This window comes from Oncorhynchus mykiss, chromosome 13 (assembly GCF_057628025.1).
Source record: "Oncorhynchus mykiss isolate SJ-2025 chromosome 13, ASM5762802v1, whole genome shotgun sequence".
NCBI lineage: Eukaryota > Metazoa > Chordata > Actinopteri > Salmoniformes > Salmonidae > Oncorhynchus > Oncorhynchus mykiss.
In genome coordinates, this window is record NC_143034.1 from 21,107,148 (window position 1) to 21,250,958 (window position 143,811).

The 143,811-nt window shown below is 43.6% G+C and overlaps 8 protein-coding genes and 1 long non-coding RNA gene across 21 annotated transcripts in view; 6 read left to right on the forward strand and 3 right to left on the reverse strand.

Moving 5' to 3' along the window:
• Positions 1 to 3,899: 3,899 nt before the first annotated feature.
• LOC110493438 (sphingosine 1-phosphate receptor 1) lies at positions 3,900 to 9,855 on the reverse strand. Its single transcript, XM_021567705.3, has 3 exons — positions 9,592 to 9,855; positions 7,383 to 8,015; positions 3,900 to 7,203 (listed from the first exon to the last, which is right to left on the reverse strand). Exons 2-3 carry the CDS (start codon positions 7,684 to 7,686, stop codon positions 6,275 to 6,277), a joined length of 1,233 nt encoding a protein of 410 aa, XP_021423380.2. The 5' UTR covers positions 7,687 to 8,015; positions 9,592 to 9,855; the 3' UTR covers positions 3,900 to 6,274.
• A 2,418-nt stretch (positions 9,856 to 12,273) lies between these two features.
• LOC149978765 (uncharacterized) lies at positions 12,274 to 54,656 on the forward strand. The gene is made up of 2 exons (XR_016485732.1): positions 12,274 to 12,391; positions 52,761 to 54,656. It is a non-coding gene; the product is annotated as an uncharacterized LOC149978765 (long non-coding RNA).
• A 19,361-nt stretch (positions 54,657 to 74,017) lies between these two features.
• LOC110493432 (ferredoxin-2, mitochondrial) lies at positions 74,018 to 77,237 on the forward strand. Its single transcript, XM_021567696.3, has 5 exons — positions 74,018 to 74,218; positions 74,722 to 74,773; positions 75,035 to 75,141; positions 75,496 to 75,583; positions 75,768 to 77,237. The coding sequence occupies exons 1-5, from the start codon at positions 74,041 to 74,043 to the stop codon at positions 75,922 to 75,924; spliced, it is 582 nt and encodes a 193-aa protein (XP_021423371.3). The 5' UTR covers positions 74,018 to 74,040; the 3' UTR covers positions 75,925 to 77,237.
• A 633-nt stretch (positions 77,238 to 77,870) lies between these two features.
• LOC110493431 (uncharacterized) lies at positions 77,871 to 85,381 on the forward strand. Of its 5 annotated transcripts, none has more exons than XM_021567693.3 (7): positions 77,871 to 78,081; positions 78,229 to 78,404; positions 80,235 to 80,299; positions 80,373 to 81,775; positions 81,959 to 82,068; positions 82,601 to 82,694; positions 84,565 to 85,381. In XM_021567693.3, exons 3-7 carry the CDS (start codon positions 80,267 to 80,269, stop codon positions 84,698 to 84,700), a joined length of 1,776 nt encoding a protein of 591 aa, XP_021423368.3. In that variant the 5' UTR covers positions 77,871 to 78,081; positions 78,229 to 78,404; positions 80,235 to 80,266; the 3' UTR covers positions 84,701 to 85,381. The 5 variants fall into 5 exon arrangements, with proteins under 5 accessions (XP_021423368.3, XP_090050547.1, XP_021423367.3 ...); XM_090194421.1 differs by having other exon boundaries at positions 78,233 to 78,404; XM_021567692.3 differs by lacking the exon at positions 78,229 to 78,404.
• Positions 85,382 to 86,704: 1,323 nt separating this feature from the next.
• On the forward strand, positions 86,705 to 88,986 carry LOC110493437 (forkhead box protein D3-B-like). Its single transcript, XM_021567704.3, has one exon. The coding sequence runs from the start codon at positions 86,828 to 86,830 to the stop codon at positions 87,830 to 87,832; it is 1,005 nt and encodes a 334-aa protein (XP_021423379.3). The 5' UTR covers positions 86,705 to 86,827; the 3' UTR covers positions 87,833 to 88,986.
• A 19,414-nt stretch (positions 88,987 to 108,400) lies between these two features.
• Positions 108,401 to 117,213, forward strand: LOC118938211 (T-cell acute lymphocytic leukemia protein 1 homolog). 2 transcript variants are annotated; one of them, XM_090195654.1, is made up of 4 exons: positions 108,401 to 109,186; positions 111,009 to 111,966; positions 115,244 to 115,338; positions 115,738 to 117,213. In XM_090195654.1, exons 2-4 carry the CDS (start codon positions 111,758 to 111,760, stop codon positions 116,259 to 116,261), a joined length of 828 nt encoding a protein of 275 aa, XP_090051780.1. In that variant the 5' UTR covers positions 108,401 to 109,186; positions 111,009 to 111,757; the 3' UTR covers positions 116,262 to 117,213. The 2 variants fall into 2 exon arrangements, with proteins under 2 accessions (XP_090051780.1, XP_036796150.2); XM_036940255.2 differs by having other exon boundaries at positions 108,429 to 109,186; positions 111,009 to 112,512.
• A 6,906-nt stretch (positions 117,214 to 124,119) lies between these two features.
• LOC118940353 (uncharacterized) lies at positions 124,120 to 130,319 on the reverse strand. Of its 2 annotated transcripts, XM_090195655.1 has the most exons (7): positions 129,984 to 130,319; positions 128,560 to 128,906; positions 128,124 to 128,357; positions 126,733 to 127,891; positions 126,492 to 126,557; positions 126,028 to 126,263; positions 124,120 to 125,652 (listed from the first exon to the last, which is right to left on the reverse strand). In XM_090195655.1, exons 2-7 carry the CDS (start codon positions 128,902 to 128,904, stop codon positions 124,678 to 124,680), a joined length of 3,015 nt encoding a protein of 1,004 aa, XP_090051781.1. In that variant the 5' UTR covers positions 128,905 to 128,906; positions 129,984 to 130,319; the 3' UTR covers positions 124,120 to 124,677. The 2 variants fall into 2 exon arrangements, with proteins under 2 accessions (XP_090051781.1, XP_090051782.1); XM_090195656.1 differs by lacking the exons at positions 124,120 to 125,652; positions 126,028 to 126,263 and adding an exon at positions 126,328 to 126,377.
• Positions 130,320 to 133,929: 3,610 nt separating this feature from the next.
• Positions 133,930 to 136,643, reverse strand: LOC110485519 (HMG box-containing protein 4). Of its 7 annotated transcripts, none has more exons than XM_090195662.1 (6): positions 136,544 to 136,643; positions 135,596 to 135,782; positions 135,261 to 135,397; positions 134,644 to 134,868; positions 134,329 to 134,457; positions 133,930 to 134,227 (listed from the first exon to the last, which is right to left on the reverse strand). In XM_090195662.1, the coding sequence occupies exons 2-6, from the start codon at positions 135,771 to 135,773 to the stop codon at positions 134,183 to 134,185; spliced, it is 714 nt and encodes a 237-aa protein (XP_090051788.1). In that variant the 5' UTR covers positions 135,774 to 135,782; positions 136,544 to 136,643; the 3' UTR covers positions 133,930 to 134,182. The 7 variants fall into 7 exon arrangements, with proteins under 7 accessions (XP_090051788.1, XP_090051785.1, XP_090051786.1 ...); XM_090195659.1 differs by having other exon boundaries at positions 135,249 to 135,397; positions 136,544 to 136,607; XM_090195660.1 differs by having other exon boundaries at positions 134,644 to 134,863; positions 135,244 to 135,397; positions 136,544 to 136,607.
• Positions 136,644 to 140,047: 3,404 nt separating this feature from the next.
• The window catches only part of LOC149978766 (heme oxygenase-like), a 3,937-nt gene continuing 173 nt past the window's right edge, over positions 140,048 to 143,811 (forward strand). The window contains exons 1-7 of the mRNA XM_090195664.1: positions 140,048 to 140,358; positions 140,606 to 140,654; positions 141,262 to 141,373; positions 141,702 to 141,917; positions 142,350 to 142,622; positions 142,854 to 142,971; positions 143,241 to 143,811. The exon at positions 143,241 to 143,811 is cut by the window's right edge and continues 173 nt beyond it. Coding sequence (XP_090051790.1) covers positions 140,608 to 140,654; positions 141,262 to 141,373; positions 141,702 to 141,917; positions 142,350 to 142,622; positions 142,854 to 142,971; positions 143,241 to 143,368 — 894 coding nt within the window. The 5' untranslated portion in view covers positions 140,048 to 140,358; positions 140,606 to 140,607 and the 3' untranslated portion in view covers positions 143,369 to 143,811. The remainder of the gene's footprint in view (positions 140,359 to 140,605; positions 140,655 to 141,261; positions 141,374 to 141,701; positions 141,918 to 142,349; positions 142,623 to 142,853; positions 142,972 to 143,240) is intronic.

Sequence of the window (143,811 nt, forward strand, 5' to 3'; positions counted from 1 at the left end):
CAGGTAGAACCTTTTTGGGTTCCATGTTGAACCCTCTGTGGAAAGGGTTCTAAACATACCACTATTCTCACTATGAATGGTGGATAGAGGGCAGGATAGAGCGTTAGACTGGTAGACTATACTTAGTTGTGGCATAGTAAAAGTTAGCACATGGAAAAGCGTATGCATAAGGGAAGTACCAAAACACCTTGATATAGGGGAGGTGCATGCAAGCAGATTAGAACATTTGGATGGAAGAAATGATATAGTAAAACCTGCAAAAGAGTGAATGTAAACCAGGAAGAAAACACACTACCCTCCCCCGTCCCCAAAAAAACAAAACACAATCCTCCCCAAAGCAAAACAAAAGTTTGACAACCCACCCCTATTTTTGACCACCCCTCCCCCCAGTAAATTGCGATCTGTCCCTAACATCCAATTATCTCATATCTCCATTCTCCAATTACCTGAGGCCTTTAGGAACAGGATCTATGAGGGGGGAAAAAAACATGTCTTAGACATGAATTGCACATCAATGCTGTTGATCATTCAGAGACAGAACATCTTAACTGGCAATAACCACCACAGAGCTAAGGTGATTGAAACCACTCTTTACAGAGAAGGTATTTAAAGGCCCAGTGCAGTCAAAAACATGATTTCCCTGTGTTATATATAATTAAACAATATTAGGTTGAATTATACTCTGAAATTATGATAATGCCCTTTTAGTGTAAAAGCGGTTTGAAAAGTCTGTTTTGGTGGGATGGAGTTTTTTCCTGCCAGGCGGTAAATTAGTTAATAAACCATTAAGAAAGACTTCCAAACCTCTCTGCCAATAGCAGCTAGTTTTCAGTTTTCCCCTCCCCACTCAGACCACTCCTAGACAGTCCTACCAAAATTCTTGCTTGAGAATTTGCTCTTTGCTAAGAAGCTATTTTTGTTTCTGTAAAGACCATTTGAATTGAAAACAATCACAGTATCGTTACCCAGAAATGATTTGATATTGAGGTAAAAACGGCTGCATTGGACCTTTAATAAACGTAATATTGCAGCAGAGACCATATTGAAACTCATTCATGTCCAAATTCCAAATGTTAATGTCTATGCTTGAAGGAAAATGAATGTTCACACTTCATTAGTGATTAACAATACACCTTCATTCCAATAACATCACATTGAGCCTTGGGAGACAATTCTGAAATCAGCTTTCATTTGTGTGACACTAGCAACTCATCTGTGTGAATTCAGTCTATCCATGGCCCATTCTGCCATTCCACTGCAGGAAGGAAAGGTAGCCCAGGGCCAGTGTTTGGGTATTCCTGAGACAGATTCATGGGAGTCTCTACCTCGCCATCTACCCTGGGTACAACTTGCTCCTTTGTTGTGCATAAGAGACCTTAGAACAGCTGCGGGGAATCGATTTTACAGTCCTGCAGCACAGGGGTCTGTGCCCCAGGAAGGAGGCTAACGTTAGGGTTCGACGACCTTTGACATCTTTCAGAACATGGTCATGTTCATGGAGGTAGTGGCAAAGTGTGGTGCTAACAAGTGGGGAAACCTATATGCCTACGGTATATACCATACCAACGTTTGCTGTTGGTCTTCTATGTGGTCATCGTATCGTGGAAAACCGGTATGTCAGATTATGTGTTTGATCTATGTATCCAAGTTCGTAGATCAACTCATAGGTTACAACCACACAATACTTCTCTCATGTTTTAAGAGCCACAGTAACAACTGGAGAGAGGGAGAGACAGAGACAATGAGAGAGAGAGAGACAAAGAGACAGACAGAGGGGGATGATTCATCTGTTTTGTGGTAAACTGTATGTACAGTACACTGTGTGGTATTAGTATTGAATAGATTTGTTTTTTCAGTCCAGCTGGTATTATGTTACTGTATGCTGTACACTACGCTGCTTCTATAGTAGACTCATAAATCGTCCACACGTGTCTGGTGTGTGTGTGTGTGTTATTCACTGTGAACCGTCTAATAACCTGAAAGCCATCGCTATAGAAACAGATAACCCAGAGGTGTTTAAAGTCTCACAATACTAACAAAAGACACTTCACTCTACGGGGTTAATGATCTTTACATGTTAAACCCGGGTAGATTATTAGGATTGACATGTCCAGTAAATAGATCTCATGGGGTTGTTTGGGAAACATAGTATTCACTGTAAAGAGGACAACTCAATGATCCTAACTGTGACCCTAATCTATAGAACAGACAGAATTTCTACTTAAAATTGTGTTTTTTTTAGACACAAGTGTAAAGTTCATGGAGGAGGTCATTCAAGGAGTTGGTCTGATGGTGCCCTCTGATGTCATCGGCAAAGGAAAACAGAAGAGGAAAGGCCTGCCTGCCCATGTCATGAGGATCCCTGGACCACCTATTGAGAAATGCCTTTTGTTACGTAAACAAATGAACTGGAAAGGAGACTGGAGTGCAGCTTTAGAAACCTATAACCCTTTTATTACCATACATGTGTATGTCCATTTCTGGACCATTTCTGGACCGTATCTATGACGCACAACCAGAGGACAAGACTAGTGTACCTTGGATGAGTTACGAGCTGGGATTATGGCCTGGTGAAACAACACCTCATTATGTCTACATGTAACTAATGTATTCATTAGTGCACCACACTTTTTTTTTGCCAAGGATCATCAAAACAAGCCTTTCTTATTGGACAAGCTCAGGTGGTCATCCCTTCCTGTTACAGTCTTTTTTCTTCCTGTTTGATGCTGTATTAATACGACCCTGGTATAACAGGTTAAGAGAGACAGGAAGGCCATGTGTCAGGGGCCTGGCTTTGAAGAATAGGCTCTTTGTGTGTTCGCAGTCAGTCAGACAGGAGCTGGACCACGGAAATATTTGAATCATGTCAGAAGCTATACAGTATCCAGACCAATGTTATTAACAGATGTTGGAGAGGGGGGGGTCTGAGACTGTTTCCTGCCACAGTTCTCTAAGAAATGCTATTTCACTCACTCAGCTCCTCCACGAGGGGAGGACATGCACGCCAACGCACGTATGCACAAGTACACGCAGGTTTGCACACACACACATACAGTGCCTTCAGAAAGTATTCATACCCCTTGACTTACTCTACGGTTTGTGTTACAGCCTGAATTCAAAATGTATTCAATTGTTGTTTTTCTCACCCATCTACACACAATACCCCTTAAGGACAAAGTGAAAACATGTTTTCAAACATTTTAGCAAATTTAATTGAAAATTAAATACATAAATATCTCAGTCACATAAGCATTCACACCCCTGTTAGAATCGCATTTGGCAGTGATTACAGCTGTGAGTCATTCTGGGTAAGACTCTAAGAGCTTTGAATAACTGGATAGTACAATATTTTACGGCCGGCTGTATCACAACCGGCTGTGATTAGGAGTCCCATAGGCCGGAGCAAAATTAGCCCAGTGTCGTCCGGGTTTGGCTGGTGTAGGCCGTCATTGTAAATAAAAATTTGTTCTTAACTGACTTGCCTAGTTAAATAAAGGTTACATATATTTTTTTAAACAATTAAAAGCTCTGTCAAGTTGGTTGTTGGTCACTGCTAGACAGCCATCTTCAAGTCTTGCCATAGGTTTTCAAGTTGATTTAATTCAAAACCGTAACTAGTCCACTAAGGAACATTGACTGTTTTCTTGGTAAGCAACTCTCTGTGTTTTAGGTTATTGTGCTGCTGAAAGGTGAATTTGTCTCCCAGTGTCTGTTGGAATCAGACAACCAGGTTTTCCTCTGTTTTTTTATTTTTACCCATCTACCAATAGGTGCCCTTCTTTGTGAGGTTTTGTAAAACCTCCCTGGTCTTTGTGGTTGAATCTGTGTTTGAAATTCACTGCTGGACTGAGGGACCTTACAGATGTGTGGGGTACAGAAATAAGGGCATCATTCCAAAATCATGTTAAACACTTTTATTGGAGAGTCCATGCAATTTATGTGACTTGTTTAGCTCAATTTTACTCCTGAACCTATTTAGGCTTGCCATAACAAAGGAGTAAAATACTTATTGACTTAGGACATTTAAGCTTTTCATTTGGAATTAATTAGTAAAACATAATTCCACTTTGACATTATGGGGTATTGTCTGTAGGCCAGTGACAAATCCAGTCTGTAACAACAACATATGGAAAAGGAGTTTGAATACTTTCTGAAGGCTCTGTACACCTGTGCATAATCCTGCAGAGTGAACACCAACTTTATAATCAGATTCTTCAGAAAACAGTTGTTTTAATAATGGTATAACCTTGGTAGTACAAAAAACATATACTTTACAGTACAAAGTACAAGCCCTAACAAATTCCTTTAGAAATACACAAATAAATTGCTCAATACACACCACACAGTACAAAAGTATGGTGCACCTTCTCATCCATCCAAACACAGAACACGTTTTATTTTGGAATTGCTAGATGACATTACCAGTTTAAATGTTGAAAAATATACATTCAGGTCCATAGACTGTATAGGAAAAGCCTCTCTAAAGCCAGAAATAACAGATGTGTCAATGGGTTTGTAACTTAGAATTGCACTGTATACATCTGTGTATCTTCCCAACTTTGATCTTGATTTATAGCTGACAAGCACGTTCTAGTCTAACGTTACCAAACAGCCAATGCAGCTGGATGATGCCGACTAGCAGGTTAGGATGGTAACCTGTTACCTGGTGATCTGTTGTTTCATCAGTTATAACACGGTCTTCAAAACAGAGACCCCCAAGTGCAACAGACGGTTCTTATCGATACAATAACACAAGAGGAACACGAAGGACTGCATGAAGTCCTTTGCTTGGGGAAGAAGTCCATCACTGATTAGAGCTGCAGGTAGTTGGGTTCATAGTGACATTCTTATAGTAGTGTTTTTGTATTGTAGTGTGTGTGATGGCATTTAAAATATGAATTCCAATCAGGAACCAACAGGTAGTTTCCACTTGACTGAGTAAGCCCAGAACAACAGTTACAGCTAAAATGGGGAGATTTTCTACTCAAATTATAATCTTAGTCACGGGTGGCTGGTGGCACCTTAATTGGGGAGGAGGGGCTTATAGTGATGGCTGGAACAGAATGAATGGAACGGTAGAAAACACTTGGTTTATATGACTTTTAACACCATTCCATTTATTCCATTCCAGCCATTATTATGAGCCGTCCTCCCCTCACCAGCATCCTGTGATCTTAATATTGTTTGACATCTCCCTCCACATCCAGGTACCATAATGTTTAGGTGCATGCGTAGGTTTCCATTGTGTGTTTGTGTTTCAAAGAGCAACTGGTGGGTGAACAACACAGCATCCACTTCCTGTATAGGCTTCTGTTTGGGCACACTGTGTAGCTGTATGGGGTTATCACAACCGGCGTCTCGGAGTGTACCCCAAATGTCAAAAGTAGTACACTGTATAGGCAATAGGGTGCTATTTGGGACACAGGCAGGCACAACATGGACCTTCGAGCCAGCGAAGTCCAGGTGACCACAGACATATTATTATGTCCATATTATGCCTTCTTTAAGGCATTTCAAACAACAACAACAACATAGAAATGTTGGGTGAAGTAAACCGAGGCGCACTCGCCACAACAACTCAACATGGTTGGAATGTCCAGTTTACAGTCTTAGTTCTAGAACAGAATGTCCAATCTTAATCCATGGCTTTCAATGCTCTCTCAATGCAGAGTTAACTTAGTGCAAATCAGTTCTGGAAGGTTTTTGTGAATACCAGAAGAGTTGCTTAATTCACATTTTCATTTCTTCCACCTGGCTTGATGTTTAGTCATCATTCTTACAACATCAGTCTTTTGATGTGGTGATATTGCTGCAAGTGCACCACTACAGACTTGCTGAAGAGAGATATGTCTGAACTTGATGCTCTCATCAAAAACACCTGTAGCTATATCTGTCGCAATCATAGATCATTCACCTGTCTTTTTGAGGGTTTGCTCTTAGGCTTAGTTCATTGGCCAGAAGAGAGCTATAGATGTAGGCTAGTCTGCCGGAGGCCATTGGAGTTGAGTTGCCAAACAGGAAGTGATGCAGTTTTCAGGTCACCATATTGAGCACTCCTGTTGTCCACCACTTCAATATGAAGTTCACTCCATAGAAATACAATTACTGGAAGGGACAAAGCCCCTAATTCTATGGTTTACTCTCTCAAACACAGAGCTGCCCAAAGGGTCCCTCAGGCCTGTCTTTTCAGGAGGCCATATGGAGCACTTATGTTGTCCATCTTCCATAGGGAGTTAGTTCCCTGTCCATCACAGAGCTATCCACATTAGGCTCTTTAGACCTTGAAGAGCTTGGGGTAGAGAGTCTTTATGGGTGACTGAGCCGTGACGATGTTCCCAGAGGAGATCGTCGTCTCCAGGCCTTCCAGCTTCTTCGATGCCACCTCCGTCTTACTGAAGCTACACTCCAGGAACGGCACCCCCATCCTCTTCACCTGCCCATCCTTGGTCATGAGACACGGGCGGCAGAGCAGTTTTAAAATAGCGCGACGCATGTCTTTGCTGGTCAGGGTGTATATTATGGGGTTGAGGAGCGAGTTCACCATGGCAACGCCCAGGAAGTAGTCCGCCTTGAGGAGCAGTCGGCAGCGGCGGGCAGGGCAGAATGAGTCTAGGCCGAGGAGGAGGAAGAGCGGCAACCAACAAGCGATGAAGACGCCGAGTACAATAGTGACTGTCTTGAGGAGCGCCATGTACTTCTGGGATTTTCTGGCGAGGCCTTTGCGAAGGCTTCCCTTTGCTCCTCCGAGGCGTTGGCGCTGGGTGTTAGTGCGCACGATACGGAAGACGCGGGCGTAGAGAACGACGATGGCGAGGAGCACGCCGCTGAACACGGACACGCAGCACAGGATGTAAGACTTGGCGTAGAGCGGGAGAACCGTGGAACAGTGGTCCAGATGACCCATACAGTTCCAGCCCAGGACGGGGAGCACCCCCAGCAGCCCTGCTAACGCCCAGCTCCCCCCAATCAGAGCCAGCAGCCGACCCTTCTTTGCCCCGTGGTATGGTTTCATTGTCACCATGGTAACGTGGCGTTCTATAGCGATGGCCAATAGGCTGATGACGGAGGCGGCTAATGTGATAAAGACGCCTCCTTCCCTCAGAAACCAGAGTATTGGAGTTAGTCTCAGTGTATTAGGACCAGACATGATGATATTAGCCATGTAGGTGACACCGGCCAGGAGGTCTGACAGAGTCAGGTTACCTAGGAAGAAAATATAGAAAATTAATGGAATTGCATATGGTGGATTTTTAAAAATTATATTGTAACATAACATTTTTTTAAAGTTATATAACGTATAGTCAAGTATAGTCAATATAGTATAGTCAAGTTGTCCTCTGAAGAAAGGGGGGTGGGTGTAGGACAAAAACAACAACGGTTACCTAGGAGATAGTACATGGGCAGGTGGAACTTCTTATTGGTCCAGATGGCTATTAGAACCACAGCATTCTCCAGGATGATAAGAAGACACACTACCAGGAAGGCTATGGCTTCAGGTTTTAACCCTTCACGATACCTGTCTGTCTGGAGCTTGCCTGTGTAGTTGTAGTGCGTCACAATGACATCATTGTTCTGGTAATCCCAGAAGAATTGGAGCAGGCTTGGAGAGGTGTTGGTGGGTAGAGAGCCTATAGATTCAGTGGGGAAGGTCCCAGCGTAAGCAGCACGGGAGGCTTCCATCTCCATGTTTCTGTTGTTTGTTAAGTCTTCTTTAGTGAACTCTTTGGTTGACTTTTTAATACCTTATTCTAGGTATTAATTAACGCATAGTTTAACTTGTCATGCTTCAGTTACCGATCAATACCAGTTGGTATGGGGGATCTCTGTGAGTTTCGCTCCATAGAATGACAGAACTATAATCCAATAGACAAGAAGGTGTTAGTTGCAGCTGAGTCAGGTAGTGGTTTTCTTTCCCCACGTTTCTGATCACAGGTGTTATGCTTGTCAATGCCACCAGGGGGTGCTCATGTGCTCTGTTTGAAGGGGTTTTGACTGAGCCGCTTATTGTCCAACTCCTGTGAATTAAATAATACAGAGGACATTAGGGTGAGAACAGTACAGTATGACTAATTACAAACACATAATGAAAAACAAATAAACATATATTTTTTTAAATAACTAAAAACATTTATCTACATTTTAATTTGAATTAAATGAGCCTATTGAAGGCAATCTTTAATTCGTTGCCCTAAAACGTTTGCTATAGTGATTCCTTTTTTATTAAAACATTGGGCTTATGGGAAGTGTGGAGCAGAGTCGACATTGAGATAGCGACACATGCGCTTAGTTTAAAACACATAGTGACCACTTGGGGTAAAGGTTTTGACTGAGTTAGCGAGTACCTAAAGAGGCCATGTGAAATGTTTCAAGCTCTTTCCTTAACTACCTTAATTATGTTTAAAGAGTGAGTTAATCACGTTAACGATATTAGACATTCAGCGTCATAACAGTGCGTGCGTAAAGTTGGCACACGCGGACACTTTCACCTGCCAGCTTCGTCATAGCACAGTCGGGGTGAAATGTCAGTAGGTTGGAGTAAATTTGAGTTGCTCAAGTTTCCAGAAGGAAATCAATGTAAAATGTATGGAATTTAATCTGGAATGCATATACTTTTATAAATAATGCCTTGTCAAAAGAAATCGAAACCAGAGTGGAGAATGTCTTTGATCAGATAATGTTTATGTAAGAAAACCATTAAGTGTCAACCGGGTCGCATTCCTTTGAGTCTTGTGTTTTGAGAATGGATTTTTTTTTTCTTGCCTTGAGTCATATGGTAAGATTTAAAAAATGGCCTTGTCTGGAAACGTTAACTCGAATCTAATCTGTAGCCAATGAAATTAGGGCAACAAACTTGACGTTTCAAGGTTCAAACTATAGAATTGCTAGGAATTAGAATACTCAATTTAATAGGATGTATATGTTTCAAACAAACAACTAAAAAAAATGCATAGCCAACACAAATTCCACAATATAGCCTGGATATAATAGGATACATATAGAGAAGTTTAACTGTTCTTAAAAATATGATAGTGACCGTTGTTGTATCTCACTGCACATTTCCATGGAATCACATCCCACTAAGCAAAATTGGTTCAGACGTTTTTTCAACGTCTTGTGCTGATATACCTACATTTCCAATTCAGCCCATTGACCGGTAATTACCCCAATCACATCAGATCTTTATCAGAACTGATCTAATTGGTCAAAAGACTGCCTGTCTAAATTCAGCCTAATTGCCGTACGCTGATTACCCCCAATAACGTCTCATTGCGATGGGCATGGTCTGTAAAGTTCCCACGGTCCACAGACCAAAAATAAGTTAACGGCTTGTGCATTCCACACAACAGGCTACATACATGTCAAACGAAATCTAATAAACAGAAAGTGAAATTGGATTCAACCGAATTCAAACATGTTCTGAGAAGAGATTCAGCACACTGCAGACACCCTTATCTTTTACAACAGATATAAAGTAAGACGCAATTCTAGCGCGTAAAAGCAACGCATCCAATGACTGCGTATTTGGTAAAACGCTTTCTATTAACTTAGACTAGCACTGCGACATTGCATACAGATGTGAAATAAACCTACCTTGAATATTATTTGTAGAGATCTTATCAATGCGTTGAAGAGAATCCACACTAACCACCGCACAAGAGAGAACTGACAAGCAAGACACCAGAGCAGCAGAATCTAACTGAAAAATCCAGGGGGGGTTGGTCTTAGCCCAATCTCTCTCTCTCTCTCTCTCTCTTCTCTCTCTTTCTCTCGCTCTCCTCTCTCTGTCTCTGTCTCTCTCTCTCTCCCCTCTCTCTCTCCTTTTCCTCTCTCACTCTCTCTCCTCTCTCTCTCTCTACACATTAACCATTGATGGTTTGCGACTCAATTCAACTTTTAAAATACAGGGACAAGCAGTACACGCAGGGAAAAGTGAGGAGGCAAGAGAAAAGCATATTGTCGAAGATTTTTGGTATTGTGGTTCCTTGAATTTTTTGGGGCCATAGAAATATAATTCATAGAATTTACCCACAGAACATATGGCCGGATTCTATAGTCGAATACTCATTTGATTATTTATTATGATGCCTGTTTCATGGGAGACAGAACACATGAAACAGTTGTATCTCTCTGGCTTGATTATCGTAGATAGTTATCATCTGGAAGTGTAAATAAATGCAATGTTTATGTAGTGTTATAGACTAGCCTAACTCCAGAGATTGTCAGTAATTCTAGTAACATGCTCAGACCCGCTATGTGTTGTCACCTGCCAAACCGCTCCAGGCATTGGCTACAGATTGAACCATCTCTGTTGGAACAGAACATGGCTACAGATTGAACCAGGTCTGTTAACACTGAGAGTGCCCGACCAACCACTGTAATGTAATGTCCCATGATTGGGATGTCTGGCTTAAAGCATGTACCATACACGTGTGTGTGGGTGCATACATATACTGGATACAGGGCTGTGCACATACCTTTGGAGAGGCAGGTGTTCAAAGACACTCATCCCACTGTCAGCAAGCTACCTAGCCTAAGCTACTGCTCACAGAGAGGGCAGTATATGGGCTATCAGCTGAGCGTAGAGGATGTAGAGGATGTAGGCTAAATCAGCTAACTAGTTAGTTAACTAACTGCTAGCTTTGCTGTTGTAACTATTGAACTACTCTTTACCTGTGATTGGAGTTTGTTCTGCTGCTAACATCAGCGTTGTAGGCCTACTTGAGAAACAGTCTAATTGAACCCTTCCCTGACCGTGAGAGACGACATACAACTTAGAAAGTAACCCGTGTGTTATTACTCATACTACCGCTAGGTGTCAGTAGATTCTGCTTGTGCAACAGCAGGAGGATGGTGGCAGCGGAGCGGGGGAGGGGGGATTTTCCAACATTAGAAAATGAGAAATGAGCTAAATATAATACATTCTTTACAGAACAGCAGAGACCCAACCCATCGGAATCAGCAAAGTCTTACTATACTTGTGAGAACTTTATGGAGACCAGCATCCCTAACCCCTAACTCTAACCTTCACCCCTAAACCTAACCACTAACCCTAATTCTAACCTTAACTCTAAACCTAACCTAAGTGAGGACTGGCAAAATGTCCTCGCTTCTCTGAATTTTTGTTGGTTTACTATTCTTGTAAGGACTTTTGGTAATCACAGTATACTAAAACATGTACACACACACACACACACACACACACACACACACACACACACACACACACACACACACACACACACACAAAACCCAAATAAATCAGTCTCCCTCTCCAACGTGGGAGGTGAATGTGACACCTGAATGTTGATCCACATATCATTCAAATGAGAGGTTCCACCAACTGTTTGTCGGCGGTTGTATTATGGATATCCTGCTCCAATCCTGTTGGCTGTTCCAACATTCTACCTGTAGCGTATATAAACACGCCTGGGTTCAAATAATATATGTATCCTTTCAAATACTTTCAGCATTTGTCAGAGCCTGCCTGAAGTGCTAGATTGGCAGGGTTTGCACTTTCAAGTACTCCGTTGGTTCCATAGCGCCAGACAATCTCAACCAACCACAGCTTAAGTATTTGTAAGAAACAACTACTAATTGAACCCAGGTCTAGGACATATAACCAGGTGAGCCCAAGAGACAATGCCTTTCCCCTCCTCACAAACTACTGTTTGTTTATGGGATTAGCGTTAGCTGGGAGCTACCCTGATCACCCTCCCATGGGGATTAAGTCTGGTTCCTGTGTGTGTGTTTGTGTGTGTGTGTGTCTGTGTCTGTGTCTGTGTGTGTGTCTGTGTCTGTCTGTGTGTCTGTGCGTGCGTGTGTGGGTGGGAGCGTGTGTGTGTGGGTGTGTTCTCATGTGATTGTCTTCTCAGCGTGTGTGTGCACGCGCTCATGTATGGACATACGGGTCAAGTGCCTGCATTTCTCCTAGTCTGATAATGTCAGTTAAGGACGGCTCGTTGACACACTGACACACATGAGAGGATCAACAGAGTAAACATTTATCATAGGCTGAGCCAACTTGAAAAAAGGCCAGTCTGCTTGTCTTCAAGGAATAACAGAAAATGCAGCAAAGACTCGGTCTACATCCCAAAACAGCACCCTATATTTCTCTATATAGGGAATAGGGTGTCATTAGGGATGCACACTAAGTGTCCAAAGGCTGTGAAGTATTTGCAGTTAATCATGTCAGTAATGTTAGTTCATCATATCAGAGCAGTAGCTCCGCCCACCGGTGAAGTGGAGCAGAGCATGCTGGGCGATCTCCAGCTCAGAGAAGAAGATCAGCTGCAGAGAAGTCAAGTGAGAGAAAGTTCCAGCCATCCTTGTGTTTTCACACCAGTTAGCTTTCATTGTGTTAGACAAGGCCAGTGTGCGTCCTTGTTGATATGTAAGTACATATTTCATATCTTTCAGGTGTTTATGTCATATTTATGGTTATGCTATTTAGTAGTTTCTACTGCGAGCTAGTTATTGTGAGATGGCTAGCTCTGTTTTGGTTGTCATATCATTTGGGACATGTAACCCTGTATTTGTAAAGGATAATGTCCCCCAGTGCGTTGTTTATATGCCCTGTAATTATATGGGTGTATGGTATATCACGTAGGCCGAGCAGTTTCCGTACCAGGCAGTGATGCAACCAGTCAGGATGCTCTCGATGTTGCAGCTGTAGAGCCTTTTGAGGATCTGAGGACCCATGACAAATCTTTGTAGTTTCCTGCCCTCTTCACGACTGTCTTGGTGTGCTTGGACCATGTTAGTTTGTTGGTGATGTGGACACTAAGGAACTTGAAGCTCTCAACCTGCTCCACTACAGCCCCGTCGATGAGAATGGGGGCATGCTCGGTCCTCCTTTTCCTGTAGTCCACAATCATCTCCTTTGTCTTGATTATGTTGAGGGATAGGTTGTTATTCTGGCACCACCCGGCCAGTTCTCTGACCTCCTCCCTCTAGGCTGTCTCGTCGTTGTCGGTGATCAGGCCTACCACTGTTGTGTCGTCTGCAAACTTAATGAAGGTGTTGGAGTCGTGCCTGGCCACGCAGTCGTGGGTGAATAGGGAGCACAGGAGGGGACTGAGCACGCACCCCTGAGGGGCTCCAGTGTTGAGGATCAGCATAGCAGATGTGTTGCTAACTACCCTCACCACCTGGGGGCGGCCCGTCAGGAAGTCCAGGATCCAGTTGCAGAGGGAGGTGTTTAGTCCCAGGATCTTTAGCTTAGTGATGAGTTTTAAGGGCACTATGGTGTTGAATGCTGAGCTGTAATAAATTAATAGCATTCTCACGTAGGCGTTCCTTTTGTCCAGGTGGGAAAGGGCATTGTGGAGTGCAATAGAGATTGCATCATCTGTGGATCTGTTTGGGCGGTATGCCAATGGGAGTGTGTCTAGGGTTTCTGGGATAATGGTGTTAATGTGAGCCATTACCAGCCTTTCAAAGCACTTCATGGTTACGGATGTGAGTGCTACGGATCTGTAGTCATTTAGACAGGTTGCCTTAGTGTTCTTGGGCACAGAGTCTATGGTGGTCTGCACAGAGACTACGGTGGTCACTACTGTTATAGCCTCACTACTATTATAGCCTCGCTACTGTATATAGCCTCACTACTGTTATAGCCTCACTACTGTTATAGCCTCACTACTGTATATAGCCTCGCTACTGTATATAGCCTCACTACTGTTATAGCCTCACTACTGTATATAGCCTCCCTACTGTTATAGCCTCACTACTGTTATAGCCTCACTACTGTTATAGCCTCGCTACTGTATATAGCCTCACTACTGTTATAGCCTCACTACTGTATATAGCCTCACTACTGTTATAGCCTCACTACTGTTATAGCCTCACTACTGTTATAGCCTCACTACTGTATATAGCCTCGCTACTGTTATAGCCTCACTACTGTATATAGCCTCACTACTGTTATAGCCTCACTACTGTTATAGCCTCGCTACTGTATGCAGCCTCGCTACTGTATATAGCCTCGTTACTGTTATAGCCTCGCTACTGTATATATCCTCGCTACTGTATATCGCCTCTATACTGTTATAGCCTCGCTACTGTATATAGCCTCACTACTGTTATAGCCTCACTACTATATATATCCTCGCTATTGTATATAGCCTCTCTACTGTATATAGCTTCGCTACTGTTATAGACTTACTACTGTTATAGCCTCGCTACTGTATATAGCCTCACTACTATATATATCCTCGCTACTGTATATAGCTTCTACTGTATATAGCCTCGCTACTGTTATAGCCTCACTACTGTAATAGCCTCACTACTGTATATAGCCTCACTACTGTATATAGCCTCACTACTATATATATCCTCTCTACTGTATATATCCTCTCTACTGTATATAGCCTCTCTACTGTTATAGCCTCTCTACTGTATATAGCCTCACTACTGTTATAGCCTCACTACTATATATATCCTCGTTATTGTATAGAGCCTCTCTACTGTATGTAGCCTCACTACTGTTATTGCCTCTCTACTGTATATAGCCTCACTACTGTTATTGCCTCTCTACTGTATATAGCCTCGCTACTGTTATTGCCTCTCTACTGTATATAGCCTCACTACTGTTATTGCCTCTCTACTGTATATAGCCTCACTACTGTTATAGCCTCACTACTATATATATCCTCGCTACTGTATATAGCCTCTCTACTGTATATAGCCTCGCTACTGTTATAGCCTTACTACTGTTACAGCCTTGCTAATGTATATAGCCTCACTACTGTTTATAGCCTCACTACTATATATATCCTCGCTAATGTATATAGACTCTACTGTATATAGCCTCGCTACTGTTATAGCCTCACTACTGTATATAGACTCACTACTGTTATAGCCTCACTACTATATATATCCTCGCTACTGTATATAGCCTCTCTACTGTATATAGCCTCACTACTGTTATAGCCTCACTGCTGTATATAGCCTCACTACTATATATATCCTCGTTACTGTATAGAGCCTCTCTACTGTATATAGCCTCACTACTGTTATTGCCTCTCTACTGTATATAGCCTCACTACTGTTATTGCCTCTCTACTGTATATAGCCTCACTACTGTTATTGCCTCTCTACTGTATATAGCCTCACTACTGTTATTGCCTCTCTACTGTATATAGCCTCACTACTGTTATTGCCTCTCTACTCTATATAGCCTCACTACTGTTATTGCCTCTCTACTGTATATAGCCTCACTACTGTTATTGCCTCTCTACTGTATATAGCCTCACTACTGTTATTGCCTCTCTACTGTATATAGCCTCACTACTGTTATAGCCTCACTACTATATATATCCTCGGTACTGTATATAGCCTCTCTACTGTATATAGCCTCGCTACTGTTATAGCCTTACTACTGTTATAGCCTTGCTACTGTATATAGCCTCACTACTGTATATAGCCTCACTACTATATATATCCTCGCTAATGTATATAGCCTCTACTGTATATCGCCTCGCTACTGTTATAGTCTCACTACTGTTATAGCCTCACTACTGTATATAGCCTCACTACTGTATATAGCCTCACTACTATATATATCCTCGCTACTGTATATAGCCTCTCTACTGTATATAGCCTCACTACTGTTATTGCCTCTCTACTGTATATAGCCTCACTACTGTTATTGCCTCTACTGTATATAGCCTCACTACTGTTATTGCCTCTCTACTGTATATAGCCTCACTACTGTTATTGCCTCTCTACTGTATATAGCCTCACTACTGTTATTGCCTCTCTACTGTATATAGCCTCACTACTGTTATTGCCTCTCTACTGTATATAGCCTCACTACTGTTATAGCCTAACTACTGTTATTGCCTCTCTACTGTATATAGCCTCACTACTGTTATTGACTCTCTACTGTATATAGCCTCACTACTGTATATAGCCTCACTACTGTATATAGCCTCTCTACTGTATATAGCCTCACTACTGTTATTGCCTCTCTACTGTATATAGCCTCACTACTGTTATTGCCTCTCTACTGTATATAGCCTCTCTACTGTTATTGCCTCTCTACTGTATATAGCCTCACTACTGTTATTGCCTCTCTACTGTATATAGCCTCACTACTGTTATTGCCTCTCTACTGTATATAGCCTCACTACTGTTATTGCCTCTCTACTGTATATAGCCTCACTACTGTTATTGCCTCTCTACTGTATATAGCCTCACTACTGTTATTGCCTCTCTACTGTATATAGCCTCACTACTGTTATTGCCTCTCTACTGTATATAGCCTCACTACTGTTATTGCCTCTCTACTGTATATAGCCTCTCTACTGTTATAGCCTCTCTACTGTATATAGTCTCTCTACTGTATATAGCCTCACTACTGTTATTGCCTCTCTACTGTATATAGCCTCACTACTGTTATTGCCTAACTACTGTTATTGCCTCTCTACTGTATATAGCCTCACTACTGTTATTGCCTCTACTGTATATAGTCTCTCTACTGTTATTGCCTCTCTACTGTATATAGCCTCACTACTGTTATTGCCTCTCTACTGTATATAGCCTCACTACTGTTATTGCCTCTCTACTGTATATAGCCTCTCTACTGTTATTGCCTCTCTACTGTATATAGCCTCACTACTGTTATTGCCTCTCTACTGTATATAGCCTCACTACTGTTATTGCCTCTCTACTGTATATAGCCTCACTACTGTTATTGCCTCTCTACTGTATATAGCCTCACTACTGTTATTGCCTCTCTACTGTATATAGCCTCACTACTGTTATTGCCTCTCTACTGTATATAGCCTCACTACTGTTATTGCCTCTCTACTGTATATAGCCTCACTACTGTTATAGCCTTGCTACTGTATATAGCCTCACTACTGTATATAGCCTCACTACTATATATATCCTCGCTAATGTATGTAGCCTCTACTGTATATCGCCTCGCTACTGTTATAGCCTCACTACTGTTATAGCCTCACTACTGTATATAGCCTCACTACTGTATATAGCCTCACTACTATATATATCCTCGCTACTGTATATAGCCTCTCTACTGTATATAGCCTCACTACTGTTATTGCCTCTCTACTGTATATAGCCTCACTACTGTTATTGCCTCTACTGTATATAGCCTCACTACTGTTATTGCCTCTCTACTGTATATAGCCTCACTACTGTTATTGCCTCTCTACTGTATATAGCCTCACTACTGTTATTGCCTCTCTACTGTATATAGCCTCACTACTGTTATAGCCTAACTACTGTTATTGCCTCTCTACTGTATATAGCCTCACTACTGTTATTGCCTCTCTACTGTATATAGCCTCACTACTGTATATAGCCTCTCTACTGTATATAGCCTCACTACTGTTATTGCCTCTCTACTGTATATAGCCTCACTACTGTTATTGCCTCTCTACTGTATATAGCCTCTCTACTGTTATTGCCTCTCTACTGTATATAGCCTCACTACTGTTATTGCCTCTCTACTGTATATAGCCTCACTACTGTTATTGCCTCTCTACTGTATATAGCCTCACTACTGTTATTGCCTCTCTACTGTATATAGCCTCACTACTGTTATTGCCTCTCTACTGTATATAGCCTCACTACTGTTATTGCCTCTCTACTGTATATAGCCTCACTACTGTTATTGCCTCTCTACTGTATATAGCCTCACTACTGTTATTGCCTCTCTACTGTATATAGCCTCTCTACTGTTATAGCCTCTCTACTGTATATAGTCTCTCTACTGTATATAGCCTCACTACTGTTATTGCCTCTCTACTGTATATAGCCTCACTACTGTTATTGCCTAACTACTGTTATTGCCTCTCTACTGTATATAGCCTCACTACTGTTATTGCCTCTACTGTATATAGTCTCTCTACTGTTATTGCCTCTCTACTGTATATAGCCTCGCTACTGTTATTGCCTCTCTACTGTATATAGCCTCACTACTGTTATAGCCTCGCTACTGTATATAGCCTCACTACTGTTATTGCCTCTCTACTGTATATAGTCTCTCTACTGTTATTTTTTACTGTTTTTTTACTGTTGTTTTTATTTCTTTACTTATCTAATTGTTCACCTAATTACATTTTTAAAATTAAAAATCGCACTGTTGGTTAGGGCCTGTAAGTTAGCATTTCACTGTAAGGTGTTGTATTCGGTGCACGTGCCAAATACACTTTGATTTGATTTACATGGGTATTACATTGTATTTCCTTGTTTAGAGGTATTCCAGTTCATTGTGCAGTTGTAGCCCAGTACTGAAGATGATGGTGCTATGCTTTGTAGTACACGTGCAGGGGCACCCCTTTGATCTCAAATGAGTACAGTCATGTTGTATTGCACTGTATGGTCCTGTATAGCATTATGTTATAGCCCATTATGTTATAGCCCTTTACACACACACACACACACACACACACACACACACACACACACACACACACACACACTTTGGTTGAAGCAAGTTGCCAGACAATTCAGTGCCTTATCCCATCTATACTACATACACTGTGCGGTGCTGTTCCGGGCCTGTTTATTCAGCATTATTAAACCACCTCAACTGGAACCTGTCTGTCATCTGTGTCCTTACCAGCACACGGGACAGAACACATAGAGTAGAACCTAACCTGAAGAATATACAGTCTCCCAGTCCTCACTTACACTAGGCGTTTCAAACTTATTCCGAGACCTTGGGGAAATTAAGACATCACCCCCCCCCCCCCCCCCCCACACACACACACACACACAAGAAAGGTGCAGTGAAATGGCTCATGTGTGTGTCCATGTTTACGTGCATGCTTGTGTGTGTCCCCATGTGTGTCTCTCTAGTGTTTGTGTGTCTGTCTGCGTCATCACCACCAAATCACTTCCTGTGCTGCTGTGGTGTGGGAGTGTGTCCCTATCAGGGGGTCATTACAGACTAATACCCTGTGATTGCCTGTCCTGTGACTGAAAGCAGACAGAGGCCTTGAACATCATAGGGCCTCCGTGGGATGATGGTGTCTGTCTCATGTGGGGCGGATGAGTGATCTAACAGACAGGCAGGGCTGGTGAGTGTTGGGCTGAGGAAATGCAGTCTCCTTTTCTCTTTCTCTCCCTCTCTCTCCCTCCCATACCCATTTTCTCTTTCTCTCCCTCTCTTTCCCTCCCATACCCACTTTCTCTTTCTCTCCCTCTCTTTCCCTCCCATACCCACCTTATATTTTTCTCTCTCTCTCCCTCTCTTTCCCTCCCATACCCACTTTCTCTTTCTATCCCTCTCTTTCCCTCCCATACCCACCTTCTATTTTTCTCTCTCTCTCCCTCTCTTTCCCTCCCATACCCACTTTCTCTTTCTCTCCCTCTCTCTCCCTCCCATACCCACTTTCTCTTTCTCTCCCTCTCTCTCCCTCCCATACCCACTTTCTCTTTCTCTCTCTCCCTCCCATACCCACTTTCTCTTTCTCTCTCTCCCTCCCATACCCATTTTCTCTTTCTCTCCCTCTCTCTCCCTCCCATACCCACTTTCTCTCCCTCTCTCTCCCTCCCATACCCACTTTCTCTTTCTCTCCCTCTCTCTCCCTCCCATACCCACTTTCTCTTTCTCTCTCTCCCTCCCATACCCATTTTCTCTTTCTCTCCCTCTCTCTCCCTCCCATACCCACTTTCTCTTTCTCTCTCTCCCTCCCATACCCACTTTCTCTTTCTCTTTCTCTCTCTCCCTCCCATACCCACTTTCTCTTTCTCTCCCTCTCTCTCCCTCCCATACCCACTTTCTCTTTCTCTCTCTCCCTCCCATACCCACTTTCTCTTTCTCTCTCTCCCTCCCATACCCATTTTCTCTTTCTCTCCCTCTCTCTCCCTCCCATACCCACTTTCTCTTTCTCTCTCTCCCTCCCATACCCACTTTCTCTTTCTCTCTCTCCCTCCATACCCACTTTCTCTTTCTCTCCCTCTCTCTCCCTCCCATACCCACTTTCTCTTTCTCTCTCCCTCCCATATCCACTTTCTCTTTCTCTCTTTCTCTCGTATTTCTTTTATACATCAACACTGTGAAGTCATGTACTAGTAAAATAAATTCTCCAGCCCTTTGGCCCACACACACACTAGGATGATGCCGATCCCTTTCAGCTGAACATGCTTCTCTCTTCCCTCTGAGCTGGGATTTGGATGTAGCCATGGCTTTGGGAGCCCTGGTGTTGTGGGCAGCTATGAGGTGAAGGAGGTGATTATTCTAGGTTGACCACAGTCTCTCCCCTACACGGAGGTCGCCATGACGATGATGAGATCCAGGTAGTGAGGTCATAGTGAGGTTTCTATGATTTCTCTGGACTGGCAGAGGTAGAGATTCCTCTGGACTGCCAGACATTTTGACTCACTCATTAGTAGAAGTGCGTTTAAGCTTTTTATGCCCTGATATTTAATGTCTACGTAGAGGGAGATGGTTGTCAAGACGAGAACGCACGGTAACTGCTCACTCAAAAATCCTTAACTCTCATTGCATTTAATCCTTAACTCTAATGGCATTTCATCCTTAACTCTCATGGCATTTAATCAGGCCTATAACACTATAAAAAGTCAGGCCCATTTATTTCACTACTTCAGCTCTACATGTATAGAAAACAGCCTTATAGGCTACAGCCACCAGCTTCATAGCTACACAGCCTTATAGGCTACAGCCACCAGCTCTATAGCTACACAGCCTTATAGGTTACAGCCACCAGCTCTATAGCTACACAGCCTTATAGGTTACAACCACCAGCTCTATAGCTACACAGCCTTATAGGCTACAGCCACCAGCTCTATAGCTACACAGCCTTATAGGTTACAGCCACCAGCTCTATAGCTACACAGCCTTATAGGTTACAGCCACCAGCTCTATAGCTACACAGCCTTATAGGTTACAACCACCAGCTCTATAGCTACACAGCCTTATAGGTTACAGCCACCAGCTCTATAGCTACACAGCCTTATAGGTTACAACCACCAGCTCTATAGCTACTCTGACTTATTGGCTACAGCCACCAACTCTATAGCTACACAGCCTTATAGGTTACAGTCATCATCTCTATAGCTACACAGCCTTATAGGTTACAACCACCAGCTCTATAGCTACTCTGACTTATTGGCTCCAATCACCAGCTCTATAGCTACTCTGACTTATTGGCTCCAATCACCAGCTCCATAGCTACACAGACTTATAGGCTCCAACCACCAGCTCTATAGCTACACAGCCTTATAGGTTACAGCCACCAGCTCTATAGCTACACAGGCTTATAGGTTGTAGCCACCAGCTCTATAGCTACACAGCCTTATAGGTTACAGCCACCAGCTCTATAGCTACACAGCCTTATAGGTTACAACCACCAGCTCTATATCTACACAGCCTTATAGGTTACAACCACCAGCTCTATAGCTACTCTGACTTATTGGCTACAGCCACCAACTCTATAGCTACACAGCCTTATAGGTTACAGTCATCATCTCTATAGCTACACAGCCTTATAGGTTATAGCCACCAGCTCTATAGCTACTCTGACTTACAGGTTACAACCACCAGCTCTATAGCTACTGTGACTTATTGGCTCCAATCACCAGCTCCATAGCTACACAGACTTATAGGCTCCAACCACCAGCTCTATAGCTACACAGCCTTATAGGTTACAGCCACCAGCTCTATAGCTATTCTGCCTTATTGGCTCCAACCACCCGCTCTATTGTTACACAGCCTTATAGGTTACAGCCACCAGCTCTATAGCTACACAGACTTATAGGTTACAGCCACCAGCTCTATAGCTACACAGACTTATAGGTTACAACCACCCGCTCTATTGTTACACAGCCTTATAGGTTACAACCACCAGCTCTATTGTTACACAGACTTATAGGTTACAGCCACCAGCTCTATAGGTACACAGCCTCATTGGCTCCGACCACCAGCTCTATAGCTACTCTGCCTTATAGGTTACAGCCACCAGCTCTATAGGTACACAGCCTCATTGGCTCCGACCACCAGCTCTATAGCTACTCTGCCTTATTGGCTCCAACCACCAGCTCTATAGCTACACAGCCGTATAGGTTACAACCACCAGCTCTATAGCTACACAGCCTACAACCACCAGGTGCCCATGTCTTTAGAGATACATAATATTTCTGATTGTCCAACAGTCCTATGTTGTGTTTTGTTTCCTGTTTGGGCCCCAGGGAGAGAGGCCACTGACTTGGCAGCAGATAATTGGGGATCCTAATAAAATACTAAATACTAAATAAATACTACCCAGTATCCTTTATACAAACAAAATAAGGCACTCCCCATGTTTGGTAAAGAAATTAAAAAGCCTTTATAAATTGGACTATCAGAATCCAGTCTCCCTCTTCACCACTCACCAGGTTATCATTCCTTCAGGCTATCGGCTTGTCACCCCCCCCCCCCCTATTCCCGCCCTGCCCCTCCACGCACACACATTTAAATCCTTCCGCACTGATAGGGCCTAACAACAGACCCCAGACCAGGTCACTAATGATAAGAGTGCATTCCTTCCTTAACTGTTACCATCTGAGTGTTTTTCCATATCTCTCTCTCTCTCTCTCCCTCTCCCCCCTTCCAGGTTCCAATGGAAGCCCACATCATGGTGTGTGATGTTTACTCTTTACGTATTGGATCTTTCACTAGTTTAGTTAGTTAGTTTGTAGTTAGGTTACATGAACAGGACCTGATACTGTCATTATGTAGTTTAGTTTGTAGTTAGGTTACATGAACAGGACCTGAGACTCATTATGTAGTTTAGTTTGGAGTTTGGTTACATGAACAGGACCTGAGACTGTCATTATGTAGTTTAGTTTGTAGTTAGGTTACATGAACAGGACCTGAGACTGTCATTATGTAGTTTAGTTTGGAGTTTGGTTACATGAACAGGACCTGAGACTGTCATTATGTAGTTTAGTTTGTAGTTAGGTTACATGAACAGGACCTGAGACTCATTATGTAGTTTAGTTTGTAGTTAGGTTACATGAACAGGACCTGATACTGTCATTATGTAGTTTAGTTTGTAGTTAGGTTACATAAACAGGACCTGAGACTCATTAGGTTGTTTAGTTTGGAGTTAGGTTACATGAACAGGACCTGAGACTGTCATTATGTAGTTTAGTTTGGAGTTTGGTTACATAAACAGGACCTGAGACTCATTATGTAGTTTAGTTTGGAGTTAGGTTACATGAACAGGACCTGAGACTGTCATTATGTAGTTTAGTTTGGAGTTTGGTTACATAAACAGGACCTGAGACTCATTATGTAGTTTAGTTTGTAGTTAGGTTACATAAACAGGACCTGAGACTGTCATTATGTAGTTTAGTTTGTAGTTAGGTTACATAAACAGGACCTGAGACTGTCATTATGTAGTTTAGTTTGGAGTTTGGTTACATAAACAGGACCTGAGACTGTCATTATGTAGTTTAGTTTGTAGTTAGGTTACATGAACAGGACCTGAGACTCATTAGGTTGTTTAGTTTGGAGTTAGGTTACATGAACAGGACCTGAGACTCATTAGGTTGTTTAGTTTGGAGTTAGGTTACATGAACAGGACCTGAGACTGTCATTATGTAGTTTAGTTTGTAGTTAGGTTACATGAACAGGACCTGAGACTCATTATGTAGTTTAGTTTGTAGTTAGGTTACATGAACAGGACCTGAGACTGTCATTATGTAGTTTAGTTTGTAGTTAGGTTACATGAACAGGACCTGAGACTGTCATTATGTAGTTTAGTTTGGAGTTAGGTTACATGAACAGGACCTGAGACTCATTAGGTTGTTTAGTTTGGAGTTAGGTTACATAAACAGGACCTGAGACTGTCATTATGTAGTTTAGTTTGTAGTTAGGTTACATAAACAGGACCTGAGACTGTCATTATGTAGTTTAGTTTGTAGTTAGGTTACATAAACAGGACCTGAGACTGTCATTATGTAGTTTAGTTTGTAGTTAGGTTACATAAACAGGACCTGAGACTGTCATTATGTAGTTTAGTTTGTAGTTAGGTTACATGAACAGGACCTGAGACTCATTATGTAGTTTAGTTTGTAGTTAGGTTACATGAACAGGACCTGAGACTGTCATTATGTAGTTTAGTTTGTAGTTAGGTTACATGAACAGGACCTGAGACTGTCATTATGTAGTTTAGTTTGTAGTTAGGTTACATGAACAGGACCTGAGACTCATTATGTAGTTTAGTTTGTAGTTAGGTTACATGAACAGGACCTGAGACTGTCATTATGTAGTTTAGTTTGTAGTTAGGTTACATGAACAGGACCTGAGACTGTCATTATGTAGTTTAGTTTGGAGTTAGGTTACATGAACAGGACCTGAGACTCATTAGGTTGTTTAGTTTGGAGTTAGGTTACATAAACAGGACCTGAGACTGTCATTATGTAGTTTAGTTTGGAGTTAGGTTACATGAACAGGACCTGAGACTCATTAGGTTGTTTAGTTTGTAGTTAGGTTACATGAACAGGACCTGAGACTGTCATTATGTAGTTTAGTTTGTAGTTAGGTTACATGAACAGGACCTGAGACTCATTATGTAGTTTAGTTTGTAGTTAGGTTACATGAACAGGACCTGAGACTGTCATTATGTAGTTTAGTTTGTAGTTAGGTTACATGAACAGGACCTGAGACTGTCATTATGTAGTTTAGTTTGGAGTTAGGTTACATGAACAGGACCTGAGACTCATTAGGTTGTTTAGTTTGGAGTTAGGTTACATAAACAGGACCTGAGACTGTCATTATGTAGTTTAGTTTGGAGTTAGGTTACATGAACAGGACCTGAGACTCATTAGGTTGTTTAGTTTGTAGTTAGGTTACATGAACAGGACCTGAGACTCATTAGGTTGTTTAGTTTGTAGTTAGGTTACATAAACAGGACCTGAGACTCATTAGGTTGTTTAGTTTGTAGTTAGGTTACATAAACAGGACCTGAGACTCATTAGGTTGTTTAGTTTGTAGTTAGGTTACATAAACAGGACCTGAGACTCATTATGTAGTTTAGTTTGTAGTTAGGTTACATGAACAGGACCTGAGACTCATTAGGTTGTTTAGTTTGGAGTTAGGTTACATGAACAGGACCTGATACTGTCATTATGTAGTTTAGTTTGGAGTTAGGTTACATAAACAGGACCTGAGACTCATTATGTAGTTTAGTTTGTAGTTAGGTTACATAAACAGGACCTGAGACTCATTAGGTTGTTTAGTTTGTAGTTAGGTTACATGAACAGGACCTGAGACTCATTATGTAGTTTAGTTTGTAGTTAGGTTACATAAACAGGACCTGAGACTCATTAGGTTGTTTAGTTTGTAGTTAGGTTACATGAACAGGACCTGAGACTGTCATTATGTAGTTTAGTTTGTAGTTAGGTTACATGAACAGGACCTGAGACTCATTATGTAGTTTAGTTTGTAGTTAGGTTACATGAACAGGACCTGAGACTCATTATGTAGTTTAGTTTGTAGTTAGGTTACATAAACAGGACCTGAGACTCATTAGGTTGTTTAGTTTGTAGTTAGGTTACATAAACAGGACCTGAGACTCATTAGGTTGTTTAGTTTGTAGTTAGGTTACATAAACAGGACCTGAGACTCATTAGGTTGTTTAGTTTGTAGTTAGGTTACATAAACAGGACCTGAGACTCATTAGGTTGTTTAGTTTGTAGTTAGGTTACATAAACAGGACCTGAGACTCATTAGGTTGTTTAGTTTGTAGTTAGGTTACATGAACAGGACCTGAGACTGTCATTATGTAGTTTAGTTTGGAGTTTGGTTACATGAACAGGACCTGAGACTCATTAGGTTGTTTAGTTTGGAGTTAGGTTACATAAACAGGACCTGAGACTCATTAGGTTGTTTAGTTTGGAGTTAGGTTACATGAACAGGACCTGAGACTCATTAGGTTGTTTAGTTTGGAGTTAGGTTACATAAACAGGACCTGATACTGTCATTATGTAGTTTAGTTTGTAGTTAGGTTACATGAACAGGACCTGAGACTCATTATGTAGTTTAGTTTGTAGTTAGGTTACATAAACAGGACCTGAGACTCATTAGGTTGTTTAGTTTGTAGTTAGGTTACATAAACAGGACCTGAGACTGTCATTAGGTTGTTTAGTTTGTAGTTAGGTTACATGAACAGGACCTGAGACTCATTAGGTTGTTTAGTTTGTAGTTAGGTTACATAAACAGGACCTGAGACTGTCATTATGTAGTTTAGTTTGGAGTTAGGTTACATGAACAGGACCTGAGACTCATTATGTAGTTTAGTTTGTAGTTAGGTTACATAAACAGGACCTGAGACTGTCATTATGTAGTTTAGTTTGGAGTTAGGTTACATAAACAGGACCTGAGACTCATTATGTAGTTTAGTTTGTAGTTAGGTTACATAAACAGGACCTGAGACTGTCATTATGTAGTTTAGTTTGGAGTTAGGTTACATAAACAGGACCTGAGACTCATTATGTAGTTTAGTTTGGAGTTAGGTTACATGAACAGGACCTGAGACTCATTAGGTTGTTTAGTTTGTAGTTAGGTTACATGAACAGGACCTGAGACTCATTATGTTGTTTAGTTTGTAGTTAGGTTACATAAACAGGACCTGAGACTCATTAGGTTGTTTAGTTTGTAGTTAGGTTACATGAACAGGACATGAGACTCATTAGGTTGTTTAGTTTGTAGTTAGGTTACATAAACAGGACCTGAGACTGTCATTATGTAGTTTAGTTTGTAGTTAGGTTACATAAACAGGACCTGAGACTCATTAGGTTGTTTAGTTTGGAGTTAGGTTACATGAACAGGACCTGAGACTGTCATTAGGTTGTTTAGTTTGTAGTTAGGTTACATAAACAGGACATGAGACTCATTAGGTTGTTTAGTTTGTAGTTAGGTTACATAAACAGGACCTGAGACTGTCATTATGTAGTTTAGTTTGTAGTTAGGTTACATAAACAGGACCTGAGACTCATTAGGTTGTTTAGTTTGTAGTTAGGTTACATAAACAGGACCTGAGACTCATTAGGTTGTTTAGTTTGGAGTTAGGTTACATGAACAGGACCTGAGACTCATTAGGTTGTTTAGTTTGGAGTTAGGTTACATAAACAGGACCTGAGACTGTCATTATGTAGTTTAGTTTGGAGTTAGGCTACATGAACAGGACCTGAGACTGTCATTATGTAGTTTAGTTTGGAGTTTGGTTACATGAACAGGACCTGAGACTGTCATTATGTAGTTTAGTTTGTAGTTAGGTTACATAAACAGGACCTGAGACTCATTAGGTTGTTTAGTTTGTAGTTAGGTTACATGAACAGGACCTGAGACTCATTAGGTTGTTTAGTTTGTAGTTAGGTTACATAAACAGGACCTGAGACTCATTAGGTTGTTTAGTTTGGAGTTAGGTTACATGAACAGGACCTGAGACTGTCATTATGTAGTTTAGTTTGTAGTTAGGTTACATGAACAGGACCTGAGACTGTCATTATGTAGTTTAGTTTGTAGTTAGGTTACATGAACAGGACCTGAGACTGTCATTATGTAGTTTAGTTTGTAGTTAGGTTACATAAACAGGACCTGAGACTCATTAGGTTGTTTAGTTTGTAGTTAGGTTACATAAACAGGACCTGAGACTGTCATTATGTAGTTTAGTTTGTAGTTAGGTTACATAAACAGGACCTGAGACTCATTAGGTTGTTTAGTTTGTAGTTAGGTTACATAAACAGGACCTGAGACTCATTAGGTTGTTTAGTTTGGAGTTAGGTTACATAAACAGGACCTGATACTGTCATTATGTAGTTTAGTTTGTAGTTAGGTTACATAAACAGGACCTGAGACTCATTAGGTTGTTTAGTTTGTAGTTAGGTTACATAAACAGGACCTGAGACTGTCATTATGTAGTTTAGTTTGTAGTTAGGTTACATAAACAGGACCTGAGACTCATTAGGTTGTTTAGTTTGTAGTTAGGTTACATAAACAGGACCTGAGACTCATTAGGTTGTTTAGTTTGGAGTTAGGTTACATAAACAGGACCTGATACTGTCATTATGTAGTTTAGTTTGTAGTTAGGTTACATAAACAGGACCTGAGACTCATTAGGTTGTTTAGTTTGTAGTTAGGTTACATAAACAGGACCTGAGACTGTCATTATGTAGTTTAGTTTGTAGTTAGGTTACATAAACAGGACCTGAGACTCATTAGGTTGTTTAGTTTGTAGTTAGGTTACATGAACAGGACCTGAGACTCATTAGGTTGTTTAGTTTGTAGTTAGGTTACATGAACAGGACCTGAGACTCATTAGGTTGTTTAGTTTGTAGTTAGGTTACATAAACAGGACCTGAGACTCATTATGTAGTTTAGTTTGTAGTTAGGTTACATGAACAGGACCTGAGACTCATTATGTAGTTTAGTTTGGAGTTTGGTTACATGAACAGGACCTGAGACTGTCATTAGGTTGTTTAGTTTGTAGTTAGGTTACATAAACAGGACCTGAGACTCATTAGGTTGTTTAGTTTGTAGTTAGGTTACATGAACAGGACCTGAGACTCATTAGGTTGTTTAGTTTGGAGTTAGGTTACATGAACAGGACCTGAGACTGTCATTAGGTTGTTTAGTTTGTAGTTAGGTTACATAAACAGGACCTGAGACTCATTAGGTTGTTTAGTTTGTAGTTAGGTTACATAAACAGGACCTGAGACTCATTATGTAGTTTAGTTTGGAGTTAGGTTACATGAACAGGACCTGAGACTGTCATTATGTAGTTTAGTTTGGAGTTAGGTTACATAAACAGGACCTGAGACTGTCATTATGTAGTTTAGTTTGGAGTTAGGTTACATGAACAGGACCTGAGACTGTCATTATGTAGTTTAGTTTGTAGTTAGGTTACATAAACAGGACCTGAGACTCATTAGGTTGTTTAGTTTGGAGTTAGGTTACATAAACAGGACCTGAGACTGTCATTAGGTTGTTTAGTTTGGAGTTAGGTTACATGAACAGGACCTGAGACTCATTAGGTTGTTTAGTTTGTAGTTAGGTTACATGAACAGGACCTGAGACTCATTATGTAGTTTAGTTTGGAGTTAGGTTACATGAACAGGACCTGAGACTGTCATTATGTAGTTTAGTTTGGAGTTAGGTTACATGAACAGGACCTGAGACTCATTAGGTTGTTTAGTTTGGAGTTAGGTTACGTGAACAGGACCTGAGACTGTCATTATGTAGTTTAGTTTGTAGTTAGGTTACATGAACAGGACCTGAGACTCATTAGGTTGTTTAGTTTGGAGTTAGGCTACATAAACAGGACCTGAGACTGTCATTATGTAGTTTAGTTTGTAGTTAGGTTACATAAACAGGACCTGAGACTCATTATGTAGTTTAGTTTGGAGTTAGGTTACATGAACAGGACCTGAGACTCATTAGGTTGTTTAGTTTGTAGTTAGGTTACATGAACAGGACCTGAGACTGTCATTATGTAGTTTAGTTTGTAGTTAGGTTACATAAACAGGACCTGAGACTGTCATTATGTAGTTTAGTTTGGAGTTTGGTTACATGAACAGGACCTGAGACTGTCATTATGTAGTTTAGTTTGGAGTTAGGTTACATAAACAGGACCTGAGACTCATTAGGTTGTTTAGTTTGGAGTTAGGTTACATAAACAGGACCTGAGACTGTCATTATGTAGTTTAGTTTGGAGTTAGGTTACATAAACAGGACCTGAGACTGTCATTATGTAGTTTAGTTTGGAGTTTGGTTACATGAACAGGACCTGAGACTGTCATTATGTAGTTTAGTTTGGAGTTAGGTTACATGAACAGGACCTGAGACTGTCATTATGTAGTTTAGTTTGTAGTTAGGTTACATAAACAGGACCTGAGACTCATTAGGTTGTTTAGTTTGTAGTTAGGTTACATGAACAGGACCTGAGACTGTCATTATGTAGTTTAGTTTGGAGTTTGGTTACATGAACAGGACCTGAGACTGTCATTAGGTTGTTTAGTTTGGAGTTAGGTTACATGAACAGGACCTGAGACTCATTAGGTTGTTTAGTTTGGAGTTAGGTTACATGAACAGGACCTGAGACTCATTAGGTTGTTTAGTTTGTAGTTAGGTTACATAAACAGGACCTGAGACTCATTAGGTTGTTTAGTTTGTAGTTAGGTTACATAAACAGGACCTGAGACTCATTAGGTTGTTTAGTTTGTAGTTAGGTTACATGAACAGGACCTGAGACTCATTATGTAGTTTAGTTTGTAGTTAGGTTACATGAACAGGACCTGAGACTGTCATTATGTAGTTTAGTTTGTAGTTAGGTTACATAAACAGGACCTGAGACTCATTAGGTTGTTTAGTTTGTAGTTAGGTTACATAAACAGGACCTGAGACTCATTAGGTTGTTTAGTTTGTAGTTAGGTTACATAAACAGGACCTGAGACTCATTAGGTTGTTTAGTTTGTAGTTAGGTTACATGAACAGGACCTGAGACTCATTAGGTTGTTTAGTTTGGAGTTAGGTTACATAAACAGGACCTGAGACTCATTAGGTTGTTTAGTTTGTAGTTAGGTTACATGAACAGGACCTGAGACTCATTAGGTTGTTTAGTTTGGAGTTAGGTTACATAAACAGGACCTGAGACTCATTAGGTTGTTTAGTTTGTAGTTAGGTTACATAAACAGGACCTGAGACTCATTAGGTTGTTTAGTTTGGAGTTAGGCTACATGAACAGGACCTGAGACTCATTAGGTTGTTTAGTTTGGAGTTAGGTTACATGAACAGGACCTGAGACTCATTAGGTTGTTTAGTTTGTAGTTAGGTTACATAAACAGGACCTGAGACTCATTAGGTTGTTTAGTTTGTAGTTAGGTTACATGAACAGGACCTGAGACTCATTAGGTTGTTTAGTTTGGAGTTAGGTTACATAAACAGGACCTGAGACTCATTAGGTTGTTTAGTTTGTAGTTAGGTTACATAAACAGGACCTGAGACTCATTAGGTTGTTTAGTTTGTAGTTAGGTTACATAAACAGGACCTGAGACTCATTAGGTTGTTTAGTTTGTAGTTAGGTTACATAAACAGGACCTGAGACTCATTAGGTTGTTTAGTTTGTAGTTAGGTTACATAAACAGGACCTGAGACTCATTAGGTTGTTTAGTTTGGAGTTAGGCTACATGAACAGGACCTGAGACTCATTAGGTTGTTTAGTTTGGAGTTAGGTTACATAAACAGGACCTGAGACTGTCATTATGTAGTTTAGTTTGTAGTTAGGTTACATAAACAGGACCTGAGACTCATTAGGTTGTTTAGTTTGTAGTTAGGTTACATAAACAGGACCTGAGACTCATTAGGTTGTTTAGTTTGTAGTTAGGTTACATGAACAGGACCTGAGACTCATTAGGTTGTTTAGTTTGTAGTTAGGTTACATAAACAGGACCTGAGACTCATTAGGTTGTTTAGTTTGTAGTTAGGTTACATAAACAGGACCTGAGACTCATTAGGTTGTTTAGTTTGTAGTTAGGTTACATGAACAGGACCTGAGACTCATTATGTAGTTTAGTTTGTAGTTAGGCTACATGAACAGGACCTGAGACTCATTAGGTTGTTTAGTTTGGAGTTAGGTTACATAAACAGGACCTGAGACTGTCATTATGTAGTTTAGTTTGTAGTTAGGTTACATAAACAGGACCTGAGACTCATTAGGTTGTTTAGTTTGTAGTTAGGTTACATAAACAGGACCTGAGACTCATTAGGTTGTTTAGTTTGTAGTTAGGTTACATGAACAGGACCTGAGACTCATTAGGTTGTTTAGTTTGTAGTTAGGTTACATAAACAGGACCTGAGACTCATTAGGTTGTTTAGTTTGTAGTTAGGTTACATGAACAGGACCTGAGACTCATTAGGTTGTTTAGTTTGGAGTTAGGTTACATAAACAGGACCTGAGACTCATTAGGTTGTTTAGTTTGTAGTTAGGTTACATGAACAGGACCTGAGACTCATTAGGTTGTTTAGTTTGTAGTTAGGTTACATAAACAGGACCTGAGACTCATTAGGTTGTTTAGTTTGTAGTTAGGTTACATAAACAGGACCTGAGACTCATTAGGTTGTTTAGTTTGTAGTTAGGTTACATAAACAGGACCTGAGACTCATTAGGTTGTTTAGTTTGGAGTTAGGCTACATGAACAGGACCTGAGACTCATTAGGTTGTTTAGTTTGGAGTTAGGTTACATGAACAGGACCTGAGACTCATTAGGTTGTTTAGTTTGTAGTTAGGTTACATAAACAGGACCTGAGACTCATTAGGTTGTTTAGTTTGTAGTTAGGTTACATGAACAGGACCTGAGACTCATTAGGTTGTTTAGTTTGGAGTTAGGCTACATGAACAGGACCTGAGACTCATTAGGTTGTTTAGTTTGGAGTTAGGTTACATGAACAGGACCTGAGACTCATTAGGTTGTTTAGTTTGTAGTTAGGTTACATAAACAGGACCTGAGACTGTCATTATGTAGTTTAGTTTGTAGTTAGGTTACATAAACAGGACCTGAGACTCATTAGGTTGTTTAGTTTGTAGTTAGGTTACATGAACAGGACCTGAGACTCATTAGGTTGTTTAGTTTGGAGTTAGGTTACATAAACAGGACCTGATACTGTCATTATGTAGTTTAGTTTGGAGTTAGGTTACATGAACAGGACCTGAGACTCATTAGGTTGTTTAGTTTGTAGTTAGGTTACATAAACAGGACCTGAGACTCATTAGGTTGTTTAGTTTGTAGTTAGGTTACATAAACAGGACCTGAGACTGTCATTATGTAGTTTAGTTTGTAGTTAGGTTACATAAACAGGACCTGAGACTCATTAGGTTGTTTAGTTTGTAGTTAGGTTACATGAACAGGACCTGAGACTCATTAGGTTGTTTAGTTTGGAGTTAGGTTACATAAACAGGACCTGATACTGTCATTATGTAGTTTAGTTTGGAGTTAGGTTACATGAACAGGACCTGAGACTCATTAGGTTGTTTAGTTTGTAGTTAGGTTACATAAACAGGACCTGAGACTCATTAGGTTGTTTAGTTTGTAGTTAGGTTACATAAACAGGACCTGAGACTCATTAGGTTGTTTAGTTTGTAGTTAGGTTACATAAACAGGACCTGAGACTCATTAGGTTGTTTAGTTTGGAGTTAGGTTACATGAACAGGACCTGAGACTGTCATTATGTAGTTTAGTTTGGAGTTAGGTTACATGAACAGGACCTGAGACTCATTAGGTTGTTTAGTTTGTAGTTAGGTTACATGAACAGGACCTGAGACTCATTAGGTTGTTTAGTTTGGAGTTAGGCTACATGAACAGGACCTGAGACTCATTATGTAGTTTAGTTTGGAGTTAGGTTACATGAACAGGACCTGAGACTCATTAGGTTGTTTAGTTTGTAGTTAGGTTACATGAACAGGACCTGAGACTCATTATGTAGTTTAGTTTGGAGTTAGGTTACATGAACAGGACCTGAGACTCATTAGGTTGTTTAGTTTGGAGTTAGGCTACATGAACAGGACCTGAGACTCATTATGTAGTTTAGTTTGGAGTTAGGTTACATGAACAGGACCTGAGACTCATTAGGTTGTTTAGTTTGTAGTTAGGTTACATGAACAGGACCTGAGACTCATTAGGTTGTTTAGTTTGGAGTTAGGTTACATGAACAGGACCTGAGACTGTCATTAGGTTGTTTAGTTTGTAGTTAGGTTACATGAACAGGACCTGAGACTCATTAGGTTGTTTAGTTTGTAGTTAGGTTACATGAACAGGACCTGAGACTCATTAGGTTGTTTAGTTTGGAGTTAGGCTACATGAACAGGACCTGAGACTCATTAGGTTGTTTAGTTTGGAGTTAGGTTACATGAACAGGACCTGAGACTCATTAGGTTGTTTAGTTTGTAGTTAGGTTACATAAACAGGACCTGAGACTCATTATGTTGTTTAGTTTGTAGTTAGGTTACATAAACAGGACCTGAGACTCATTATGTTGTTTAGTTTGGAGTTAGGTTACATAAACCCCACTTGCAGAAGTTTGGAGTTCCACATGAGCCTCAGTTTATGAGGTTCAATTTCATTTTAAGTGGCCGGGGAGAAAGCACAGTGGCTTTTCGCAGGATGAGTTAAAGTAACTGTCTAGTGTTTCCAGATTTCTATAAAATATGACCTACAATAGATTACAATATAAGTTAAATAGTTTCCCTTCCAATTTAGTTTAATTAAGTATGTTAAAAAAACTATTTTCTGTGTTGGAATGGTGTGGGGGTACCCCAACAAAATAATGGTGTAGGCATATATCGGCCATAAGAAGAACATGAATGCGAGTAGACTGCTGATTGGCCAGCTCCTTCTCTTCAGGAGGATGACATCGTCCACTATGAGGGAATTACAAGTCTTTTTTAAACGGTCTGTTTGAGATATAACTTTGGGTTTTTTTTATTTAATTTTTTCTCCAACTTATGCCTTAGCCTCAAATATGAGTAAAGGATGAGTCAGCAACATTATTTGGGTATGAGTTAACAGAATATCAACTTTTAATAGTGAGATTTTCACTGGACAGTTACTTTAAGAAATGAGTTCAGAGAAAGTGGGTGGGTGCGGTAAGCGTCTTGTCTTCCGCTACTGATATTGGTAGAGTGGCTTTGTGGGGATAGCAGGAAAGAATCTGCAAGCAGTGAGTCATCACAATTAGGACTAACCCTAATTGTCCAGAGAAAATGGCCCCTACTGGCTCAATTACAGAGATAACAAGGAGATTACACCCTGGACAGAAAGAGAGAGAAACAGCTGGGACACCTTTAAAGTCCTACTCCAGTCTCCTTTTCACCTCAATTAACACCTGATTTACTACTTGATTAAAGGTCTTACTCACATTGGCTACGGAGAGCATGTTCACACAGTCGTCCAGAACAGCTAGTGTTCTCACGCATGGTTCAGTGTTGCTTCAGGGTTGGGGTGTAGGGTTTGAGCATAGCCTGAAGGTAGGGAGAGGAAGTTCCCTTGCTGCTCTGTAGGCAAGCCTTGTAGTGGATGCCACCTTCTACTGGAAGCCAATGGAGTGTACAGATGAGCGGGGTGACATGGGAGAACTTATGAAAGTCTGGATATAGTTTGGATGTAGTCAGCCCAGCTCTGGTAGACCGCCATCTTAATGAGAAGCAGACCAGGGCCCTGTTGGGGTTTTGTGTGTGATACATTACAACCCTCTCGGCTCCACTGGACTGTGTAACACATCATAGAGACAGGCAGACAGGCCTCCACAGGGCACGCTGCAACCGTGTTCACCTCAGGCCCCTTCCTGTGGACACATCTCATTAAGTCTCACTCAATCGCCAAGATTGACGGCTGATGAGTCGCTCATTCCTCCCAGTTGCCAGATTTCACACTCATCCCCTACCAGTGTGGGTGTCAGTCAAAGACTTCTGACACAGGGAGCCCCAATGGACGCCGTTTCAATGACACATGGTGGTAATCAAAATAAATGAGAGGACGACACAATAAAACACCACACCACACAGCTGTGCAGGCCTGATCCCCTGTGGATCTCAACTCTTGAGGATTGTGTTGCTTGAGTGTAATTTCTGGTATTTTCTCTTTCTAAAGCCCCATGGAATTCCATCTCTCTTTACCCCTTTTAGTTGAAAATAAACTAGAAATCAGCAAGAATGTGAATGAAAGCCAGACTCAGACCTCGAATGCATCCCAAATGGCACCCTATTCCCTATATATATAGTGCACTACTTTTGACCAGAACCCCATGGCGCCCTGGTCAAAATAAGTGCACTATAAAGGGAATAGGCTGCCATTTGGCGCTCAGACTCAGTGTTTGTCTTCTCCTGTATCCTGAGCTAATTTGTTGAACATGCAGCCAAGAAGACCGATAAGGTGAAGGGCTGAACTAGCAGAATACCAAGACATGCTCCAGCCTGAAACCTCTTTCGCCCCAGTCTCTTTTGTTCAGGAAGTAGAAGTGCTTTATATGCTGTAGTTCCGGATGGATGGGCAATATGTTTGGCCGAGCACAACCCCAGACACGCAAATGGAGGCTAGCTAAAACGTTAGCGTGACTGGAAAGGATCTGAAGTGAATTCTGAGTTGCTCTCACTTCCTTTTATCCCTTTCAAGTACTTTCTTTAAAGCAGGTTCCTTCCAATTCCAATATCCATATAAAAAGGGGGGATTCGAGCGAAGGCAAATTAGTTCCTCACAAACCCCAATCCTTTTTCAAACGCGACCAAGCGATGATGACAGCGTTACAACGTTGACTCCATTCCTTCCTATTGGTGGTCTGGTGTCGTCGTGATATTCTTGTCAGGTTCCCAATAGAGTGAGAGTGTGCAAGCACGGGCAGACCTGGGTTCAAATAGTATTTAACAATATTTCAAGTACTTTAGCTGTACTTGAGTGTGAGACTGGCAGGCTGCAGCGAGCGGGGCTCAGGAGCTTTCTCTAGCACGCCAGGGTCATTAGCTGAGGTTTGGATGGCTCTTCAAGAAATATGACACATGTCAAAAAGAACGCTGATGATGATGTACCATGAAACTCAAACTCTGGTTTATTACTCAACATACCGACCAACCCTCAAAAAACCATTAACTCTCCGGGCATTCGATAGAAATGGCAGAACATGAGTGGTTTCTTCAACATTTGGATTCTCTGTAGAACCCCATAAACACTATTGTACTATACTTGTGAGGAAGGTTTTTGGGATGTTTTGAGCATGTTTAGTCAAATGTAAACGTAGGGAAACAACAATGCGAGAGCTAATTCAAAGTTTATGCAGCAGAACATTTCAGACTTGGGAGAATCAATAAGAAAGATGGGAGCAAAACAAATAAAGATAGTTCTTCAACCAGAGTTACTATGAAAAAAAAGAGGGTTCTTCTATGAAGAGTTACTACAACATGTGTCCTTGATTTGAAGCGAGTTAACACTCTTGGAACTCGTTCAACTGATGGCGTATGTGTGTTATCCATAAATCATTTAGTCTCCTCTCTCATTCAGTACTCTGCTGGATTGTTACATATCAGGAGAGTATCTTTTTTTAAAGCAGCAGTGAATATTTCAACCTCTCTGCACGTCTGTAATATGTCACATCATCCTGGGAATGCCTAGCAACCAGGTGTCAACATTTAAATGAGTTACTGAGGTACTGTTAAGATGTGTAGATGAGATAAGTTAAGAAGGTCAATTAAGAAGATCAGTTAAGGACAAGCAACCCAAATAGAGTCTTCACACAAACAAGCTTCATGCTCACAATACATTCAGTCATAACTTTAGTCACGTAAGACATCATTTATAGCCCATTTGATAATGAGAAGGAAATACATGACATAACCTCTACCTAGCGTGCGCTGTTGTGATTGAGTTGAATATGGTCCTATCTCCTCAGACTGTCACCCATAGAGATCTATAATAATCTCTATGGCCCCACATGAAAACAATTACGTTTACTATAGAATAATACAGTACTTACCATAGAATTCTATAGTAAACTGTAGCATACTGTAGAATACTGTACTACACACTGTAGTATCCCTCGATCATGTGTAGTACTTACTATAGAATGTTGTAGTAGCCCATGTGGCTCAGTAGGTATAGCATGGTGCTTGCAACACCAGGGTTGTGGGTTCAATTCCCATGGGGGACCAGTATGAAAAGTATAACATGTATGCACTAAGTCGCTCTGGATAAGAGCATCTGCTGAAATGTAAAGGTAGAATACTATAATAAATACTACAGTATTACCCCCCAACACAACAAAACCCTGCACTAAATGCTATAGTAATCTTCATAAAAACACCACAGTCTGCAAAAATGTATCATTTAACTATAGAAAATACTACAGTATTTAATTTGCATATACCCTGTCCATTCCCCTCTCCCCCATCGCCCAATTTATGCCACCCATAAGTGAAAAACGTACATGCCAAGTATAGACCATGTGTTCCAAACAGGTTATCAAAAGTTCAGAAGCTCCTCTGAAGTATCCATTCAGACCCCAGTCCTACCTAGAGGTTATGGAAAATGTGCTCTTTGAGTGTTTATCCAGTAGGTTTCAAAGATGATAAAAACAAAACACTATAGTAAATAATACAGTAATGTCCGCAAAAACACTAAAGTAAATACTACAGAATATTACAATCTGCAAAAACACTACATGAATGACTATAGTATATACTACATGTCTTTTACTACAGTATTTATACTATAGTTAACTGTAAACTAACTACGGGATACTAGATTAAATTCTACAGGACTAAAGTCTGAAAAAACAACAACAGTGAATATTACAGTAAAGTCTGCAACGAACACCACAGTGAATACTATAGTATTTATACCAATGTATACAATAGTGTTTTTTCATGTGGGGAGGCGACACGACCATCACTGTTCATGAAGTCCACAGAGTGGCAGTAGGAGATATATAATGTGTCATCATCCAGCAGGTTCTGGAAGCCATTCAATTGGTCCATGCTGGGTTGGGCCGGACTTAGCCGGGGGAAACGTGAGCCCAACAATGAACTGTAATGTTTTCCTTGGGTTCGTCAACGTCAAGTCTCTCTCTCTGTGTGTCAGGATGTGTATCTCTCGCTTTCTCTATGTGTCAGGATATGTAATGTAGCCCCCAAACCACATCTCCATCTCAGCACTACCAGCTGGGTCCTGTTTCTGTTTCCTCTCGCTAGCCGAGGAGTGCCGACTGGACTCAACTCGAAGCAGACTTTATTCAATGGGGTATCATGTCTCCATCAGCATAGTGTTGCATAGCATACTGGCAGATACAAAACAGCTGCTGTCATCTAGGATACTAAATTGCCCGGCAGTGAAACGTGAAAGCCAGGGAGGCGAGTTGAATGTATGTGGTTGGACAGCCTGACTGCGCAGTACTCAACATGGTCTACAACGGTTTCCTCTTCTGTCCGCAGGGACTGAAACACTGTACCATAATCACACACCACACTTTAAATGGTCTCACGTAAACACACATTCTGCAGTGCACCCCAAAATCCTATACCGTATACAATGATTTTGATGATATGATGATCATTTTCATGAGTATATCCACACGTGATCGAGCACACGTACACGCACTCACACACACACACACACACAGGGCAAAAATGATCTTCCCAACCCTGGTTTGACTCCTCATTTTTCAGACGGTCCCTCCCTTTTCCCATTGTCTATTAGATCACAAATAGAACCAGAGACGATACTATTTTTCAAATATTTTCTGGGAAGATAATAAGTAACCCTAACCTTAGGTTTGTATCAGGCCGTTTCTCTCTTTCATGTTCAGATTACTTGGAGAGGAATTGCAATCAAACAATGCAGTTGAGGCCTTATTGTTGTTAGTTTAAAATGTAAATAACAACAAATATAAACTGTAAAAAGTGTATATTGACAAAAAAAAATGATTTAGCTGATTTGTTTTACCATCTGCTGACAACATTAGCTCATCCAAACAGACTGGCATCCAGGTCACTTCAGTGAACCGCTCAGTAGTCAGTACAGTTCTACACATCTAAATGCATGCTCTTCAACCGATCGCTGCCCACACCTGCCCGCCCGCCCAGCATCACTACTCTGGACGGTTCTGACTTAGAATATGTGGACAACTACAAATACCTAGGTGTCTGGTTAGACTGTAAACTCTCCTTCCAGACTCACATTAAGCATCTCCAATGAAATCTAGAATCAGCTTCCTATTTCGCAACAATGCATCCTTCACTCATGCTGCCAAACATACCCTCGTAAAACTGACTATCCTACCGATCCTTGACTTTGACGATGTCATTTACAAAATAGCCTCCAACACTCTACTCCGCAAATTGGATGCAGTCTATCACAGTGCCATCCGCTTTGTCACCAAAGTGCCATATACTACCCACCATTGCGACCTGTATGCTCTCGTTGGCTGGCCCTTGCTTCATATTCGTCGCCAAACCCACTGGCTCCAGGTCATCTATAAGTCTTTGCTCGGTAAAGCCCTGCCTTATCTCAGCTCACTGGTCACCATAGCAGCACCCACCCGTAGCACGCACTCCAGCAGGTATATTTCACTGGTCACCCCCCAAAGCCAATTCATCCTTCGGCCGCCTTTCCTTCCAGTTCTCTGCTGCCAATGACTGGAACGAACTGCAAAAATTACTGAAGCTGGAGAGGTATATCTCGCTCACTAGCTTTAAGCACCAGCTGTCAGAGCAGCTCAAAGATCACTGCACCTGTACATAGCTCATCTGTAATTAGCCCATCCAACTACCTCATCCCCATACTGTTATCTACTTTATTTATTTTGCCCCTTTGCACCCCAGTAGCTCTACTTGTACACTCATCTTCTGCACATCTATCACTCCAGTGTTTAATTGCTATATTGTAATTATTTCGCCACTATGGCCTATTTATTGCCTTACCTCCGTTATCCTACCTCATTTGCACACACTGTATATTGACTTTTTCTATTGTATTATTGACTGTATGTTTGTTTATTCCATGTGTAACTGTATGTTGTTGTATGTGTCGCGCTGCTTGGCTTTATCTTGGCGAGGTCGCAGTTGTAAATGAGAACTCGTTCTCAACTAGCCTACCTGGTTAAATAAAGGTGAAATAAATAAATTCAATAAAAAACAGTTCTGCATAATTCTATGTCAATCCCAATCAGTGTTTTGGGACTGCGGAGATCACCAGGTCACTGGGAGTCTCAGCCATCATCCAAACTACTAGTTGTAGTATTTTGTTTGGGATATTTAACCCCCCCCAGTAGAAAGGGGTTATTTTTGTTTTCCTGTGACTGATGGTCCGGGTTGTTTACGGAAGCGCAATTATACGAGCAACTGAGCGGCCATATTAGTCCCCAATGGCCTCTCAATAACAACCCTATGGAAGTCAACGGGGGGCTAACTAGCGAGCTAGCTGTTAACTGTGTTAGTGTTCAACAACACAGGAGACCCATGGCTCCAAGTCTGACAGGTTTTCCATGTTAGAGAGCAGGAATGAAAAGAGACAGAGGCATTTTTAGTTGAGGGAGAACTTGGAAAATGAGGCGATGTCGGATTTCACGAGCTTTCTAGTGAGCCTCTGACATTCTCATTTAGTTCCCATTGGGATGTGTCATTAGGGACCTTTCCCCTCCCCTTCCAGTTTAGGTATGCACAGCTCTGCCAATAGAAATGTGGACTGAAGAGGAGAAGAGAAGAGAGAAATAGAGAGAGAGAGAGAGAGAGACACAGACAGACAGACAGACAGACAGACAGACAGACAGACAGACAGACAGACAGACAGACAGACAGAGCGACAAAGAAAAAAAGAGAGACAGCTGGAAAGACAGTGAAAAGACAAAAGGTAGCTGGAAAATGAAAACGCTCACTCTCCATGGTAACCTATGCGTGCGTTGTGCCATTTCCTTTTCAATGATAATACATTTGTTTGATTGCACCTTGACTCACATTGGTTGAGTGCCCTCCACTTCTTTCCATTATCAATAGGCTATTTCTTTACAGACATTGTAGTAAACTATAGTCTAATAATATTTAATTTAATTTACTTGGAAAGAGAGGATTCTCCTCCCACCTTTATTTAGCTAGGCAAGTCAGTTAAGAACAAATTCTTATTTGCAATGATGGCCTACCAAAAGGCAAAAGGCCCCCTGCGGAGACTGGGATTAAATAAAAAAAAGCTCCCTTTATTTATCCTACGGTTCTGACTTGGTGTACAGGGAGAATACTGTAAGAACGGCCCATGTTCTGAATTCTGTCGCTGTACATTTCAAAAGTCAGCCATATCAGCTATGTTCTTTGTGGGGAAATGTTTTTTTTTTATTTAGCTCACAACCGCTGTCATTTAAAAAGTAAAATCACTGGGGAACAGTAGCGGAGTGTGGGTAAAATGACTGGGGAACAGTTGCAGTGTGTGGGTAAATCACTGGGGAACAGTAGCGGGGTGTGGGTAAATCACTGGGGAACAGTAGCAGTGCATGGGTAAATCACTTGGGAACAGTAGTAGGGTGTGGGTAAAATCACTGAGGAACAGTAGTAGGGTGTGGGTAAAATCACTGGGGAACAGTAGTAGGGTGTGGGTAAAATCACTGGGGAACAGTAGTAGGGTGTGGGTAAAATCACTGAGGAACAGTAGTAGGGTGTGGGTAAAATCACTGGGGAACAGTAGCAGTGCATGGGTAAATCACTTGGGAACAGTAGTAGGGTGTGGGTAAAATCACTGAGGAACAGTAGTAGGGTGTGGGTAAAATCACTGGGGAACAGTAGTAGGGTGTGGGTAAAATCACTGGGGAACAGTAGTAGGGTGTGGGTAAAATCACTGAGGAACAGTAGTAGGGTGTGGGTAAAATCACTGGGGAACAGTAGTAGGGTGTGGGTAAAATCACTGGGGAACAGTAGTAGGGTGTGGGTAAAATCACTGAGGAACAGTAGTAGGGTGTGGGTAAAATCACTGGGGAACAGTAGCAGGGTGTGGGTAAAATCACTGGGGAACAGTAGTAGGGTGTGGGTAAAATCACTGAGGAACAGTAGTAGGGTGTGGGTAAAATCACTGGGGAACAGTAGTAGGGTGTGGGTAAAATCACTGGGGAACAGTAGTAGGGTGTGGGTAAAATCACTGGGGAACAGTAGTAGGGTGTGGGTAAAATCACTGGGGAACAGTAGCAGGGTGTGGGTAAAATCACTGGGGAACAGTAGTAGGGTGTGGGTAAAATCACTGGGGAACAGTAGCAGGGTGTGGGTAAAATCACTGGGGAACAGTAGTAGGGTGTGGGTAAAATCACTGGGGAACAGTAGTAGGGTGTGGGTAAAATCACTGGGGAACAGTAGTAGGGTGTGGGTAAAATCACTGGGGAACAGTAGTAGGGTGTGGGTAAAATCACTGGGGAACAGTAGTAGGGTGTGGGTAAAATCACTGGGGAACAGTAGTAGGGTGTGGGTAAAATCACTGGGGAACAGTAGTAGGGTGTGGGTAAAATCACTGGGGAACAGTAGTGGTGTGTGGATAAAATCACTGGGGAATCCAGGGGGAAAAAGCGTGTTAATGGCGTTGTTGCTCTATAACCTGTTAGTGTAAAAACATGTTGACTCACCTACTTGTAGAGAAATGCCAAAACTATCCTCTTCTTCATGTTTCTTAATTAAATGGTATTTTTTGTTGTCCTAGCATACCTGGCTAAACTGCTTGCTATCCTTTCATGGGCAATGATGCGCCAGGCCAGCTAGTTAACATTAACCTACTAGCTACATGTTGAACTTCCATCCTCTCAGGCCAGGGGCACAATGTTTGAATTTATGGTTGGATCAGACACGCAATTATAATCATTGGCCAGTACAGAGAATGAAGTTAAACCACAAGTACAAACCCTTATCTCCGTTCGTGGCTAATTTAGGAGAGGGTTGATTTTAGCTAGCTAGCCACCAGAGGACAAAGACACAAGAGATGCAACAAATTCAACAAATGTTCAATGACGTTTGGCTTCTGATAAATGTGATTGGTGTGAAGCCAAATCCAAACAGGTGTCACAACCGAAGTTGGTCCCTCTCCTTGTTCAGGCGGCGTTCGGCGGTCGACGTCACCGGCTTTCTAGTCACCACCGATCCATGTTTCATTTCCGTTTTGTTTTGTCTTCATTGTACACACCTGGTTTCCATTCCATAATCATGTTCCTTATTTAACCCTCTGGCTTCCCCTTTTGTTTTGTGCGTGATTGTTTTTGTCAAGGTGCTCCGTGTACGTGTTCTGGATTGTTCATGTTTATCCTTGTTGGATTATTGTTGATATTGAGTAAATATCGTGGCTTTACTCATACATGTGTCCTGTGCCTGACTCCACTTTTTTCCATTCACCTGGAACAATGACAACAGGCTTTGTTTTGGTATGCCAGGACCATTTCCAGCTGAGCTCACTCAGTTTAGGTCAACACTGATTGGCTATTATAGGAACAAATATATAAAGGGAGGCCAAATGCTCGCTGGCTTCCCTTGCATTCAATGCTACGGGCGGCAACAATGTCATACTCTTCTTGTCCACAGGATCAGATAGACACATAGGCTACTGAGACACAGGGGGCGCTGTTTCCTTCGCTCCGATGCTTTCTCCAGTGAGATACATTTAGCCTCTTGCGAATTGAAGGACGTTTATGAGACACAGAGAGACGAAAGATACATTATTTTGTTTCTTGGTAAATGTTTTGGGAAGCCTGGCTTCCCTTGGCATCCACTAATACACGTCTATCCGCTTCATTAGGGAGCAGGCATAGGGTCTTACCTTCATCATGATACTGATAGAAAATAATAGCAATCTTAAAAAACGTGACTCTCCTTCATATTCACAACCTCCGTGGGCTTTTGGAGTAGCGATCTGGCAAAAAAATAATAGGCCTAAACTTGATTTAGGCTACATTGTGGCATGCTAAATGGTTCTGATTGGTCATAGATGATCAAGCAAATAGATGAGCCATATCACCTCCACTTATTTGCCCAGACAGAAACCATTTAACCAAATAGCTTACACAGATGAAGATTAAGTGAAACAAAATGACATTGATTGACTATCAGAGAAGTCAGGGAAGTCAGGTCCTGAGGCCTCGGCTACTAAGTGACTGTGAGTAAAGCAATCCAATTACTAAACTACATAACATGGCAAAATTTTCGAATAAATGAGCCAACTAGACAAGATGATCAGGAACTAACATTTTCCCGGCCTAATTGTAGCCTAACCAATATCCAAACGGAGATTCACTGAAAACAAAAATCGGACATTTTTTGATTTGACAAGACTCGTCCCCAAGCTTGTCTCAAAGCAGCACCATGGCGAAGTCCCCGATCAAAATGGAGCTGAAATGATCATCTAGTTGACCACACGCAGGTCCTATTGCATCAAAAGGGTTGTATGACTTTGGGAGTTTCAGTCAGCAACAATTTGATACAATTGCATTAGCCTACTTTATTCCAATATTTTCGTCACAGAGTAATTCATTCTTTGTGGATCCATCCAGTTGTGGTTTAGAAAACAGTGCATGCTCAGTGGTGGGCTATGCTAAGAGACGGACGGAGTGACTTCCCTCGCAACGTTTAGAACTGCCAGGAGGACCATCAAGAGTTAAACAGGGAAGTGTGTGCAAAGTCCCCTCAGCATTATAGCTACGTGTCATATCAGTTGTAGGCAGAACTTTACCGACATGTTTAGGCACTAGGCTACTAGGTCGTTTGGCGGAAATAAAAGTGTTGGCTTTACTACAGGCAATACCTTTCACATATCATGAAACGGTGGTGGTAAAGTTGGCTGGAAAATGTCCGTATGAAAGGGACAGCCTATAATGGATCCATGGATGAGCCAGGAATACTTCAGTATGCAGAGACAGATCCTTCTCTAATTCATGAGTGTTTAGACTGGAGAGAGAAGAGAGCCCTCAATAACCCCTCACTGGCTACTCCTGAACCCCTCTTTCTCTCTTCCCTTCCGCTGTTTCCACACTGACTGCATGTGTGTCTTGTTTCCGCAGTGTCTTTGTGTCAGGAGTAGAGAAGAGATGTGTACACTCACACATCTGTGCTAATGTTTAGTGGAAACCGTAAGGTCCTGATTCCATGTTGGATTGAGATAATTGCTCTTGGTTTGACCCTGGGAAACCAACTAGCATTATGCATCATATCTTCTACTAGCCCTATAGTGTATAATAGCATAACATGGAAACCAGCTAGCATTATGCATCAGCTGCAGCCTATCTTCAACTAGCCCTATAGTGTTTAATAGCATAACATGGAAACCAGCTAGCATTATGCATCAGATGCAACCTATCTTCAACTAGCCCTATAGTGTATAATAGCATAACATGGAAACCAGCTAGCATTATGCATCAGCTGCAGCCTATCTTCAACTAGCCCTATAGTGTATAATAGCATAGAATGTATCTTGCACGAGGATTAGCAGCACAGGTCACTCATTGTGACAGCATAACATGTTGACATTCCAAATCAGAAACACTGTACAGCTGTACACTAAGGGTGTGTGCCCCAAAAACACCCTATTCACTATGTAGTGCACTACTTTTGATCAAGGCCCATCGGATAATATATCTGGGATAGGGTGTCATTTCAGATGCAGACTAACAGTTCCACTCATAGTGCTTCCTTTGAAAACAAGTCATCCACACAGGATTGCCCGTCGTACATCGATTTTACGCTCTCGCCACTCTACATCTGAGCTGTCGTCGAGAGTGCTTATTAATAAATCAACACTGAGCCTATGAACTCTGCAGGGTAACATGTTTGGTATGTGCTCAGTATGGAGGAGCCCCAGCTTGAGAGCAGCAGGGTCTCAGTTCATTAGTTATAGGAGAGGAAAGGGGGAATTGACAAGAAGATGAGCTGTGCTGGCTGCTGCATCACACATCACCATATATAACCTTTAGTAGCTACAGGTAACACACACACCTTCCTGTCTCTGTGTGTGTGTGTGTGTGTGTGTGTGTGTGTGTGTGTGTGTGTGTGTGTGTGTGTGTGTGTGTGTGTGTGTGTGTGTGTGTGTGTGTGTGTGCGTGTGCGTGTGTGCGTGCGCTCATGCGTGTGTGTGTGAGAGAGAGAGTTAGAAAACAAGGGCTATAGAGTGAAAGAAAGAAAGAGCGAGGTCGAGAGAGAAAGCAAGGAAGAGAAAGAGAGAGTGAGAGAGAAAGAGAGAGGTGGGGTGAGAGACAGACAGACAGATAGACAGAGAGAGAGACAAAGAAAAAAAGAGAGACAAAGAGATCGAAAGACAGAGAAAGAGAGAGTGAAAGAGAAGTAGGGAGATTGTATGGAGAGTGTATGGAAGAGAGAGTGTGTGGGAGAGAGAGGTAGGGAGAGAGTGTATGGAAGAGAGAGTGTGTGGAAGAGAGAGGTAGGGAGAGAGTGTATGGAAGAGAGAGTGTGTGGGAGAGAGAAGTAGGGAGAGAGTGTGTGGGATCAGCAGCTGGAGGGCTCTTTCTTTCTCGAGGGGGCCTCTGTTTATTTACTGTACTACACTTCCACTCCTCTTTTTCCTCTCTCCTTCTCCCGCTCTGTTTCATTCCCCCTCTTTCTCATCCTCTAACTCTCCCACTCCCTCTCTCTGTCATCCTCCCACTCACGTCTTCCTCCCATATATTTTAAATGGTTTCACCCACTCTCCACTTTTACCCTACTCTCCAACTCCGGGACTTCCCTTTCCCACTCCCCCTCTCTCCATTTATCTTTTCCGACTCATTATCCCCCTTTCCCAAATGGTCACTCTCCCCTCTTCTACAGTATGTGTTCTTCTGCCCCTCTCCCATTCCCAAACCTTTTCCCATATGCTCCTATATGCTATGTATGATTACCAGAAGAACTAAGAAGAAGAACATCCATTGTTCATCGGTTATGGTTCCCTGTGGCCATTTTTATATACAGTATAAACCATCACACAGCAGCATGCCAGTCAAGTGCAGCGAGTCGGCCTAGATTACATCTAAACTCCATGTTAGTTTCTGTCCCCATGACTCAGTTGTATTTCTTGGTAAAGGTTCAACTTCTCTGTAATTGATCTGGTTTGTTGGTGCACTATGATGAACCGTCATGTTTCCGTGTGTGTGCCAATGTTTCCACAGGAAATGGCCCCGGTCTTAACAGGGTGAGCAGGTTTAGGCTCTGATATGTATTCTGCTCTAGAACAGCCTGAGACACACACACCACACACCCATGGACGTACGGGGGCAGAGGCGCAGGCTTAATTTACCAACAAACCACATGTTCTCAGGGACACCACAGCAGCTCATCAGCAGTATCTTTCAGTCTGTCAACTTTGCCCTCTTACTGTCCTAAAGCTCAACTCCTGACTGAGAAGTTGTTTTTGATCCCTCCCTCCCTCCCTCCCTCCCTCCCTCCCTCCCTCCCTCCCTCCCTCCCTCCCTCCCTCCCTCCCTCCCTCCCTCCGTCATTGGAAATGACTCTTCGTGTAAAGTGCAGGAGAGTGATATAATATGCCCTATGTATAATTGAACTAATAACAGGTTGGAACGAGATCCCACAGTCACTGGGTCCTGCAGGAATGGAGTTAAAGAACCTGGTATAGAGGGACTAGCTCCAGATGCTTTGGTTTGTGAGTGTGTGTTTGTGTGTGTGTGTGTGTGTGTGTGTAAGTGTGTGTAATTACATGTGTGTGTATGTGTGCAAATGCATGTGCGTGTGTGCGCATGCGTGTGCATGCATGTGTGTGTGTGTGCCTGCCTCAGCATGAATGCCTGCTGCAAGGCAAACCATGTAGGATACAGGCTCCGGAGAATAAAGTTGTGTGTTTTGCGACACAGGAGAAGAATGAGAATGATCCCTAGCAACACAGCTAGCTCTGTGAAAGGATACTCTATTTGTATCATCTTGTGCTTATTTGGCTGTTTCCAATCACTGTGGCTCTTTCTAGAGAATCCTCAGGAGTACTGGAACTTCCAGAGCTATCTGGATGATAGTAGAGCTTCTCTCTCATTTAGACATTATCTCTATTTTCAGTTTCTAAGACAAACATCTGCTCAGTGGTAGGTATAGTTAGGTCATTTTAATGACTACAAATAATGGATTATTTCTAAGAAAAGAAGCTGAATTCGGAGATAGGCGATGGTAATGGTTTGGTCATATTTATTGAAGACAAAAACAATGTTTTGTTCTCGGAAAAGAAGCTGAGTTCGAGGCTGACGATTAGTTCATTTTAATGAAAGGAAAAACAAGGTCCATGTTTGTGCCTGTTGGACGTAAGCAGCTGGTACAGGTTTTGTTCAGTGTTCAGAGTGAAGGAAAGTATGTCGTGAAGTAGGTTGTTAGCTGTGGACTGACTGCTGTGTTAAGTCCAGAGTCCTTGTCATAAGAGGGTGTGTGTGTGCTCGCGCGTGCATGCATGAAAGCCCAGGAGGTTGGTGGAACCTTCATTGGGGAGAACGGGCTCGTGGTAATGACTGGAGCGCAATAGGTGGAATGGTATCAAACACATCAAACGCATGGTTTCCATGTGGTTGATGCCATTCCATTGACTCCGTTCCAGACATTATTATGACCCGTCCTCCCCTCAGCAGCCTCCACTGGTATAAAGCTTGGTGGATTCTGACTGTGTATGGTAAAGCACACTCTCCAGGCCCAAAATAATGCCTAATGAACCACACCCTCTAACCACTAACCACACTCTGTACTCTGGCTCTCTGTCTGGGGTAGAAACTTCAAACTGCTGGAGTCCATACATGTTGGCTTCCTTTGTTTTTATTCTAATAAATATATTTCCTTCATGTTTCTGGACAACACTATGCCCAGCATGTGTTCTGGCAGGGTTTACTCCCTCCAGTAAACGCCCTGCCCTGAAGAAAAAGGCAGAAAGACTGGCCACCATCTCAGCGACGCCTGCCTGCACTCCCCAACCCCAAACCCACAAAGAATGGGAACGGAGAATAGCGGGAAAGAGAGGGGGATGGAGGCAGGGTACGGGGGAGATGAGAGAGGGATTGAGGGAGGGTTTATGAAAACCATGGATGAAGGCAATCTTTAATAAGGGGGAAATGTGAGTTTCTGTGGTTACTGGTAACGGCACCAGTTGTCTAGGAGGAATATTGTGAGATGTTGAACGAAACAGTTTGTTTACCCAGAGGAGTGAACGAGTCCATAGTCGTCGCCCCCCCCCCCCCACACACACACACACGCATTCAGAGCCGGTCAGCTCTCATGGCTACACTCAATTATAATGGTCTCCATAGACTGACAACATTCTAAACAATCTACAGACCATGCCTCAGATTGATTATGGCCTGTATTGTATTCTCAAAGCATATTAGCCACGTAGCCTCTTAACCTTATATTAACCTTAACCCATGTCTCTTCTCTACAAGTACTCTGTGGGGGGAAGAATGTGGGGAATTTTCCCTTAATGTGCTTACATACCTCAGAAGTCCTTCATTAGTGGCAGGATGTGACATCACTGAAAAAACATGTGTGGGTTGGTTGTCCATCTACTGTCCTTAATCTACACTCTGCCTGGACTAACATCTACACTCTGCCTGGACTAACTAACATCTACACTCTGCCTGGACTAACTAACATCTACACTCTACCTGGACTAACATCTACACTCTGCCTGACTAACATCTACACTCTGCCTGGACTAACTAATATCTACACTCTGCCTGGACTAACTAACATCTACACTCTGCCTGGACAAACATCTACACTCTACCTAGACAAACATCTACACTCTGCCTGGACTAACTAACATCTACACTCTGCCTGGACTAACATCTACACTCTGCCTGGACTAACTAATATCTACACTCTGCCTGACATAATGTGTGTAAGTGACTAGAGGAGTGATGGATTACTTAAAGATGCACTCTAGTGATTGTGTTACTTTATCACACAGATACAGTAAAGGTTTAAAACAAATCTTCATGGAGTAGGCCATTCGAGGATGCGGTCTGATGGTGCCCTCTGATGTCATCGTCCTCCCCCCCTTGCTTGTGGAAACAATAGAGGAACCCCCCCCCCTCCCACTGGTGCCATGTCAGAGGATACCTCGACCACCTATTGAGATGGACATCTAGTGAAGTAAATCAGATGATAAATGATCTGAAAGTGAGACTGGAGTAGGACTTTAAGTATGGTTCATGTAAACTAGTTGAAGCTCCACAGACACCCCTGTGTTACTCCCTTTCCTATGTTTAGTGTTAGTCATGGTCAGGGACACTGTCGTAATTTCACGTTCACACTCCCTGAACGTTGTCTACAAAATGTCTTGGAGGGAAAGTTCCAGCTCAACACAAAATGTTCTATATAAGTAATTTGGTTTGGATCAGGGTGCTCTCTCTACTGCAGGCTTCATGTTCAGCTCTCCAGTGGTAAACATTCACTTACATAAAGAATGTTCTCCCTCACTGATTGTGCATTTGTTGTCTGGTTGTGTTTTTACTGTAAGCTTACTGCTAGCTGCCTGGGACTGAGGGGCCGTCTCCAGTGGCGTTTCACTGTGTTTACTCTAGGTCTGAGGGGACTGAGGGGCCGTTTCCAGTGGCGTTTCACTGTGTTTACTCTAGGTCTGAGGGGGCTGAGGGGCCGTCTCCAGTGGCGTTTCACTGTGTTTACTCTAGGTCTGAGGGGACTGAGGGGCCGTCTCCAGTGGCGTTTCACTGTGTTTACTCTAGGTCTGAGGGGACTGAGGGGCCGTCTCCAGTGGCGTTTCACTGTGTTTACTCTAGGTCTGAGGGGACTGAGGGGCCGTTTCCAGTGGCGTTTCACTGTGTTTACTCTAGGTCTGAGGGGACTGAGGGGCCGTCTCCAGTGGCGTTTCACTGTGTTTACTCTAGGTCTGAGGGGACTGAGGGGCCGTCTCCAGTGGCGTTTCACTGTGTTTACTCTAGGTCTGAGGGGACTGAGGGGCCGTCTCCAGTGGCGTTTCACTGTGTTTACTCTAGGTCTGAGGGGACTGAGGGGCCGTCTCCAGTGGCGTTTCACTGTGTTTACTCTAGGTCTGAGGGGACTGAGGGGCCGTCTCCAGTGGCGTTTCACTGTGTTTACTCTAGGTCTGAGGGGACTGAGGGGCCGTCTCCAGTGGCGTTTCACTGTGTTTACTCTAGGTCTGAGGGGACTGAGGAACAGTATGTTTGTCTAACCAGATAAAAGGTGGAGACAGCATGGTGAGATTGAGAGATGGCAGAGACAAGGAGAAAGCAGAGCGAGAGCAGTAGTGCTGTACCTGTAAACATGATTACATGTACTATTATTTATACTAATTAAATGAACTGGTTTTCATGATCGTCATTGCATTGTAATGTATTTGCTGACATGCTGGACCACTATACTGCTTTGGCAATATCTACAAATTGTATTTCATGCCAATAAATCAATCTGAGAGAGAGAGAGAGAGAGAGAGAGAGAGAGAGAGAGAGAGAGAGAGAGAGAGAGAGAGAGAGAGAGAGAGAGAGAGAGAGAGAGAGAGAGAGAGAGAGAGAGAGAGAGAGAGAGAGAGAGAGAGAGAGAGAGAGAGAGAGAGAGAGAGAGAGAGAGAGAGAGAGAGAGAGAGAGAGAGAGAGAGAGAGAGAGAGAGAGAGAGAGAGAGAATAAATATATGGTAAACGTATGATACTACACTATAGTACATGAGCAATTCATTACTGCATTTAAATTAAAAGTGAATAAAATCAAATCCCATTTTAATCTTCACTAAATGTGCACATATGTTATAATGTGCTCAACATATTTGGGTATTATATGTTGTACAATCATCAACCGCGTAGTCTATAATGTGGTAAAAAAGCAATTAAGAGTCCACAGGATAATTGTTCTTTCACGTCATCAGATATTTAACTCAAATTGAGACCGCTTAGGGTAGCAGAGAGATGCAGAATAAGCACAGCCACAGAAGCCAACACCACAAGAGAACACAACCGACAGTAACTCTGTGCAGATGAGGAGGAGGAGACGGGGCTTTAGTAGCCACCACATTGCCTGACACAGGAACTTCTAGATGCAGTTGGCTCAGTGTCTCTAGGCTGACTAAGCTTACTGAGGAGAAGCCTCCCTGGGAGAACACAATCCAGTGGTCCCATTTGGATGCATGTGATCTAAGCATTATGTGGTTAGACTAGAGTACTGCTTCTACGGTTCAGGGAAAGCTGAGGGTCTTGGCCGACTAGGCATACTGAGGAAAAACATTGGAGAATTCACATGAACTACATGCAAACCGTGATCACTGTCTTGCTGACATTATTTTGTTCTACTTCTCAGGTCTCCCTAACTGACTCCCACAGAGGCAGATATGTAGAGACTGTGATGGAACCTGGAGCGGCTGATAAGGGCTGCTGTGGAGGAGGACGGGCGCGTATGCTGGGGGGCCACACACACACACACACACACACACACACCACCACCTCATCAAGCGAGTTCCCCACCACCAGTCCAGAACACCCAGATTGAATGAGAACCCTATTGCTCTCAATGGACAGATCTTTCTTGAAGATAACCCACTGAGGGACGATGTTCACAGTGGAGATGGTATCTGAACCTCCATGTTGGATCTCCAGGCCTGGGCTGCACTCCAAATGGTACCCTATTGCCTACATAGTGTACTACTTTTGACCAGGGCCCATAGGGTTCTGGTCAAAAGTAGTGCACTATGTAAGGAATAGGTTACCATTTGGGATGTAACCCCGGACTCTTTGATGGGCACAGGTCCATTATTCAGGAGAGAGGGAGGGGAGAAAGACTCAGTTACCATAGTTGGAAGCCTGACTGTTCCTTAGCAGTGATCTATGCTCTGGCCCTTACATGGGGGTTTCCACCATCACACAGTGTTTGTTTTCAACTGCTGAACGTAGCCTTTAAGATACATATGGGAGTTGTGTTGTAATAGAACGTTAAAGTCAGTATATCTTCAATGCCTCCTAGTTTGTGGTACTGTGTGACTCATTACAGAGGCCTGTAGATTTGGATCAGGTTTTAGAATGTAGCCAACTGTCAGTTTAAAATGTACCATTCCATCCTTGTTATTGTAAGGGTCCAGCGGTTGGAAACGGAACTGCTATTTAAACCGGGTACGTTTCCTAACACCCATTCACTCGGCTCCCTCGGCGTCCCTCGGCTCCCTCGGCGTCCCTCGGCTCCCTCGGCGTCCCTCGGTGTCCCTCGGCGTCCCTCGGCGTCCCTCGGCGTCCCTCGTCGTCCCTCGGCTCCCTCGGCGTCCCTCGTCGTGAGTGTTCATCTAACACTCATATCCTCATATTGTACTGCAGGAGAACTAGAGACCCAAACCGAGCCCTAACCTTTCATTTACTATGAGCAATGGGAAAAATGTATGTCAACAGAATGTTTTGTAAAACGCAACCCAGAAATGCTGCTGTGGTTTTCACTTTTCAGAGACATCTGGTGGTTGTCTTTCATATTGTTTTGGACAGTGATTCCACTGGGCAAAGACGTCATAGCAACCCTCCAATTCGGATCGATTTTTTTCTGATTTGATTGAGAACTAAGAAACTAAATCAATGAAAATCCCTGTGTTGATGTATATTGAACTGGACAGAAATGGCTAACAATGAAAGACCACAACACCAAGGTTTCTCTCTCACATGGACATTTTCCACTCTGAGATGTTTAGGAGCAGTGGAAGACAGGAGGTCAAGAGGTCATCAAAATACTCCGTAAAAACACAACTGAAATGGCAGAGTGCCAAACTCCCGGGAACGTGATCTGGATCCAATTCCTGGTCCAATAAGCTGGACCCGGAATAGGAGCCAATATTCCGCTAAGCTCTTCCCATTCCCAAACCCCTCCGGAATACTTCATAACATTCCAAGATTCTTTCCAACATCCTTCAACAGTGTGCAGGTGTGCTATTAGTGTGATACTACAACAAACACATGTCAGTGGAAAGAATGTAGCCTAATGCCTGTTCACTTACTTAGTTCTGATCCTATAGGGTATGATGTTAGTCTGCCTTAAGCATAGTAAATGAGACATTGAAGTCTTTCTTCGAAGGGGGAATTCCAAACTGTGGCGGAGATCATTGTATATCTGTTCCACTGGAATGTGTGGAGATTCTTTCCCTTCAGCTACACCAGATAAGAGATCAAAACGCTCAGCTCCAAGTCTGTGGGTTACCATTTCATTAAAAACCGCAACCCCAAATGTTTTTTGGTGGATTCATTTTCGCACATTCATTGTCTTGGCAGAGAATCTAGATTCAAAGCCCAAATGCTGGGAAAAGCGATTAAATACACAGTCATCTATCTGTCTGGTGTCGCTGGTGGGTGTGTTTCAATGTTTGGTTGTTTATGCCTGGTTTTGCAGTGTGTATATGCTGTGGAGTTCCCTCAGTCATACCGTAGTAGACAGGTGGGTAGGGACTAGAGGAGGTAAGCGTGCCAGCAAGGCAATGTACAGGACCCTGTGTGTGTGTATGTGTGTGTGTGTGTGTGTTTGTGTGTCACTGTCTGTCTATGTATGTGAGTAAGCCCTCTTGCACTGTCTGTCTGGTTTATATTGATTGTCACACAGAGCGGTAGTTCAGTCGGAAGTGTCTTTGCCCCACATCAACCCTCTGGGCTGTCTGGATCTCCCTTTAATGAGGAGGGAGATGATTGAGTGATCTATCATTAGCAAGGATTTCAGTATATATTATGAGAGACAGTAACCACAGTTACAGTAGTATTTCTGTGTGACACAAGACAGGGTGTGTGAAAAAGTCTTATTAGAGACATATCCTAAAAACTGAAGATGACTCAGTGAACACTCAGTACTTTGTGCTTAGGTGCACTTTGTGTGTTTGTGTGCCAGCATGCATGTATGTGCTTGAGTTCGTGTGTGTGAACACACATCTGTGTGTGTGTGTCAGCCTGCAAGTGTGTGCCACATAAGTGTGTGTGTGTGTGTGTGTGTGTGTGTGTGTGTGTGTGTGTGTGTTTGTGTGCCAGCATGCATGTATGTGCTTGAGTTTGTGTGTGTGAACACACATCTGTGTGTGTGTGTCAGCCTGCAAGTGTGTGCCACATAAGTGTGTGTGTGTGTGTGTGTGAGGTTAGGGGAAAAGCACAGGGGGATCTGGAGTGGTGGAGGGAAGGTTTACTTTTAACCCAACAGGAAACCCTGTGGCAGTAACTCACAGAGGCGGGTGACAGGGCTCCGCATGATGCCAGGGACTGATACACCCTCCTGGGCTTGGGGCCTGGCCACCCTCCCCTACTACCACCCCCTCTTCCAGGAAGAACCAGAGCAGAGCAAAGATCGTTCAACTGCCACCCACCCAGCCTGGCCTTATCAACATCCCTCTGGCCTGAGGGGTTGGAGGGTGGGGGGGGGGGGGGGGGGGGGGGGGGGGTTGGCTGGTGGGCTGGCTATAAGGGGGCTTGGGGTGGAGAGGGTCACAAAGGCTGTTGTGGTTTAGATCTAGGTTTAACAATCCTTCTTTAATCTGTCTCCTCTCTACAATGATTCAAGTGGATTTAACAAGTGGCCTCAATAAGGGATCATCATTTTCACCAGGATTCACCGGGTCAGTCTGTCATGGAAAGAGCAGGTGTTCCTAATGTTTTGTACACTCAGTGTAGTTGAACTGAGACTGTGACTGACCACACAATAAAGTGTCTTCTCTAATTCTATTCAACATATTACAAATCATTTTTATTTATCTATCTAGTCCTTATTTGATCAGTTTGATTTTAAAATAGCTCATTTGCATGAGATTAGTTTTCAGGACAATTTGGCCCTGATGAGTCCACACATACAGACACAGACACAGACACAGACACACAGACACAGACACACACACACACACACACACACACACACACACACACACACACACACACACACGCTCGCATGCACACACACACACACACACAAATCTACCGAGACCTTATCCCGAGATCTCAGTACGGGTGGAAAAGTTCCCAAAACCACAGAATCAATGCTTTGTTTAAATTGTTGGTCCTTTCCCTAAATCAAGATAGCTCTTCACAGTGTGTGAAGACAAATGTCTCTCTCCAGGTTTTATGCTGAAGAAAAAAATGCTGTATATGCTGGGGTCAGACTTGTAGATCAAATCTGATGAATAGAGGAGTAACATCCCTGCTAGAGAACAGTGGGCTCTTTCAGTGGACCCATGCCGTAATCTGTCTTGGAATCAATTCATGGTTTAGGAAATCATTTCATCTAACTGCCTTTGGAATCATTCATTTTTAGTGAATCCTTTCAGTAATATACCAAACAGTTCAATTACTTTTAGGGAATCATTCAACTTATTCAACCAGGAATCGTTTAACTTTTAGGGAATAATTTCACCTACAGTACCAGTCAAAAGTTTGGACACACCTCCTCGTTCAAGGGTTTTCCTTCTTTACTATTTTCTACATTGTAGAATAATAGTGAAGACATCAAAACTATGAAATAACACATATGGAATCATGTAGTAACAAAAAATGTAGTAATAAACAAATCAAATTATATTTTATATTTGAGATTCTGTAAAGAATCCACCCTTTCCCTTGATGACAGCTTTACACACTCTTGGCGTTCTCTCAACCAGCTTCACCTGGAATGCTTTTCCAACAGTCTTGAAGGAGTTTCCACATATGCTGAGCACTTGTTGCCGGCTTTTCCTTTGCTCTGCGGGCCAACTCATCCCAAACCATCTCAATTGGGTTGAGGTCGGGTGATTGTTGAGGCCTGGTCATCTGATGCAGCACTCCATCACTTTCCTTGGTCAAATAACCCTTACACAGCCTGGAGGTGTGTTGGATCATTCTCCTGTTGAAAAACAAATGATAGTCCCACTAAGCGCAAACCAGATGGGATGGTGTATCGCTGCAGAATGCTGTGGTAGCCATGCTGGTTAAGTGTGCCTTCAATTCTAAATAAATCACAGACAGTGTCACCAGCAAAACCCCCCCACACCATCACACCTCCTCCTCCATGCTTCACTGTGGGAACCACACATGCAGAGATCTTCCGTTCACCTACTCTGCGTCTCAAAAAGACACGGCGGTTGGAACCCAAAATTTGGACTCATCAGACCAAAGGACAGATTTCCACCAGTCTAATGTCCATTGCTCGTGTTTCTTGGCCCAAGCAAGTCTCTTCTTCTTATTCGTGTCCTTTAGTAGTGGTTTCTTTTCAGGAATTTGACCATGAAGCCCTGATACACGCAGTCTCCTCTGAACAGTTGACGTTGAGATGTTTCTGTTACTTGAACTCTTTGAACCATTTATTTGGGCTGCAATCTGAGGTGCAGTTAACTCTAATAAACTCTGGGTCTTCCTTTCCTGTGGCAGTCCTCATGAGAGCCTGTTTCATCATAGGGCTTGATGGTTTTTGCGACTGCACTGAAGTGTTCTGTATTGACTGACCTTCATGTCTTCAGGTAATGATGGACTGTTGTTTCTCTTTGCTTATTTGTGCTGTTCTTGCCATTCTTGCCATTCTTGCCTTGCAGTCATGAGTGAACAGACAGTACAGGGCGGGACTGAGCACGCACCCTTGAGGGGCCCCCCGTGTTGAGGTTCAGCGTGACTAATGTGTTGTTACCTACCCTTACCACCTGGGGGTGGCCCGTCAGGAAGTCCAGGATCCAGTTGCAGAGGGAGGTGTTTAGTCCCAGGGTCTTTAGCTTAGTGATGAGCTTTATGGGCACTATGTTATTTCATAGTTTTGATATCTTCACTATTATTCTACAATGTAGAAAATAGTAAAAAATAAAGAAAAACCCTGGAATGAGTAGGTGTGTCCAAACTTCTGACTGGTACTGTATGTCTGCCTAGGAATCAAAGGTAAGCCTTTAGATTGGGATTTAAGGGCACAAAGGCACTGTTGCGGTAAACCATGGACTCTGTCTCTATCTATAATCCAAATGCAGCCTGGACCCTGCCTGCTGTAGACAGACACATCACAGGCAGGAAGGCATGCCAAAGATCCCTCTCTCTTATCATCTCTGTCTGTGTGGTGATAAGACCTTGAGGCTCAGACAATAACTCTGCTGCTCAGGTATGGATGTTACACTCCACACGTTCCACTCCCAGGGAGTCAGACACAACAGGAGTAGCATTATGGATAGACCTAGGTTCCAATGGTATAGGTTTTCTTAAAAGAATACTTGAAATAGCTGTGTTTGAGCTTGCCTGCTGCAATGGATCCGATCAAGCAGGCACCAACTAAATCAAAAAGCAGTGCTTGTAGTATTGTTTTGCCTGAAGTTTCTCTGTCCATTTTCTCCTAAAAGTGGTAGCATCAGAGCCCAGTTGGCAAAGATGTATCTCTCCAATTGATTAAAGTTTGTTCTTTGATTCATTTGGGGGTTGGATGAGAAGCGAGTGAGTGGGAGTGAAAGAGACAGAAAAGGAGAGATGGAGAAGTGAATGATAGGGAGTCTTCTGCCAGTATAAGCACTAGTGATATATTGACTTGGACTCGGTCAACAACTGACCTCAGTTCCAGGCCCGTTGAGACGCTCCTCTTACCCCTTGTTCAGGTCAAAGATGTTAGAAACAGAGATAAGTACAAAAGGTTTCACATTAGAAAGTCATGATGACCGAAGAGCTTTAAAGAAAACAACCACATTGCTACCATAAATGGAGTTTCTTGGTATTTGTTAGATCTTTGTAGCAAAATTGTCCTCCAATTTAACGTAATGGACAATATATGTCAAAGTCACTTATTGGCCAGGACTTCCTGGTTAAATAAATATTTAATAGATAGAAGTGAAATGGTGGACAATGCCTAAAGTGAAGAAGTAGCAGTGAAATGCTCCTTTCATTGTTGTGCCTTAAAACTCCACATCTATGACTGTCAGGAAAGCAGAAGACCCAATTGAAAGGTAGGAAGTGAATATGCTTTTCTTTAGCCTGTCTGCCTGTCAGTGTCCAGCCTACTAATAGTTTCCCTACTGCTGGTTCCTACCATTGAAATAGTATTATTCTTTTGTTCCTCTGTCTAGCATGACTGCCCGTTGTTGGAGACGGCAGTAAGGAACATAGCTGTGGTTTGGAGAGGAAGAAACCATAGATCTCTACCAAATGGCACCATATTCCCTACATAGTGCACTTATTTTGACCAGAGCCCAGTTAATAGTAGTGCACTATATATGGAATAGGGCGCCATTTGGGATGAAACCCATAATCCATAATGAGTTGGGCACGCAGATAAAACAATGTCAGAAAAAAAGAGCAAAGAGAGACAGACAGAGCGGACCGCACACGCACTAACGTAACACCAAAGAGCGAGGGAGTCTGTTGTTATGTGAAGATGGGAGACTATTGCCAAGTGGGCGAGTGTGCTCAAGCAACCGGGTCCAGTCAGTGTGTGTTGGTTTAGCTGTGTGTGTCAATGTTGGATATCCTCCCCTCACTCTCTTCTGAATGCAATATGTGGTCTGGTGGTTAGGAAAATGTTGGTGGTCAGCTGAAAAATCACACTCTAGTTGGGAGGAATTGTTCTAGTTCGCACTTGCTGGGGCGAACACTTCATTGGGTCAACCAGTTTACAGAAATGAGAGATGATTTACAGCCTGTTTTTCTCCTTTCATGACTCCCCCTCATCAATGTGTGCCAACGTATAAATCAGTTACCTTTGCAGCTTTTTAGAGGTTGCTTAAAAACTGGAGTCTTAAAACATTCAATGGTATTACAGGAACCCATACTACCATTATGAACCCATACCACCATTATGAACCCATACCACCATTATGAACCCATACTACCATTATGAACCCATACCACCATTATGAACCCATACCACCATTATGAACCCATACCACCATTATGAACCCATACCACCATTATGAACCCATACTACCATTATGAACCCATATATTCGTGGAGTACAGCCACATGTGAAGTAAACCAGGACCCAGTTCATCATGGGGTTAACACTTTGTAATCCCTATGGAACTTTCTATCCAATGTCTCACAGGCCTCCAGTCTGAACCTTGACTAGTCAGACTAGGTTAACTGGGGTCACCAAACGTCCCTGCAAACAGATCAAGACATAACCCCCTCACTCCCCATAACTCCCCCAAACTCACCACCTCAACTAGGGGTCACGGAAAGTCCCTGAGACAGATCAAAATATAACCCCCCCCTCCCCACCTTAAACTCACCAGCTCACCTGGGGTCACCAAACGTCCCTGAAACAGATCGAGACCAGACCCCCACTCCCTAACCACCCCTAAAACCCCAACTCATCACCCCTCCAACTCCACTAAGTTATCATCCCCCCCACCTTTCAACATTACGAAGATATCCGGTCCCCAAGCCGCTCCTCTCCACTCCCCAGAGAGACCATCAATCATCCTGCTGTCATGACAACAGGGGAGGGCCCTGGGCTGGCTGATACTCCCAGGGTGTATCTGTGTTCTGTGTGTCAGACTGGGTAAAGTGATTGACAGGTCAGTCTACCATGGCAACTTGGAATGCTGTGGCTTTCTGTGATTGACATGTTGGAATATATTGTAGTAGGATTGTTCAATGGATGCATTTATTGATATACAGTGCCTTGCGAAAGTATTCGGCCCCCTTGAACTTTGCGACCTTTTGCCACATTTCAGGCTTCAAACATAAAGATATAAAACTGTATTTTTTTGTGAAGAATCAACAACAAGTGGGACACAATCATGAAGTGGAACGACATTTATTGGATATTTCAAACTTTTTTAACAAATCAAAAACTGAAGAATTGGGCGTGCAAAATTATTCAGCCCCCTTAAGTTAATACTTTGTAGCGCCACCTTTTGCTGTGATTACAGCTGTAAGTCGCTTGGGGTACGTCTCTATCAGTTTTGCACATCGAGAGACTGACATTTTTTCCCATTCCTCCTTGCAAAACAGCTCGAGCTCAGTGAGGTTGGATGGAGAGCATTTGTGAACAGCAGTTTTCAGTTCTTTCCACAGATTCGATTGGATTCAGGTCTGGACTTTGACTTGACCATTCTAACACCTGGATATGTTTATTTTTGAACCATTCCATTGTAGATTTTGCTTTATGTTTTGGATCATTGTCTTGTTGGAAGACAAATCTCCGTCCCAGTCTCAGGTCTTTTGCAGACTCCATCAGGTTTTCTTCCAGAATGGTCCTGTATTTGGCTCCATCCATCTTCCCATCAATTTTAACCATCTTCCCTGTCCCTGCTGAAGAAAAGCAGGCCCAAACCATGATGCTGCCACCACCATGTTTGACAGTGGGGATGGTGTGTTCAGCTGTGTTGCTTTTACGCCAAACATAACGTTTTGCATTGTTGCCAAAAAGTTCAATTTTGGTTTCATCTGACCAGAGCACCTTCTTCCACATGTTTGGTGTGTCTCCCAGGTGGCTTGTGGCAAACTTTAAACAACACTTTTTATGGATATCTTTAAGAAATGGCTTTCTTCTTGCCACTCTTCCATAAAGGCCAGATTTGTGCAATATACGACTGATTGTTGTCCTATGGACAGAGTCTCCCACCTCAGCTGTAGATCTCTGCAGTTCATCCAGAGTGATCATGGGCCTCTTGGCTGCATCTCTGATCAGTCTTCTCCTTGTATGAGCTGAAAGTTTAGAGGGACGGCCAGGTCTTGGTAGATTTGCAGTGGTCTGATACTCCTTCCATTTCAATATTATCGCTTGCACAGTGCTCCTTGGGATGTTTAAAGCTTGGGAAATCTTTTTGTATCCAAATCCGGCTTTAAACTTCTTCACAACAGGATCTCGGACCTGCCTGGTGTGTTCCTTGTTCTTCATGATGCTCTCTGCGCTTTTAACGGACCTCTGAGACTATCACAGTGCAGGTGCATTTATACGGAGACTTGATTACACACAGGTGGATTGTATTTATCATCATTAGTCATTTAGGTCAACATTGGATCATTCAGAGATCCTCACTGAACTTCTGGAGAGAGTTTGCTGCACTGAAAGTAAAGGGGCTGAATAATTTTGCACGCCCAATTTTTCAGTTTTTGATTTGTTAAAAAAGTTTGAAATATCCAATAAATGTCGTTCCACTTCATGATTGTGTCCCACTTGTTGTTGATTCTTCACAAAAAAATACAGTTTTATATCTTTATGTTTGAAGCCTGAAATGTGGCAAAAGGTCGCAAAGTTCAAGGGGGCCGAATACTTTCGCAAGGCACTGTAGGTATGTTAATTAGGGTTCATTTAAAGTTCTGTTTAATGATTACACCCGTCTCAGGCAAAGTTATAAGTACTTCAATTGAATCCAACAACATATGAAACAAAAAGGTTCATCAATTTGATATTGATTAATATGTTTTTAAATGTGTTTCTCCAAAGATTATAGAAAACAAACACCATCAGGACTGAGCGATGGCTTCCTTGATGTGTTGTGGTCTTTGAAATTATTTGTTATACAACCCTGTCACCCTTCTGTTTCTCTATCTCAGGTTAAAAGGTCAAAGGTTAACCGTTTCAAAAGGTCAACAGTCATACTGTCAATACTGTCTATTACTTGGCCAGACACTGGTAGCACACCAACGACTCACAAACAACAAACAAACCACAGACAAACCAAGCATAAGCCTTACTACTGAAGTCTGTGGGTTAGCAGAGCTGTGGTCCATGTGCCTCAGTTGGTAAGAATGTGGCTATAAACTGTGGAGTTTTGGGAGAGTGAATGGGCTCAATGATTGTGACAGCTTTTCACGTCATTCCACACATAAGGCATGGAAAGTATAGCACAAACCATACAGTAAATATATCTCTGAATCACCACATCAATGTCACAATGCCACAGAGATCAGAAAGATGTTAATTGACATAACAATCAAAACCTGCAGAAAGCACAGGCACAATTCACACACACCATCAAAATGTCACAATCAGTGTGCAAATGTCTCAGGGACATCACACATCATCAAATCTAGGCTCAAGCTATCAAACAAATCAAGAAACAATTAGTCAAACTTATCAAACCTTTATTCTCATGTAGTTTACATTTATTTATTTTTTTGTAATTTTGTAGATGCTCTTATCCAGAGTGACTTACAGGAGATATTAGGGTTAAGTGCCTTGCTCAAGGGAACATCAACACATGTTTCACCTATGTTTCACCTCGGCTCACAGATGTGAGATGTTTCACCTCGGCTCTGGGATTCGAACCAGCAACCTTTCGGTTACTGGCTCGATGTTCTTAACCGATAGGCTACTCACCAAAATCCTCTCATAATTTTCAGTTTAATTTCACAGATATTATTGCGTTCCCATGCAGACAGAGGCTTTCAGGGCATAGGGGCACATAGTAACCTGTTCTTTATTACTTACGTAGCTTGGACAGGTTGAGGTTTGTGTGTCATCTGAAGGACCTGAAAGAGAAAGGAGTCCCGATACTGCTTGTCTTGCACAAGTCTACATTCACTCAGGCAGACACAGAGCAGCTGCAAACATGAGATAACGATGAGATGAGACGACATGAAATATGGTGTTCAGAAGACGTGTTCTGACCTGCCCTTTCGCCAACACACTCTTTTAGAGGCCATCAAATATCCCAGGATGACAGGATGATGCAAAGTGGTGTGGACGACCATAATATCATTAGAAGATATTTGAATATTAAAATTCTTCGAAAACACATGCACACACACACACACACACACACACACACACACACACACACACACACACCAACCATGATTGAGTGTATAGAGTTTCACGTTTCAAGTTGCATTGGTCACGTGTAGAGAAACCCATAGGAAGAGTCTGCTAACATATAACTCTATCCCCGACGGCCTGTCCTGGGTGGAAAGACCTGGGAATATCAGAGTATCAGAACACAGCCATAGGCAGAACTGGAGACTTCTCAGAGGGGAGTTCCAGAGGAGCATGACGACTCCACTAACCTAACATGCCCAGGCCACCGCTGAGGAGGAAAGGTAAACCCAGGCCTGCCTCTGGGGAGAGAGAGGGGGAGAATGTCCACTGGTGTGTGAGCGTGTGTGCGAGTTTGTCTGTGTGTGAGCGTGTGTGTTTGAGTTTGTCTGTGTGTGAGCGTGTGTGTGTGAGTTTGTCTGTGTGTGAGCTTGTGTGTTTGAGCTTGAAGTAAGACAAGCATTGCTTTCCCATCGGAGGATATTCAACCCAATGCTTAGAAACCAAGGATAGAGCTGAGATAATATTGACACACTTATGCGCTCACACACACACACACTCAAGTCACCACAAGAATGGCAAGAGGGGACAGGCTCGCAGCTAGAGACCATTTCATCTGTAGGTCATGTGTGTAACAGTTTAACAGTCCTCCACCCACCACACCCTTACAGAGCCGCAGCTGACGACCCAAGGGCTCAAGGATGCACCGGGATGGGACACTTCCTGGTCCCTAATGGAATCCACAGGCACACAGGTGAAGACTCCCTGGATCCTAACATTAACTGAGAGACAGTTAATGTTCATCCCCCTAATTTTTACGGTTTACTATTCTTGTGAGGACTTTTGGCACTCACTCAAACACACACACACACACACACAACCTTCAGGATCAGTGTGTGTTACTGACAAGCCCTCAACCAACAATGCAGTTCAAGAAATAGAGTTTACTAAAGTAAAAAAAATCACAAAAAAAACGAACACAAGAAAATGACATAACAATAACGAGGCTATATACAGGGAGTACCAGTACCGAGTCAAAGTGAGGGGGTACAGGTTAGTCGGGGGGGGGGGGGGGGGTTCAATGTAAATAGTCCGGATGGCCATTTGATTCATTGTTCAGCAGTCTTATGGCTTGTGGGTAGACGCTGTTAAGGAGCCTTTTGGTCCAAGACTTGGCGCTCCAGTACCGCTTGCCGTGCGGTAGCAGAGAGAACAGTCTATTACTTGGGTGACTGGAGTCTTTGACCATTTTTTGGGCCTCTACTTTTGGGCCTGCTCTATGTGGTTGAAGGATGAATGAACAGGAAGAGGAACCAAGCTAGCCATCAGAGCTGAAGTCGCCCACTCTTACTTAGGCCCCGGCGACCTTGACTGACTAAAGACCTTCCCTGAAGACTCATAGAAGAAGAAAGAATTACCTCTATGATATTTTATAGTGACCCGACAGACTCACAGTAGAGGAACTCTATACAGGGGTTGGTACTGTATATTACTCTAGATTTAAGACTGACTTGGGGTCTGTACTGTATATTACTCTAGATTTAAGACTGACTTGGGGTCTGTACTGTATATTACTCTAGATTTAAGACTGACTTGGGGCCTGTAATGTATATTACTCGAGGTTTAATACTGACTTGAGGTCTGTACTGTATATTACTCTTGGTTTAAGACTGACTTGGGGCCTGTAATGTATATTATGTGAGGTTTAAGACTGACATGGGGCCTGTGCTGTATATTACTCTACTTATAAGACTGACTTGGGACCTGTAATGTATATTACTCTAGGTTTAAGACTGACTTGAGGTCTGTGCTGTATATTACTCTACGTTTAAGACTGACTTGGGGCCTGTACTGTATATTACTCTACGTTTAAGACTGACTTGGGGTCTGTACTGTACATTACTCTAGGTTTAAGACTGACTTGGGGCCTGTAATGTATATTACTCTAGGTTTAAGACTGACTTGGGGCCTGTAATGTATATTACTCTACGTTTAAGACTGACTTGGGGCCTGTAATGTATATTACTCTACGTTTAAGACTGACTTGGGGCCTGTAATGTATATTACTCTAGGTTTAAGGCCGTCTTGAGGCCTATGGACAGATCATGATAAAGCACCAGACTTCTTACACTAGAGGAATGACTCATTTTATGGGGTTGTATATCACATCTCACATGTCAACAAGAACGCCCCACTGTGGAGTTTTTACTGCCATGAAAGCTTTAGTATTATTTGTTAGTCATGTCTCGAATGGACATTTCAAGGCTGAGGATGTTTACCCCTGAGACTGTTGAATTGGCCCAGGGCGCAGAAGAGGAGTGTGTGTGTGTGTGTGTGTGTGTGTGTGTGTGTGTGTGTGTGTGTGTGTGTGTGTGTGTGTGTGTGTGTGTGTATGTGTATGTGTATGTGTATGTGTGTGTGTGTGTGTGTGTGTGTGTGTGTGTGTGTGTATGTGTATGTGTATGTGTATGTGTATGTGTGTGTGTGTGTGTGTGTGTGTGTGTGTGTGTGTGTGTGTGTATGTGTATGTGTATGTGTATGTGTATGTGTATGTGTGTGTGTGTGTGTGTGTGTGTGTGTGTGTGTGTGTGTTGCATTGCGACCCAGGGTGCAGAAGGAGCGTTTAGGACCCCACCTCTAGACTCCAGTCAAAACATAATCTTTGTCTCTTCATCGTCCAGTGACCTCAGTCAAACACAGTCCCCCTCACTGCCTGCCTGGATCAGATAGGCCCTTGCCAGAGATATTAGAGAAAGTAGGAGATAGAAATCCCATTGGGAAATGAATGGAGAGACGTACAACGCCCCACCCAGCAGACTGTCGACCAATCACGTTCACGTTGTCATGCTGCGTCACGTAGTTGGTAAGCTAATCATCATGCAATCCCTTCTCAAAGTCAGGGTATGAGTCTATTTTCCTTGAAAGTACATAATATCATGATTCCAAAGCTATACGATATTACATAGAACAAGTTAATTATCTCACATCTTCTTGTTCACAAAATTCATGCTAATGTTGTTTTTATGAGCTAGCGCCCAATTGTCTCCCAGTCACTTTTCTTCTTATTTTGTATCATGGCGTTTGCACATTTTGTTTGTGCATGCCGCCACCTACTGTGTTGTAGTGTGTGGTCGATCACGTAGCCTACATTTTGTGATACAAAAATAAAAAAATGCACCACCAACTAACATCTACAGTGGCAAGAAAAAGTATGTGAACCCTTTGGAATTACCCGTACTTCTGCATAAACTGGTCAAAAAATGTGATCTGATCTTCATCTAGGTCACAACAATAGACAAACACAGTCTGCTTAAACTAATAACCAACAAACAATTTTACATTTTCATGTCTTTATTGAACACACCGTGTAAACATTCACAGTGCAGGGTGGGAAAAGTATGTGAACCCTTGGATTTAGTAACTGGTTGACCCTCCGTTGGCAATAATATCCTCAACCAAAACGTTTTCTGTAGTTGCGGATCAGACCTGCACAATGGTCAGGAGGAATTTTCAACCATTCCTCTTTACAAAACTGTTTCAGTTCAGCAATATTCTTGGGATGTCTGGTGTGAACCGCTCTCTTGATGTCATGCACCGTAATCTCTATCGGGTCGAGGTCAGGACTCTGACTGGACCACTCCAGAAGGCTTATGTTCTTCTGTTGAAACCCTTCTGTTGTTGATTTACTTCTGTGTTTTGGGTCGTTGTCCTGTTGCATCACCCAACTTCTGTTGAGTTTCAATTGGCGGACAGATAGCCTAACATTCTCCTGCAAAATGTCTTGATAAACTTGGGAATTCATTTTTCCATTGATGATAGTCAGCTGTCCAGGCCCTGAGGCAGCAAAGCAGCCCCAAATTATGATGCTCCCTTCACTATACTTTACGGTTGGGATGAGGTTTTGATGTTGGTGTGCTGTGCCTTTTTTTCTCCACACATAGTGTTGTGTGTTCCTTCCAAACAACTCAACTTTAGTTTCATCTGTCCACATGATATTTTGCCGGTAACACTGTGGAACATCCAGATGCTCTTTTGCAAACTTCAGATGTGCAGCAATGTTTTTTTTGGACAGCAGTGGCTTTTTCCGTGGTGTCCTCCCAATAACACCATTCTTGTTTATTGTTTAACGTATCGTAGACTCGTCAACAGAGATGTTAGCATGTCCCATTCTTCTTAACCTCATTGAGCATTCTGCTCTGTGCTCTTGCAGTCACCTTCGCAGGACGCCACTCCTAGGGAGAGTAGCAACAGTGCTGAACTTTCTCCATTTATAGACCATTTGTCTTACGGTGGACTGATGAACATCAAGGTTTTTAGAGATACTTTTGTAACTCTTCCAGCTTTATGCAAGTCAACAATTCTTAACCGTAGGTCTTCTGAGATCTCTTTTGTTCGAGGCATGGTTCACATCAGGCAATGCTTCTGTGAATAGCAAACTCACATTTTGTTAGTGTTTTTAAAGGGCAGGGCAGCTCCAACCAACATCTCCAATCTCGTCTCATTGATTGGACTCCACATTAGCTGACTCCTGATTCCAATTAGGTTTCGGAGAAGTCATTAGCCTAGGGGTTCGCATACTTTTCCCAACCTACACTGTGAACGTTTAAATGATGTATTCAATATAGACAAGAAACATACAGTAGTTTGTCTGTTATTAGTTTAGGCACACTGTGTTTGTGATTTAGATGAAGATCAGATCTAATTTTATGACCAACTTATGCAGAAATTCAGATAATTCCAAAGGATGCACGGGCGTTGAACCAGCACCTGTAGTAACGCAGTTTGCACTGTGATGCAGGGTCTCAGAACACTGCGCCACTCGGGAGGCTTCATCCACAAAGTTTTAATGCTTATCAATTGCCTTGCACAAAGTATCAAAATTCTAAAATACTACTTAAACAGGACTCTTAAAGAATTTTATTTAAATGTTAATTGTATTTTTGGATCACAGAAACAATAACAAAATATGGAAAAATAAATAAAGAGAGAGTAGCCCCAATCTGCCGGAGCCCCAAGTAATACATTTGGGCCAGATAACTCTCACCGGAATCGGCACAAGCCCCAAGTAATACATTTGGGCCAGATAACTCACACCAGAATCGGCCCGGGCTCAATTCCCGCAACCTAGCCATAAGTATTACTGTTGAAGGCGGCCCAGACGTCGGCCGAGTCTGACTCTCAGCCAAAATCGTTCCAGATCCACTGTGCTAGCTGGGAAATCATCAGGTTCAATTTCTGAGCCATCAGAGCTATCACAGACAGCAGAATAGGGTTTGTACTTGGCGCCATTCTTCCTCAACACACATCTTCCCACTGCACTCGGCTCTTCTCCTTCTTCCTCTCTGTCAAATCTGTTCACCACGCTCATGCCGCGCCTTCATCTGCTGTACTGCTTGCAGAACACCCACTGATGGCCTTATTCTTCTGTTCCATCTCTGGCCTCGCCATGCTCCCAAAACGTGCCACAGTTGTCAGCCAGGTCTCCTCCTCGTCATCCATTTTAGCAAACAATCCAACTTCACCACCGAGTTTCAGTCGCCGGTTGACAGGCCTCTCTCATCTTTTTAAGTGGGAGAACTTGCACAATTGGTTGCTGACTAAATACTTTTTTGCCCCACTGTATGTGGCAGGGTCTACAGTCAATCACGGACTACAAAAGAAAAACCAGCCCAGTCGCGGACCACGATGTCTTGCTCCCAGACAGACTAAACAACTTCTTTGCCCGCTTTGAGGACAATACAGTGCCACTGACACAATCCGTTACCAACCCTGCGGGCTCTCCTTCACTGCAGCCAACGTGAGTAAAACACTAAAACATGTTAACCCTCGCAAGGCTGCAGGCCCAGACGGCATCCCCAGCCGCGTCCTCAGAGCATGCGCATACCAGCTGGCTGGTGTGTTTCCGGACATATTCAATCAATCCCTATCCCAGTCTGCTGTTTCCACATGCTTCAAGAGGGCCACCATTGTTCCTGTTTCCGAGAAAGCTAAGGTAACTGAGCTAAATGACTATCGCCCCGTAGCACTCACTTCCGTCATCATGCAGTGCTTTGAGAGACTAGTCAAGGACCATGTCACCTCCACCCTACCTGACACCCTAGACCCACTCCAATTTTCTTACCGCCCCAATAGGTCCACTGACGACGCAATCGCAAAAACACTGCACACTGCCCTAACCCATCTGAACAAGAGGAATACCTATGTAAGAATGTTGTTCATCGACTACAGCTCAGCATTTAATACCACAGTACCCTCCAAACTCGTCATTAAGCTCGAGACCCTGGGTCTCAACCCCGCCCTGTACAACTGAGTCCTGAGTCTTTCCACTGGGATTCTCTGCCTCTAACCCTATTACAGGGGCTGAGTCACTGGCTTTACTGGGGCTCTCTCATGCCGTCCCTGGAGGAGGTGCGTCACCTGAGTGGGTTGAGTCACTGATGTGGTCATCCTGTCTGGGTTGGCGCCCCCCCCCCCCCCCCCCCCCCTTAAGTTGTGCCGTGGCGGAGGTCTTTGTGGGCTATACTCAGCCTTGTCTCAGGATGGTAAGTTGGTGGTTGAGGATATCCCTCTAGTGGTGTGGGGGCTGTGCTTTGGCAAAGTGGGTGGGGTTATATCCTTCCTGTTTGGCCCTGTCCGGGGGTGTCCTCGGAGTGGGCCACAGTGTCTCCTGACCCCTCCTGTCTCAGCCTCCAGTATTTATGCTGCAGTAGTTTATGTGTCGGGGGGCTAGGGTCAGTTTGTTATATCTGGAGTACTTCTCCTGTCCTATTCGAATCTAAGTGTGCGTTCTCTAATTCTCTCCTTCTCTCTTTCTCTCTCTCGGAGGACCTGAGCCCTAGGACCATGCCCCAGGACTACCTGACATGATGACTCCTTGCTGTCCCCAGTCCACCTGGCTGTGCTGCTGCTCCAGTTTCAACTGTTCTGCCTTATTATTATTCGACCATGCTGATCATTTATGAACATTTGAACATCTTGGCCATGTTCTGTTATAATCTCCACCCGGCACAGCCAGAAGAGGACTGGCCATCCCACATATGCTCTCTCTAATTCTCTCTTTCTTTCTCTCTCTCGGAGGACCTGAGCCCTAGGACCATGCCCCAGGAATACCTGACATGATGACTCCTTGCTGTCCCCAGTCCACCTGACTGTGCTGCTGCTCCAGTTTCAACTATTCTGCCTTATTATTATTCGACCATGCTGGTCATTTATGAACATTTGAACATCTTGACCATGTTTTGTTATAATCTCCACCCGGCACAGCCAGAAGAGGACTGGCCACCCCACATAGCCTGGTTCCTCTCTAGGTTTCTTCCTAGGTTTTGGCCTTTCTAGGGAGTTTTTCCTAGCCACCGTGCTTCTTCACCTGCATTGCTTGCTGTTTGGGGTTTTAGGCTGGGTTTCTGTACAGCACTTTGAGATATCAGCTGATGTACGAAGGGCTATATAAAATAAATTTGATTGATTGATTGATTGATTGGACTTCCTGACGGGCCGCCCCCAGGTGGTGATCTCCACCCCGCTGACCTTCAACACTGGGGCCCCACAAGGGTGCGTTCTCAGCCCTCTCCTGTACTCCCTGTTCACCCACGACTGCGTGGCCATGCACGCCTCCAACTCAATCATCAAGTTTGCAGACGACACTACAGTGATAGGCTTGATTACCAACAACGACGAGACGGCCTACAGGGAGGAGGTGAGGGCCCTCGGAGTGTGGTGTCAGGAAAATAACCTCACACTCAATGTCAACAAAACAAAGGAGATGATCGTGGACTTCCGGAAACAGCAGAGGGAGCAGCCCCCTATCCACATCGACGGGACAGTAGTGGAGAGGGTGGAAAGTTTTAAATTCCTCGGCGTACACATCACGGACAAACTGAAAGGGTCCACCCACACAGACAACGTGGTGAAGAAGGCGCAGCAGCGCCTCTTCAATCTCAGGAGGCTGAAGAAATGTGGCTTGTCACCAAAAACGCTCACAAACTTTTACAGATGCACAATCGAGAACATCCTGCCGACCCCATTTTGTTGCCCCCTGTCTATAGACAGAAACTAAAACAGGAAGCACCCGAGCTCAGGTCTGTTCAACGCTGGTCCGACCAATCGGATTCCACGCTTCCAAGATTGCTTCGATCACTGGTACAATCACTGCCTGGTAAGGAAACTGCTTCGCCCATAACCGTAAGGCTCTCCAGAGGGTAGTGAGGTCTGCACAACGCATCACCGGGGCCAAACTACCTGCCCTCCAGGACACCTACACCACCCGATGTCACATGAAGGCCAAAAATATTATCAAGGACAACAACCACCCGAGCCACTGCCTGTTCACCCTGCTATCATCCAGAAGGCGAGGTCAGTACAGGTGCATCAAAGCGGGGACTGAGAGACTGAAAAATAGCTTCTATCTCAAGGCCATCAGACTGTTAAACAGCCATCACTAACATTGAGTGGCTGCTGCCAACATACTGACTCAACCCTAGTCACTTTAATAATGGAAAAATGTATGTAGTAAAAGTATCACTAGCCACTTTAAACAATGCCACTTTATATAATGTTTACATACCCTACATTACATCATCTCATATGTATATACTGTACTCTATACCATCTACTGCATCTTGCCTATGCCGTTCGGCCATCACTCATTCATATATTTGTATGTACATATTCTTATTGATTCCTTTACACTTGTGTGTATAAGGTAGTTGTTGTGAATTTGTTAGGTTTGATTACTTGTTAGATATTACTGCATGGCCGGAACTAGAAGCACAAGCATTTCGCTACACTTGCATTAACATCTGCTATAAAATTTGATTTGGTTTGATTTCCCTGTCCCAGAATCGCCCAGAATGCACCGGGCAGCCCATTGACGATGTATGGGCACCGTACACAATGGTCGTTCATACGATTCCAATCGAGTTTCTCATCTCCTTAAAAGTATCAATTCAATTCAAGGGCTTCATTGGCATGGGAAGCATATGCTAACATTGCCAGAGCAAGTGAAATATATAATAAACAAAAGTGAAATAAACAATAAAAATGTACAGTTAACATTACACTCACAGAAGTTCCAAAAGAATCAAGACATTTCAAATGTCATATTATCTGTGTATACAGTGTTGTAACTGATGTGCAAATAGTTAAAGAACAAAAGGAAAAATAAATGGGTTGTATTTACAATGGTGTTTGTTCTTCACTGGTTGCCCTTTTCTTTGTGGTAACAGGTCACAAATATTTCTGCTGTGATGGCACACTGTGGTGTTTCACCCGGTAGATATGGGAGTTTATCAAAATTGGATTTGTTTTCGAATTCTTTGTGGGTCTGTGTTATCTGAGGGAAATATGTGTCTCTAATATGTGTCTCTGACCACCCCTACACACGCATGGCTAGGCCTAACTCAACGTATGTTTAATTAAAAAAAGATATATATATTCAACCTGAACTGAAAAGACAAAGGATAATGTTGTTTGTACCCGTAAAACCCCAACTACATAAAACAATAGAGCTCGAATTTGAGGCTTGCAGTATTTCATTTTTCATTAGTTAACATTAATTAAGGTATCAGTACGCGCACTCCTTGGGGGTACATCCACATAGGATAAAGTAACCTAGTTGTTCTTTTGATATTTTTATTTATTTATTTAACCTTTCTTTAACTATATACACATTCCAGATATACAGACATTGCAGACGAGAATTGTTGGTACACAAAGACTGAGATTAAAAAATATATTAATATATATATATATGCGAGCTCCAGAATTACGTTCTCTTTAGAATTTGTAATAAAGGCAAGTTAGACAAGTCAGACTAAAAATGGTTTTGTTCGATAAATGTGTGTTGCAACAGCGCTCTCTGCCGCTCAAATAACCGAAGACATTCCAAACATGCGTATGTCATTGCTACTTTTTTATTGGCTGCTTTCATTCACGTGATCAAAACATAATCATGGCGGTCTCCGCTGGAGTTCGGTCGAGCGTGGGGCTGACTTTGAGACTTTCTAGAGTTATACCAGATTGTAGCACATGTCCTTTCAACAGGTTAAATAGTTATTTGAATGGTATAGCTAGTTCGTCGAATGTTGATCGTTTTCGGACGTTGAACCGACACTTGCAGACATCCAAAGGTAAGTTGATCGGTTGCTAACTATCGCAGCTACACTTGGATTGCTATCTAACGTTAGCTAATTGTTCAGCTTCCATGAAACCAATTCATTTATGGCGCAGCGGTCTAGGCACTGCTTTTCGATGCTTGAGGCGTCACTACAGACACCCGGGTTCGATTCCAGGCTGTATCACAGCCGGCCGTGACTGGGAATTGGAAGTCCCATAGGGCGGCGAACAATTGGCCCGGTCGTCCGGTGTTGGCCGTCATTGTAAATAATCAGTTGTTTTTTAACTTACTTGCCTAGCTAAATAAAGGTTACATAAAGTTACACCCACATTGTGAATAACATAGCAAGACGATCATGGCATCTGTTGCTAAGAATGTTTGATAAGTTGTGTAACTAATCTCCAAAGCTGCAAATTCCCTGTAACTAAGTTGGTCTCAAAGTCGTACAGTAAGTCAGACAACCCGTAAGAGGATATGGAACTGAACGTCAACGATGTCTTTATTTTCTTTGTGAAGGTCTGTACCACAGTGAGGCGGGTGCAAGTGCAGAAGACCCCCAAGAAGAGGTGTAAGTAACTACTTTGCCAGTGCATCGTTTAGCTAATTGATTGTTAGCTATTTATGTATTTGCAATTTTCCCTCCATTACAGTACATACATGGTCAGGTTAGTAACCCTAACCCTTATGCAGACAAACTCAGGGGGATATATATACATACTTTGTTACTGATTTTCCTTAATGTCATTTGAGTGCATCATGCATTTATCACGTGCATTGTCATTTTGTGAACTATGGGTTTTTAATATTGTTGTTTTTGGTCTGCTCTTAGGGTGAATGTGGTGTACATAGATAGATCAGGACAGAGGATTCCAGTGAAGGCTAAAGTGGGAGACAATGCAATGTACCTGGCCCATAGGCACAACATTGAACTGGAAGGTGAGTGCTAATAGGGTTTGTGATGACGTCCTGAGAGAAGTCAGGTCAAAAGTTGGTGATTGATTTCTCCATTATTGTATTCATGAAAACTATTTATTTTATTTTATTTAACTAGGCAAGTCAAATTCTTATTTTACAATGATGGCCTACACCGTCCAAACCCGGACGGCGCTGGGCCAATTGTGCACTGCTCTATAGGATTCCCAATCACGGCCGGTTGTGATACAGCCTGGATTCAAACCAGGGTGTCTGTAGTGACGCCTCTATCACTGAGACGCACTGCCTTAGACCGCTGCGCCCGGGAGCCACACTTACATCTTGTTTCTTTCTTCCTGTCCATGTATGATTTTTAAGGAGCTTGCGAGGCATCACTAGCTTGCTCAACGTGCCACGTGTATGTGAACAGAGACCATGTCGACAAGCTACCAGAGCCTGACGAAAGGTACGAGATTGTTTTATTATAAGATATGCCATAGTCTATGAGAGCTCATGTCATTGCACGTCTTATGGTTGTACATTGCCCCTGTCAAACGCATACTATGAAAAACAAAACTTTTTTCATTGTCAACAAGACTCTTATAATGCAATGCAAATCAATGGCTTCAATTTGATTATTCTCATCCCAGAGAGGATGACATGCTGGACATGGCCCCAGCGCTACAGGAGAACTCCAGACTTGGCTGTCAGATCATCCTCACCCAGGAGCTGGAGGGCATAGAGCTTACCCTGCCTAAGGTCACCAGGAACTTCTACGTGGACGGCCATGTTCCTAAACCACACTGAGGACACTACACTCCACACTAGCACCCTACTTAGTGTGAAGCAACGTATTGGGCATGCATTCTAAGTAGTATGCTAGTATGGATGTTGGAACACGGCCCCTCAGGACTGAGTCGTAAGAGAGAGAGAGAGTCGCTTGAAGGATCCCTCCCAAGTCAAGAATGCTCTTACATTTCCACATGACTGTGTGACCGAAGACAAAAGCTATATACCAGTCACTGGCTGCATTTACACAGCGCCCCTGATGGGATTGGTCAAAAGACCAATTAGTGGAAAAAATATCAGAATTGGGCTGCCTGTGTAAACGCAGCTTCTGAAGTGTGTTGTATTTGGCTCACACTGAAAGTAATGCTGATTGTGGAAGAGTTAGGTAGTTTTCAGCATTCATGTATAAAAATGTCATGTGTATAGAAGAGTTCTCAGGCCAAGATTGAGATGTCTATCAAACCGTTCAATGTCACAGACAGTTCTTTGTTTCATGGTAACCCGAGTCAGCATTTCAGAAAGGCCTGTTGGCATTGCTACGCAAATAACTTTGTGTCCTTGAATAGAACATTCCATGTTACAACTCATTTACAAAGGTCAACATACACACATCTCAGGTGGAGCTTCCAAATAGTCTTGTCTCTACAATAACAGCACTCGCATACAGCTAATGAACAGGATGTTATGTATACATAGCTTTCACCATTATATCTACTTATGGCCAGTTTCTAGGAATTTTACTGTTGTGGGTGTGTGGTGACTAGTCAAGACCGTAACAAGCCCATCCACAACACTGAAAGCCCTTTCCCTACATCAAGCCTGTCAGGAATCATTAACCGTCTCTGATGTAGCACTTTTGCAGTGTGTTTTGTAAGCAGAGGGCAGCTTGAGATCGATTGGAATGGAAAGGGTTGAATCTGTTAGATAACTGATGATGCCAAGGAGATACTTGGGCTGCATTCACACAGGCAGCCTCATTTTGATATTTTTTTTCCAATCGCTGATCTGATTGGTCAAAATGCAGCCTAAACCATTTTAAACTGACATGCATTTTGTCCAATTCCCAAGTCATTTCTGTTTCTGTCCATCCATACCCAGTAATGATTTGCCTTGTCAATTCACCGTTAGTAGTCTCATAACTGTCCATCAAAAAACACCTGTATCCAGTATTAGTTGGCTCCTTTACGAACCTGGAATGCTTTCACTTGTACTGTAATTAACGTGTCTGTCATACGCACAAAACGTGTAGGTGTATTATGTATATATGGTATATCTCAAATTTGCAAGTCTATTTTAGATTTGTGCAATAAAAATACCAAAAGTTTGTACTAGTCTGTCTTAAGCCCTATGCTTTTTAAAAACCACACTGAAGGCAATTGAACACCACAAGTGCAGTATTCAACACCAGTCCTTGAGAGCAGTTTAAATCCTCAAAACCCAGGAAATGGAAACCAATTGCATAATCGACCAATTAGCAATATCATACAAGGGTCAAGAAAGCCACCTCAGGCCCTTTGAGGACTGACTTTGAATACCACTGCTAAAATGGCTGCGCTTAGGCAGCCCAATTCAGATAATTGGTCTTTTGACCCATCACAAATCTTTTCCCGAGCTGATCTGATGGGTCAAAACACCAATTAGCGAAAAATGGTCATAATTGAGCTGCCTTTCTAAACAGCCAATGTGTCACTGCTAAATACTGATACATTGTATTTGTTTTGTGTGGGAGATCATTTTAAATGGTTCAAGATAAAGCATCGCAAGTCAAACTCAACAGTAGGCCTACAATTTATACCAAGAACCTCACTTCACGTGTTTTGTAATGGATGACTATTCGTACAAAACATTAGTAGCCTATTTACCTGTATGTAAAAACGTTATATATATCTATATATATATATAGAAGAAACCGAGGCGCCACAAGGCCGACAATTCGGGAAAATCCAGAACGCAAATCACTCAACCCACACTTTTATGCGTTTATGCAGGCCAATCAACTTCAATCACAGACATCTGTGGCATCCTGTAGGCCCAACAACAAATGCATTGCGGCGACGTGACTATCAATTTCCTGAAGCTCGTGATCAAATTGGGGGAAATAACTTGTCATCTCTCTCAAGACAGATTCAGTGAGAAAACCAAGGGTGATTCTGCATGTTGGCCCTGATCGCCTTGGTAAGAGACAACCGTGATCACCAACGTGATCAGGGCATTACATAATCAAACGATTGAACTCGATAGTTTCAATAACTATTTAATCCGATCGATCACAGGGATCTCATAATTCGATTTTTAACATTTAAATACTTGATATTTTCTAAGGTAGGATGTGGAGATATTGTGTGGCAGAAAAGTTCGTATTCAAACGCACGGCCTCAGTGTGCCCTCAGACTGAGCAGTGAGCTCGAGCAAGATGTGTCATACTCATTCAGGACGTTAATCAAATAGTAGAATGCAGATGATTACGTTTTGAGGAGAAATTCATACAATTTGACAAAGTAAGTGTGTATCAATGGGCTATATCGTGTTAGTTAGAATGTCATTGTAGGCTTACTCATTATTTGCTAAAGGTTTGTTGGGCCATTAATTCTAAGCTCTGCTCACGAAGCTAATTTGATTTGACAGCTAATACAGACTGTTCTAGAAGTTAAGAGTAGTAGGGTACTAATAGGCTACTTTACAATCTTTTTGGCTTGAATTATTATAGTATAATGAAATCAACTATCATGTGTAATAATTTATTGTAATTTGTAAGTATTTTGTTTTTATTTAGGAAGTGTGTGTGTATACCGGTAAAAAGATTTAAACACCTAGTCATTCAAGTGTTTTTCTTTATTTTTTTACTATTTTCTACATTGTAGAATAAAGTGAAGACATCAAAACTAGGAAATGACACATTGAATCATGTAGTAACCCAAAAAGTCCTAAACAAATCAAAATATATTTGAAATTCTTCAAATAGCCACCCTTTGCCTTGATGACAGCTTTGCACTCTTGGCCTTCTCTCAACCGGCTTCATGAGGAATGCTTTTCCAACAGTCTTGAAGGAGTTCCCACATATGTTGAGCACTTGTTGGCTGCTTTTCCTTCACTCTGCAGTCCGACTCATCCCAAAACGTCTCAATTTGGTTGAGGTCGGGTGACGCAGAACTCCATCACTCTACTTCTTGGTTAAATAGCCCTTAAACACCCTGGAGGTGGGTGTCGTTGTCCTGTTGAAAAACAAACAATAGACCCCCTAAGTGCAAACCAGATGGGATGGTGTGTCACTGCAGAATGCTGTGGTAGCCATGCTGGTTAAGTGTGCTGTGAATTCTGAATAAATCACAGACAGTGTCACCAGCATAGCACCTATTTCTCCATGCTTCACGTTGGGAACCACACAAGCGGAGATCATCCTGTTAACCTAGTCTATGTCTCAAAGACACGGCATTTGGAACCAAAAAACTAAAATTTGGACTCATCAGCCCTAAGGACAGATTTCCACCGGTCTAATGTCAATTGCTCGTGTTTCTTGGCCCAAGCAAGTCTTCTTATTATTGGTGGCCTTTAGTAGTGGTTTCTTGGCAGCAAATTGACCATGAAAATCTGAATCACGCAGTCTCCTCTGAACAGTTGATGTTGAGATGTGCCCGTTACTTGAACGCCGTGAAGCATTTATTTGGGCTGCAATCTGAGGTGCAGTTAACTCTGGGTCTTCCTTTCATGTGGCGGTCCTCATGAGAGCCAGTTTCATTATAATGCTTGATGGTTTTTGTGACTGCACTTGAAGAAACTTTCAAAGTTCTTGAACATTTCCATATTGGCCTTCATGTCTTCAAGTAATGATGGACTGTTGTTCCTCTTTGCTTATTTGAGCTGTTTTTCCATAATATGGACTTGTTTTTTTTCCAAATAGGGCAAGCTTCTGTATACCAACCCTACCTTGTCACAACACAACTGATTGGCTCAAAAGCATTAAGAACGAACTTTTTAAGGCACACCTGTTAATTGAAATGCATTCCAGGTGACTACATCGTGAAGCTGGTTGAGAGACTGCCAATAGTGTGCAAAGCTGTCATCAAGGCAAAGGGTGGCTACTTGAAGAATCTCAAATATAAAATATATTTTGATATGTTTAACCCTTTTTTGGTTACTACATGATTCCATATGTGTTATTTCATAGTTTTGATGTCTTCACTATTATTCTACGATGTAGAAAATATTAAAAATCAAGAAAAATTCTTGAATGAGTAGGTGTGTCCAAACTTTTGACTGGTACTGTATTCAGCTGATCCACTTTCCAATTGTTTTCTTTCCACAATATGGGCACATCAACATGAGCACAGGAGCCATTTACAGACCAGGCAGCCAAGGGACCATGGAAGATCCGGACACCCAGGAGGGCCTGCAGGTGTGTGTGCTGTGCTTGAGGTGGGTCAATATTATCTCAGTGTGTGGTTGAGTCTTCTTTTATTTTTCTTCAGGTGACCCAGTCCACTATCCTCTACCTCATCCAAGAAGCCTCCAAGCTAGCAACTCCCACCCCTGTCCACAACCGCTCCATAGACTCAAAGCCTAAGACTTTACCTGTATCAAATGAAAGGTCTAAAAATAATCAAGTGTCTGATCATAGACCTTCTCCTCCTCAGCACAATTCCTCTCTCATGAGCCTTCATAACCAGCCAAAAGATGACTTAGAACAATGTAGGAGACATACAAACTCAGTCCTGCCCAGCCGTCATAGTAGCAGCAGTCCGTGGGAGTTGATGAGCCTGATCAACATGCAGTGTGAGAGACTCCTCCAGTCAGATGACCAAGAGGGAACCTCATCTAGGGCTCAGTTGGTTCCTATTGACTCTGACAATCATCCTCCTGAAGGTGTGGGGTACAGTAAGAACACTGTCCCTGTCTGCCCCACTCTAGTCAGTACCAGAGGGGATTCTCCCCATCCGCATGTCGGGTCCAGGGGAAAGATGGGGGAGTTGGGTGGAGGTGGTTATTGCTCACCCACATGTCCAGGTACCAGTTCTCAGACATCACCGGATGTCAATGGCAGCTACAAAACTAAACCTGGTGTGGGAGCTTCAGACTCTGACGTTTTAACGAACAAAGAAACAGGAGCCACATTTTGTCTTAACGGTGATGGATTGTCTGTGAGTGAAGAAAGCAGAAGGGTCCCCTGTGCCTTAGTCCAAGACGACAACACAGTGAAGGAGGTCCGTCCTGAGGCAAAAGACGGGCTGTCAGTTAAACATCCGGCTGTGTCATATATAAACCTATTTGGGCAAACGCTTGTCCACAAAGTAGCTACAATTAAGGATGCAGCAAGTCTGTCGTCTCCCTCCGTAGACCCCATGACATGCTTACATCCAGGCCCAGAAGAGCTGAACCTTAACATGACCCTGGACTTAAACTCAAACATATGTTTTACCTTTGACCCCAAGGAAGACATGCCACCAGCCCCGAACTCCCCTTATAATACTATGTTGCTCATATTGAACAGTGAAGCAGGGTCTGTGATTGTGAACGCAAAATCAGTACAAGATGGCAGTTTTGCAGGCGTCAAAGCAGAGCTCAACGAAAGCTCCATGGAAGAGGACACAGACACAGTACAAGATACCAGTATTATTACAGACTCTCCGTTGGACCTCACCCAAATGTGCAAGGACTTGGAGGACGACATGGACACTATCCCCGCAGCCCCCCAGTCTCCCTCTCCGTCTGACCCCATGTGGAGGTCCACCAAGGCCCCCAGGAAGCAGCTCCGTCCCAGCCGGAGTGTGGATGTTGGAGACCCAGACTTCCAGGGAGTGACGTTCCGGATGCAGACGGAGCTGGACGACAGCAGGGAGCAGTGTCGCCTTCTCATCACCTCCAAGAAGTACAGGTATGGTTGATGTCAGTGCTTTGCTCTTTCTCCTCATAACTCAAAAACATATATTATATTATTTAGCGCTGCCGTAATAAACCGTATTATGAAATTAAATTTGTATGTCACAAATTTCCTTATGCGGTATATTGTTGTAAAATATCTCACAATGTTCTCTACAAACTTGTGTGTGTGTCCTAGTGAAGAGCTCTCTAGTGGTCCGACCAGGAGGTCACTGAGAGCAGGCAGGTCCCGTTCATCCCAGAGTTCCATGAGGACCAGCAGCTCTGAAGAGAGCGACCCCTCCTCCAGTGACTACCAATCTCTATCACTCTTCACCAGGAGGGGGCGCCACTACTGCACAAAACAATACCAGCGCCGTAGAAATAGGCAGAACACTACACTCTTAGAAAAAAGGGTTCATGAGAGGTTAATTGCAGGGACTGGGTGTTTTGTGTAGAACGATCTCTACTCCAGTAATCCAGGAGGGGGTACCATTACGACACAAATCCAAACACTTTAACTAGAACCATAGACAGGTGGAATGCATTTGATGAGGGGGAGTTTTAATGGAGGTATTTTGGGAAACGGCTGTGTAAACATCCTAAGACTTTAATGAGTACCGAAGTGTACAGTGTTGAGGGCAGGGTTGCGAGATCAGGTTGTGCTTTGGCACTCCCACTCACCGTGCACCTAGAAAGAAAACCGAATGAGAGAGAAGCCGCATACTGAGTCATGGAAACATGTCATTTCAGTATTCTACAACATATATTTAGGAGGATTAGGGCACAAGGCCTGTTTGTTTGTTTGTACTGATAGCCACTCCTTTCTCCTCCCCATCAGAGAATAAGATCTGTGCCTCTTGCTGCACCATGAAGACTCCTCTGTGGCGAGATGCTGAGGACGGTACCCCGCTGTGTAACGCCTGTGGAATAAGGTGAGTCGCGTTAAATACAGTGCATTATCAAGCACATCGTCATGGCCCAGAGTTTCTCCTCGTCAGGTCGCGTGGCCATGAACTCTGACCCTGTGGTTATAGTAAATGGTGACAGTGACATAGATGGTTTGATGACCACAATATTGCATAACCCTGTATGTGAGCAGAATTAGAACTTAAAGGACACGTAAGGCCATCAATCACTGTGACCTACAGTTGAAGTCGGATGTTTACTATAACTTAGGTTGGAGTCATTAAAACGTGTTTTTCAACCACCCCACAAATTTCTTGTTAACAAACTAAAGTTTTGGCAAGTCTGTTAGGACATCTACTTTGTGCATGACACAAGTAGTTTTTCCAACAATTGTTTACAGATTATTTCATTTATCATTCACTGTATCACAATTCCAGTTGGTCAGAAGTTTACATACACTAAATTGACTGCCTTTAAACAGATTGGAAAATTCCAGAAAATTATGTCATGTTTTTAGAATCTTCTGATAGGTTAATTGGCATAATTTGAGTCAATTGGAGGTGTACTTGTGGATGTATTTCAAAGGCCTACCTTCAAACTCGGTGCCTCTTTGCTTGACATCACGGGAAAATCAAAAGAAATCAGGTCTACACAAAAAGTGTAGACCTCCACAAATCTGGTTCACCCTTGGGAGCAATTTCCAAACGCCTGAAGGTACCACGTTCATCTGTACAAACAACAGTACGCAAATCTAAACATCATGGGACCACGCAGCCGTCATATTTCTCAGGAAGGAGACTCGTTCTGTCTCCTAGAAATGAATGTACTTTGGTGCGAAAAGTGAAAATCAATCCCAGAACAACAGCAAAGGACCCTGTGAAGATGCTGGAAGAAACAGGTACAAAAGTATCTATATCCACAGTAAAACAAGTCCTATATCGGCATAACCTGAAAGGATGCTCAGCAAGGAAGAAGCCACTGCTCCAAAACCACCATAAAAAAGTCAGACTACAGTTTGCAACTGCACATGGGGACAAAGATTGTACTTTTTGGAGAAATGTCCTCTGGTCTGATGAAACAAAAATGGAACTGTTTGGCCATAATGACCATCGTTATGTTTGGAGGAAAAAGGGGGAGGCTTGCAAGCCGAAGAACACCATCCCATCCGTGAAGCACGGAGTTGGCAGCATCATGTTGTGGGGGTGCTTTGCTGCAGGAGGGACTGGTGCACTTCACAAAATAGATAGCTCCATGAGGAAGGGAAATTATTTGGATATATAGAAGCAACATCTCAAGACATCAAGTCAGGAAGTTAAAGCTTGGTCGCAAATGGGTCTTCCAAATGGACATTGACCCCAAGCATACTTCCAAATTTGTGGCAAAATGGCTTAAGGACAACAAAGTCAAGGTATTGGAGTGGCTAGCTCAAAACCCTCACCTCAATCCTATAGAAAATGTGTGGGCGGAACTGAAAAAGTGTGTGCAAGCAAGGAGGCCTACAAACCTGACTCAGTTACACCAGCTCTGTCAGGATGAATGGGCCAAAATTCACCCAACTTATTGTGGGGAGCTTGTGGAAGGCTACCCGACACGTTTGACCCAAGTTAAACAATTTAAAGGCAATGCTACCAAATACTAATTGAGTGTATGTAAACTTCTGACCCACTGGGAATGTGATGAAAGAAATCAAATCTGAAATAAATCATTCTCTCTTCTATTATTCTGACATTTCACATTCTTAAAATAAACTGACCTAAGACAGGGAATTTTTACTAGGATTAAATGCAAGGAATTGTGAGAAACTGAGTTTAAATGTATTTGGCTAAGGTATATGTAAACTTCCAACCTCAATTGTATATCCCCTGTTATTCTCCTCCATGTCTACTTACTCCTCAGGTATAAGAAGTACAAGGTACGCTGTCTGCAGTGTTGGCACATCCCTAGGAAGGAGGGCAACTCCAACTCGCGCTGCTTCAAATGTGGAAACTTATCACGGCTGGCTACGTCCCAACGCAAGCACTATGCCTTGTAGGGGAAGGGAACACACTTAGGCCTTGGCATGAGGTCCTAGACACTGATACCACAGACAGTCCCCCTCCAGGTACATGGTAATTGGCCACACCTCCTGACTTTGACTCTTGGAGTTATTTGATCATTTATTACATCACATACTGTCATAGTGTGTCACGGTGTTGGCTGAGCCATGGTGAGTCACAGTCTGACGGGTCTGGCTGCTTTTAGCACTGTAGCATGCGCTTGTCACTTTAGGAAGAAAGAGTTCAAATGAAGAACAGTCTCCTGCTTGGAGGCTGTGTCTGACAATAGACTGTCTGTCTGAAATGACCCTGACACAAGTAGTGCACTATACAGGGAATTGGGAGTCTCTGGCCAAAGGTAGTGCACTTTTGGCCAAAGACGGTGCCCTGCTTTACTGGGAATAGGTAGCCATTTTGGACTGTTTACTCCACCTTGTTTACTAGGCTTGACCTTGGTGCTATCCAGTTTGTATGTTACATTAAGTTCAATTAATTTGAGTGATATATTACCTGTTCTTGTTTAGTTTGTAATTGTTTTTTAAAATGTGTTTTTCTATTTGGTTGTTTCTGGACTGCCCTTAGCATTAACTGGCTGGATTAGAGATGAAGCAATTCCTTATCTTGACTGTTTCCTGTAAACAAATAAAAAATAAACGTTTGTGTTAGTGTGTACTACACTTTTGGGTTTGGTGTGCATATAATTCATGTTAACATATCTTATTCGGTTTGTTTTCATTTCATCTCTCAACCCTCAATGTGTGTGCCTACGACTTGGTCTAGAATGAGGAATATGAATTGATGCGGAACCATATTCAAACTGATTTGTGAGAATTGCTTCAGGGATGTTTCTATGCATAAATTAAATGCAATTAGTGGGACTTTAAAATGTATCAAAATAAGAAAGATGAAAGTTTAATATCAGACACTGCTGCAGCAGGATTGAATACATGACCTGGCCTGTGCAGTATTTTGTGCCTGTAGTGAAACGGCTCTTTTCTTTTGCCGATGTCTTTTTCAAATCAGAAAAGTGCCAAATCCATTCTGAAATAATAACTACACAGTATTAGCCATGTGCTTGGCCACCCACTTGCGTTATCTGCTGGAAATATTGGAATTCTCATGAAGTATTTAGTATAGACCAGTTTTAAATTAAAATATGTCTACTGCTAGCTTGTCTTTCACATAAGTGGCCTAACCTAATAACATTTAGTTAAATCATATATTATTCGTTATAGCTGGCCATGGAAAGAATGGCTAATACATGATGAATTTTAATTGATTGTACAATATCGAGCTAGCTAGTGTCTTTAACACCCTTACAATGTTTATGCATTACTGCAAAGAGACCACACGTAAAAGCGCAGCAGGTGTGCGTGTGCTCTGGCACCGAAATAATTTTGTCCTAGCTCTCTAGTTCAGTGCTTCTTCATTAATTTCTCCTTTCAGAAAACAATACATTTTTAACCATATTTGACTTAAGTGAAATAAAAGCCATCATAAAAGGATGCTCAGGATCGAGAACTGGGTAGGATAGGCATTTGTTGTGGGAGACCGATTATATTCAAATAAAAGGCTGTAGGTATTCAATAATGGTTTTACAAATGGGAAAACGGGATATATTCTTGAGTCCTGTTATCTGTTAAACGTGTCGAAGAAAACTGACAATAGTTCACCCATCAAATGATTACAATCAGGCTTCTGATTTGAGTACAAAGTGAATTTGTATCGAGTGTATGACAACAAGCCCCAAAGACTGTTCTAATGTGCCATTGTGTGTTGGACATAAAGTTGTCTAATGGCCTATGCTTTATTCCATACGTTAGTTCTCCCCAAGATCAAAAACACGTTTGTAGGCCTAATGATTGTTGTGACTGCTTGTGATGGATGTTTACGTTAGTAAGTCTTTGTCGTAATTATTTTCAGGACTGAAGAGGAAGAGCAGCAGGAGGAGGGGGGTGAAAAGTATTTTGGGGCAGCTGGGTTTTCTTTTTTTTGTTGTTAATGAAAAGCAAAAAGGCAGGAGGCAGGCCCGTCGCGTGTGTCGGCTCTGGCTGGTGTCCGACCCGAGGCTCATCATCTCGCCTGTTGGCGCATGCAGGTGGCACCGGACCCGCGAGAGGATTATGACCCTGGAAGGAGAGCTCGAACTCATGGAGAGGGCAGATGCCGACGTGGATGGAAAAGGGAACAAAGCTACACGGAACCAGGGGTATGTATCTTTAACCAAAGAAGACGGGGCCGATTTGGAGCAGCAAAGCGCTGCGTCCTTGTCTCCAAAACAGCCAGCGAAGGATACGGAGGATGAGGGTGACTTTACGCCGAACTGCACAGAGAGAATCGCTGCCTCGGTGAAACCTCCGTACTCCTACATCGCTCTTATCACCATGGCAATCCTCCAGAGCCCGAAGAAAAGACTGACTCTCTCGGAGATATGTGACTTCATCAGCCGGCGCTTCACGTATTACGGGGAGAAGTTCCCCGCGTGGCAGAACTCCATTCGTCACAACTTGTCCCTCAACGACTGCTTCGTCAAAATGCCCCGGGAGCCCGGTAACCCCGGGAAGGGGAACTACTGGACGTTAGACCCTATGTCGTCTCATATGTTCGAGAACGGGAGCTTCCTACGGCGGAGGAAACGTTTCAAACGGCAGAATTACCGATTTGGGATGATGGACACCCGGTGCCCGCTCGAGCGCAGCAGCGTGCTCCCTGGATTTTCCTTCTACGGGACAAACGGAATAGGGCCGTGTCATTTTCAGGTACCCGGTTTGGAATTGTATCATCACTTGGGCATCGAACATCATTCTGTTTCTAACCAAAGCATCCCACCAGTGAGCAGCATCTTGCCCGCGCTCTCCTCACTTTTATCAAGGAATTCGAACGTTGTCCAAAATACATTTCTTCCACATCCGTCTCTTAGCTTTGAGAATTTCGAAACGACGCGCCGCTCAGCCTCCACAGTGGCCCAAGCTTTGGTCCCCGGATCTTCATTTCTGTCCCCGGCCTCGCTCCATTCAATGGGCGCTCCGCATCTCTGGAGCTTTCATCCCGAGTACCACAAACTACGCTCTCTCCCCAACTCCAGCCGTATAGCAAATGAACTCTTGCAGCAACTTGGTGACAAATAGCTTAATCAATAGTGTTTTCTGTATTGACGAGGATTCATTAGGGAAAACCACCTTTCATAGATTTGTATTTATTCAATTAAACAAATGCTTCAAATGAAAAAAATATATGTTTTGAAGATGTGTCAATTGAGTCAACATTTTTAACAATGTTAGTGGCCAACCCAAAAAATATGTTTTGCAATATAAATGTTTGAGGCCTATATTTTGTGTAAATAAGCACTTTATAATTAAATGTTTTCATTTAATTTATAACGACATTTGGCAACATCATTAATTGTAATGTTGAAAACAACACTGATTTTTTTTAAAATCAAATTGAACATGTCAGATTTATTATACAACTTCTCTTGATTCACTAACGCAGAACCTCTCCGAATTAGCCTAATCTCCCAAATGTGCCAATCTTGCCAGTGGCAAATGTAATCTCTATACTTTGACAATGTTATATTTTGCCTTATTTATCTTTAAGGCGAAGTGTGTTTTCCTACACCGTGGAATCAAAAACACACAACATATTTGGAGCGCAAACAATGTGGAGCCCTGAAACATAAAACCACAAGTTTTCAATAGCCTTTTATTTTGAAAGGTGCCTGGTCTTATTTTTGTTAAAGTTGACAATATTTTGTTTGATTGACTGGCGTTATAATTTTACAAATTATCATTTGAAAATGTTTCATTCAGTAGCTTAATTTCTGCTACATTTGGACATGCCTGCCTGGCAGAAAACATGAGCTTCACCTGCTTGGGCACGCGAGTGGAAACCGTTTAAATGTGACGACATCATTGAGTTTATTTTTATTTTACTCTTCGTGTCAACGTGTGATTGATTTCCAAAAAAAATGTAAATTTGTTTTAAATGTGTAATGTATATGCGAGATCTCACAGTGCACACACACATCTGCCCATTCTTCATCTCTCGCTCGAGTTTCTCTGTTTGCGCGTGTGTGTGTGAATCGGTGCGTGTCCTGCACCCCTACATGTGTTAGAAGGCATTCCACAGTCAAAACGAACGCCTTGGTATTATAAAGGCCTACAGTTCCAAATCCGGCACGCTAAATAAGTTATGAAACATCTGCTTGTTCTGTAATGTTGCTACACGATTAATCAGACGCATCTAGAGAGATCCAGCCTACATTAAACATCACATTGTTATATTGAGTGTAATGTGCAGTTGTTTACTTCAATGTAGCCTATATTTGTCTGTGTCTATAGATTATGTGTGCTGTCTTGGACTTGGGCTATAGTGTTTACCATATGCCTGCCTCTCCGTTTCAGAAAGACCCATGTCAGCATTACTACACAGCTTTAACACACTCATATTACTCACTTTAGTTGAAACCATCAGTGGATACAGCATAGGGATACTATTAATACATACATTTGTGGATGGGAGTCATTATTGAGTTTTGGGGATGGATGGACATGTGTTTTGGAGCATTTGATCTCCTGCTATAAATCCTAGTGTTATTGGATTGCTGAGCGTCGGAACACACAAAACCTCTCCACTTTCCACCGTTGGTCATCTCTTTGAGCAGTTTGTTTTTCCTGGCTTTTAATCAATTATACCTTTTTCTCCTTCCCCCGTTCCCCTGCATCTGTTTAACTGTTCTGTGTGTGTGTGTGTGTGCGCGACACCCGTGCGCCCCATTAAAACTCAACTCTGCACGGTGTTTTAAAGGCCCCTGTGCGCGCATGGCGGGCGATATGAAGGAGTGTGTATTTGGAAAAGGGGACCCCCCTCGTGGCAGCAGATGACAGTGACATATAGCAGGAGTGCCACCCAGAAGGCCTATGAGCTCACACTTCAGCCATGCATCCACAGAGAATGAGAGAGATGAAGGGAGGAAGGGATAGATGGAGAGAGAGAGAGAGAGAGAGAGAGAAAGTGTGTGCACGTGCACAAGTGTCTGTGTGGAGCTTCTGAGTTTCAGGAGAACAAGGACACAGATGATGGTGCCAGAAAGGAGTTTAGTAGAGGACAGGGACTCAAGTGAAGGAGAAAGAGATGTGTTTGAAAAAGGGGAACATCTGAAGAGTAACAGAGAGAAAGAGAGTTTAACAATGGTGATGGTGGTGACAAAGAGTGGCTTTGATTTTACAGTCCGGTATTTACCCGGTTACTGAGAAATGACATCATAATTACCTATAATTACATTTGGATCTTTGTGTTTTACTGAAACAACCACTCCTATGTGCCGTTAAGTACCAGGTAGTTTAGAACTCTTTGAAGTAAGTGCAACAATTCCATTCTTACCACAGAAGTGTAAATAGGGACTGTCAAGTAAAATCCTTCCATCCTATTCTGATGAAATAACTTTGACCGCAATGTTCTTACCCCAGGACCTGTATTCAAAAAGCATCTCAGAATAGAAGTGCTGGTCTAGGATCAGGTCCCCCTTGTCCATATAATCTTATTCATTATGATATAAAAGGCGTGTTGCCACGGCAAAACTGATCCTACATCAGCACTCAGAAACATTTTATGAATACGGTCCCAGATTCTTTTCTATTACTTTTAGAGATGTGATGCACCGAATGTTTCCAATGATCTCATAGCTAGAAATAGGACCACAACAAAAGCAGGAAAAAATAAAAGTCCAAATAGCCCTATTTTCTCTGCTATGTTTAGCCTCGCTACGTGATGTCAGAGAAGACAGCCAGATGTCATGACTTCACCCTCACTCACCCCTTAACCGATCCAACACATATCAATCTGTGTGTGTGTGTGCGCACGCACGTGCACGTACACATCTGTACCACACATCAGTCACAAACCCCAGTTTCCAGGTCAACAAACAGCACCAGCCATTTACTTCTTAGAGGAAAGACAGATTGACAGAACTGTAGGAAAGAAAAATGTAGGAAAAAACCCCAGATACTACCCAGGTCTAGTGTGATTTGTAGATGGAGGGGTATTTAGTTCGGATTAGCCTCTGATAGAAAAAACTGTTGACTTGGTGTTAGAAACACACACACAACTATGCTGCTCTCCTTGTGCCACCTTGGTGTACGAGGCAGGGTGGACTAGTGTGTATGTGTGTGTTGTGTGTCTGCTTCTCTGTCCTACTGCTCCTCACTTCCTTCTTCTCTCTTCTCTCCTTGTCTCCTGCTTATCTTTCTATCCAAACTCTCACCTTCTTGTCTTTGCTCAGCCCCCCTCTCTCTTTCTCTTTCTTTCATTCTTTCTTTCCTTCTTTCCTTCTTTCCTTCTTTCCTTCCTTCTTTCCTTCCTTCCTTCTCTCTCTCTCTCTCTCTCTCTCTCTCCCTCCTCTGCCAGTCTGCCCTCCTGTTGTAGTTCATATCTGTATTCTAGGTCTATGCCACCCAGCCGTCTGTGTAGTGAATATGCTGTTCCTCCAGCCCAGTGCTAGGTAGCTCACTGTGTTGGTGGTCCCTGGTGTAAGCTGCATCCTCCTCCTCTCCTGTTCCTTTTTTTTTTATATAGCAAACACAAAATGGTTCCTAATTCTCTGCTGCTGAAGGGTTGTTATTTGTGGCTTTTGGCTGGGGCAGCAGAGCCAGGCTTTTAATTAGAACAAGCTGCTGGATCTCCAGTTGTCTTTTCTTCCTTCGTGGCCTGAAGGACTCTCGCTCCAGATCTGGAATAGTACAGAACAATTCATTAGGTTCTCAGACACTTAGGGTGGTTGTGATCTGCCTGGGTGGAACCTGTTGATGTATGAGATTGAGTCCACACTTTATTTGGATCGTCCAGATAGTCCCTCTGTCGATGCTCTAGAGGTTGTCTTACTATCAACAAACTATCCGTTGATAAGCAACTGCTTGCTAAGGTTAGGTTTAGAATAAGGATTAGGGTTAAGTTTAGGGTTAGGATAAGGGTTAAGGTTAGAGCTAGGCTTAGGGTTAGTAGATAGATAGTCTACAGACTATCAGTTACATTTCAACTATCCAAATAAACTGTTACAGAGATTGAAGCAGGCTAGTGGTGGTCTCCTGTGCCTAGGGTTATGGGTTAGAACGAGGGAGGGAAGGAGGGAGAGAGGGGGGGGGGGGGGGGGGGTGAAAATCTAAATAAAGAGTTTCTCACAGTATGTTCCGGAGCGTTTGGGGGCTGGACAGACAGCGCTGTTCTGTGTGTCGTCCTACAGCCCATAAATTCATAAATATACCCCTGCCATCCCTACCTCTCTCTTTCTCCTCTCCCTGCTCTGTGTCCAGCTCTGCCTCCAGTGCTCATAAAACCAGGGCTGACAGGTGCTGGAGACCCAAAGCAGGACTGAGGGGGAGAGAGAGAAGGAAAAGGAGTGCTTTTACAGTGTTTTAATTGTAGACTCTACAGTGGAGGGTGCGTTCAGACAGGGCAACACAGTGCTACAGATCTAGGATCAGCTTCACTCCCCAAGTCCTAACCTGACCTAAGACTAGACTGACCTAAGACTAGCATTTACAGCACAGGGCAACACAATGCTACAGATCTAGGATCAGCTTCACTCCCCAAGTCCTAACCTGACCTAAGACTAGACTGACCTAAGACTAGCATTTACAGCACAGGGCAACACAATGCTACAGATCTAGGATCAGCTTCACTCCCCAAGTCCTAACCTGACCTAAGACTAGACTGACCTAAGACTAGCATTTACAGCACAGGGCAACTTAGACCTATTCCCTGAAGCCAACACGCCTCCATACCTGAACCACATTTCCTCAACCCCGAGAGGGGGAGAGGTAGGGGGAGAAAGGGCGAGTCAGCCAGACCAGTGGGGGAGGGAACGACAGTGTCCATGGTAGCTTTGTTATTTTAAAGGAGGACTCGTTACTCCCACCCTCTCCTCCTTCCCCCCTTCCCCAGCCTTGTGGGTCCAGCCAGTTACACAGATGGGAGCGGGGGGATTGCTAGGATGTTTTCCGGGGTCGTTTTGACGATCCCACATACCGCACTGCCAGACCACCCTGGTGGAATTATTATTTGGTCATGTAAATGTGCATGACATTTGGTCATGTAAATGTGCATTCTCTCTCTCTCTCCTTTCCAATGTTCATATTATATTCCCTGATAGTTCGCCTGGTTTCACAGCTGTCACACCACTCATTTAGCTACAGTAGGCCTAGCATCATTAGCTACAGTAGGCCTAGCATCATTAGCTACAGTAGGCCTAGCATCATTAGCTACAGTAGGCCTAGCATCATTAGCTACAGTAGGCCTAACATCATTAGCTACAGTAGGCCTAACATCATTAGCTACAGTAGGCCTAGCATCATTAGCTACAGTAGGCCTAGCATCATTAGCTACAGTAGGCCTAGCATCTTTAGCGACAGTAGGCCTAACATCATTAGCTACAGTAGGCCTAATTAGTGGCATCATTTTTGGAATACAGAATGCATTGCTGGTATTTGTATTTGTGTAATGACCGATGCTGGAGATGAGAAGCAGGTACGGGGAGTCAACATTTATTCAGGAACAGACAGGTAACAAACAGGAACTGCGTCAGCACATGGGTAAACAACAACAATTAATGCTGAAGTAGGGAACAGAGCGGGTAACCAGACAGTATTAGGGGAAGTAATGATAGAGGTGATTGAGTCCAGGTGAGTCCAATAATCGCTGATGCGCGTGATGGGGGGAAGGCAGGTGTGGGTGATGATGGTGGCAGGAGTGTGTAATGCTGGGGAGCCTGGCACCTTCGAGCATCAGGGAGGGGGAGCAGGAGCAGGCGTGACAGTACTCCCCCGGGCGAGCCTGACGGGCCGGAAAAGGCACGGGCGCTGGACTGGGAGCCTGGCGAGCCGGCTGAGGCATAAGAGCCCGACGATCCGGCTACGGCGTGAAAGACGGTCGATCCCACTGAGGCGTGGGAGCCCAATGCTCCAACGGAGGCATAGCAGCCTGGCAAGCCAACTGGGCGTAAAAACCTGATGATCCGGCTGAGGCCCGACGTGGGATGGGCACCTTCTGAGCCAATCCGGGGCAAGAACCTCTCGAGCCAGCTAGGGCAGCCTGAAGAGCTGGCTTAGGCACCCCCGGTTCCATCGGTGGCGGGCCCCGGACCCGACGTCACCACCAACCGGAACGCCAGCACTCCCCGATGCTTTGTATGATGGATTCTGTATTCTGTAACTACCGACGCTGGCGATGAGAAGCAGATACGGGGAGTCAACATTTACTCAGGTACAGACAGGTAACAAAACAGGAACAGCCTCAGCACACGGGTAAACAACGACAAACAACAATTCATGTGGAAGTAGGGAACAGAGCGGGGAACCACACAGATACAGTATATGGGAGGTAATGACAGAGGTGATTGAGTCCAGGTGAGTCCAATAATCACTGATGCGCGTGATGGGGGGAAGGCAAGTGTGCGTAATTATGCTGGCAGGAATGCGTAATGCCGGGGAGCCTGGTGCCTTCGAGTGTCAGGGAGGGGGAGAGGGGGCAGGCGTGACAATTTGTATTCATTATGGATCCCCATTACTCTTCATGGGGTCCAGCAAAATTAAGGCAGTTTATACAATTTCAAAAACATTACAGTACGTTCACAGATTTCACAACACACTGTGTACTCTAAGGCCCCTGTTCCACCACTACCACATCTACAGTACTAAATCCATGTGTATGTGTGTGTATAGTGCGTATGTTATCGTGTGTGTGTGTGTGTGTGTGTACATGTGTCTGTGCCTATGTTTCTGTTGCTTCACAGTCCCTTCACAGTGGTAATATAATGGACCTGTATGTACAGCGTGGTAATATGCTGGACCTGTATGTACAATGTTGTAATAAACTGGACCTGTATGTACAGCGTGGTAATATACTGGACCTGTATGTACAGCGTGGTAATAAACTGGACCTGTATGTACAGCGTGGTAATAAACTGGACCTGTATGAACAGCGTGGTAATAAACTGGACCTGTATGTACAGCGTGGTAATATACTGGACCTGTATGTACAGCGTGGTAATAAACTGGACCTGTATGTACAGCGTGGTAATAAACTGGACCTGTATGTACAGCGTGGTAATAAACTGGACCTGTATGTACAGCGTGGTAATAAACTGGACCTGTATGTACAGCGTGGTAATAAACTGGACCTGTATGTACAGCGTGGTAATATGCTGGACCTGTATGTACAATGTTGTAATAAACTGGACCTGTATGTACAGCGTGGTAATATACTGGACCTGTATGTACAGCGTGGTAATAAACTGGACCTGTATGTACAGCGTGGTAATAAACTGGACCTGTATGTACAGCGTAGGAATATACTGGACCTGTATGTACAGCGTGGTAATAAACTGGACCTGTATGTACAGCGTAGGAATATACTGGACCTGTATGTACAGCGTAGTAATATACTGGACCTGTATGTACAGCGTGGTAATAAACTGGACCTGTATGTACAGCGTGGTAATAAACTGGACCTGTATGTACAGCGTAGGAATATACTGGACCTGTATGTACAGCATAGTAATATACTGGACCTGTATGTACAGCGTGATAATAAACTGGACCTGTATGTACAGCGTGGTAATGAACTGGACCTATATGTACAGCGTGGTAATAAACTGGACCTGTATCTATAGTGTGGTAATAAACTGGACCTATATGTACAGCGTGGTAATATACTGGACCTGTATGTACAGCGTAGTAATAAACTGGACCTGTATGTACAGCGTGATAATAAACTGGACCTGTATGTACAGCGTAGGAATATACTGGACCTGTATGTACAGCGTAGTAATATACTGGACCTGTATGTACAGCGTAGTAATAAACTGGACCTGTATGTACAGCGTGATAATAAACTGGACCTGTATGTACAGCGTGGTAATGAACTGGACCTATATGTACAGCGTGGTAATAAACTGGACCTGTATCTATAGTGTGGTAATAAACTGGACCTATATGTACAGCGTGGTAATAAGCTGGATCGGTATGTACAGCGTGGTAATATAATGGACCTGTATGTACAGCGTGGTAATATAATGGACCTGTATGTACAGCATGTGTGTAACTTAGACCATAAAGCAACTTTGCAGCACATTTCAAAAAAAGTTGTCATAAAGGGCAGATATTTAAAACACGCTATAGAGTTGACAGATGGGCCTCAGATCATAAGAAGAGTTGCTACATTATAAGAAGTGTTGCTACGTTATAAGAAGTGTTGCTACATTATAAGAAGTGTTGCTACATTATAAGAAGTGTTGCTACATCATAAGAAGTGTTGCTACATCATAAGAAGAGTTGCTACATTATAAGAAAAGTTGCCACATTATAAGTCATGCAGAACTCCCCCACGCACCGCCCATCCATCTGTCAATCAAAAGTCATGACTAGGAATCTTACACACACACACACACACACACACACACACACACACACACACACACACACACACACACACACACACACACACACAACAACCCTGAAATGAAACCACTTGCACCACATTGTAATTTGACTCATGTGATTATAACCCTGCTACAAGTCTGGTCTCCATATGGTCATTCAATACAAATCCATTCAGGCTCTTATGTCTTTCAACTCGGCTCATGTGTTGTGTTTTGTGAAAGAGTCAGGCTTTTCTCTCTCTCTCTGGTTTCCCCCTTTTCTTGTATTTCCTAGTGTGTGAAGTGCATCCCAGCTCTGTCTGGTTGCTGACTGACAGTGGTCTACTGAGCTGAGTTTATGCTGTGCTTGAGTAAAGCAGGGCAGGACTAAGGCTCAGAGGCCTGTATTGAGCCTGTACAGATGACTCAAGACTCATATTCAATTGTTTATGAAGTGGGCTGTCATTTATATAATGTATCACAGACTCCATATGTTTTATTTACATCATATTTACATTTACATTTACATCAGCAGATGTCACAAAGTGCTGTACAGAAACCCAGCCTAAAACCCCGATCAGCAAGCAATGCAGATGTAGAAGCACGGTGGCTATGAAAAACTCCCTAGTTTTTCCTAGCCACCATTCATCTAACACATTCAACTCTGCTTTGTGGAGGTTTGTTCTCTTCCCTGGTTAGTCACTCAAAAAGGGGATGGAAAGGTGTTGTTTTACAGCCCTTTTATACAGCCGGAGCAGAAACAACACCCCATTACGAGGCCAACGTGAATAAAACTAATAGCACCCTATAACCAAGAACGTTACCACATATAACCTTTAATAGTTACAGGTAACACACACACCTTCCTGGCTGTGTGTGTGTGTGTGTGCGCGCGTGTGCGTATGTGTATGGACGTGTGTGTGTACGTGTGTGTGTGTGTGTACATGGGTGTATGTGTACATGTAGAGAGATATGAGTAGGGATAGTGTATGGGGTTAGAGGGTAATCCGTGATGTTTTATTTTCTCTGCATACCGGTTGAACTAAATCTCATTATGAGTACAAGTTATTTATTGGGTCGTTTCAGCCAACTATGAGAAACATGTGGAATTGAAAAATGTTTTATAAATAAAGTTATTAACCTTTCTCTCAATGCATGCCAGAGCCTTGTATGGGCCGCTGCCCTGCACACACACACACACACACACACACACACACACACACACACACACACACACACACACACACACACACACACACTGACCGTTTTGTTTTATAAATTGCACGATAGCCAGGACCACCAAAACAGAGATTGTTTTTTATCATTGAGAAGTGCAATTACAATCTAATGCTGTGTTACAGGCCACTTCTTTCCCTGTTAGGCTTTATTTGATAAATTTGGCTGCAGCTTTCATCCTGGGTTTACAAGGCTAAGAGCCCTGAACCACCCATGTAGAGCATGTTAAACACAGGGTTCACCCACTGTAAGATACGTCAACAGCTAGACAGCAGAATGCAGACACATGGGTATGTGTGGTGACTGGGCAGGACAGAGTGAAAATTGTGGTCGTCCTTGGTGATTACAGTATCGATAGTCCTGTTCTTCTAAAGTGTATCACATCTATCCCCATGGCACATACATTCCCCCTCTTCATCACCATCACGTCTATCCCCATGGTACATACATTCCCCCTCTTCATCACCATCACATCTATCCCCATGGTACATACTGTACATTCTCCCTCTTCATCACCATCACATCTATCCCCATGGTACATACATTCCCCCTCTTCATCACCGTCATGACTATCCCCATGGCACATACATTCCCCCTCTTCATCACCATCACGTCTATCCCCATGGTACATACATTCCCCCTCTTCATCACCATCATGTCTATCCCCATGGTACATACTGTACATTCTCCCTTGTCATCACCATCATGTCTATCCCCATGGTACATACTGTACATTCTCCCTCTTCATCACCATCACATCTATCCCCATGGTACATACATTCTCCCTCTTCATCACCATCACATCTATCCCCATGGTACATACATTCCCCCTCTTCATCACCATCACGTCTATCCCCATGGTACATACATTCCCCCTCTTCATCACCATCATGTCTATCCCCATGGTACATACTGTACATTCTCCCTTGTCATCACCATCACGTCTATCCCCATGGTACATACATTCCCCCTCTTCATCACCATCACGTCTATCCCCATGGTACATACATTCCCCCTCTTCATCACCATCATGTCTATCCCCATGGTACATACTGTACATTCTCCCTCTTCATCACCATCACGTCTATCCCCATGGTACATACATTCCCCCTCTTCATCACCATCACGTCTATCCCCATGGTACATACATTCCCCCTCTTCATCACCATCATGTCTATCCCCATGGTACATACTGTACATTCTCCCTTGTCATCACCATCACGTCTATCCCCATGGTACATACTGTACATTCTCCCTCTTCATCACCATCACGTCTATCCCCATGGTACATACTGTACATTCCCCCTCTTCATCACCATCACATCTATCCCCATGGTACATACTGTACATTCTCCCTTGTCATCACCATCATGTCTATCCCCATGGTACATACTGTACATTCTCCCTCTTCATCACCATCACATCTATCCCCATGGTACATACTGTACATTCTCCCTTGTCATCACCATCATGTCTATCCCCATGGCACATACTGTACATTCCCCCTCTTCATCACCATCACGTCTATCCCCATGGTACATACTGTACATTCTCCCTTGTCATCACCATCATGTCTATCCCCATGGTACATACTGTACATTCTCCCTTGTCATCACCATCACGTCTATCCCCATGGTACATACTGTACATTCCCCCTCTTCATCACCATCATGTCTATCCCCATGGTACATACTGTACATTCTCCCTTGTCATCACCATCTCCCTGTTTAGACAGGTGGTCTTCCTTATTCATCACATTCAAGTAGATCTATGAACCCTTGGGAGGTGGGTGGAAGAAGGGATAGAGAGAAAGAGAGAAAGACTGAACTCCAGTTCTTCAACATCATGGCCAACACCCCCCCCCCCCCCCACTCTCTCTCTCTCTCATCCTTTTTACTTTTCATTTCATTCCATGAAGTTCACATCTGGATGGCAGATGTCTATCTCAGGCAGAACATATTAGTTCTCTCTCCCTCCTTCTTTCCTCCCTCTCTCTCTCTCTCTCTCTCTCTCTCTCTCTCTCTCTCTCAGTTCATTCTCTTTTCCCTCCGTCTCTTTTTGTGAGTGCAGGCAGGCATGGTGATAATCCTCCTCTCTTCCACCTGGCCTGGACCACCCACTCTCTCACAGCACTATAGAACTGAGCCAGCAGCCCACCAGCAGAGAGGCAGAGCAGAGGCTGGGAGAATACCAGAACAGCACCACCATGTGGTGAACTTGGAGAACTGCACCGGGAATTACCAGGAGGACTTCAACTGTAGTGGTGCCAGCTTTGTCTGTAGGCTACCGCAGGCCTATGTCTCCACCTAGAGGGACGTGTACAGAGACTGAACACGAGTTGAGTCATGTAGGTTAACCATCACATGGGAACAAGTTATTTGGGAAAATTGTGTGAGTGAGTGAAAGTGGAAAAGTGATGTCGGGGTATTTCCTATTTTGCAGAGCTTTCGACCAACATGGCTCACCGCCCTCGGCTTCATCGTCGGTCATGCTGAATGAACCCGGAACGCCGGAACCCATTTAGAGTGGAATTTGGACGGTGCCCGTGCTGTTGATGGGGAATATGAGTGGAGAGAGGAAGAAGATACTCTGTTGTGGTACACAGTGTCATCGTGATCCTGGGGGATTACACACTCACACGGATACATACACACACTCAAAAGGATACACGCGCACACACACTGACGTGCCGCTCACACACACAGACGTGCTTGCACACGCACTAACACACGTGCACGCAGACGGAAAACTTGCTCGCAAGAATACAGACACACACACACATTCACACACTGACAAGCACAGACGCATGTATGCACACACACACACACACACACACACACACACACACACACACACACACACACACACACACACACACACACACACACACACACACACACACACACACACACACACACACACACACACACACACAACCCCTAACCCACTCAGCCATTGTAGTTTCTCCTTTTGGAAGTATCTGTGGTGCCAAAAGGGGAAGTGGGATGAGCACGTGATAGAATGAGGATGAGGACTTGCCGGGGGTCAAGGGTCATATAGGGAAGGTGATTGTAGCAGAGACCGTGGCTGTGAGGATAGGTCCCATGTACCACTTACCAATTGGTGGGTTGAAATTGCATTACCCAGTAGTTAATGCTTTAACTGTGGGGACAGATTTTGCTTTGTGGCTGTGAACTTGAACTTTGTGTTAACCGTGGTATCTGCTGTTAAAGGAAACAATCCTCTTGTATCATTCCAACAGCCATTCTCCCTCTCTTTCCCAGCGGGTCAAGCCTCTGTCCATAACTGAGTTGCTATAGTACTTCACCCTCTCTAACTCTGCCCCCTCCCCCGCTGCCCTTCCCAGCCAGTCAGAAACATGGGGCTCTCAGTGCAGTGAGATTCCGCTGCGTGCGTGGTGTGTGTGAGTGATGGGCGTTGGTGGTCCGCTGCTTTCACACCTGTGGCTGTGGCAGATATATCCTGTTTGGAAAGGACCGAAGGCCTCACCAACTCCCTTACGACCCCCCCCCCTACACACACACACACACACACACCATCTCACCTCCTCTGCTGCCAGGAAGTGTGCACAGGAAACAGCTGTCCCCTGCGTCCGTTCGACCCCCTTCCGGCCAGGTGCATCCTGGGAAAGAAGTGATGTGTGACTGTCGACTGACGTTCAGCTCTTCTATGGTGTCGTTACAACCCAGCCAAATCACTATTACGACTGAGTGTAGAGACATAATTGTGTAGATTGACACATTTCCCTGTACTGCAATTCTATTGATAATGCTAACCAACATTTAGTAAGTGCAATGTTCGTTTAGATTCTCCCTGACGATCACAGAGACCAGATAGAAACACAATGATAAATACTACAGTCTACCTGTATGAGTAATTGTTCTGGGCTACATCTTCTATAAAAGTCCTATCTAATCAAAATCATAGCATTTGGCACATTCACCCAGCTCTCAGATTGCCTTAGTCTTTCTATGTATTGGTCTAGATTCCAGTGCTAAATGGACGCTCACCTAATGGGAGTTCACCCCGTCATAACTAATGCATTTTGTTCTGTTTAAAGAAGAATAGCCAGACTCCAAGACAACCAGGAGAAATAACACCCAAATACATCTGTGGTTATGAGCTTAGACGTGTCTGTAGTCTGTCCCACTGGCCGTCACGCACGCACACACACACACACACACACACACACACACACACACACACACACACACACACACACACACACACACACACACACACACACACACACACACACACACACACACACACACACACACACACGTACGCTGTACTGTATTGTTTGTCACTTTCTCCATCTATAGCACTGCGAGTATTGCCTCAAACAATTAGGCCGTACTGATTCCTATCACCAGACACACAATAGTGTTTACATGAGGCTGAGGAAACGTGGCCATGGAGCCCGTCTGTGTGTGCGCTTGAACGCTTATGTATGTGTCTTGGTGTGCGTGATTGTGTGAATGTGTGTGTGTGTGTGTGTGTGTGTGTGCTTGAGTGCTCATGTACGTGATTGTGTGAATGTGTGTGTTTGCGTGTGTGTGTGTATGTTATGAAGCATGTAGTCATTTGTTAGTTTGTTAAATGATGTGGACTTAATGGAGTTAAGATGTACAGACATAGACGAATATCTGTATATCATGAGTACTCACATTGGTATATGGTGATCCTGTACAGTGATTACTTTGGTGATCCTGTACAGTGATTACTTTGGTGGTCCTGTACAGTGATTACTTTGGTGATCCTGTACAGTGATTACTTTGGTGATCCTGTACAGTGATTACTTTGGTGATCCTGTACAGTGATTACTTTGGTGATCCTGTACAGTGATTACTTTGGTGATCCTGTACAGTGATGACCTTGATGGTCCTGTACAGTGATGACTTTGGTGGTCCTGTACAGTGATTACTTTGGTGATCCTGTACAGTGATGACCTTGATGGTCCTGTACAGTGATTGCCTTGGTGATCCTGTACAGTGATGACTTTGGTGATCCTGTACAGTGATGACCTTGATGGTCCTGTACAGTGATTGCCTTGGTGATCCTGTACAGTGATTACTTTGGTGGTCCTGTACAGTGATGACTTTGGTGATCCTGTACAGTGATTACTTTGGTGATCCTGTACAGTGATTACTTTGGTGGTCCTGTACAGTGATTACTTTGGTGATCCTGTACAGTGATGACCTTGATGGTCCTGTACAGTGATTGCCTTGGTGATCCTGTACAGTGATGACTTTGGTGATCCTGTACAGTGATGACCTTGATGGTCCTGTACAGTGATTGCCTTGGTGATCCTGTACAGTGATTACTTTGGTGATCCTGTACAGTGATTACTTTGGTGATCCTGTACAGTGATTACTTTGGTGGTCCTGTACAGTGATGACTTTGGTGATCCTGTACAGTGATGACCTTGATGGTCCTGTACAGTGATTGCCTTGGTGATCCTGTACAGTGATTACTTTGGTGATCCTGTACAGTGATTACTTTGGTGATCCTGTACAGCGATGACTTTACTGTTCCTGTACAGTGATTACTTTGGTGATCCTGTACAGCGATGACTTTACTGTTCCTGTACAGTGATTACTTTGGTGGTCCTGCACAGTGATGACTTTTTCCATTTCACCTTGCTCTTCACTCATCGTTAGGACATGTTGTACAAACCAGCTGTGATCAATATTATTACAGTGACACACACACACACACACACACACACACACACACACACACACACACACACACACACACACACACACACACACACACACACACACATACACACACACACAGTGGTGTAAAAAGTATCCATTTGTCATACTTTAGTAAAAGTAAAGACACCGTAATAGAAAATAAAAGTTACCCAGTAAAATGCTATTTGTATTAAAGGTAAATGTAATTGCTCAAATATACTTACGTATCAAAAGTAAAAGTATAAATCATTTTTAAATCCTTAAATTAAGAAAACCAGACGGCACAATGTTCTTGTTTGTTTAAATTCCGCATAGCCAGGACCACAGTCCAACACTCAGATATTATTTTCAAACTAAGCATTTGTGTTTAGTGAGTCTGCCAGATCAGAGGCAGTAGGAATGATCAGACTTTTTTTTAACTCAAGTACTTTACACCACTGCACACGCACAAACAAACACACGCATGCAAACACTGATGCACACACACACACACCAATTACCTGCAAATCCTCCCCATTAACCGAAGCTGTAATTACACTATACAGGCTCCTGACAATGTCTCAGGACATTTTTATTAAGAAGAACGTTGAGAGAATGTGAGAGAACGTTGTCGCTCTGACATGAAAACAATCTAACATTAAAACCGAGCCGAAACAACTCTGATTTCTTCCTCGGGACATTTATATTGAGCTGATTGTTTAGTGTTTTGCATGAGAAAACGTTGTCGGCCTGACATTAAAACAAATCCTCTCTGCTTTCTTCCTCGGTCAGGGGTGAAGCGGAAGTGGTCTGTTAGGGTTTTGTTGCTATTATTATTCCTGATCTACATTTCGGGTTTCACACAGTACCGCAGGAGCCCAAATGAAAATGTCAACAATTTGTCTAGTTTCTTCTCTCTTTTTGTCACGGGTGAGAGAGCATAAAAGAGTTGATTGTCTGTGAACTCTGAGGTCAGTTAGGCATGCAGTCTTTGAAGACGGAGGCCCAATCTGACTGGGGATGTTTTGTGTTCAACTGGACTGGGCTGCCGTGCACTCTTTTGATGTCAGCTTTAAGAACGGATAAAGGCTTTACAGACAGAGCAATATAAATGATCATATATATGTACATGTATTTGTGATGAAGTTTGTTAAACACTTGCCTCTGCTCTGAAGGGTCTACCTTCAGCTCACGCTCTCTTACATGTATATTGCACTGTAGGTGTCATGTACATTTTGTTTAATACTTATTCGAAGTATATTACTACCAATTTAATGCAGAAGCACAAGGTTAAGTTATTGCCTGGGGACTCACGGGTCATGGAACAGAATATATATCTGGTAGCAGGCAAAAAGCCTGACTCAGGGGAATTGTCTTCAGACCGCATGTTGCTTTTTATACGTTACACGCAAATCCACTCAGATAGATACAGCCTTGCTACAATATTAGATGTAGTTATATTTATTTGAGTGCTTTCAACTGAAACTGCAGGTGCTTAACTCATAGGAGCTATACCCATAGTAGCTAAACTCATAGGAGCTATACTCATAGTAGCTAAACTCATAGTAGCTAAACTCATAGGAGCTATACCCATAGTAGCTAAACTCATAGTAGCTATACCCATAGTAGCTATACCCATAGTAGCTAAACTCATAGTAGCTAAACTCATAGGAGCTATACTCATAGTAGCTAAACTCATAGTAGCTATACCCATAGTAGCTATACCCATAGTAGCTAAACTCATAGGAGCTATACTCATAGTAGCTAAACTCATAGTAGCTATACCCATAGTAGCTATACCCATAGTAGCTATACTCATAGTAGCTATACCCATAGTAGCTATACCCATAGTAGCTATACTCATAGTAGCTATACCCATAGTAGCTATACCCATAGTAGCTATACTCATAGTAGCTATACCCATAGTAGCTATACCCATAGTAGCTATACTCATAGTAGCTATACCCATAGTAGCTATACCCATAGTAGCTATACTCATAGTAGCTATACCCATAGTAGCTATACCCATAGTAGCTATACCCATAGTAGCTATACCCATAGTAGCTACACTCATAGTAGCTATACCCATAGTAGCTATACCCATAGTAGCTATACCAATAGTAGCTATACCCATAGGAGCTTAACTCATAGGAGCTAAACTCATAGGAGCTAAACTCATAGGAGCTATACTCATAGGAGCTATACTCATAGGAGCTATACTCATAGTAGCTAAACTCATAGTAGCAATACCCATAGTAGCTAAACCCATAGTAGCTATACCCATAGTAGCTAAACTCATAGGAGCTATACCCATAGTAGCTAAACTCATAGTAGCAATACCCATAGTAGCTAAACCCATAGTAGCTATACCCATAGTAGCTAAACTCATAGGAGCTATACCCATAGTAGCTAAACTCATAGTAGCAATACCCATAGTAGCTATACCCATAGTAGCAATACCCATAGTAGCTATACCCATAGTAGCTATACCCATAGTAGCTATACCCATAGTAGCTAAACCCATAGTAGCTATACCCATAGTAGCTATACTCATAGTAGCAATACCCATAGTAGCTAAACCCATAGTAGCTATACCCATAGTAGCTATACCCATAGTAGCTAAACCCATAGTAGCTATACCCATAGTAGCTATACTCATAGTAGCAATACCCATAGTAGCTAAACCCATAGTAGCTATACCCATAGTAGCTAAACTCATAGGAGCTATACCCATAGTAGCTAAACTCATAGTAGCAATACCCATAGTAGCTAAACCCATAGTAGCTATACCCATAGGAGCTATACCCATAGTAGCTAAACTCATAGTAGCTATACCCATAGTAGCTAAACTCATAGGAGCTATACCCATAGTAGCTAAACTCATAGGAGCTATACCCATAGTAGCTAAACTCATAGGAGCTATACCCATAGTAGCTAAACTCATAGTAGCTAAACCCATAGTAGCTAAACCCATAGTAGCTATACGCATAGTAGCTAAACTCATAGGAGCTATACCCATAGGAGCTATACCCATAGGAGCTAAACTCATAGTAGCTAAACCCATAGTAGCTAAACTCATAGGAGCTATACCCATAGTAGCTATACTCATAGGAGCTATACCCATAGTAGCTAAACTCATAGGAGCTATACCCATAGTAGCTATACTCATAGTAGCAATACCCATAGTAGCTATACTCATAGGAGCTAAACTCATAGGAGCTATACCCATAGTAGCTAAACTCATAGGAGCTATACCCATAGTAGCTAAACTCATAGGAGCTATACCCATAGTAGCTATACTCATAGTAGCAATACCCATAGTAGCTATACTCATAGTAGCTAAACTCATAGTAGCTATACCCATAGTAGCTAAACCCATAGTAGCTATACCCATAGTAGCTAAACTCATAGTAGCTATACCCATAGTAGCTAAACTCATAGTAGCTATACCCATAGTAGCTAAACCCATAGTAGCTATACCCATAGTAGCTAAACTCATAGTAGCTATACCCATAGTAGCTAAACTCATAGTAGCTATACCCATAGTAGCTAAACCCATAGTAGCTATACCCATAGGAGCTATACCCATAGTAGCTAAACTCATAGGAGCTATACCCATAGTAGCTAAACCCATAGTAGCTAAACTCATAGTAGCTATACCCATAGTAGCTAAACTCATAGGAGCTATACTCATAGGAGCTATACCCATAGTAGCTAAACTCATAGTAGCTAAACTCATAGTAGCTATACCCATAGTAGCTAAACTCATAGGAGCTATACCCATAGTAGCTAAACTCATAGTAGCTAAACTCATAGTAGCTATACCCATAGTAGCTATACCCATAGTAGCTAAACTCATAGTAGCTAAACTCATAGGAGCTATACCCATAGGAGCTATACCCATAGGAGCTATACCCATAGGAGCTATACCCATAGTAGCTATACCCATAGTAGCTATACCCATAGTAGCTAAACTCATAGTAGCTAAACTCATAGGAGCTATACCCATAGTAGCTATACCCATAGTAGCTAAACTCATAGTAGCTAAACTCATAGTAGCTAAACTCATAGTAGCTATACCCATAGTAGCTATACCCATAGTAGCTAAACTCATAGTAGCTAAACTCATAGGAGCTATACCCATAGGAGCTATACCCATAGGAGCTATACCCATAGGAGCTATACCCATAGGAGCTATACCCATAGGAGCTATACCCATAGGAGCTATACCCATAGTAGCTATACCCATAGGAGCTATACCCGTAGGAGCTATACCCATAGGAGCTATACCCATAGGAGCTATACCCATAGTAGCTAAACTCATAGTAGCTAAACTCATAGTAGCTATACCCATAGTAGCTATACCCATAGTAGCTATACCCATAGTAGCTAAACTCATAGGAGCTATACTCATAGGAGCTATACCCATAGTAGCTAAACTCATAGGAGCTAAACTCATAGGAGCTATACCCATAGTAGCTAAACTCATAGGAGCTATACTCATAGGAGCTATACCCATAGTAGCTATACCCATAGTAGCTATACTCATAGGAGCTATACTCATAGGAGCTATACTCATAGGAGCTAAACTCATAGGAGCTATACCCATAGGAGCTAAACTCATAGGAGTTAAACTCATAGTAGCTATACTCATAGGAGCTAAACTCATAGGAGCTAAACCCATGATGATTGGTTTAATATGTAAACGAACAGTGATACTTAGACTATGCCATCACAGGTCCCAAATGGTCATCATTCTCTGGGGCCTTTGCAATGTTTGTCTTTCAGACTGTCTGGGTAGGAAATGACGGAGACAATAAAAAAGAGGAATTGACCTTGAGAGAGAGAAAGAGAGAGAGAGGAAGCAGAGTCTTGAGGAAAGTTACTGAGATGACAGTATTGGCCACCATGCAGGGCAGTGCCACAGGTGTGATGATGTAATCACAGAAACAACCCGGACGGTCTCCATTTCTATCTTTTTCTCTCTATCCTTTTCTTTCTCTCTCTCTGTCTACCTTTTCCCACCTCTGTTGATCCTATGGTAAACACTTGTCAGAGCCAGGGTGCTGCAAGTGCTGCAGACAGGGAAGTAGTTTAAATAGGACATGGATATATTAGGTTTCCCCAATAAGATCTATTGTCTGTAGGTGTCTGCATGGCTTCCTTTGTGGTGTTATTCTATTGTGATGCAAACACATTCCCTCCATTATGGTTACCATCCAAGTCCCTTCATATTCTAGGATTGGCTGCCCTGGTGGAACGACGCGTGCCTGTGTGTGTGTGAACCCATGAGTGTATGTCTACACAGAGTGAGATTGTATGCGCATGCGTACGTGTGCATGCGCATGTATGCGCGAGCGTGTGTTGGTATTGGGGTTGGGGGGAGGGGGAGAGGAGAGGAGAGGAGGGGGGTACATTTCCTTATCTGCGGGCCACAGGCGGCTTTGAGAGCGTTATCAGTAGCCACCACATTGTACTAGCACATCCTCTTGTCCAGTGGGGAGCGGAAAAACTCTCCTTGCAACGAAGTTCTCTCTCTCTGTCTCTCTCTCTTTCTCTCTCTTTCTCTCTTCTGTGTCTCTCAGTCTATCCCTTCGCTCTCTCTCCCTCTCTCTCTCGCTCCCTCTCGCTCCCTCTCTCTCTTGCTCCCTCTCTCTCTTGCCCCCTCTTTCTCTCTCTCTCTCTCTCTCTCTCTCTCTCTCTCTCTTTTACTCTCTCTCATCTCTCTCTCTCGCCATCCAACTAGAGCTCTGTCTCTTCCTGGCATGGAGGGAGAGGAGGGAAGAAAGTAAAGAAAGAGAGATTGGGAACTAGAGAATGACATAAGAACACGAGTACGACATGGTCAGCATCACCTTGTCAGCTTGTGCGCCTTCGTTCAACAGAATCACCACAAAGGACTCAAAAGGGCATTATGTTAATTTTGTTATTCCTTGACCAATTTTTGACTTCATCTCTTGGTCTTTTGGATTTTTGATATTACATATTTTTTTTAAACATTACTGGAGTTCCCAATTTATTTAAGGAGGACGGAAAGTAGATGTGCCATGTGCTACCTTACCTATGGTACTGTAGGGTCCTGTGGGTAAACAACTGTACTGACAGAGCACGCTGGTTTTCATGCTGCGTAGGTGAGTAGGTCTGCACTGGTCAATTTAAATATTACTGTATAGGATAAATGCTATTGAGTTCAAAGCCATTTATCGTAAGTTATTGTTGTTAATTTATTGCCTGAAGTTATAGTTCATTTTTCTTTGTGCAAATGGAGGAAAACCTGTTATGTGTTTTTGCCTGTTCTTTGATCAAATAAATAATATAGAAAACATTACAATAAAATACATATTTGTGTATTTACCACAGCTATAATAAACATAACATCATATACATAAAAAATATGTATCTTTGCAGCCATACAGATATAAGACCACCAAATTATATTCATAATTTATGACTTGAAATGAACAACAAATGAGTGCATTGAGTTTACACAAAAATACAATATGATTTTGGTCTCATGTCAAAGGAAACAAGGAATAACAACAACAAAAAATCTGAATCGTTACGAACATTAACTAAAATGTAATCAAGTTCAAATTGAATTGTAGACATAAAGGCAGCTGAACATTGAAGGTAACATTCTCTTCATGACACAAGTAAATGGTCAAGCAATTAATTAAACATTATAATTTGATCGCAAAAATACATGTAACAAAAAGAAAGACTTCAACACATCTTTGGGAGTATTTCTTCCATTGTCGGTTTTTATTATTCAACTTTTCTATGAATCAAATGTTTATATTGAAAGCTCACCTTGCCTGTTCTCTCTCTCAAGATATATGTCATTTCTTACCAATGATCTACACGAAATACTTTAGAATGTCAGTGGAAGAAAAATTCCAACATTTTTTGTTAGATGAATGAAAAAGTAAACAGTAATATTTATTGATTAGATAAGTATTCACCTCCCTGAGTCACTACACGCTAGTAACACCTTTAGCAGCGATGACAGCTGTGAGGCTTCTTGGGTACGTTTCTTTACACACCTGAATTGTGCAATATTTGCCCATTATCATTTTTAAAATTCTTCAATCTCTGTCGAGGTGTTGGGGATCAAGGCTAGACAGCAATTTTCATGCAGATTTAAGTCAAAACTGTAGCTTCACCGCTCAGGAACATTCGCCGTCTTCCTGGTAATCAACTCCCGTGTAGATTTGGCCTCGCGTTTTAGGTTACTGTCCTGCAGAAAGGTGAATTTGTCTCCTAGTGTCTGTTGAAAAGCAGACTGAACCAGGTTTTCCTCTAGGATTTTGCCTGTGCTTAGCTCTATTCCGTTTCTTTTTATCCTAAAAAACTCCCCCAGCCTTTGCTGATGTCGAGCATACCGTTGCCATGATGCAGCCACCACCACGCTTGGTAATACAGAGGCAGGTACTCAGTGATGTGTTGGATTGGTCCCAAACATAAGGCTTTGCATAAGGAGAAGAGACGGTTGCACAATCCAGCCATGAATAATGAATCATCCAAGTCTTGCAGAAGCAGAACCTAGAAGACAACTGTGAACTTCCTTGAAATGAGGAAAACACACACGCAGTATGATACCAAACAATGGACACCCATGACAACCATGTTGAGCCTGTCATCAGCCCGTGAGAGGGCCAGGGATACTAGATTTAGCTTTGATGTAGATTATATATGGAAAAATGTGTCATTTTAATTTCCTAATTAATTCAAAATTCTTAATCTATCTTTATTTTATATTCACCACTTCCAGAAGAAGAATTATCACTGAATTACCAAAGTGAATTATTGTAATGTTTGTTTATGTGCCAATTAATCCATTAAGGGATGGGTTGCCAACTGGTGATTTGACAGGAAAATAACATTTCATTCATTCCAGTATTTGACCCACTAAATCATGTAAAGCAAATGTGTCTTATCTCTTTTGTTCTACAGGTTTGAAAACCGTCCAATCTTTATGCACCTGGGACAATGTGGATTGTATGGACAGTTTGATTCATATCCGAAAAGACAGACAGACAGACTGGGGGACTAATCAACAGTGTCGGCCGATGGTGACTCATTCAAAGACAACGTACTTGGCTATTCTTCAGGATGTACTATGGGAAAAAGACGTCTAGACTACTAAACTTAAAACCAGACCAACCAGTCTGCTGTGGAGCTCCAAGAAGATCCAGAGACGCCTCGGTCAGACCACTAGTAAACACTGGCACATGATTATTGATGTTAGCATCGTCTGCCCAGCCACTGTAGATTGGACACAGCCTCTTGAGTGGGGCCATGAATGCAAGATCACACTCACACGCTCTCTCCTTTTTTTCCTTCTCTCTCTCTCACACACACACACACAAACTCACACACACACACTCGCTCTCACACACGCAACAGCCCTCAGAATGAGAGGTGACAATAAGACTGGACTGAGCCAAACCCGAGGCCATCAGCCTTAGATTCAACACCACCCACTGACCCCTGACCCCTGAAAACCCAGGACCCAGACAGCCCATCACAGACATCTCTGGACTGATTAATAACAGCAGTAGACAACCCGTCGTTCAGGAGGACCAGGGGACTAACAGCATAATAAGGAGATATTATCTGGAGTAGCCGCAGAGGACCGGGGCTGAGAGAGGTCTGTGGAGGTCTATAGGCGTCTAGCACCAGCAGCTAGTGGCCGAGACACTATGCTGGGTGAGAGAGACAGAACAACGGAAGGGGTGAGGGGTGCAGTGGTGGGGTGCCTTCCCACAGGTACCATGATGGAGAAACTGAACCCCCCCTCTGACCCCCTGTCGGAGTCTGAACGACTGAGCCCTCAGCAGACCCCCTCACCGGCTTCACTTGACGCTAGCAGCCCACCACCGGATAATGAAGCAGGGAGTCCGGGAGACAGGTTTGTCCCACCTAGCCCCCCTGCCTCCCCTCCTCCACCTCCAGAGTCCCCTACCAAGTTGCTTGACCACCCTGCCGCCACCAACATCGCACCTGAACCACCGGTCTCCATGGAAACAAACAACACCAAGGGAGGAGGTTTCATTCGCTCCTCTCCGAAAGCCCCCTCCTCCTCTCCGCCTCCCCTCCTCCCAGCCCCAGTGTCTACATCCACTACCCCTGCCATCCTCCCCCCATCCTCCTCCTCCTCTTCTTCCTCCTTTTCCTCTATTGCCCCCCTCCCTCCCCACATCCCTGTTATTAGTCTGGGACACAGTAAACCCCCCCACCCCCTCTCCCTCCCCAGTAACACCCCTCTAACCACCCTGCACCCCATCCCCAACCACCCCCACCACCATGACCCTTACCATCACACCCACCACCACGGGGCCATCCGCCTCACCCAGCTCACCTCTCTGTCAGGGACCAGACCAGGGGCCCCACCCATCCCCTCCCAGGGCCCCCTGCTGCCCCACCAGTACCTGCCATCACACCACTTCTTCAGCAGGTGATAGGGAAATGTTTCATATTCACATTATATTCCATTATCCAGTGGAGGCTGCTGAGGGGAGGACAGCTCATAATAATGGCTGGAATGGAGTCAATGGAATGGCATCAAACACGTGTTTTCCATGTGGTTGATGTCATTCCAATGACTCCATTCCAGCCATTATAATGAGCTGTCCTCCCCTCAGCAGCCTCCACTTGCATTATCATATTTCATGTTATGACTGGCTTTCTGATACTGTATGGCAAACTGTTTCACTATAACTGACAGTTTCACTACAACAACTGACTGTTTATAACGTAGATTTCTCTTTCTGCTTTTCCTAACCCTTAAATCCTAACCAATTATTAAACTAGAACTACTACTTCCCCATAGAGCCCCATTTCCTAGAATCAGTATGATGAAATATCCTTCTTCCTCTTCGTTTTCAGCAGGAGCGTTGTTCTATTCTAGCAGCATGTCTCTGCCAGTGTCAGCCCTAACGAGAGAGAGCCTGCTGACAGCATGCACACTCCATCAACATCCCAAACATAATCACCATACAGATCGCTTTGCTCGCTTTCTCTCCCTCAGTCAATTTGAAATGTTTTTTTTTGCCATTTCAAATCCATTTAACAATTTGAAAACCATTTAAAATATGATTACTCCCCTGAATAGCATCGTTTGTACTTCTACAGTTTATATTATTTTATTGCTTGCATACTTTTGTTTGTTATCTTTCATTTCCAATGAAAACTCTCTCACGTTCCTCCCTCTTTGGACGCCACTATAATAATGTTTCATAATGTTTACATACTGTTTTACCCACTTTCATATGGTTATACTGTAGTCTAGTCAAGGCCATTATATTTAACTTTTGCTATACATATACAAGTCTATCCTACGTATTCTTCAGATATACTACATATTCTATCCACAGACTGTCCACAATGTCTACACGTCCCACCACGAATAAACACAGTTGAAGTCAGAAGTTTACATACACCTTAGCCAAATACATTTAAACTCAGTTTTTCACAATTCCTGACATTTAATCATAGTAAAAATTCCCTGTTTTAGGTCAGTTAGGATCACCACTTTATTTTAAGAATGTGAAATGTCAGAATAATAGTAGAGAAAATTATTTAATTCAGCTTTTATTTCTTTCATCACATTCCCAGTGGGTCAGAAGTTTACATACATTCAATTAGTATTTGCTAGCATTACCTTTAAATTGTTTAACTTGGGTCAAACATTTCGGGTAGCCTTCCACAAGCTTCCCACAATAAGTTGGGTGAATTTTGGCCCATTCCTCCTGACAGAGCTGGTGTAACCGAGCCAGGTTTGTAGGCCTCCTTCTGCCCACAAATGTTCTATGAAATTGAGGTCCGGGCTTTGTGATGGCCACTCCAATACCTTGACTTTGTTGTCCTTAAGCCACTTGGCCACAACTTTGGAAGTATGCTTGGAGTCATTGTCCATTTGGAAGACCCATTTGCGACCAAGCTTTAACTTCCTGACTGATGTCTTGAGATGTTGCTTCAATATATCCACATAATTTCCCTGCCTCATGATGACATCTATTTTGTGAAGTGCACCAGTCCCTCCTGCAGCAAAGCACCCCCACAACATGATGCTGCCACCCCCGTGCTTTACGGTTGGGATGGTGTTCTTCGTCTTGCAAGCATCCCCCCTTTTCCTCCAAACATAACGATGGTCCTTATGGCCAAACAATTCTATTTTTGTTACATCAGACCAGAGGACGTTTCTCCAAAAAGTACGATCTTTGTCCCCATGTGCAGTTGCAAACCGTAGTCTGTTTTTTTATGGCTGTTTTGGAGCAGTGGCTTCTTCATTGCTGAGCATCCTTTCAGGTTATGTCGATATAGGACTCGTTTTACTGTGGATCTAGATACTTTTGTACCTGTTTCCTCCAGCATCTTCACAAGGTTCTTTGCTGTTGTTCAGGGATTGATTTGCAGTTTTCGCACCAAAGTACGTTCATCTCTAGGAGACAGAACGAGCCTCCTTCCTGAGCGGTATGATGGCTGCGTGGTTCCATGGTGTTTATACTTGCGTAGTATTGTTTGTACAGAACGTGGTACCTTCAGGTGTTTGGAAATTGCTCCCAAGGGTGAACCAGACTTGTGGAGGTCTACCATTTTTTTTCTGAGGTCTTGGCTGATTTCTTTTGATTTTCCCATGATGTCAAAGAGGCACTGAGTTTGAAGGTAGGCCTTGAAATACATCCACAGGTACACCTCCAATTGACTCAGATGATGTTAAATGAGCCTATCAGAATCTTCTAAAGCCATGACATCATTTTTGGGAATTTTCCAATCTGTTTAAAGGCACAGTCAACTTAGTGTATGTAAACTTCTGAACCACTGGAATTGTGTCATGCACAAAGTAGATGTCCTAACCGACTTGCCAAACTATAGTTTGTTAACAAGACATTTGTGGAGTGGTTTAAAAACTAGTTTTAATAACTCCAACCTAAGTGTATGTAAACTTCCGACTTCAACTGCAAATATACATTTGTACTCCGGACTCCAACATTGCTTGTCCTAATGTTTGTATATTTCTTAATTCCAAGATTCATGTGTATTGTTGTGTATGTTAGATATTACTGCACTGTTGGAGCTAGTAACACAAGCATTTCGCTACACCTGCAATAACATCTGTTAAGTATTTGTAAGCCACCGTTAAAATGAGATTTGATTTGATTTGATTCTCTCCTTCTCTCTCTCAGTTCTCATCTTGGTCCCTCTGGTAACTATGGAATCTTTTCCAGTAGAAGCATCAAGAGACGGTCCTCCTCACACTATGAATTGGATCTCAGTGATGGTAAATAGAAGATAAACTGGTGTGACTGTCCATGGACTACTGACCAATACCAGCATATGATAAATCAATGAGATACAGTTTATGTAGTGTATGTATGTACACATACACCACAGGAGGCTGCTGAGGGGAGGACAGCTCATGATAAGGGTCGGAACGGAGTAAATGGAATGGCATCCTGGAAACTATGTATGTGATGGATTTGATACCAGTCCTCTGATTCCGCTCCAGTCATTACCACAAGCCCGTCCTCCCCAATTAAGGTGCCACCAACCTCCTGTGATATACACTGAGTATACCAAATATTAGGAACACCTTCCTGATATTCAGTTGCGTGTATGTACATGTGCATACTAGTAGGTATGTGTATTTAATGCACTGTGCCTGTGTATCCTCATTCAGCGGGCCCTCCTCAGAAGCTGGCGAGGCGTGTGTTCACCAACAGCCGGGAGCGCTGGCGCCAGCAGAACGTCAACGGGGCCTTCTCAGACCTCCGCAGGCTCATCCCCACCCACCCTCCGGACAAGAAGCTCTCCAAGAATGAGATCCTCCGACTGGCCATGAAGTACATCGACTTCCTTGTCACCCTGCTCAACGACCAGTCCCAAGACAAAGCCAGGGGCTCGCCTGAGGAGGAGACCCAGGATGAGAGGGCCCAAGCGGGGCTGAACAACAAGGGTATGCACCCACTTTTCCAGGGTGACACTCCCTCTTCAACTATGGTCTACCACGACAGAGGAGACTCCACAGACACATCAATCATCGCCTTGGCAACCTCCCCGACCTCCAGTTGCTATAGCAACACAGACAGTGAGGAGAACCTGGGGGGCGGGGCTAAGAGCTCAATGGTGGTGCCGCGGGGCATTCCGGGAAAGGTCAAAGGTCAGATTCGGACTGCGGTGACACTTGCCAACGACCAGCGGTGACATGACATGTGACGTCACAAAGAGGACAAAATTGAATACCTGGTAGTAAATAATATCCGACAAACTGACAGAAAGGACAAAAATGTACAGTATACTTACTACTCTACCAGCAATCTATGAGACTTTTGGAATCGATGTAGTTCTTTCAATGACATGGTATATCTGCAAGGTCAGTTCTGAGTTCTTGTAGCAGTTTGTGGTAGTGTTTAACTGCCCCTCTGTCTGGATTTTGTGTTCTGCAGTGTGGGACTGAGGCTTTCTGGGTAACGTAAGCTGTTTCATCCGAACTGAGGCTTCTATAGGGCTACCTGGGAAATGTAGGCTTGACTGTTTGTACATCCAGTCAGCACAGTGTCAGTTGCCCTAAAACCTCTGAAGGAGCCATGCTGACCTCATGGCTTTGCTTCCTGAAGTTTGAGACATCAAAAAACATCAATGACGGTAACCTTCAGCCAGTAGTTTATGTGGCAATTTTTGAAGTTTCCTATTTTCTTTCTTTAGTCAGATGAAGAAGATGGTCCCACCCTCCCTCCCTTACAGGACAACATTGTGACACAGTTGTCCCAAATGGCACCCTATTTCCTGTTTAGTGCACTACTGGTCAAAAGTAGTGCACTATGTAGGGAATAGGGTGCCATACGGGACATTGACCGTGCTAGCTGACCGAAATAAAGAGTGTTTTAGTTCTCTCTTCCTTATTCAACATCCTCTTATTGCACTCCAGAATACATGCAGCCCTGTTATCAGCACAATTTCTCAACCCATACAATTGTTTCGCTGCTGTGTCCAGTTTGAGAAACAGACAGTGTAGTCGCTGGCAAAGTATTGTTGTGTGAAGGGGTGAAGATGTGTTTTTGTGTTCAGAAAATCAACCGTGCTTATTTTATGGCTGTAAGTTGGTTTGTGATCCTATAAAAAGTGTGTTGTGAGAAAGTGCACATAAGAACATTTTGTATTTTTATTTATCTAATACGAATGAATTAATATGAACCCTAGCTTCATGTCCACATCCCAGTTCAACCCTAACCCTAACTTCCTGTCCACATCCCAGCTCAACCCTAACACCAACTTCCTGTCCACATCCCAGCTCAACCCTAACACCAACTTCCTGTCCACATCCCAGCTCAACCCTAACACCAACTTCCTGTCCACATCCCAGCTCAACCCTAACACCAACTTCCTGTCCACAGCCCAGCTCAACCCTAACACCAACTTCCTGTCCACATCCCAGCTCAACCCTAACCCTAGCTTCATGTCCACATCCCAGCTCAACCCTAACCTCCTGTCCACATCCCAGCTCAACCCTAACCCTAACTTCATGTCCACATCCCAGCTCAACCCTAACACCAACTTCATGTCCACATCCCAGCTCAACCCTAACCTCCTGTCCACATCCCAGCTCAACCCTAACCCTAACTTCATGTCCACATCCCAGCTCAACCCTAACACCAACTTCATGTCCACATCCCAGCTCAACCCTAACACCAACTTCCTGTCCACATCCCAGCTCAACCCTAGCACCAACTTCCTGTCCACATCCCAGCTCAACCCTAACACCAACTTCCTGTCCACATCCCAGCTCAACCCTAACACCAACTTCCTGTCCACATCCCAGCTCAACCCTAACACCAACTTCCTGTCCACATCCCAGCTCAACCCTAACACCAACTTCCTGTCCACATCCCAGCTCAACCCTAACACCAACTTCCTGTCCACATCCCAGCTCAACCCTAACACCAACTTCCTGTCCACATCCCAGCTCAACCCTAACACCAACTTCCTGTCCACAGCCCAGCTCAACCCTAACACCAACTTCCTGTCCACATCCCAGCTCAACCCTAACCCTAGCTTCATGTCCACATCCCAGCTCAACCCTAACCTCCTGTCCACATCCCAGCTCAACCCTAACCCTAACTTCATGTCCACATCCCAGCTCAACCCTAACACCAACTTCATGTCCACATCCCAGCTCAACCCTAACCTCCTGTCCACATCCCAGCTCAACCCTAACCCTAACTTCATGTCCACATCCCAGCTCAACCCTAACACCAACTTCATGTCCACATCCCAGCTCAACCCTAACACCAACTTCCTGTCCACATCCCAGCTCAACCCTAACACCAACTTCCTGTCCACATCCCAGCTCAACCCTAACACCAACTTTCTGTCCACATCCCAGCTCAACCCTAACACCAACTTCCTGTCCACATCCCAGCTCAACCCTAACACCAACTTCATGTCCACATCCCAGCTCAACCCTAACACCAACTTCCTGTCCACATCCCAGCTCAACCCTAACACCAACTTCATGTCCACATCCCAGCTCAACCCTAACACCAACTTCATGTCCACATCCCAGCTCAACCCTAACACCAACTTCCTGTCCACATCCCAGCTCAACCCTAACACCAACTTCCTGTCCACATCCGAGCTCAACCCTAACACCAACTTCCTGTCCACATCCCAGCTCAACCCTAACCCAAGCCATAGCCCATAACCCTAACCCTACCCACTGTGCACAGATTCAAAGTCTATTCCACGTTCAACATGATTTCATTGTAATGACGTGGAACCAACGCTGATTCAAGCAGTGTGTGCCCAGTTGGTAGCTTCATGTCCACATCCCAGCTCAACCCTAACCCTAGCTTCATGTCCACATCCCAGCTCAACCCTAACCCTAACTTCATGTCCACATCCAAGCTCAACCCTAACACCAACTTCCTGTCCACATCCCAGCTCAACCCTAACACCAACTTCCTGTCCACATCCCAGCTCAACCCTAACACCAACTTCCTGTCCACATCCCATCTCAACCCTAACACCAACTTCCTGTCCACAGCCCAGCTCAACCCTAACACCAACTTCCTGTCCACATCCCAGCTCAACCCTAACCCTGGCTTCATGTCCACATCCCAGTTCAACCCTAACCCTAACTTCCTGTCCACAGCCCAGCTCAACCCTAACCTCCTGTCCACATCCCAGCTCAACCCTAACCCTAACTTCATGTCCACATCCCAGCTCAACCCTAACACCAACTTCATGTCCACATCCCAGCTCAACCCTAACACCAACTTCCTGTCCACATCCCAGCTCAACCCTAACACCAACTTCCTGTCCACATCCCAGCTCAACCCTAACACCAACTTCCTGTCCACATCCCAGCTCAACCCTAACACCAACTTCCTGTCCACATCCCAGCTCAACCCTAACACCAACTTCATGTACACATCCCAGCTCAACCCTAACACCAACTTCCTGTCCACATCCCAGCTCAACCCTAACACCAACTTCATGTCCACATCCCAGCTCAACCCTAACACCAACTTCATGTCCACATCCCAGCTCAACCCTAACACCAACTTCCTGTCCACATCCCAGCTCAACCCTAACACCAACTTCATGTCCACATCCCAGCTCAACCCTAACACCAACTTCATGTCCACATCCCAGCTCAACCCTAACACCAACTTCCTGTCCACATCCCAGCTCAACCCTAACCCAAGCCATAGCCCATAACCCTAACCCTACCCACTGTGCACAGATTCAAAGTCTATTCCACGTTCAACATGATTTCATTGTAATGACGTGGAACCAACGCTGATTCAAGCAGTGTGTGCCCAGTTGGTAGCTTCATGTCCACATCCCAGCTCAACCCTAACCCTAGCTTCATGTCCACATCCCAGCTCAACCCTAACCCTAACTTCATGTCCACATCCAAGCTCAACCCTAACACCAACTTCCTGTCCACATCCCAGCTCAACCCTAACACCAACTTCCTGTCCACATCCAAGCTCAACCCTAACACTACCCCTATAATACCACTCTGAGAGAATGCCTTGTCTGCACTCAATCAGTCATCCATTACATTTAGGAAATGAGCTTCGTTCAATACATGGTTTCCATCCTTCTGTTTATGGTTGTTTGTTTGTGTTGGTTAGTTACATGACTGATTTATAACCATGAGAGAGAGAGAGAGAGAGAGAGAGAGAGAGAGTACCGGTTCGAAAAAAGAAAGGTGGAAAAATGCTCCCTGCTGATGTCCCCAAGCCGGACATAGCTGACCGATGACAGTACCGTGAGAATCCCGGACGTGGAAAAAAACGGGTGGCGGCAGCTTAAACCTCCAGTCCACGATGGACAACGTGTCCATTCTGTCCCTTCAGTGCAGCTGCAAACGGGTGTGGAAATGGAGGCGTGGGTGGAGGGTAAGGGGGGTGGGGAGGTGGAGGATAAGGGGTGGTGGTGGTGGGGAGGTGTAAGGGGTGGTGGTAGTGGTGTTGGTGGGGGGGTGGAGGGTAAGGGGTGGTGGTGGTGGTGGGGGGGGGGGTGGAGGGTAAGGGGTGGTGGTGGTGGGGGGGTGTAAGGGGTGGTGGTAGTGGTGTTGGTGGGGGGGGTGGAGGGTAAGGGGTGGTGGTGGTGGTGGTGGGGGGGGGGTGGAGGGTAAGGGGTGGTGGTGGGGGGGGGGTGGAGGGTAAGGGGTGGTGGTGTTGGTGGTGGTGGGGGGGGGTGGAGGGTAAGGGGTGGTGGTGTTGGTGGTGGTGGGGGGGGGGTGGAGGGTAAGGGGTGGTGGTGGTGGTGGTGGGGGGGGGTGGAGGGTAAGGGGTGGTGGTGGTGGGGGGGGGTGGAGGGTAAGGGGTGGTGGTGTTGGTGGTGGGGGGGGGGGTGGAGGGTAAGGGGTGGTGGTGTTGGTGGTGGTGGGGGGGGGGGTGGAGGGTAAGGGGTGGTGGTGTTGGTTGTGGTGGGGGGGGGGGGGGTGGAGGGTAAGGGGTGGTGGTGTTGGTGGTGGTGGAGGGTAAGGGGTGGTGTATTATACGTGAAATGGCGGTGGAAATGCCTTTATGCGTAAATATTGATATAATAACCATCATATCGACGTAAACTTGGAGTCACACGATGATATGATGTGTGGTCCTCTTGATACACCTTTCCAAAAATGTCTTATTCTGGTGACATGATGATTGGTGCTTGACTGCTGTTTGACAAAATATTCTCTCTCTTAGCCATAATAATCTCATCATGTAGACTAGCCTACCTGCACCGCCTGCATTACCTGCACTGTATAGCCGTTGTTGGCTGGCGCGCACGACCAGAGTAGGCACATATGCTATTTAATGCAACAGTTTTTGTGTCACAACTATCGGTAAAAAAGCGAAGGAAACACGTTGAACTTTCAATTTTTATTCAGTACATGAAACCTTAACCGAAAAATACATGTTTTTGTGCACTACGTCATCACACACTGATTTTTATCCTCAACAAGTCAGTTTGGTGGAGACACACCACTGGTGGGAAAATGTGCATATTGGATGGAAACCTAGTTATGGAAACCTAGTCATGGAAACCTAGTTATGGAAACCTAGTTATGGAAACCTAGTTATGGAAACCTAGTTATGGAAACCTAGTTATGGAAACCTAGTAGAATAATTATTCTGATAAAGAAAAAGTAACTTTTTCACAACATAGAGGCACACAAAGACAAAACAAAGGTGGTACAGCGAGGAGAGATGATAAAGTGGTACAGCGAGGAGAGATGATAAAGTGGTACGGCGAGGAGAGATGATAAAGTGGTACGGCGAGGAGAGATGATAAAGTGGTACGGCGAGGAGAGATGATAAAGTGGTACAGCGAGGAGAGATGATAAAGTGGTACAGCGAGGAGAGATGATAAAGTGGTACAGCGAGGAGAGATGATAAAGTGGTACAGCGAGGAGAGATGATAAAGTGGTACAGCGAGGAGAGATGATAAAGTGGTACAGCGAGGAGAGATGATAAAGTGGTACAGCGAGGAGAGATGATAAAGTGGTACAGCGAGGAGAGATGATAAAGTGGTACAGCGAGGAGAGATGATAAAGTGGTACAGCGAGGAGAGATGATAAAGTGGTACAGCGAGGAGAGATGATAAAGTGGTACAGCGAGGAGAGATGATAAAGTGGTACAGCGAGGAGAGATGATAAAGTGGTACAGCGAGGAGAGATGATAAAGTGGTACAGCGAGGAGAGATGATAAAGTGGTACAGCGAGGAGAGATGATAAAGTGGTACAGCGAGGAGAGATGATAAAGTGGTACAGCGAGGAGAGATGATAAAGTGGTACAGCGAGGAGAGATGATAAAGTGGTACAGCGAGGAGAGATGATAAAGTGGTACAGCGAGGAGAGATGATAAAGTGGTACAGCGAGGAGAGATGATAAAGTGGTACAGCGAGGAGAGATGATAAAGTGGTACAGCGAGGAGAGATGATAAAGTGGTACGGCGAGGAGAGATGATAAAGTGGTACATCGAGGAGAGATGATAAAGTGGTACAGCGAGGAGAGATGATAAAGTGGTACAGCGAGGAGAGATGATAAAGTGGTACAGCGAGGAGAGATGATAAAGTGGTACAGCGAGGAGAGATGATAAAGTGGTACAGCGAGGAGAGATGATAAAGTGGTACAGCGAGGAGAGATGATAAAGTGGTACAGCGAGGAGAGATGATAAAGTGGTACAGCGAGGAGAGATGATAAAGTGGTACAGCGAGGAGAGATGATAAAGTGGTACGGCGAGGAGAGATGATAAAGTGGTACAGCGAGGAGAGATGATAACACGAGTGAAGAAAACGCAGAAATGGATGAAAATGCTGAAAATAATGTTAGGATGAAGTTTGATTGAACAGTATAAAGCAATCAGAAGAGAAAGCCCCGTTGAAACCACCTATAATGTATGTGTTGCCACCCTACCTACGGTCCTGCACTACTCATGAAGCATATTTAGAACTTTTATTATAAAAAAAGGTAAAATACTGTCAAATACCATCATACCGTCAAAAATGTTGACGATATCTCCCAGCCCTAGTTGGTGTCCCCCTCAACCCTTTCCCCCAGGTTGGCTGCGTGTCTCCAGTTATCAGGTGGCCAGGAAATGGCTCTACAGTTAGTGCTGTCTCATCTACAGCCATTAAGTTGCTGTGGTGCAATCAACCGCTACATGCATGGAAGAGGGGAGAGAGGGAAGGGCAAAAAAAAGAGCCGGAAATAAGAGAAAGAGCCACAAAGGCCCTCGTTCCCTCGCCCTTTCTCTCTCTCAGACCCCCCACCACACCCGGTCGCTCTGACACAACAGGAAGGACTGGTTACATAACCCTATTGCCTCTGCCTCTAGCCTCCATCTCTGACGTGCCAACCTGGCCCTGGCTCCCTCCGTGCAGGCCAACAGTGGTGCGCTCCACGGCCGGCTCCCTCCGTGCCGCCCAACAGCTGTTACCGTAAAGTAGGTTTTGGCTTTTCTAGGGCATTGTAGATGAGCATAAGCATCTGCCTGTGGTTCCAAAGGGTCAAAGGTTGCATGTTCGAATCCAGTGATATAAAGTTGTTTTTGATATTTTGTTTTAAGCCTATGCCAAACCTTAATCGTTGCATGAACCATTCAGGATGAATGCCTAACCTTAAGAATTTGGAGTTAACGCCTAAACTCAACCTCAAACACTTTGAGAAACATGGATGAACGTCTAATTCTGACGTGAGACTGTGAGAGCTTGTAGGGTGAACTACAGAGGCCCCTGAGGATCAGATCACACAGAGGAGAGGTGGTTGGTGTGGTAGGGGCTGGTGTCCTAGACCTGCTCTATCCAGTCCTACTGATACAAGAGGCCTGGAGGGTGAGGCAAAGCAGTCTGGGACATGGAGATAATACCCCCTTGCCTCTGCCTCCCCTCTGGGTTTTATTTTATTACATATTTGCAGGACCAACTTTACATATTGTAGGCCTTCAAACCCAACTGAATGATATTATCATGCAATGTGTTTTATTAGCATTAATAAACGGATTAACATTTAAAGAAACCATGTTGAATGTAATTTGAATAATAATGATGTAGCACATGTGAGTTATTTAACAAGTCATAATTGTAATAGCTGGAAAAGAAATACAACAAAACATTGAAATAGACAATGAGAACCGGTATTTGCCGCAAAACAACTTACACATCAGTATATGTTGTACAATGTTACCAACATTATGTTCACAGATATACAATATTACCAACATTATTTTTAAGCAATAAGGCCCGAGGGGGTGTGGTATATGGAAAATATACCACGGCTAAGGGCTGTTCTTAGGCACGATGCAACGTAGTATATAGCCATGGTATATTGGCCATATATCACAAACCCCCGAGGTGCCTTATTGCTATTATAAACTGGTTTCCAACGTAATTAGAGCAGTAAAAAGAAATGTTTGTCATACCCGTGGTATACTGTCTGATATACCACGGCTGTCAGCCAATCATCATTCAGGGCTCGACCAACCCAGTTTATAATCACAGATATATACAACGTCTGCGCGGGTCACAGGCCTGTGGATCACCTGATTAGAGGTAGAAACCTCTAATCTCTCATAAAATGCTGTACTGTACATCCATATCAACGTGTGTGGATCTGACTCTCTCACTCGGTTTTCAACACCTTGTCCAAGATTTCTCCTTCTATTCTCCCTGTGGCATCTGTCTCTTCTGCTGAGTTCTTTGTCTGGCTAAACCTCCTTCTCCCCACCTCAGTGACCACAGATCCAGCAGTGGCCCCTATAGCTGCCCCTATGGGCCCTCCAAAGAACACGCCCACCACCCCACCCAGCAGCGCACCTCCAGCCGTCAGCTTGGGGACCTTACTCGCTCCCGCCCCCACCTTCTCCCACACCGAGCGAAGGAGCGACGAATACCATGCAGAAGAGGACGAGAGCGAGGGAAGATTTTCCAATTCCAGGGCGCTCACACTCTTCTCCGCCTCCTCTCTCGTTCTCTCGTTCTCCTCCTCATCCACATCTTCCTCTGTCTCTCTCAAGGGCTGCATGGAGTATGAATGAAGCGCGTGTCTCTTCACCTCCTCTCCTCTTCCCCTCCTCTCCCTCACTATCTCTTCCTGTCTCTGTCTCACCCTATCCTCCGCCTCCTGGAAGAGCGGACAGGAGAAACACTCTCCTCCTCCCTCTCTCACCGTCTGCTCCACCTTCTCCAATAACTCCCCCACACTCCTCCTCTTCCTCTCCTCCTCCTCTTCTCCTCCGCTCCCTCTCTCCATCACATGATACCGATCCCCACATCGTTTAACCAACTCCAACAAATCTCTCCTCTGGCTGGAGATATACTTCTCCACTCCTTCCACTCCCACTTTCCCGCTCTCCTTCAACCGATCGGAGTGAGTGAAGAGGACCAGGGTGTGGGTCCGGACCGCCCCGGGACCAAAGACTTTCTCTAGGGCCCCTAGAGCCTGTAGCTCTGCCTGGGCTGGTTGGTCCACGGGGACACAGAGGATGAAGGCGTGGGGGCCAGGGGCCGAGAGGGCCACACAGGACGACAGCTGGGAACGGACCACATTGGGAGGGTGCTCGGAGCGGAACCAGTCTGGAGTGTCCACCACTGCCACCTGGAGGGAGAGTGAGGATAAAGAGATGGAGAAGAGGATTTGTTGAGGTCTGAAATGACTGGCATGTAGCTTGTCATTTGAGGTCACTACTATATTGATTTTACTGACGCAAAAGTTCAACTTGACACCCCCCCCCCCCACATTTACTGTGAAAGTGTTTACAGTCATTAACACTATAACATTCTTAGACATAATACTTGATGGGTTTCAGTTTGAAACAGGTCAAACTGCAGACCTCAATGGACCTCAATAGAAGTCAATAGACCTCAATAGAAGTCAATAGACCTCAATAGAAGTCAATAGACCTCATATTATTCAATGTTTAAGAAAATAGAAACCCAATAAAGCTGTAATAACGATTAATCAATCACTAACCCGTCTCCCGGCAACGAGGGCCCTGCTCTTCTGACAGTCCTGAGTGACGGCTGTGGTAATGTCTGGTCGAGACACAAACTCCTCCCGCCCCAGTATGATATTACCTGCTTCACTCTTCCCTGACCCTGACCTACCCAGCAGAACCACACGCAACTCTGACTGGGAGGAGGAGGAGGAGGTGTAGGAGGAGGAGGAGGTGGTTGTCTTCTCTCCAATGCTGTTGATTCTGTGGCAGACTGACAAGGACAGACAGTATGTTTAGATCACTCCAAAGCTGTTGATTCTGTGGCAGACTGACAAGGACAGACAGTATGTTTAGATCACTCCAAAGCTGTTGATTCTGTGGCAGACTGACAAGGACAGACAGTATGTTTAGATCTCTCTCACATTTAGATGAAATGGGGGAAAGTTAAAGAACACCACAATTGACATTGTCGTGTTACACTGAGAAGTATGTGACTTACAGGTATTAACAACTTTCTGGGCTGGTTTTGCTTCGAGTTCGGACAGCTGTGAGAGTATAGCGCCCTCTAGAGACAAAAATATAGAATTACAACAAAGGAACAGTCTCGTGAACAACCCTTCATTGCCACACATTACTTTCAGTGTCAAAGTAGTTTGTTTGAGCTTGGTTTGAGTAATGGACATATATATCCATACCGAAGTGTGACTAGCGGACAGTTTCCATACAAAATGGGTCTTTACCTTCAGTCAGATGGAAACTAGGGATCCTTGTGAACAGTGCTGGACCACCATTCTGGGGCTCTGTTGGCTGCTGCTGTTGTGTTGGTGTTGATTGAAGACAGTTAACCAAGGGTTTCACAGTCACTTTCTCTTCCATATCTTCCCTTCTTCTCCTCTCAATCTCTTCTTCTCTTTTCCTCTCCATCTCTTCCCTTCTCCTCTTGATCTCTTCCCTCTCTTCATCTCTTCTCCTCTCTATAGCAGAGTTAGGTGTAACCTCTCTTTTCCTGTTTCCCCAATATCTGCGTGTCTCTGTGTTGGTGACGTGTCTAGATTCCAGTTCCCTCTCTCTCCCCCTCGCTTGTTCTTCCACCTTCTCCTTCAGTTCCCTCTCTCTCTCCCTCGCTTGTTCTTCCACCTTCTCCTTCAGTTCCCTCTCTCTCCCCCTCGCTTGTTCTTCCACCTTCTCCTTCAGTTCCCTCTCTCTCCCCCTCGCTTGTTCTTCCACCTTCTCCTTCAGTTCCCTCTCTCTCCCCCTCGCTTGTTCTTCCACCTTCTCCTTCAGTTCCCTCCCTCTCCCCCTCGCTTGTTCTTCCACCTTCTCCTTCAGTTCCCTCTCTCTCCCCCTTCTCTTCTCCATCTCATCTTTTCTTCTCTTCTCCCACTCTTCCTCTATTTTTCTCTCCATCTCTTCCTTCTCTTTCCTGCTCTTCATTATCTCATCCCTCTCTTTCTTTATCTTCTCCATCTCTTCCTTCCAGTTTTCCATCTCCTCACTCTCTTCCCCTCTCTTGATCTCTTCCCTCTCTTCCTCTCTTCTCCTCTCTATAGCAGAGTTAGGTGTAACCTCTCTTTTCTGGCTTCCACAATATATGGGTGTCTCTGTGTTTGTGACATGTCTAGATTCCAGCACAGTCTCTTTCTCCTCCTTCACTTTGTACCTCTTCAGTTCCCTCTCTCTCTCCCTCGCTTGTTCTTCCACCTTCTCCTTCAGTTCCCTCTCTCTCCCCCTCGCTTGTTCTTCCACCTTCTCCTTCAGTTCCCTCTCTCTCCCCCTCGCTTGTTCTTCCACCTTCTCCTTCAGTTCCCTCTCTCTCCCCCTCGCTTGTTCTTCCATCTCTCTCTGCAGGATGTTTTGTCGTATGTAGCATCCTCTGTTCTTTTGTACCATGTTCTCCACCTGCAATAAAGCACAGTGCCTCAAATATAAAATACCAACAGGGTGGTTATACGCATTTGCAACATTCCCTGGACATAGTAATAAAGTATTTGAAAGTGATGTGTCAATAAAGTGATGTGTCAATAAAGTGGGCGGGTCCTACAAATTGACAGTAGAAGCACATACAGGCACTACATCAATTGGATCCACTGTCATCACTATCATTATAAGATGGGATGGTTGTCATGGTTACCTTCTCCAGCAGCTCCCTGACCTGCTCCCTGTCCTGCGGTCGGCGGTTGTTGAGGACGTGGTATTGGCCCCCACACCTGTCAATCACCTCCCTGAGCCCAGGGTCCTCTCCCTCCAGGTACTGTCCCGCCCCCTGGCCCATCAGGTAGTCTCCACAGGTGAACAGTACCAGGGTGTGTTTCAACACCCCCTCCCCAAACACCTCCTCCAGCTCAGCGGGCACTCTGTGCTCCACCTGGATCAATTAGAACGATGCAAATACATGGTATTCATAAGCACAATGTGCATCATTAAGTCAAACAAAAGGAAATAACACAGAACATAGAGACTGTTCAGGACTCACAACACCGTGGTAAAACTACATGACAAAACACCAGAGACGCAATAACAAAGAAACATAGAACTTCTCTGAACGATTAGAGAACTATTAGACCCACCTCGGTGAACTGGCCGACAGGAACCAGCAGCAGGAAGGCGTGTGGCCCCGGGGCAGCCAGCTCAAGTGCCCTCTCTGTCTCCTTCCTCACCCCAGCCTCCATGTGGCCCCCGCTCCAGTACCAGCGAGGGGCCTCCACCACAGTCAACCTCCGGCCCTCGGAGGCCCCAGGCCTCAGCTGGCAAAGCCTGGGCGAAGAACCAGAGGAGGAAGGAGAGCCGGAGGAGGACTGGCCCAGGAGGGTGTCTCCTGACAGGGTCTTGCCACAGCCGATGGTCCCTAGGAGGACCAGGCGGAGCTCTGGCTCTGGAGTTCTGGCATGGCTGTCGGGGAGGACGTCAGTCATAGCTGAAAGAGAGAGAGATTAGTTACAGATACTGAAGAGGTATTACTTACAGTATGCCTGATGGTCAAGATGATGTTCATTCGCGTGAATAAATGACTTTGTTCTCCATACCACTAGTTATCAGCGTGGGAATAACATGTAAGGGCGTGTGTCTTTGTGTGTAGCCGCAGGCTTCTCTCTCACACCCAGTCGGTCTAACTGCCATGATGAACACACCTGAATGTTCAACTGGAAATGTGGGCTGGGTTGCCTCTTGTTTTATCATCTAACCTGGGTCAGTCATCCTGTGGCAATTATCATTCAAAGAATAATCCAGAAGAGGTGTTACAGTGTGTCTGGTGTGTGCGTATCTATCTTTCAATTGGAATGTGTGTGTATCAGAGATGCAAAGATTCAAGTTACAGGTGAGATATTGTCTGTGTTCACTGATCTGCCTGTGTAGTGTCAAACTTTCCCCCCATCTCTCTTTCCTTGTGTGTGTGCATGCATCATGTGCACGGGTGACCAATTTCCAGCCACACCCCCACACGCCTGCCAGGCCTGTCCAACGACATTCTGTTCAGAACAACGTGTGGAGTAATACTCAAACACACAATGTACACTGCAAGCTCATAGCACCAGAACATAGAAACCGCACAAACAGTACGACATATGTAGATCTACTTCAGTTAGATACGCCCTGACAACCTGTTGTTAATATCCCGTGTTTCTAACCAGACGACCATGTCCTGTCAACTCTTAACACTCCTGTTCTCCTAGCAGCGAAACTGGAACAGACCTGATCCTGTGCATTATGATCAGTTTAAACAACCATATCGTTTACTGCCTACAAATGGCGGGGTGGCATTGCATCAGGGGTTGAGGTCAAATGAAGACCTCCGCGAGGTGTAGGAGAAACAGTACTGTAGCAACAGCTTCCCTTTCACAGGCGTCTTTGATTTAGATTAGATCATGTGAAATATGAAGAAATTCAAAGCTTTTAAATACCTTACAGTCTATGATCCGCTTTAAGAACCCTCCTGGCTGACATACACGGTACACACATCAACCACCTAAATCTACTGAGGTATCCCCCTTACCCAGGTAGGAGTTCGTTGGAATGGGTTGATGGGTTTTCTGTCTGTATCCCTGTGTGTCTTCTCCTTCCTTCTCTCAGATGAACCCAGTCGCTCTGAACCGGCTTGTCTCTCCTGTGTAACCCTCCTCACCGCTATCAGTCTGTTATGGCAACACCTATCCTTGCTCATCAACCTCTAAATACGGCCAAACTACATGGATTAAGGAGTGTCGGTATTAGTGAGTCACCGGTCTACCTAGTGCACCCTCCCTTTCTCAGTCACACGCACGCTGAAACACACCAACATTCTCTGGCTCTATTGTTCAGAGGCCACCAGGTATTCCGTGGAGAGGCGGAGTGGTAAACAGTGACACTCATGCCAAACGTTCACCACAGCCAATGATGGGTACATGGGGGGCGATGGCCTACGCTGGAGAGAGTGAGTACCAATCTAGAGTACCAGTCAAAAGTTTGGACGCCTTCTAATTCAAGAGTTTTTCTTTATTTTTACTATTTTCTACAATGTAGAATAATAGTGAAGACATCAAAACCACCAAATAACACATACAGAATCATGTAGTAACCAAAAAAGTGTTTAACAGATCAAAACATATAGCCACCCTTTGCCTTGATGACAGCTTTGCACTCTTGGCATTCTCTCAACCGGCTTCATGAGGAATGCTTTTCCAACTGTCTTGAAGGAGTTCCCACATATGCTGAGCATTTGCTGGCTGCTTTTTCTTCACTCTGCATTCCAAACCATCTCAGTTGGGTGTTTGTGGAGGTCAGGTCATCTGATGCAGCACTTCATCACTCTCCTTCTTGGTCAAATAGCCCTTACACAGCCTGGAAGTGTGTTGGGTCATTGTCCTGTTGCTTCACTGTGGGAACCACACATGCGGAGATCATCCATTCACCTACTCTGCGTCTCACAAAGACACGGCGGTTGGAACCAAAAATCTCAAATTTGGACTCATCAGACTGAAGGGAAGATTTCCACCGGTCTAATGTCCATTGCTCATGTTTCTTGGCCCAAGCAAGTCTCTTCTTCTTATTGGTGTCCTTTACTAGTGGTTTCTTTGCAGCAATTCGACCATGAAGCCCTGATACACTCAGCCTCCTCTGAACAGTTCATGTTGAGATGTGCCTGTTACTTGAACACTGTGAAGCATATATTTGGGCTGCAATTTCTGAGACAGGTAACTCTAATGAACTTGTCCTCTGCAGCAGAGGTAACTCTGGGTCTTCCTTTCCTGTGGCGGTCCTCATGAGAACCAGTTTCATCACAGCGCTGGATGGTTTTTGCGACTGCACTTTAAGAAACTTTCAAAGTTGTTGAAATGTTCCAGATTGACTGACCTTCTTCTCTTAAAGACTGTCGTTTCTCTATGCTTATATAGGGCTGTTCTTGCCATAATATGGACTTGGGCTATCTTCTGTATACCATCCCTAACTTGTCACAACACAACTGATTGCCAAAAAGGCATTAAGGAAAGAAATTCCAGAAATGACCTTTTAACAAGGCAGGTAAGGGTGCGGCTGGAGGTTCTTTACCAGTCGGCCATCAGATTTTCTACCAATGCTCCTTATAGGACACATCACTGCACTCTATACTCCTCTGTAAACTGGTCATCTCTGCACACCCGTCGCAAGACCCACTGGTTGATGCTTATTTATAAAACCCTCTTAGGCCTCGCTCCCCCCTATCTGAGATATCTACTGCAGCCCTCATCCTCCATATACAACATCCGTTCTGCCAGTCACATTCTGTTAATCAAGGCAACGGGTGGATACCTTGAAGAATCTCAAATATAAAATATATTTTGACTTAACTTTTTGGGTTACTACATGATTCCATGTGTTATTTCAGTTTAGTCTTCACTATTATTCCACAGTATAGAAAATAGTAAAAGTAAAGAAAAAGCCAGGAATGAGTCCAAACGTTTGACTGGTACTGTATATGTAATGGTACATTATGAGCTAGATTAGTTCTACAGGTGTGGTTGAATATCTGTACAGCAGGACGCAACGTTTTGGAATGTTCAGAGAAATAGGCTACGTAGAACAAACATGCTCTTTGACATGTAGAACAAGGAATCACATTGGCTCTATTCATGGCACTTCTAGAGTTACTGTACACCTCTTACAGTTATACAACCAGACCCACTGCAGTGTTTTACAGTTATAGAACCAGACCCACTGCAGTGTTTTACAGTTATAGAACCAGACCCACTGCAGTGTTTTACAGTTATAGAACCAGACCCACTGCAGTGTTTTACAGTTATAGAACCAAACCCACTGCAGTGTTTTACAGTTATAGAACCAAACCCACTGCAGTGTTTTACAGTTATATAACCAGACCCACTGCAGTGTTTTACAGTTATAGAACCAAACCCACTGCAGTGTTTTACAGTTATATAACCAGACCCACTGCAGTGTTTTAGTTATAGAACCAGACCCACTGCAGTGTTTTAGTTATAGAACCAGACCCACTGCAGTGTTTTACAGTTATAGAACCAACCCCACTGCAGTGTTTTACAGTTATAGAACCAGACCCACTGCAGTGTTTTACAGTTATAGAACCAGACCCACTGCAGTGTTTTACAGTTATAGAACCAGACCCACTGCAGTGTTTTACAGTTATAGAACCAGATCCACTGCAGTGTTTTACAGTTATAGAACCAGACCCACTGCAGTGTTTTACAGTTATAGAACCAACCCCACTGCAGTGTTTTACAGTTATAGAACCAGACCCACTGCAGTGTTTTACAGTTATAGAACCAAACCCACTGCAGTGTTTTACAGTTATAGAACCAAACCCACTGCAGTGTTTTACAGTTATGGAACCAGACCCACTGCAGCGTTTTACAGTTATGGAACCAGACCCACTGCAGTGTTTTACAGTTATAGAACCAGACCCACTGCAGTGTTTTACAGTTATAGAACCAAACCCACTGCAGTGTTTTACAGTTATATAACCAGACCCACTGCAGTGTTTTAGTTATAGAACCAGACCCACTGCAGTGTTTTAGTTATAGAACCAGACCCACTGCAGTGTTTTAGTTATAGAACCAGACCCACTGCAGTGTTTTAGTTATAGAACCAGACCCACTGCAGTGTTTTACAGTTATAGAACCAAACCCACTGCAGTGTTTTACAGTTATAGAACCAACCCCACTGCAGTGTTTTACAGTTATAGAACCAACCCCACTGCAGTGTTTTACAGTTATAGAACCAACCCCACTGCAGTGTTTTACAGTTATAGAACCAGACCCACTGCAGTGTTTTACAGTTATAGAACCAAACCCACTGCAGTGTTTTACAGTTATAGAACCAACCCCACTGCAGTTTTTTACAGTTATAGAACCAACCCCACTGCAGTGTTTTACAGTTATAGAACCAGACCCACTGCAGTGTTTTACAGTTATAGAACCAAACCCACTGCAGTGTTTTACAGTTATAGAACCAGACCCACTGCAGTGTTTTACAGTTATAGAACCAGACCCACTGTAGTTTTTTACAGTTATAGAACCAACCCCACTGCAGTGTTTTACAGTTATAGAACCAGACCCACTGCAGTGTTTTACAGTTATAGAACCAACCCCACTGCAGTTTTTTACAGTTATAGAACCAACCCCACTGCAGTGTTTTACAGTTATAGAACCAGACCCACTGCAGTGTTTTACAGTTATAGAACCAGACCCACTGCAGTGTTTTACAGTTATAGAACCAGACCCACTGCAGTGTTTTACAGTTATAGAACCAACCCCACTGCAGTGTTTTAGACATCCTGTCAATCTAAAAACATGTGGCTGTTGTGAGAACAGACACTGACAGTCTTACGTGATGAGTCAGAGCTCAACAAGTGGAAATGATTCTCTTAAATAGTCAAAGTATTTCATCTGGAACAATAATCCATGAACCGTTGATTAGAAGCTCTTGCCAAGTTGGAAAAATATCAAAACGAGTGCATGAACAAAACACGTTTTAATTGAACAAATGGTTTATCTTTCAAATTCAATATGAACCCAGATAACTTCGGAGGTAAAGTAGAGCTGGACGTGCAGATTGGGACGTTCGCTTAAAAGCCCCTCTTAAAACAAACTGCGTACTTATCCCCCATCCCTTCAAAAGGCCCCAAACAGACAGGAGGGAACATCTTCAAAGTATGACAACGTCCTGTTTGCCCTGGTTAAGGCTCTTCTCCTCATCAGACAGACTTCACAAACCAGGCATCACATAGGCAATGTTGTCCAGAGTCTCTGCCTAGAAGAAAGATGGGGATAATAGAAGTTGGTGGTGAGGGTCCTAATCATTTGACAGCTACTGAATGTGTGTGTGTGTGTGTGTGTGTGTGTAAGCCTCACCAGTGTGTGTGAGTGTGAAGGGCAGCTGCGTAGCTCGGGGACCAGAGAGGTGAGACAGGCCAGGGGAGCCAGGGCACACAGTAGAGAGTCCAGTAACACAGACAGACTACCTGACACTGCCATCATCTCCTAGAGAGAGACAGAAAGAGACACCGACAGGGAAAGAGACAGAAATAAAGGGAGGGTCAGGGCGAAAGAGAGCGAGATTCATCAAACTATCAGCAACTTCAATCAAACAATGCTTGCATGACATGTCCGTATTCAGTAGCCTTTCAGTGTGAGGACAATGAAGCCAACAGTGTTCAACCAGCCCACCTTAGTTCCCTGAAGCCGGTGGCCAATGTGAGACAGCGATTCCCCCAGCAGCTGTAGGTGGGCCGCTGCGTTCACTGGGTCTACCTCAGGCCCTGTCAACATGGGTGAGTCTGTGGTATCAGGGGTCATGAGACTGCAACTAGCTGTAGAGGCCTCCGCTCTTATCTCGTTCTGCTGGTCGTCCAGGTACATCCAGAACGAAGGCATGGTAGACTCCTCCCTACTCTGGGAGAGGAGCAGGGGGAAAACAAGGGATGAGTAAGAAGCAGAAAAGAAGATCAGTGGAAGGAAACTTACCAAGCACTGCCCTCTGCTGTCCATTTTACACAATAACACCTAGAAGCTGCTATTTTAGACACAGATCTAGGATCAGTACACCCTCCCTATATCCTTAACATTAACCACTAGTGGGGAAATGCTAGACATAACTTAGATCAGTGTCTAGAGGGCAACTTGGTCTTCCTCTTACTAACCATCTCCAGAAAGAGGCCTTAGTCCCCAGATGAATCTCAATTCCTCTCTCCTTGACTCCTTCTTAAACCTCATTAGAGGAGAAAGTCTGAGGCTGCAAGGAATCAAGGACATAAAATGGAGACTCACCCCACCTGCTCACTCACTTCCTCAAATCTCTCCCCTTCTGTCAACCATTCGTCTGGTGATTCACAGGTCTGGTGGTCGTACTGGTGATGGGAGAGAACATACAACTCCGGTCCTGCACTGCCATTGGTCCAACTGTGGGGGTGGGTGTGGTCACCTGTAAAGAGTACAGAAAGGATGAAGCACCTATGAGATTGAGCCAAAATTACATGGAGATATGTGTCCCAAATGGCACCCTATTCCTTACATAGTGCACTAGAACTGACCATGGTCAAAAGTAGTGCACTATGTAGGGAACAGGGTGCCATTGCTCCAAATGTCATAGTCACGCTCACAATGTATCCGCGTTCCAAACCTGAATGTCTCCTCTTCTTCTTATATGACTTCTTGCATTTGCGTTCTTTGACAACAAGTTGTTCCTCATCCGCCACTAGGTCATCATCCTCATCCTCCTCCTCTCTCAGGAAATCTTTGTAGGATCTTTTCTTCTCTCTCTGACTGCGACTGGTCACAAGGCCCACCTCTCCCTCCATCTTCTACACCTGGGAATGAGAGGCAGTAATATAGACATTAAAATCGATGCACATAACATGATACAATGTATAGGTTCAAATATACTGAATAGGCTACTATTGCAAAGAAGCTGGGCACACTGACAAGAATATGCATTTGAACCTCCTAACAGGTGCATTCTACCACCTCTAAACAAACACTCTGCCTACCTGCTCCGCACAAATGTAAACGCAGTACGGAGGTGGCTCTGTTGCTCAACCACTCGCGGTAATTTCGATTATGAAATAGCTATGTGTTTTTCAACAACGAATTGGTAGCTGATCAAAAGAGCTCCGTTTTGGCTTTCCAATGTGTCGACAAAGAACTGATGGACCATCTCCAAACTTCATCCACCGCTTGTCGCCATCTTTGAAGAGTTCAAAGTTTGCTGCGCTCATAAGCGCAGGATAACGCACCCCGTGGGTGGAGGCGCATGGCTTACGTAAAATGAGACATTGGCCTATACTTTTCAAAGGGTAACAAAATCAGTATTATTTGTGAAAGTATTATTTGCAAAACATTGCAATGTATGTTACAATTTAGCCGTGTGATTAAATTCATGTGTTTTTACTCACAGACTATCAGGCTAGCCTACTCTACTCAATTTATGGGTGGTAAATCGTTGCTCCATAATTTCCTGAATTTGAAGTCTCCTTCGCTGGTGGGATGATTTCAACACCATTGGAATGCGAGTCCCTGCTGGTACAAATTCCGCGGACTCATGTTTAGGAAATGGTCGAATCGTTCTCACCCCATTTGCTCCCCCTTCCCTCACGTCCACATAGTCGCTGAATCACGGTAAGCGGTCAAAGCAATATTCTTATCGCTGAATGCTTCCGCATGAAAATCACATCCTAAAACTTCATGACCAATTATTTTATTGCTACAATTTAGCATACGCAATCTATATATTTGGCTGCATTGTTGCAGACTTGCAGGTTGCAACAAAGTTACAGTTATGGACTATTCTCCATTAAATAAATGAATCTTTAATTCAAAATATTATGGCATCAAAATCGAATAATTATACCCTTATAATGCATACCCATATTAACAATATCATATATGAATCATCAACTGATATTAGACCTAAGAGGGAATTAAATAGTAATAGTTGTTTACTTCTCAGTGATACATCATTGCCAAATTGCCACTGCCATTTCCAGGCATGATTGAGAGCTTTGTTGTGACAGAGAGAGGGAGGTTGAACTTGGCAGTCAGAGATGAAGTCAAACAGCATTGCAGCACACTGTGTGTACAGAAACAGTAGAGAGTATTTAGGTTACACTGTTAACAATTAAACCAACAGGTCTATTCATCTTTCTTTACCCATGCTAATTGAATGTACTGTACAGTACATCCACAGAGACTAACGTTAGTCTAGTGGAAGAAGGGTGAGGAGTTCAACAAAATAATACTCAACTATAAAGTACAGTACAAGGTGCTATAACCTTAAATGGTTCTTCAGCTGTCCCCATAGGAGCCAAAGAACCCTTTTGGAACCCTTTGTTCTAAGTGTGTATTTGGACAGTGGACTTCGAGTTCACTGTGTCTGTGACTCTGTCTTATTTGAGCTAGACATTGCACTTGAACATCAGGAGAGTGCAATGTCAGCGAGTCCATTATGAAATGTTGCTATGTATCAGAAAATTAATGACACATAAACCACAATGTGACTTGTACATTGGGTAATTGTTCTTACCTCTTCTGCATTTAGTGTTAGGGAATTTACAGTATTTCACGAGTTTATGGAAAATGTATTCAACCACATGTATTTCATTACCTTTTTTAATATGTATATATATTTTGACCTTTATTTAACTAGGCAAGTCAGTTAAGAACAAATTCTTATTTTCAATGACAGCCTAGGAACAGTGGGTTAACTGCATGTTCAGGGGCAGAATGACAGATTTGTACCTTATTAGCTCGGGATATGAACTTGAAACCTCTCGGTTACTAGTCTAACGCTCTAACCACTACGCTACCCTGCCGCCCCATATATATATATATATATATACAGTGCCTTGCGAAAGTATTCGGCCCCCTTGAACTTTGCAACCTTTTGCCACATTTCAGGCTTCAAACATAAAGATATAAAACTGTATTTTTTTGTGAAGAATCAACAACAAGTGGGACACAATCATGAAGTGGAACGACATTTATTGGATATTTCAAACTTTTTTAACATATCAAAAACGGAAAAATTGGGCGTGCAAAATTATTCAGCCCCCTTAAGTTAATACTTTGTAGCGCCACCTTTTGCTGCGATTACAGCTGTAAGTCGCTTGGGGTATGTCTCTATCAGTTTTGCACATCGAGAGACTGAAATTTTTTCCCATTCCTCCTTGCAAAACAGCTCGAGCTCAGTAAGGTTGGATGGAGAGCATTTGTGAACAGCAGTTTTCAGTTCTTTCCACAGATTCTCGATTGGATTCAGGTCTGGACTTTGACTTGGCCATTCTAACACCTGGATATGTTTATTTTTGAACCATTCCATTGTAGATTTTGCATCATGTTTTGGATCGTTGTCTTGTTGGAAGACAAATCTCCGTCCCAGTCTCAGGTCTTTTGCAGACTCCATCAGGTTTTCTTCCAGAATGGTCCTGTATTTGGCTCCATCCATTTTCCCATCAATTTTAACCATCTTCCCTGTCCCTGCTGAAGAAAAGCAGGCCCAAACCATGATGCTGCCACCACCATGTTTGACAGTGGGGATGGTGTGTTCAGTGTGATGAGCTGTGTTGCTTTTACGCCAAACATAACGTTTTGCATTGTTGCCAAAAAGTTCAATTTTGGTTTCATCTAACCAGAGCACCTTCTGCCACATGTAAGGTGTGTCTCCCAGGTGGCTTGTGGCAAACTTTAAACAACACTTTTTATGGATATCTTTAAGAAATGGCTTTCTTCTTGCCACTCTTCCATAAAGGCCAGATTTGTGCAATATACGACTGATTGTTGTCCTATGGACAGAGTCTCCCACTTCAGCTGTAGATCTCTGCAGTTCATCCAGAGTGATCATGGGCCTCTTGGCTGCATCTCTGATCAGTCTTCTCCTTGTATGAGCTGAAAGTTTAGAGGGACGGCCAGGTCTTGGTAGATTTGCAGTGGTCTGATACTCCTTCCATTTCAATATTATCGCTTGCACAGTGCTCCTTGGGATGTTTAAAGCTTGGGAAATCTTTTTGTATCCAAATCCGGCTTTAAACTTCTTCACAACAGTATCTCGGACCTGCCTGGTGTGTTCCTTGTTCTTCATGATGCTCTCTGCGCTTTTGACGGACCTCTGAGACTATCACAGTGCAGGTGCATTTATACGGAGACTTGATTACACACAGGTGGATTGTATTTATCATCATTAGTCATTTAGGTCAACATTGGATCATTCAGAGATCCTCACTGAACTTCTGGAGAGAGTTTGCTGCACTAAAAGTAAAGGGGCTGAATAATTTTGCACGCCCAATTTTTCAGTTTTTGATTTGTTAAAAAAGTTTGAAATATCCAATAAATGTCGTTCCACTTCATGATTGTGTCCCACTTGTTGTTGATTCTTCACAAAAAATACAGTTTTATATCTTTATGTTTGAAGCCTGAAATGTGGCAAAAGGTCGCAAAGTTCAAGGGGGCCGAATACTTTCGCAAGGCACTGTATATATATGATTGTATATATATATATATAATGGACAGTAAACCTAACACAAAGAGCCAACTAGCAAACTTCAAGTAGCAAACTTGAATCATCAAACATGAGATTACTACCACTTCTTGACAAAACACACCATAGTCATGTGATTGTGCTGTGTCGTTTACACAGTCTGGATTTCAACACTCCTCCCTCTGCTCCCCAGAGTGCTGAAGTTACACTGTCATGTTTAGTTAGTGCTGACTTCTGATCCCTCCTCCTAGCCTACATTCCTGTCACCATTCCATGTTGTTCCTAAAGTTGCTCTGTCATGATTAGTCCTAGTCCCTCCATACTCCCCAGTTGTCCATTGCTATTCCCTCACTCCTCCCTCTTCTTTCCAGGGTGGTAAAAAAGTTAGTCATGTTTACTCTCCCTCCAGTTTTCCATTTATATTCCTAAAGTTGCGCTGTCATGTTAAGCGCTGGTCCCTCCCTCCAGTTTTCGATTTATGTTCCTAAAGTTGCCCTGTCATGTTAAGCGTGGGTCCCTCCTCCCCCAGTTTTCCATTACTAGTATTCCTAAAGTTGCCCTGTCATGTTTAGTCCTAGTCCCTCCCTCCACAATGTTCCCGTAGCTGTTCCTAGCAGAGCTGTTGATGAGTCAGGTTTACTGCTTCCTGTTTCTCTCAGCTCAGCTAACCCGTGAAAGAGAAGAAAGAAGGGAGGGAGGGAGGAGGGGAGGACAGTATAAAGAGAGGTAGAGACCGGAGAGGAGGCACACAAAATAAGGATTGTACACTTAGGAAGAAAGAAAGAAAGAAAGAAAGAAAGAAAGAAAGAAAGAAAGAAAGAGAGAGAGAGAGAGAGAGAGAAGGAGAAGACAGTCTCTCATTGTGGGAATATAACAACAAAGAAAGGACCAACTATTGAATAACTTGTGAACTGGTGAGTGAAAAAACTGATTTACAATTTGACTTTTGTGCCATTTCTGGGTCATAACTTTCTATAGCAACTGACATTGCAATTCCTGTTTGGGTCAAATAGCAACATGCAAGTATCTGATGTGTGATCATTGTAAAGGCTTATTGTCAACATACATATCATGTTTATACGGTGTACTCTGTTATAGATCAGACGGTATGACACCGTGTTATCTCAGTCATATTGATGGTTTTCTCTGTTGTGAATACAGATATGGAGACAGACAAGAAGATGCAGACACAAGTGGAGCTCACAGACAGGTAAGGCTGTTACAGCCAGCAGTGTACATGCTACTGATTTCTGTGTTTTGATTGAACTTAGCAGACAGTTAACATACGCTGTCTCTGTGCTGGTCTCTACCAAGCATATGAAGATCTCAGACAAACCAAACTGTTTCTTGTGTTAGTAAGTGTCTTGGAAACATGCTGCTTTTGCAAGAGGCAGCGTTTCATGGGGTGTTCATGGGTTGATAGACCCATGTTGGTTTTCCACCTCTAAGTGATATGTCACCCAGCTGTCCTATATGTCAGTGGGCATTCCCCCTCTCATCCATATGTCAATCATCACTCAGTGTGTAAGACAGTCTTTATCACAGGTTGAAAACAGAAGTTAACATGACCCCCCCCATCTCTCTCTCTCTCTCTCTCTCTCTCTCTGTCTCTCTCTCTCTCCGTGTCTCTGTGTGTCTGTCTGTGAACAGTACAGTAATGCTGTAACTTTACAGGTTGAATACAGGGGTTAATGTGTTTTCCTCTCTCTCTCTCTCTCTCTGTCTGTCTGTCTGTCTGTCTGTGAACAGTACAGTAATGCTGTAACTTTACAGGTTGAATACAGGGGTTAATGTGTTTTCCTCTCTCTCTCCCACAGTGATCTGTCTGAGCAGATTAAGGCTGTGACCAAGGACAGCCATGTCAGAGCAGAGAACACTGAGCTGATGCTGGCCTACCAGAGAGGAAACGTCAGTCTGACACAGTACAAGGTAATCAATCATTAACATATCATTAACAAAGGCAAAGATTCATCTCTCTGTTTAAACCTCTGCTGCATGTTAGTAAATGGAGATACTAGCAAGTACAACGCAATTAGTCTTGTGATTCCTTATCTACACTGTAATTCCCATCAGTTGATCCGAATGTTCCGTGTGGACATGCAACATTTTCCGGGCTGGAGCGCCATGCATCATCATGCTCCATCATTCTATCATGTGCTGCTATCAACTGTTGTGGGTCAAGGTGCTGTGTTTTATGTATAATGGAAGTATTGAGACTAACCCTAGTTTATATCCTTTCCTTGTCTCCTTTCCTCAGCTTCTCCTGTGCTCCCTCTATGAGATCTATCAAGCACTAGAGGAAGCTCTGGACAACAACTCCAACCACCCGAGTGTCGCGCCTATATACTTCCCCCTGGAACTAGCACGGCTGGAGTCAGTGGAGAGAGACCTGGAGCATTTCTATGGGCAGGACTGGAGAGAGAAGATTGTTGTACCGGCTGCCACTAAAATATATGCCCATAGACTCAGACAGGTGTGTATTAAACTGGACTGCTCTGTGGAAGTTGAATCGTACCATAATGCTTTATAACAGTGTTTCCCAAACTCGGTCCACGGGCCTCCTCTGGGTGCACATTTTAGTTTTTGCCCCAGCACCACACAGCTGATTCAAATAACTACCTCATCATCAACCTTTGATTATTTGAATCATCTGTTTAGTGCTAGGGTAAAAGACTAAACGTGCACCCAAAATGGGCCCCAAGACCGAGTTTAGGAAACCCTGCCTTATGTAACCATGAAGGGGGCAAATGAGGCAAATGAGGGTTTCAAAAATCCAATGTAAATTCAGCCAAACGTTAGAAGTTGAGATAATAAAAAAAAAAATGTAAAAAATGGGTTACTTGGAATGGGTTTATAGTGCATTCACACCAGTGACTGTACTGACTCTCTCTCCTTCCCTCCACAGATCGGCAAAGACAACCCTGAGTACCTAGTGGCCCACGCGTACACCCGCTACCTCGGCGACCTATCTGGCGGACAAGTCCTTGGCCGCATTACCCAGAAGTCTCTGGGGCTGAAGGGTGGCGAGGGTCTGTCGTTCTTTTCCTTCCCGGGCGTGAGCAGCCCCAACCTGTTCAAACAGCTGTACAGGAGTAGAATGAACAGCATAGAGCTGGAGGAAGAGGAGAGGAAAGGAATGCTGGAGGAGGCTGTCAGAGCCTTCGAGTTGAACATCCAGGTGAGGAGGATGGAGGAGAGGAGTGGGGGGGAGGGGGGGGGGGGGGGGTGACGAGGAATAGGGAAACTGGACAGCCATGGTTTAGGGGTGATATAAGGTTAGATATTAGGGTTGGTGTTCAACTATAAGCTAAGTGAGTGCCATTTAGTTTTTTTTATGAGCTTCTTGGCTCTTCGTACATAAGACGACTGACTTTTGACTGATGTTGTCTTGCCTCTGTCTGTGATGCAGGTCTTTGACGATCTTCAGAAGATGGTGTCTGTGACAGAGAGGGAAAGTGAGCTCATGCATACGACAACCAGAAATAGATGCACAAGACACTCGTCGACACATTCCAAACTGGCTGATGGTAAGTTACGCGCACACACAGACACACACACACACACACACGCATAGGCATACACACACACACACATGCATAGGCACACGCATGTGCGAACGCACGCATGCACGCACACACACACCACACGCACGGACACACACACACCACACGCACGGACACACACACACCACACGCACAGACAGACACACGACTGAATATGATGACGGTGATATTTAGTACTTATGCAGTTAGTGTGTTAGATAATACTCATAATTCCTCCTTTCCTCTTTTCTCAGGAGAGAAACTGACAGTTAGATCCCTTCAGATCCAGACCAGTCTGGTCAACGCATCACCCCTCTTCAGAATGGTGCTGGGGATCTGTGTAGCCCTGGCAACGGTTGGCATGGGAATCTATGCTTTTTAAAGTTGTAAAGAAGTGTTTTCAGCAAAGTTGTATCCGTCCATAACAGAAGATTACCCTGGACCTAGATGATGGTGGCAGTATTTTTGTACTTTAAAGACCTTAAAGAGGATGAAGGACCCCATATTTTATAATGTTGTTGATCCTAAATAGTTTTAAAAGTTGTTAAAAAAAACTAAATACTGTACAGAAGTAAGTAATAACTTAGTAATATAAATTCTCATAGTTCCTGTGTTGTATGTAGCCACATTAAACTATGAGTTAGGATGTGTATGATATTGATATGTGTCTGACTGGCAGTACTGACTCAATGTCCACCAGTATAAAATCCCTAGTACACTAGAAATAGACTAGTACTCCTGAACATTTAGCGAAATCTCTGAATCATGTATCAATGTCACTGTGAAAATGAGAGCAAAATGAAATCTATCCTTTTTCATTTACAA

Excerpts from the sequence above, each read along its gene's own strand:
- LOC110493438 (XM_021567705.3), bottom strand. The coding sequence starts at position 7,686 with ATGGAGATGGAAGCCTCCCGTGCTGCTTACGCTGGGACCTTCCCCACT. Across the intron at positions 7,204-7,382 it reads GCCCATGTACTATCTCCTAG|GTAACCTGACTCTGTCAGAC; the intron begins GTAACCGTTGTT and ends TTTTCTTCCTAG.
- LOC110493432 (XM_021567696.3), top strand. The coding sequence starts at position 74,041 with ATGGCGGTCTCCGCTGGAGTTCGGTCGAGCGTGGGGCTGACTTTGAGA. Across the intron at positions 75,142-75,495 it reads GCACAACATTGAACTGGAAG|GAGCTTGCGAGGCATCACTA; the intron begins GTGAGTGCTAAT and ends ATGATTTTTAAG. Across the intron at positions 75,584-75,767 it reads CTACCAGAGCCTGACGAAAG|AGAGGATGACATGCTGGACA; the intron begins GTACGAGATTGT and ends TTCTCATCCCAG.
- LOC110493431 (XM_021567691.3), top strand. The coding sequence starts at position 80,135 with ATGAGTAGGTGTGTCCAAACTTTTGACTGGTACTGTATTCAGCTGATC. Across the intron at positions 81,776-81,958 it reads ATCACCTCCAAGAAGTACAG|TGAAGAGCTCTCTAGTGGTC; the intron begins GTATGGTTGATG and ends TGTGTGTCCTAG. Across the intron at positions 82,695-84,564 it reads TGTAACGCCTGTGGAATAAG|GTATAAGAAGTACAAGGTAC; the intron begins GTGAGTCGCGTT and ends CTTACTCCTCAG.
- LOC110493437 (XM_021567704.3), top strand. The coding sequence starts at position 86,828 with ATGACCCTGGAAGGAGAGCTCGAACTCATGGAGAGGGCAGATGCCGAC.
- LOC118938211 (XM_036940255.2), top strand. The coding sequence starts at position 111,758 with ATGCTGGGTGAGAGAGACAGAACAACGGAAGGGGTGAGGGGTGCAGTG. Across the intron at positions 112,513-115,243 it reads TCACACCACTTCTTCAGCAG|TTCTCATCTTGGTCCCTCTG; the intron begins GTGATAGGGAAA and ends TCTCTCTCTCAG. Across the intron at positions 115,339-115,737 it reads TGAATTGGATCTCAGTGATG|CGGGCCCTCCTCAGAAGCTG; the intron begins GTAAATAGAAGA and ends ATCCTCATTCAG.
- LOC118940353 (XM_090195655.1), bottom strand. The coding sequence starts at position 128,904 with ATGACTGACGTCCTCCCCGACAGCCATGCCAGAACTCCAGAGCCAGAG. Across the intron at positions 126,264-126,491 it reads CCAGAAAGTTGTTAATACCT|TCTGCCACAGAATCAACAGC; the intron begins GTAAGTCACATA and ends TGTCCTTGTCAG. Across the intron at positions 125,653-126,027 it reads CCCTCGTTGCCGGGAGACGG|GTGGCAGTGGTGGACACTCC; the intron begins GTTAGTGATTGA and ends CTCTCCCTCCAG.
- LOC110485519 (XM_090195659.1), bottom strand. The coding sequence starts at position 135,773 with ATGGAGGGAGAGGTGGGCCTTGTGACCAGTCGCAGTCAGAGAGAGAAG. Across the intron at positions 134,869-135,248 it reads TTGAGGAAGTGAGTGAGCAG|AGTAGGGAGGAGTCTACCAT; the intron begins GTGGGGTGAGTC and ends CTCCTCTCCCAG. Across the intron at positions 134,228-134,328 it reads CTTCACACTCACACACACTG|GCAGAGACTCTGGACAACAT; the intron begins GTGAGGCTTACA and ends TCTTTCTTCTAG.